The sequence below is a fragment of the Martes martes genome (genome assembly GCF_963455335.1).
Source record: "Martes martes genome assembly, chromosome: 2".
NCBI lineage: Eukaryota > Metazoa > Chordata > Mammalia > Carnivora > Mustelidae > Martes > Martes martes.
Genome location: NC_137889.1, coordinates 727,269 through 868,265, shown reverse-complemented (window position 1 = coordinate 868,265; position 140,997 = coordinate 727,269). Strand labels below are relative to the sequence as shown.

The window sequence follows — 140,997 nt, the reverse complement described above, 5'->3', positions numbered from 1 at the left end:
TATTGTTTCAGGTGTTCCGTACAGTGATTCACACTTGCTCACACCACCCGTGCTCCTCAGAACAGCCGTCCTCCTCCGTCCCCAGCACCGGCTCCCCCAGCCCTGCCCCGCTCCCTTCTCCCGACCACCGTTGCTCTCGGTAGTTACGGGTCTGTTTCTTGGTCTGCCTCTCTCTCTCTTTTCTTTCCTTTGCTTGTTTGTTTTGTTTCTTGAATTCCGCATGGAAGTGAAACCACATGGTCTTTGTCGTCTGGGACTCACTGATTTCACGTAACTTTACAGTCTCCGGCTTCACCCAGGTCATTGCAGACGGCAAGATTGTGTTCTCTTTTGTAGCTGAGTCATATTCCATCGTGCACATACACCACATTTTCTTATCCATTCGTCTGCCGATGACACCTGGGTGGTCTCCATAGTTTGGCTGTTTTGGACACTGCTGCTAGAAACATAGGGATGTATGTATCCTTTTCAATTAGAGTTTTTGTGTCTTGGGGGGTAAATACGCAGTGTGATTACTAGATCATAGGGTGGTTCCGTTTTAATTCTTAAAGGAGCCTCCGTGCTGTTCTCCATGGTGGCTGCACCAGCTCGCATCCCCACCAACAATCGCAAGAGGATCCCTTTCTCTCCGCATCCTCACCAACCCTGGCTGCTTTCTGTGTTAATTTTAGCTGTTCTGGCGGGTGTGAGGTGGTATCTCACTGTAGTCTGGGGTTGCATTTCCCTGATGGTGAGTGACGCTGAGCCTCTTTTCATGTGTCTGCTGGCCATTTGTATGTCTTATTTGGAAACAAGTCTCCTCATGTCTTCTGCCCGTTTTAAATTGGTTTACTTTGGGGGTGTTGAGTTTTATAACTTCTTTATATATTTTGGATGGTAACACTTTATCTGTAATGTTATTTGCAAGTATCTTTTCTCATTTCATAAGTTGCCTTGTACTTGAGCTCACTTTGCTGTGCAGAAGCTGTTTGTCCTGACGACGTCCCAGTAGTTCTTTGCTTTTATTTCCTTCACCTCCGGTGACACGTCTAGGAAGAAGCCATTGTGGCTGAGGTCGAAGAGGTTGCTGCCTGTGTTCTCCTCACGGATTTGAATGGATTCCTGCCTCACATTGAGGTCCTTCATCCATTTGGAGCCTATTTTTGTGTGTGGTGTAAGGAAATGGTCCAGTTTCATTCTTCTGCACGTGGCTGTCCAGTTTTCCCAGCACCATTTGTTGAAGAGACTGTCTTTTTTCCACTGGATATTCTTTCCTGCTTTGTCAAAGATTAGTTGACCATAGAGTTGAGGGTCCATTTCTGGGCTCTCTATTCTGTTCCTTGGATCTGTGTGTCTGGTTCTGTGCTGGTGCCATACTGTCTTGTGATGACAGCTTTGTACTAGAGCTGGAAGTCTGGAATTGTGATGTCTCTAGCTTTGCTTTTCCTCTTTTCAGGATTGCTTTGGCTATGTAGGGCCTTTTCTGGTTCCATTCAAATTTTAGGATTGTTTGTTCCAGCTCTGTAAAATACGCCGTTGGTATTTTATTAGGGATTTCATTGAAAGTGTAGATTGCTCTGGGTATTACAGAGATTTAACAATATTTGTTCTTCCAATCCATGACCACAGAACGTCTTTCCATTTCTTTGTGTCATTTTTAATCCTTCACCTGTGTTTTATCCTATTTAGATTAGAAATCTTCACATCTTTGGTTAGGTTTATTCCTGGGTATGTCACTATATTTGGTGAAATTATGAATGGGATTGTTTTCTTAATTCCCCTTTCTGCTGCTTTGTTATTAGTGTATAAGAATGCAACAGATTTCTGCGCATTGATTTCGTATCCTGCAACTTTACTGAATTCATTTATCAGGAAAAGATTCTTAACACAATTTTTGCAAATAGAAGACAGTGACATGTGGAGAGAATTACACACAAATGACCAAGTAAGTTTCATTCCAAGATAAATATTCAAAAATCAATCATATTTCTGTTTATACCAAAATTAAAACCAAGATACTATTTATAATTATTAAAAAATATATGTAACATTACCTATGAGGCTTGTATGCTAAAAACCATACAACAACAAAGAAATACCAAAAAAAATCAAACCAAGTAGAGAGACACTTATGAATGAAAGAGAACAATCCGGTAAAGATGTCACTTGTCCCCAGCTGATGTACTGGATGAACAAAATTCCTGTTAGAATCACAACAGGGTTTTTGGAGGTGTAGACAAGATTCTAAAACGTATGAGGAAAGGCAAAGGAAATAGGATAGCTAAAATAATTTTTAAAAGAATGAAGTGGGAGGAAACAGCCATCCAAGTTCTGACCACAGTCATCACGAGTGCCCAGTCCTTGGTGAGGGGTGGCCCGTGGGTCAGTGGATCAGAACAGAGGACCCAGAAGTAAACCCGCGAGAATGGGCCCAATCCATGTTTGATAAAGGCACAAAGCAGTTCAGTAGGGAGAGGATGGCCTTTCCCACGAATCGTGTGGAGCGACTAGTGGCACGTCCGCAAAAACTGGACCTCGACTGCCCAGCGTGAGACCGCGAATGAACCTCAGTGTCACCGCATGCAAGTTGAGTCCTGATGGATCCCGACTTCGATGCAAAACATAAAACTATAAAAATGTTGGGAAGAGTATAGGAGAAACTTTGGGATCTAGAGTTAAACAAAGTCTGTATTTGACACTGAAAGCACAAAGAAATGATTTCCAAAATGGACTTCATCGAAATTTTTCAACTTTTGCTCAGTGAAGGGTCTTGCTAGGAAGATGGGAAGACAGGCTTCGGAGGGGGAGAAAACGTTCCCAAGTCAGAGACCCAACAGAAGCCCGGTGTCCAGAATACAGACTCCGGAGGACGAAGGAGCCCCAGAGGGTCTGCGGATGGCGAACAAGCACATGAGACGTCCGTCCTGTCAGTCGCGACGGGAACAGGAATTGTGCTCACAGTGAGCCGTTCCCTCTCAGAAGAGCCCTACGGAGAGGACAGCCCAAGGCTGGGAGTCCCCGGCCCCTCCTTGTGTTGCCGCGGGCGGGCGTGCAACAAGGGAGGCCACCTGGGAGCAGGTGCGTTAGAGCCCAGCCCCGTCCTCTGCCTCCGGCACTTGCGCTCCCGGGTGCTCCTCCCAGGAAAGCGGAGACACGTCCTCGCACACAGGCCGCCTCACGCGTGCTCACAGCAGCCTCCGTCGCCCAGCCGGTGCCGGGCAGCGCACAGGCGTCCGGAAGGAGCCAACGGCTGAGCAAACGCGGGCTCTCCGTGGAGCTGCTCACGGTGAAGGGCTTGAGCGCGACCCTCGCAGCGACCCGGGCCCTCCGGAGAGTCGTGCTGGTGAGTCACCTTGGTCCCAGCCCTGCAGGCTGCGTGAAGCTATTTCTACAACATTCTTGGCGCAGGACGTTGCCGAGGGGAGGGCAGATGAGCTGTTCTCGGGGCCGAGAAGACGTGGGGACATGGGGACCGTGTCGAGGACCCCTCGTGGCCGACGGGCCGTGTCCGGGTGGGAGGCCGCTCAGTGGGCCGCGCGCCAGAGCCTCCGTGTTCCTTCTTACGACTACCTCAAAGCCACAGTTTCGTTAAGACGGTATCGCGCCAAACCCCCGTGCGGGTAGCCCTCTCTCGGCTCGCCCTGAGAGCGAGTGGACGTAGCGGGAGCACCGATGCGCGTCCTCCCCGGGGCTGTGTGTTTTTCTCTGCTCTGAAGACCCCTCTATGCTTCACGACTCACCCTGGAAACACGCACTCTGATGCCGTTTTTCAGATGTGAAGCACTAATAGTGATAAACGTTGGAGTTTCCTGCTGCCTCAGAACTCGCGTGGACACAGGAGCCCCTTGCCCACTCCCACAGAGACAGCGAAGGGGTAGGACAGCTCATGTCCTCTGTGGGCTCAGGTTTGTCATGGTGAGCTATGGGGGTCGGAGGTCCTCAACGCGCACACGGCAGCCTCGCCGGGAACGTGCCGGAAGGCGCCCCCATGGGAGAGGGGCTGCGCTGCCCCCGGGGCTCCAGCCGCCGTCCCGGGAAGAGCCGCCTCCTGACCGCACAGGTGCACGGGGCAGAGCGTGCGTGGGCAGGGACGGAGCGGCTTCTCCTCAAGCAGAGAAAGCTTTGTGACCACAGGAGTGGTGACACGAGGTCCACTCTCAGTGAGCGAGGGGGCTGATGGCGCTCTGCACCCCCCGACCCGCGCCTCTGCTCGCGGACACCCCTGCAGGACGTCTGGGGGCCGCTCCGGCAGCACATGGAGAGCCCCGCGCGCAAGGGCCCCGTGTGTGGTGGGTCTGCCTCAGGTGTGACACGGAGACGGGCGCACGGCAGGTGAGTGGCCAGGTCGAATGTCATTTCGGCTCCCCAGGTGTCCCCTGCAAAGCACGAGGGTGAACGGCCTCGGGATCACAGCTCTCTGTGCGCCCGTGAGGCTATTTCCTTCCCTCTTTCCCGGGAGAAGCCAACACTCCCGAGCGCAGGAGGGGAGCATCTGCGAGCGGGTCTGGGGGGTGGGGATTGTCCCTGCCGCTTAGGTTCCCGGTGTTTAACCAGAGGACCCCCCCCCCCCGGCAGAGACCCGTGGCACGTGGCCTTCCTCCTCCTCCTACGCGGTGGGCTCTGGGAGTGGTGAGCCCAGGAGTCCCCCCCCCCCCCCGCCCAGGCCACCCTGGAGGCCTCGTGGTTGGAGGAGGCGCCAGTGGGCCGCGGGCTCCCCCCCGCAGCGGACCAGAGCAGCGGTGGCCCCACAAACAAGGGCCCAGTGGGTGCTGGGTTTGCAGTCGTGGCTCCCTGGGCTCTGCCACGGCCGCGGTCTTAGCATGACTGGCCCTTTTCAGGGAGAAGTTTCCAGAAGGTTCCAGCCACTGTGAGATTCATGACCTGTGCAGGGCCTGGAGGTCATCCACTCCCACCCCCTGGGGCTGTCGTTAGAGCCCCAGGTCACACCTTGAAGGGAAGCCCGCCCAGCCCAGCACTTCATGCCTCCGTAGCGCCCAGCTGCTCAGACCCTCGTGGCCGGGAAGTCACTCCTGGGGTCTGGCCCGCATTCCTTAAATAATAAAGTAGAACAGATGACCTAAAAGTACAAGCTTGGCTTTGCTGTGGTTCCTCTGGGTCTGACGTAACATGGGTTTCGTGGCCTGCTTCGTGGTCACGGGAGCTGGAGGCAGCCGCCTTGGGGTCTGCAGCTTCCCAGAGAATGTCGAGAGTGTGTCTGCCACGTGCCTAGATCCAGCGTCGGGAGGCTGGCTGCCCACCCCCAGGCCCATCCCATCCGGAGCTGCCGAAGCCCTCGAGGTCGCAGGGCTCCCCACCAACCAACCCGCATCTGAAACTCCCCAATATTCACAATCCTGCTGGGTCCTGCTCTCCAGGGATGCTGGTCCCAGAGGGATGCTCGTCCTGGAGGTCAGGGTGACGGTCCTTCCCATCGGCAGGGTTCTGACGAACACTTCTCAGTAGAAACCACTGGTCTCGTGCCTCGTGATGCGGCCCGGGTTGGGGGCGTGTGCTTGTGGGTGCGGTGGGGAGACGGTCAGCAGAACTCCTTCGGGGCCTCCGCACAGTCACACTGACTGCACGCCACTGCTTGTCCCTACCCGGCCCCCCCTCCCCGCCTTCCTGCACCTTCTGCCGCCAGCCCTGTCTCTGTCTTTCTCTGCGTCTGTCTCTCTCTCTGCCTCTGTGTCTCTCTCTTTCTCTCCACCCTCCCCCACTTCCCTGCAGGCCACCCCAGGGGAGGCACGGCCGCCCGCCTCGGGGCTCTGTCTGAGTGTGGTCCTCCCTCGGTGAATGTTTGCCGCTCACACTTTGCAGGAACGGGACGAGCTGCGCACGGGTCGTGCCGGCACGGACGGGGGTCCCAGCGGGTCATGTGCGTCAGAGGCGCACCTTCTGCCCAGACAGTTTCTTCCAGGGACCTTGCTCTGGGGGGTGGGAGTGCGGGCGGGGTTCTCCGGGGGCCTCCCGAGGCGAAGGGGCACTGCCAGCTGACCTCAGTGCTTGGCTCCCAGTGTGCTCTGTGTCGCTGTTGGAAAGTGTAGCTAAAATGACAACCAAAATGCCACAGCTCCGGACTCCAGAGGCTGAGGGTGTGGGTGCGGCTCAGCTGCAATGGGCCGCCCCCCAGGCATGGGCAGATGGGCTTGGTGCCGCACCCCTGCACCTGCAGACCCGGGAGCTGCCCGGTGCGGGGCAACGCGTCCCTTTCCCTCCAAGGGAAGCGGCTGGGGAGGTCCCCCACGTTAGGACACCCCCCACCTGTCTGTGCCCCCTCCCCAACCCAGCTCCCTCTCCGTGCTCCCCCCACCTGTCTGTGCCCCCTCCCCAACCCAGCTCCCTCTCCGTGCTCCCCCCACCTGTCTGTGCCCCCTCCCCAACCCAGCTCCCTCTCCGTGCTCCCCCCACCTGTCTGTGCCCCCTCCCCAACCCAGCTCCCTCTCCATGCTCCACCTGTCTGTGCCCCCTCCCCAACCCAGCTCCCTCTCCGTGCTCCCCCCACCTGTCTGTGCCCCCTCCCCAACCCAGCTCCCTCTCCGTGCTCCCCCCACCTGTCTGTGCCCCCTCCCCAACCCAGCTCCCTCTCCGTGCTCCCCCCACCTGTCTGTGCCCCCTCCCCAACCCAGCTCCCTCTCCATGCTCCACCTGTCTGTGCCCCCTCCCCAACCCAGCTCCCTCTCCGTGCTCCCCCCACCTGTCTGTGCCCCCTCCCCAACCCAACTCCCTCTCCGTGCTCCCCCCACCTGTCTGTGCCCCCTCCCCAACCCAGCTCCCTCTCCATGCTCCACCTGTCTGTGCCCCCTCCCCAACCCAGCTCCCTCTCCGTGCTCCCCCCACCTGTCTGTGCCCCCTTCCCAACCCAACTCCCTCTCCGTGCTCCCCCCACCTGTCTGTGCCCCCTCCCCAACCCAGCTCCCTCTCCGTGCTCCCCCCACCTGTCTGTGCCCCCTCCCCAACCCAGCTCCCTCTCCGTGCTCCCCCCACCTGTCTGTGCCCCCTCCCCAACCCAGCTCCCTCTCCATGCTCCACCTGTCTGTGCCCCCTCCCCAACCCAGCTCCCTCTCCGTGCTCCCCCCACCTGTCTGTGCCCCCTCCCCAACCCAACTCCCTCTCCGTGCTCCCCCCACCTGTCTGTGCCCCCTCCCCAACCCAGCTCCCTCTCCATGCTCCACCTGTCTGTGCCCCCTCCCCAACCCAGCTCCCTCTCCGTGCTCCCCCCACCTGTCTGTGCCCCCTTCCCAACCCAACTCCCTCTCCGTGCTCCCCCCACCTGTCTGTGCCCCCTCCCCAACCCAGCTCCCTCTCCGTGCTCCCCCCACCTGTCTGTGCCCCCTCCCCAACCCAGCTCCCTCTCCGTGCTCCCCCCACCTGTCTGTGCCCCCTCCCCAACCCAGGCCATCCCAGCCTTCATCCTGTCCCTTCTACAGGATGCTCCCTCCTCCCACAAATCAGACTCGGCCCCCAAAATATCAAAGCAAAAGAGACTTGAGAGACAGTCTAGTCTAGTAGCTGTTAATGCGGCCACAACTGGAAACTCGCCAGAGTCCGCGTGTTGGCGCTTCGTGTGCCTGCGTCCGGACGGCAGAGGCAAGATGTGAGGAACAAAGAGGTGAGGGAGCCTGGAGACATCAGACAGGCTGTGGCCGAGTTCGAGAAAAGACGCAATCCGAAGGGGAGAGGGACACCTGCTGAGGACCGCGGGCATGCACGCACGTGTGTGCACGTGTGTGCTCGTGTCTGCATGTACGTGAGTGCACGGGTGTGTGAGCATGCGTGGGCGCCTGCATCTGTGCATGTGGGATGTGTGTACGCCTGTGTGTGCACATGTGTGCGTGTGCGAGTTCACACGTGTGCTGCATGTGTGCACACTGTTGCCAGCTGTGCGTGCCCGGTTGTGTGTGTGTGCACGCGTGAGTACACTCGTGTGTGCACGCTGTTGACATCTTGCATGCGTGTGGTGTGTGCACGTGGCTGTGCACATGCATGAGTGTGTGTGTGAGAGTGGGTGTGTGCATGTGAGTGTGTGCACATGAGTGTGCTCAGCCGCATGCGTGTCTGCACGGGCACCACGAGTGCTGGGGAGGCCGGCAAGAGAGGCAGACTACATGGGAAAGAGTTCATTTTTCTGGTGCCGTGTAAGTGCAGTTTCCTCTCGGAATTTTGAGAGCGGTGTCAGAAGAGACGTATGTGGCCGTTGGGTGAGCGGCCTTCGTCCTGATGAGCATCACGCCGCCCGTCTCTTCGCCTACGACACCTGCTGCTCGCGAATAAGCCGGGAGCTCCTGAGGCTCCGACCCGCTGGGTCCAGGGGTCTGGCCTGGCCGAAGCAGCTCCTGCTCCCCCGGCCGTCTCCGGACGGGCCGCCGGGCGCTGTGACCCCGCACGGTTCCCCGGAGGCCCATCGCGCCGACGCACCTGTGCCTCAGGCAGTCCCGGCCGACGGGCAGAGGCAGCACAGGGAAAACGCGCGGCTCCCGCATTCACAGCGCAGCACAGGCGGGGGCGCCTCGCTCTGATGAGACGTGGTGCGGGCGCGGGTGCACCTGACTCCCGTTCCCAGCGGGACCTGAGGACTGTAGGGACGTCTTGAGCGTGAATCCTCGCCCCTTTTGTGACTCTAATAAACCAAGCCTTTGGAGCGGGGCGTGCAGGCCTGGCTGGAGCTCGCGCCTCCGGAGACCACCTGCCGGCCGGTCGTGCTCTGCGTGGAGCCGGCCGAGGGCTCCGACCGCGGCGGGTTCTGGGCTCACAGCCCCCCCAGCCCTTGGACAGAGTGCGGTGCCGAGTGGGCGTGAGACTGGAGTCCCTGTCTCGTGCCCAGCTGTCTGCCAGGGGCCACTCTGCTCCTTGAGGCTACCTGTGTTCCTCTCCCGTGTCCCCACCCCCGAAGCCAGCAACGTGGGCCCAGTTGTCCTCATACCCTTGGCCTGTGGCCTCCCTGCTGTCCCCGCTGGGGGACCCTCTGCTCTCAGACCAGATGAAGCCCACCTGGGTCATCCCCCTGCCGCCAGAGAACACGGGGCGCCACCGGGGTGACGGTCCCGGGGGATGTCCTCTGTCCCGCATGTCAGCGAAGCCATCTCCATCCCTGAGCAGAGGAACAAGAGGGGACCCAGGACAAGCGGGCGAGGTCATTTCTGCGCCAGAAGCGCTCTCCGGGGAAGGGGAGGAGGGACGCCGACCTTCCCACCTGCCTTCCCGACTCCGGCAGTGCGGCCATCTGGGGCCAGCCTCCCCGGCGGTCGCGGGGAAGGCGAGGACAGGGCGGGGGCAGAGGAGCGGGCAGCGCCCGGTCACGGGACTGTGGCTGCCACTCGGTCCTTCAGGACTCGGCGTCCCTGTCGTCCTGCGCCGCGCCCTCCTCTCCAGATGGTCCTGGCTTCGACGCTCTTTCCCAGCTGCTCTGCTTTTCTGGCTCAGGAAGTGAAAATCGTCCTGACCTTGTTACTGCCATTTTCTTGTGGTAAAATATACGTGAACTTCATTGTTCGTGGCAGCCGGTGCGTTCACAACACTGTGCGGACGATGCCCCGTCCGGCTCTAGGACTGTCGTCCCCAGAGGAGGCCCTGCCCGTTGGTCAGTGTCTCCACATCGCGCCGCGGCCCCTGGAGCCCCCGGTCTGCGTCCTGTGCCCGTGGCTGTGTCCTCCCACGTCCCAGAGCAGCAGACGGTGTGGCGTCCGGTCCGCCTCCCGGCTGCGGGCAGGCTCCTCTGTGCAGGGCGTGGGTCCGGCCTCAGGCCTCTCTGCGTTGGAGCGGTGGCCACTGCGCGTCGCCTGTTTGTTCTTCGCCCGAGGGACGTCCGGGGCCGTGTCCGACCTCGGGCTGGCGGGAGGGGTGCCGCTGGGGCGCCAGTGGTCGGCTCACGGGCTGCACGCCCAGAGGTGGGATTGCCGGGGCCACGTGCGGTCCCGTGTCCCTCACTGAGGGGTGATGGAGCTGCCGTCCGCAGTGGGCACGGCCACGCGCACGTGAGCCGCCGAGCGCGAGCTTCCCGCCGTCCCATAGCCGCCGGCCTGCCCGAGCCGTGGGGGAGCCGACTGCGTCCTGCGCGCGGGGGTCGCCGTGTGCTGGGCTCGCGCGTGCCCGGGTCGGGGGAGCAGCGGTCCCTGGCCTTGCGGGCCGCCCGAGTGTCTCTTTGGAAAAATGTGTCCTCGGCGTGGGTTTTCCCAGGGTGGTGTGTGCTTCTGCCGTGCAGTTCAGGAGCCGCCCCGCGCGGCAGGCAGTGGCCGCCGTCTGTCCGGTGCGTGCAGACCCGACTCCGTGGCCGGCCCCGCGTGCGCCGTTCCGTCCTCCAACACGCGAGGCAGCTCCGGTCCGTCCGGGCTCGTCGTCTTGTCATCGTGCCGCTCGTGCGGTGGGGCCTCGTCTGAGCGCTTTGCCAGGTCCCGAGATCCTGAAGATTTATTCTGTTTTCTTCCAAGAGTTTTAGGGTTTTCCTCGTGTTTTGTTTCTGACTCGCTCTGGGCTGGGTTAGCGTCTGCGGTGAGAGAAGGGTCCAGTGTCCCGGCGCCACGCGTGGGGAGCCCGTTGGCCCTGCTCTCCGGACGAAGACTGCGGCCGTCCCCGCGCTCTCGGCCCCGGGCCAGCGGCACACGTGCGGGCTTCCGGCTCTTGGGCGGCGTCTCCTCCGCCCGGATCTCGCTTTCACCCCAGCGGCCGCGCGCTTGGGCCAACCTGGAGCAATTGGCGCTCCTGGGTTCGTGCTGCGCTCTCCTGGTCGGTGTGTGAATGTGGGTTATGTTAGATACGGTTTAACAGCAAAAACACGCATCTATCTCATTCTATGCAGTGTCTTTTAAAGAATGTGTTAAAGATATATTTATAGCAGCTATGATGACGGTCCCATAATTAGTTTTCAGAAGTATTAGTACAGTGAATTATATTGATAGATAACCTGTATTATATTATAGATAATCTATATTATGGATGTAATTATATTGATAGAACCGTCCTTGCATTCTTTTTTTTTTAAAGATCTTATTCATTTAACAGACAGAGATCACAAGTAGGCAGAGAGGAGGCAGAGAGAGAGGAGGAAGCAGGCTCCCCGCTGAGCAGAGAGCCCGATGCGGGGCTCGATCCCAGGACCCTGAGATCACGACCCGAGCCGAAGGCAGAGGCTTAACCCACGGAGCCACCCAGGCGCCCCCATCCTTGCATTCTTGATCACTGCATTATTTTAAATGTGTTTGTTTCTAATTTTATTTACATTTTTATTTTGATATTTGTAGGCGATAACCTGCAGTTTTCTTTTGGTCATGAATGTTGTATTCATTTTGTAGAAAATATCTGGAAGTTTACCTATTTTGCAATGTTTTAGAAATGTTTTACAATTACTGGAATTATCTGCTGTTTAAAATTAGTCACGATGCCCCAGTGGGAGCGTCTGGGCCTCTTTCTCTTGAGAATAAGTGTGTTGAGGGATGGTATCTTTCTCAATAATTTCTCTTGTTTCTTGCAAAGTGGTCAGTTTAGATTATGTATCTCTTGGGGTCCATTTCGTTAGTATTTTTTTAAAGGACTATCTATTTTATCTAGAATTTTGTTATGGACTCAATGTGTTCCTCCAAAATTCACATGTGAAATCCTGACGCCCAGCATGCTGGTATTGGGAGAGACCTTTGGGACACGAGGTCCCGAGTGTGCAGTGTCGTGGTTGGGATCTGTGTCCTGATGAGACGGACACCAGCCAGCCTGTCTCCTCTCTGCCCTGCAGCACAGTGGGACCTCTGCCCCCTGAGGAAGGTGTCACCATGTCCCACCCACGCTGGCGTCTGATCTCGGAGGCCCAGCCTCCAGAGCTGTGAGAATTCTGTTGTTCACAAGGCCCCCGATCCATGGTATTTGTTACGGCAGCCGAACAGGTGAGGACACTGGGTGTGGTTGACACATGAGCCAGATTCTTAGATGTGGTCGGTCGTACCCAGCATGAAGGGACCGAGAACACCTCCAGGAAGATCCCAGAGCTTCTCCTAGTTGAAATGCGAGAGAGGCAGCAGCTCAGAGCTCCTGCTCACCGGGTAGGCCTGGAGACCAGGAGACAGACAGCTCTGTTCCGTCACTGTGAATGAGAAAAGACAACTCATCTGTCCCAAAGTTAAATGTCCCTCTACATTTTGAAACATAATCTGTCGTTCTAATGATAAACCACAGATTAAACCAGAAAAGGAATCTATGGCTTTTTGATTCCCAAAAAAGTTTGAGAAAGAAAGAAAATTGTTCCTGCCCAGTGGGCGTCAGGTTAAGTGTCTAGGAGCCGAGACGCAGGGGAGTCGTGTCAGTGCCAGGAGACGGTGCAGCCGCCGCACACGTGATTTCAGGCCCACGGTTGCTGACAGTGGGATTCGCTTTCCATCTCCCACGTGAGCGCCTTTGTCATGCTTTTGTCTGTGCCTGGTTCTGTTCAGAGAGGGAGTTGTCACCCACGTCCCCCGGGTCACCTGGCCTGCATCCGCGCACCTGACACGCTTGGCCGTTCTCTCTGAAGGGAAGTGACCTGAGCTTCACGGCACCTGGCAGCTGTGTCTGGGACACACCACGAGCGAGCTAGTGTTCCTCACCCGGGTGGGTGTTTACGCACAGGCTCCCCAGGGTCGGTTGTGTCCACGCGTGCATCCGGGCTCCGTCGCCAGGCCGTGCCTGGAGCACATGGCTCCACCCCGGCTCTGGAGGAATTCCGGATTTTCTCTTATGTCTGAGGGGAAGAGTGCGGCTGTGCCTTGAAGTAAGTGTCAGTGCGGCCCGATGGGGCTGTGGGGTCCTCGCTCACACAGGCGGTCAGAAGCCGGCCGTACGCGTGCCAGCCGAGCCGGAGAATAAACATTTCGGGGCAGGAACTCTGTCCTCGACGCGTGGGCAGCTCTTCTCGCTTCAGGCCCTGCATGTCCTCGGTGTGTGTTTCCGTGATCTGGTCGTGTGCCCGCTCGCAGGAGCAGAGGCGTGTCCGCACCGTCAGCGCCACAGAAGGTCCCTGGAGGTCCGTCCCCCCTGCTGGCCTGTCCCCCGGGCCGCCCTCCAGGGTCCCTGGGCTCGCTGGGCCCCCCGGAGCTGCACACACGGGACGAGAACTTTGTGCGGGCAGCTGTTGGGTGGGTTTCGTTCCCTGTGGAGGCACCGGCGTCTGGAACGGGGGCCACGCTCCGTGATGTGCTCTGGGTGGCCACGCGGTGTTTGCTGTCTGCGTGCTGGCCGCACGGACGGCACCGAGCTCCTGACTCTTCTGTGGAAACGCCTGTCATGTGCCGCATGATCGTCTGGGCTGCTGCTCCCAACAGCGGCTCACGATGCTGGGGACGCCGGTCCCCTCCCACGGCGGACACCGAGGTTCCCTCCGGGGCCTCCCGCCACCCGCCCTGCAGCGTCTGCAGATGGGTCCTCTCATGCGCCTCCTCCAGGTGTCCCTTGAGCCCCTTCCCCCCTTCCGGAACCTCCCACCTTCCCCTGCTCCCGCTGTCAGACAGGATAGGTGCGGAGTGACTTGAGGACGAGGTTCTGCCACGTCCCTCCTCCTCTCGCTGCTTTGTTCCCCGAGGCTGCCGTGTCCTAGAGGCTCTTACTCTGCTGTAGCCCCAGGCAGGGCAGGAGGGGCCCCCCGGACGCTCTGCGGAGAACTCGTTTCCTTGTCTTCCCAGCATCTGGAGGCACGGGGACCCTGGGCTGGTGGCCTCGCGCCTCTGACTCTGTTCCTGTGCTCGGAGCTTGTGTTCTGGCCTCGCGCTCGCCCTGAATCCAGCAGCGGGTCCGGGACCGTGTCAGTGTCGGTGACAGACTCATCCGCGAAGTCCCCGCAGCGGCCCCAGGCGGCGTATTCACAGATTCCTGAGGTGACGACCCGGACGTCTCTGGGTCGGGGACGTCATCGCTCTGCCTACAGAGATGCCATCCAGAGTACTCACCAGTTTTTCTGTCCGGCCTCCTGCCTCTCTCTCGATGACCTGCAGAAGCTCCTCACATGTTTCAGCGCGACGGAGTCCTGCTCGTCTGGGCACCGTGCGGACCGTCTCTCCGCACGGCGGACGCGCCTGCCGTGGGGACGGTGGCTTGTCCCTGTGGACTTCGGACGCTGTTCGCTTTCTTTCCCAAGCTTAGGGATTGTGCTGTGGGAGTCTCATTTCCCCACCTACAAAGATCCTTACTAGGGTCATTGTCATTTTGTTTTTAACATTTAAGACTTGACTCATCTGACTTCACCGTCGCGTGAATGTTCTAACGTCATGGCTGGTTCTATTTTCTCCCGGGTGATGATTTTCCCAGCACCACGAACTACAGAAACGTATCCTCCCCTGCCCGGTGATGCCTCCCACTCCTCCGGGTCAGTTTCTGGACTCTCCTTGCTCCGTTTGTGAAGATGTTGCCGTGTCAGCATTATACTGAATTAAAAATGATTTTCACCACTGAAATTGTAGAACAAATGTACCCGAAGAGAGAGAGCACAAACACTGTCCACGGGTCCCTGCCCAGCCTCGCCGGGACCGGGTCTGTGCTCCCCACGCAACGCGGGGCCGGGGCCGTGCCTCCACCCCGTCGTGCAGTGGGTCTTCTCCCCCCGTTTTCTCCCGTTGGACGAGGTCATTGTATCTGTCAACAGGCGTTTCTGCTGTCATGTGAGTTTACACTAAACCTGCTCAGGTCATCAGAAACCCAGCTGGAAGAGGAAAGTTCGTAGCTTGACGCTCGTACTAATAACAAAGAATGAAAATAGATTAATGAAGCCTCCAAAGGAAAAAGCTGGAGGGAACACAGCAGAATAGCGTGAGGGTCAGTGCAGCGTTTCGTGAGGGAGGAAAGAGGGTTAAAAAATAAAAAAAATAAAGCCAGTTCTTGGAAAAATAAAGGAGGAGAAATCATTGTCTGGAAGAAACCCCGGTGAAGAGGCACGAACACACGAGACGTGAAATGAGGCGACGAGGGCAGCTGTGTCACAGGTGCACGGCCGGCCGGGAGGAGGTGACCTCTGCTCTGCCCTTCATGGCCGCGTGGGGTCGGCCTCGGGCAGCGGGGCCACGATGCCCCGTGGTCCTGGGGGTAACACGCAGCATAGCTGTCCTGCTCCCACGTGGGGACTGCCAGCCCGAGCCTCTGTCCCCGGCCCACCCATGGCTGCCTTCTGACTGTCCTGTGGCAGAGGGGAGGGCTCCGGGCCTCTGAGAAGGACACGCATGTGATCCCAGGGGCCCCACCTCCAAACACCATCCCCGTGGGAAGGCGGGGGACACACGTGGTTACCTGCGGGCCGTCATCTGCACGGCCACGGTGCTGAGGCCACCGAGCAGACACGTGGCCTGTTCTGTGACTGCTGTCCATGCAGCCACACTGCAGGGCTGGGAGGGTCCGTGCCCCTCTGGGGCTGCTGCCGCTGCTTCGGGGCTGTGGCAGGACACCCAGGGCCTCGCATGCTGTGGCCACACCAGGGATGTGGCCGCAGTCACCAGTGGAGCCTCAGCTTGTGGGAACACGGGGCCCCTGGTGCTGTGAGGTCTCCAGGAGCTGTGGCCCACCCATCTCTGCGAAACGGGACCCACCCGGATGGAGCGTGGAGCTCAGGGTGCCTACCGTCTGCTGGCCGAGGGACACACTGGGCGGGGGGTTTGCCCACCCAGGTCGGACAGCCGTGAACGGGATTGGGGCGCCCATCACTACACGGCCTGGGCACTGTCATCTCAGCTGCTCTCGGGGGACAGGCCTGGGAGAGCCCCAGAAAAGCCTCCTCACATGCATGAATGAAGACAGACTGCCCAGCAGGACCGGTCATGGGTGAAGGTCGCCTCCGTGGCAGCCCCAGGTCCCCACCTGTCCGTTGGCTCCTCTGCGGGGGGTTCCAGGAGGGGCTGTGGGCTGTGTCCCGCCAACGAGCTCGCCCCCCATTGGTCCCTCCAAGCAGGTTAAGAAAGCGCTCTGTCTTGTGTGTGGTTGTCCATCTGGGGGTTTGGACGGGTCCCCAGGCTCCGGGAGGAGGGCCAGCGCACAGAGAGGCTGCACATGACGACACTCAGCCCAGGTGCTCGTCTGCTGTCGCCCCTGCCCCCGCCCCCGCCCCCGTGAAGGCCTCTGGCTGTGTGCCTGGTGCTGGAGTCGTGCGTTCTGGCGGCTGGCGCACGCCTGCGGGGTCCTGGGAGGAGGAGAGGGGCCGGCGGAGCCTCGGGCGCCCGTAACAGCGGCTTTGAGGCAGGGAATGCTGGAAGTCAGCGAGGGCTTATGTCCCCCAGCCTGTGCGTGCCCAGAGGCCTTAGCATGTTGGCCCTTCGTCCCACCAGTCTCCCGGGCAACACTTTCTCTTTCCCTGGATGAGCTGGGACCCCTGGTGTCAGGCGTCAGGCCTCGTCCACGCGGTGTGGTGGGGCTGTGTGAAGACCCAGCCCACGGGGAGCCTCTCCAGGGTCCCCTCATTGGGCAGCGAATGCACCTGTGTGGGTGGTAGGGGTGGGCCTGGCTGTGTGGCGGGCAGGGCCAGCGGCTTTAGCTGCGGGCGCACTTGCGTGTGTCCACTCCGAGATCCTAAGCACCTCTGGAGAAGGTGTCAGAGGGAGTCCGGGGATCCTTGTCCCTAGTGCTCGGGGACGTCAGGGAACATGGCCAGGGCAGATGCTGGCGTCCACGCAGAGCCCCGACATGGCCTGTGCACACCCAGCTGGCGTCTGCATGGGAGTGCAGCATAAAAACACAGCCCTGCTTCTCCCGGCCACGGTGTGTGGAGCCACAGTCAGTGCGGTCAGGGCACAGATAGCAGATGCACGAGTACACACACACTGAAATATGCTCACACGGAGTACATACAGACGTGCACACACACAGACATGTGCACCCAGACTTGCATACATGTAGACACAGAGACATGTGTGCACACACAGGCACGGGTATGCAGACTTGCACACACCAGACGTATACACACAGACATGCACGCACACAGACCTGTGCACACAGACACGTGCACACAGACATGCACACATACACCGTGCACATAGACATGCGCATGCAGGCGTGTGTACATGTGGACATGTGCACCCAGATGTTTGCACACAGACATGCATACATGTAGACACACAGACATGTGTGCGCACAGGCACGGGTACACAGACATGCACACGTGCAGGCACATGCACACAGACATGCAGACACATTGACAGTGCAGACATACAGACACGCACACATGCACACATAGACAGGTGCACATAGACTTGTAGACACACAGGTGTGCACGCACACACATGCAGACACACGGCGCACGCAGGTGCGTGGATTGCAGATGCACGCACATGCTCACACGTGCACTGACACACATGAAAGTGTGCAGCCACGGCCAGCTGGGGTGCCGGGTCACGGTGGCCACGGCGCAGAGCTGCCTTTGCACTGACTCCCTGCGCACCCAGCACTTCGTGACCAGCGTCGTTCAGGCTGGTTGGTGTTTGCAGGACTCCCTAGCCCAGGGCCCAAGGGCGAGCCAGGGCAGATGGGAGTCGGGGCCTGGACGCCCGGGGCAGGGAGCTAGGACTGTGGGCACGAGGGGCAGACAAAATAGGAATGGGGAAAGTCCGTTTTTGTTCAAGATTCAAACAGGACCACGTGGGGCTGCGGGAATCCCCTCAGACTGCCGTCGTTCCTTCCTCTGAGTGACGTCATCCAGCTTCCACAAGGCCCTCCGTCTCCAACCCCCGAAGAGTCTCCATGCAGTGCAATCAGAGGGAGGAGGACATCTCCATGCAGTGCAATCAGAGGGAGGAGGACAGGGCGGAGGTCTGTGCTATCTCTCAGGGACAGGGGCACAAAGGCTTTGGTTTTAAGGAGGGAGGGGTACGTTTGTGGAGGGTGTCCCGTGTGGGTACAAGTCATGGTACTTGGCTGTAAGGAGGTACCACAGGGTCAGCCACGCAGCAGACCCCGGCCAGTGGGTCCCCTTCACCCCTTCCAGTGTGCGGGGAGCAGACTGGGAATGTGCAGCGGGGAGGGGTTGCGGCAGCTGTGTGGGGAGGGGCAGAGCCGACAGAGGAGGGGCGCGGGGACTCTAAGGTCCCCTCACCTCTCAGAGGCAGGAGCCCAGGTTGTGGAGCTGCTGGGAAGAGCGGAGGAAGGAGGTCTCGAGAGACGCAGCGGCTTCCCTGTCGTCCTCGGCTCACCTCGCGTGTGCCTGCATTCAGGGGAGACCCTGAGGCCTCACGGTCCCGGGTCTTACAGCCGGCGTCTCCTCCCTCCTAGTCCTCATCAACTTCAATTTATTACGGTTGCGACTTAATGATAAATTTCTTTTTAATGAAGTTATAAAATTGGAAAAAAAATAACCAGTTTTTAGATTTGGGTGGCGACTTTCCAGACAAAGGCCTTTTTCTCTCACCTTTGAGAATCCCCCCACGGTCCCCAGCCGTCGTCAGATCTGTTCGAGCCACCGGCCGTGCCCCGCCGTGGGCTTTCTGGGGACGTTCCCGCTCAGAGCCAGGGCTGGCCACCGTGGGGTCCTGACCGGGATCGCTGCCTGGGCCTACTGCCCTGAGCCCCGGGCACAGCTGCGAGCCTGCAGAGGGGTGCACCTGCTGCCGCCAGGTGAGAGACAGCTGCCCCCCACCTGGTGGGAGGGCTCCCATGTGACCCCGACCTCTGAGTGCTCCTGGGCCCATAACTGCTGTGGGACAAGCTAGGGCCGCCCAGGCAGGACCGGTGATGGTGACGGTGACGGTGTGTTCTCATCCGCATCTGCTGGGGCAGGGGGCAGAGACTCAAAGGCAGGCCGGGGAGTGGGAGCTCCGCGTGGGAGAGGGAAGGTCGGGGAGCGCCGGGAGCCCTGAGAGGCCATGGCACGGGGAAAGTGAACGGGGCTCACGAGGACAGTCGTTGTACCACTGGTCTGGGGTGCGTTTGGCTTCCCGGGGTGGATCGCGAGTTGGCAGTGGGGACGTAATGAGGGAAGCTGTCAGTTATGGATCAAGTTTGGGTGTGGGGCCAGCTGTCACAGGGTTATTGTCGGGAATCCTGGATGGATTGCTAGAGACAGGCCTGACTTCCTGCTTGCTGGGTCGCCGGGCTGCTGGCCGTGGAGGACGGGCTGTGCCCCCAAGCTGGGACCGTGGAGGACGGGCTGAGTCCCCGGGCTGGTGACTGGAGAGTACCAGGGATCCTTCCCAAAACAGTGTCACCCAACAACAGAACCAGGGAGGCTTTAGGCTAAGGGGCACACGTACCCATGAGGGGTGTTTCTCCTTGGGAGCTCAGCACGGATTTGGGCAAAAGTCCCCCTCAGGTGACTCACTCACCTGGTGAGTCACGGGGCGGCAGGAGTCGGCACCCACTCTCCGGCCCCAGTGCGTCTGATATCTGCCCGCTCAGAGAGGTTTCAGTGTAGATCCCACAGAGATGAGTGACGTGGTCATGCGCCCTGCGTCACTTCTGCACGTGACAGGTTTCTCGTGGCTTAACGGTAGCCGTTTGTCTCACAGAGTCCCAAGATGGCCTGGGGCCTAAAATGACTTTTCTCCTGCAAGGGGGGCTCTGTCCGTCCCTCTGCTTCTGCTTGTGGTGACGGGGAGGGGTGGCCACATTCTTCCAGGAACCTCCTAACTATCTTCACGTCAATGTCCTACTAGAGGGGAAACCAGCCTGAAGCTGACAGCCTCTGGTATCTCACAGGTATCCTGTGGGACGGTCCTCTTTAGCACATGAAGTTCTTTGGAAGCCTCCCGACTCCGAGTGTACAGTCACACTCTTCAAGCCCCCAGGGCAGCGCTCTTCCTACCCACCGGTCCTGTCTTCATGCTTTAATGAAACCACCGTTTTGCACTGAAGACGTCTCAAGAATTCTTTCTTGGTCATCAGCTCCAGACCTCACCCCACCGAACCTTCCCTATATTCCCAAACCCCATCACTGGAACTTGCTACCCCTCTTGACAGGACCGCCCCGTACCTCCCCAGTCAGAAACCACGCAGTTCCAAGGCCACGGCAGGGCCCTTCTTGCTGTTTGCCTTTTCCAGATAAAAAGAGACCCACACAGGGAGCATGGCTGCAAGTCCTGTGGCCACTTTGTGACAAGGATCCAGCAACCTCTGATAACATCCAGGAAAGACCTCACTCAGAGAATGGGCAGGTACCATTTGCAAGGTGATTCTGAACCATCCATGCATGAAAGAAAGCCTGCCTTATGATTTTCTGTATAAACGTAATGCGTTCAGAATTTGTACTGGTGAGCAGCCTGGTGAATTGTACATGGCTGACCTCATTTTGAATTAGGTGTCCCGTGCCTAGAACTGAGGCAAGGCACCTTACTTTCTGAGTAAAATGACTAAGCTGAGCGTGTTCAGCTGATCACTAATGTGTTTGCTCATGGACATGAAGGGAGCTGAGAGCAGCAGCTCTGGGGAAGGCGGGAACCGTGCAGACGCCCACAGCCTCCATCGTGGACCCAAGCTGAGGTCTGTCATTGGAAATGTCTGGCGAAACTAGAAGGTAACTAGAGCAACAGCTCCGAGAAATAGTTGATGCACATTTGCACTGTCTGACACCCCCGCAATCAGCAAGGGGCCAGTTGAGGGAGACCTCACGTCTGTCTCTCCCCCGCCCCCGTCTCTCCCTCTCTGTCTCTGTCTCTCCCCCGCCCCCCGTCTCTCCCTCTCTGTCTCTCCCCCATCCCTCAGTTCTGCGCTCACGTTCTCTAGGTGCATTCGGTCCCGAAGGTTAAGAGGTCGCCTAGGTCCGCGTGAGAGGGAAAGACGCGGAGCCACAGGGACGCTCCAGGGCCGACCCAGCCACCGCGCTGACGCCGATGGGCCAGGAGTTCCAGGCGAGGAGCCGGGCGAGCCGCATGGCTCGGGGAAGGGGCAGTCGGCGGGAGATCTGCGGCGGGACCCCGCGAGAGATCTCCCGCCGGCGGACTTCCAGCTGGTGGACCCCCACGCTGACCTTCTGCACCAGACAAGCCAGCTTCCCGGTGCCCCGTCGCCCCCGTCGTTCCCGTCGTTCCCAAGTGTTTTCCTTTCTCCGGAAACGAGAATGTTTCTGTTCTGTCTGGGAGGACGAGAGCCCACGTGTGCCGCTCAAGCCAATGCCGTTCTCCTCCAAGTCTCTGACGCCTGGATCCCCCAGACGGAGAAGCGCAGAGAACAGACAGACAGACAGAAGTCGTTTGTGTGCAGATGGAGCTCTGCGTGGGGACAGAGACGGGGGGCAGGGGTCCTCCCCGGCCGGCTGTCCCGAGCCCGAGGGGACGGGGTCCTGCCCACAGACGGCCCCTCATCCCGGCTCCTGAGGAGCACTACTTGGGCTTCAAGCCTGTTTCGAGTCTGAGAAAGAGCTTGACTCCAGAGACTCGTTCACAGACCAGAGCAGAGATTCAGGGAGAGGGATTGGCCCCGGGAGCCTTCCCTGAGAGGAAAGGTGCTTTTCCAGAACAGGAAGGCAGCAGAGATAGGCCGGTGGCCGCACAAACCATGGGTTTCTGTTCCAGCGGGACCCTCTGGGCCCCACCCAGACCTTTCTCCGTGTCAGCGGTGGATTCTGTCTGCAAACGGCCGGACGCTGCTTTCAGCTTCCTCTCCTCCTGGGCACACGTGTGTGTAAAGCTCGGACTCACCTGTGGCACAGGCCTTCCTCCAGCCACGTTCTGTAGACGGTCGGGACCGCAGGGACTTGTGCGCTTCCTTTTCCCGCGGGGTCCCGCCGCAGAGATCTCCCGCCGACTGCCCCTTCCCCGAGCCATGCGGCTCGCCCGGCTCCTCGCCTGGAACTCCTGGCCCATCGGCGTCAGCGCGGTGGCTGGGTCGGCCCTGGAGCGTCCCTGTGGCTCCGCGTCTTTCCCTCTCACGCGGACCTAGGCGACCTCTTAACCTTCGGGACCGAATGCACCTAGAGAACGTGAGCGCAGAACTGAGGGATGGGGGAGAGACAGAGAGGGAGAGACGGGGGCGGGGGAGAGACAGAGACAGAGAGGGAGAGATGGGGCAAGTCGGAGAGACAGAGGGACAGATGGGGAGACAGCGGGGGAGACAGGCAGAGCGGGCGGCGGGGCGGGGGGCGGATAGAGAAGGGGACAGATGGGGGAAAGGGAGAGAGGGAGAGGCAGGGGGAGAGACGTACATGGGGCCCAGAGGGCGCAGAATGCTGGGCGGACGTGGAGTTCCGGGAGATCCGGGAGCTCCAGACAGGGGCCAAGGAAGGGGACGCAGCTCCTCGGGCGGAGGCGGCTGGGAGTGGGAGCCCCCGCAGACTCAGGGCCACTGTGAGCTCAGGGCGCTGCAGGGAGGCCCCGGGGGGCTTGAGGGGGAAGGAGGGGAGCCGGCAGGGCCTTGGGGCGAGTCACAGTTTAAAGCTGCGGAACCTGGTGGAACCAGGGGTTGTTTGTCCTGTGTCTGAGGAGGCAAGTTGCTGCAAACGGGCACAGCTGGTTGCTCTGTGCTCTTCCTTGTCTACCAGGTTCCCTGCTCTAAATGGGCGTTGCTCTTGCAAGCAGAAGAAATAGCTATTTTTAAGAAGATTGTGAGTATTTAACACCAATACAGTACATCTGTCGATGAGTCAGATGAGAAGGAACAGGCGAGTCGCGGAAGCTCTAACGTACGACCGGATGCAGGGCAGGAGGGGACAGGGCCTCCGAGCAGCAGGCAGAGGTGGCGGCGACGGGCGAGTGAGCCGTGTTTTCAGACACCTCGCTCCCCCGACGGCCCTGCCAGCGCATCCCAAGTGCGCCGCGAGGCCGCCGTGCTCAAGGCTCTGCTCTTTTGGGTTAGGGATCGGCACAGGGCGGTCAGCGGCCCTCTGTCGACGGCTGAAAGGATTGTCCTGCTGTTTTTCTTCTTAATTTTTTTTTTTTTTTACATTTAATGTCTTTTTAAAAAGACTAATTCAGTGGGGAGACAGGGTGTCCTTATGGACCCGGGGAAGCTCTGTATTTCCTCCTGCCCGGCACACAGACCAGGACTGTGGTGACTGACGGCAAACTGCCGGGTCCTGGCAGTCCTCGGCCGGGTCAGGGACCCGCCCCACCCAGTGTGGTTCAGCCCCGAAGCCGGCGGGAAGCAGACCCGCAGCCTGCAGAGGCACAGACACGGTGCCGCAGCGAGGGGGCCTAATCGAGCAGATTTGCCCTTAAGCCAATTGGTGGGATGTGTGCAGCGGAGCCGCTGGAGGAGGAAACTGTCACTTACCTGCTGCGTGTTCCAAACGCAAGGATCCAGGCAACTCCTGCGTGACTGTGCTGTGCTGGAACCCTGTAAAACTGGGGGACCAATGAACGTCGTCTCAGCAGTACCGGCTGCCCCCCACCCCAATCCCATCCTTTCTGTCTCTTTCTCATTCCCAGCCCCGAGCTCAGGTTTCTCCCCTCACTCAGGGCTGGTTCCCCAGCACAGGATGGCCTGCTTCTCCCCACAGGACCTCACGAGCCCCGTGCAGAGGCGAGCTCCGTGCGCTGCCGCATGTGTGCAGTGCGTGTGCTGTGCGTGTGTTCTGTGTCTGTGCGTCTGCGTGTGTGTGTGATGTGCACGTGTGTTGTGTGTCGGGGTGCGTGCTGTGTGTGGCATGTGCCTGGGGAAGTCCAGATGGGCAGACGGCCCTGCACGTGCACTCCGCCAGCCGAGACTCCCCGAGTCTGGACACCCCCTGGAGTGCCGCCCCAGGTGAACCCTTGGAGGAAGTTAGCTGCCTCTGCCTCTGTTTCACCTTGTTGGAGGTTGGGACAGAGCACCCCAAAACGTGCTGCTGGGCCCACTGATTATTCTGAGCGGAAGGTACTGGAAAAACAGCAAGTGCATGGAGAGGCTTTCTCTGAACGCCCCTTGTCTGCCTGAAGACAGACCCTCCAACGGAACCGGTGGTCACCCATCCCCTCTCTGGAGTCTGACCGGCCCGGGGGATGGACGCTTGTCACAGGCCAGGAGACTGGATGTCGTCCCACCCAAGACTTTGTCACCAACAGCCGCACCTCCCCAGTGCTCTTCCCAGGGCCCTGTGTCCCCTACATCATGCCTCTCCCTGGAAGGCCCCCACCCCTCCCAGGTGAAGCCCACGACGAGCCCGCTCCCTTCCGGGTTCAGGAACGCACACCCTTTCCTCCTGTTCCTCTGTGCGTGTGGGCCCCAGCTCTGCAACGCAGGAGGCTTTCGGGGGGAGCCCTTCCTCCCCTCCAGCCACCCTACCGTTTTCTGCTCCGTTAAGGACTGGGCGCAGGTTCCTGAACAGGTGTCACTTCCCTGGTCCTGGCGGGCTGGGGGTGGGGGGCGGGTGGATTAGCAGGACCCCGTCCTCCAGCGGGTGGCCCTCGTCGCTCTCCCTGCAGCCTTTCTGCCGGAGCGGCCTGCCCGGAGCCGCCCCAGAGGAGGAGGGAGACTTGGTGCAGGAGCAGCTTGCCGTGGGGGTTGGGGGTCGTGCCTGCTCCCCGCCGGCCCCCGCCGCCTCCCCCGCCCAGCTCCACCTCCCGGCCGTGGTGTGGACGTTCAGGGCGACTGTCCGCAGGTCCTGGGGGCTCAGCACTGACGTGCGCCAGGCCCCAGCCGCCCCGGGAGGTAACCGCTCGCACTTCCCCAGCCCTTTGTACTGGGAGCTGTGCCAGAGACCCCGCGACACCGAGCCGGCCGCCCGCGCTCCCAGGTGGGCTGTCTTGTCCACCCCGGCGGCTGTTTAAAAATGTCTCTGAGTTTGAGTTTCCATATTTTAAAGATACATATATATACACACATAAATACAGAGTAACCGTTTTAATGATTGTAATTTAAAAGGGAATGACTCAGACGTGGGCTGCGATTTGAACGCGGGTTTGGACGTGAGGCTGGCGTGGAGGTCAAGGGCGCTCCGGCTCCTGCTGGCGGTCCGCGGTCTTACAGTCCCACACCTGCCGGCACGAGTGGCCGTGAGGACGGGGTCAGGTGACAGAGGAGGGGCAGTAACCGAGGTGGGGGTGACTGTTGGGGGCAGGGAGGGGCTCAGTGTCCTTGCGCCGTCCCGCTGACCTTCTGTTGACCTATTTTACACACTGCTTACTCCGATGTGCTCCATCCGCGTGACCACCGCGTGGGGCCCAGGCGTGCACGCCAGAGGGGAGTGGGGTGTGCACCCCCGGAGCAGGTGGGGGCACGCAGGGAAGTCACGGAGGGGAGGCCTCAGGGGCTGGGGTCCTCCCGGACCCACCTCGCAGACTTCTTGCTGAAGGCGGGCGGGGCGATGGGATTCATCTGGGGAGGGGGTGGGGAGGCGCCTGCCCAGACACGCGTTGGGGCGGGGGTCCCTCTGAGACTGGGCGAGGCAGGCCCCAGAGGGCCTCACCAAAGGTCAGGCGGTGAAGGCTGAGAGCCCGGAGGAGCCTCGCTGCCGCTGGTCGAGGATAGACTTCTGGCTCCTCACGTGGGCTTGGTTGGTTCACGAGCGAGTGGGACGCGGGTCGGTAAAAGCAGGTGCGTTAACCCTCTGCCTCCGAGACCCAGAAGCAGTGGTCCTGGGAGCTTTACTTCGAGAGGTAGAGGAGTCGCGCTCAGGTTACGGACCCAAGTCCAAGGCTCAGAGAGGGTAAGGACCTCCGAAAGCCTCCCAGTGAACGCAGGTCCGGTCTCTACGGTGCCCTCAAACCTCCCAGTCCCGTCCCATCTCCTCAGCTCGTAACCTGTGAGGCGTCCCTGTTCCTGCCCCACCAGAAGCAAGAGGTCAGAGGCTCAGGGGCCCTGGTCGCAGGCCGAGGAAGTCCACGGGCGAAGTGACTTATATTTGCCAAGGGAGTTTTTAATCTGAAAAATATAGAACAGTACCAGAACAGAAAACCAAGTTCACATACGTATGTGACTGTTTGTAATATTTATGGTGTATATTATGTTTAATTGCAGGAATGTGAGTTTTTATTTATTTGTCATCCTTACATATATATCTGGGTATAGTTGACGAGGCCATTTTAGGGCTTTTTACATGAAAAAGAAGAAATGAAATAAACTACAATAAATCAATCTTTCAAGTTTGATGTAAGTTGCCTATGTGCAAATTGTTTCTATTTTATAGGGTAGATTTCTTAAAAATTCAAAACAGCAAATATTTTTGAATATCTGGCATACATAATTCATAGTAGATACATAATATATCAGGTACACATATGTATTGTAATAACTTCCGTAACTACATACAGCTTGCTCTGTCCCCCAGCACACTCCCCAAATGTGACCAGCATGCAGGTTTGGTGCAAACTTTCAAGTTTTGTTTTTTTCTAAGTAGAGCCTAAGTTTGTAATCCAGGTCTATGTCCTTCAAATTCTGGGTTCCAATAATCCTAAAATTTATGTGGAACTAGAAAAGATCCGAATAGCCAGAGGAATGTTGAAGGAAAAAAAAAAAAGCAAAGCGGGGGCATCATGCTGCCTGACTTCAAGCTCTATTACAAAGCTGTCATCATCAAGACAGTATGGTACTAGCACAAAAACAGACACACAGACCAATGAAACAGAGTAGAGAAACCAGATATGGACCCTCAACTCTGTGCTCGAATAATTTTCAAGAAGCAGGAAAGAATGTCCAATGGAAAAAAGACAGTCTTTTCAACAAAAGGTGTTGGGAAAATTGGACAGCCACATGCAGAAGAATGAAACTGGACCATTTCCTTACACCAAACACAAAAATAGACTCAAAATGGATGAAAGATCTCAATGTGAGACAGGAATCCACCCAAATTCTTTTTTTTTCTATATTTTATTTATTTGACAGAGAGAAATCACAGCTAGGCAGAGAGGCAGGCAGAGAGAGAGGAGGAAGCAGGCTCCCTGCGGAGCAGAGAGCCCAATGCAGGGCTCAATCCCAGGACCCTGAGATCATGACCTGAGCCGAAGGCAGAGGCTTTAAACCACTGAGCCACCCAGGCGCCCCAGGAATCTACCCAAATTCTTGAGGAGAACACAGGCAACAACCTCTTCGACCTCAGCCGCAGCACCTTCTTCCTAGGAACATCGCCAAAGGCAAGGGAAGCAAGGGCAAAAACGAACTATTGGGACTTCATCAAGATCAAAAGCTTTTGCACAGCCCAGGAAACAGTCAACAAAACCCAAAGACAACTGACAGAATGGGAGAAGATATTTGCAAACGACATATCAGATAAAGGTCTAGTATCCAAAATCTACAAAGAGCTTAGCAAATGCAACACCCAACGAACAAATAATCCAATCAAGAAATGGGCAGAGGACATGAACAGACATTTCTGCAAAGAAGACATCCAGATGGCCAACAGACACATGAAAAAGTGCTCCACATCACTCGGCATCGGGGAAATACAAATCAAAACCACCATGAGATCCCACCTCACACCAGTCAGAATGGCTAAAATTAACAAGTCAGGAAATGACAGATGCCGGCGAGGATGCAGAGAGAGGGAAACCCTCCTACACTGTTGGTGGGGATGCAAGCTGCTGCAGCCACTCTGGAAAACAGCATGGAGGTTCCTCAAAAAGTTGAAAATAGAGTTGCCCTACGACCCAGCAATGGCACTACTGGGTATTTACCCTAAAGATGCAAATGTAGTGATCCAAAGGGGCGTGTGCACCCGAATGTTCATAGCAGCAATGTCCACAAGAGCCAAACTGTGGAAAGAGCCTAGATGTCCATCGACAGATGAATGGATAAAGAAGATGTGGTATAGATACACAATGGAATACTATGCAGCGATCAAAAGAAATGAAATCTTGCCATTTGTGACAACGTGGATGGAACTAGAGAGTATTACGCTGAGTGAAGTAAGTCAATCAGAGAAAGACAATTATATGATCTCTCGTATATGAGGAATCTAAGAAACAAGACAGAGGATCACAGGGGAAGAGAGGAGAAAATGAAACAAGATGAAAGCAGAGAGGGAGACAAACCATAAGAGACTCTTAATCTCAGGAAACAAACTGGGGGTTGCTGGAGTGAGGGGGGTGGGAAGATGGGGTGGTTGGGTGATGGACATTGGGGAGGGTACGTGCCATGGTGACGGTTCCCCGACCTGTATCCTGGAAGCAAATAATATATTACATGTTAATAAAAAATTTTAAGAGGAACACTCAATATAATAAAATAAATATATGGACCAAAAAAACATCAAATTCTGTGTTCCTTCTGTTACATGAGGTCATGTGTAGAAGATTCTAGTGAATTTCTGGAATGCTGGAAGCACTCAGAGAGCCGCAGTTCCCAACTTCGTGTCCGTCAGCACTGCGAAGCAGAGAGAATTACTTGACCAGCCGGAGGATATTGGGCACACATTTTGTTCTCAGCACCATGCGAGGAGCGGACGTGCAGGGGGGTGGGAGGGTATTTGAGAAGCTCCGGGCGAGGAGTGACGGGTACAGAACGTTACTTTACTTCGCAGCCATGGTGAAGGATCTGGGAGCTCGGCAGGCACGCACGCCTGCCTCTGGGACTCCCAGGCATTTGAGGACGGGGTCTGAGACAGGAAACATGGCCCACCTCACTGGAAAACATGATTTCCAAGTCTAGAAGACTGGCCATCCGCAGGGCAGCCGGCCGAGGAGCTCACTCCCTCCGAGGCCATTCTTTCAGTTTCCAAATAGTTTTGGTTCTAGAAAGTTCTATGTGAGGGGCACCTGGGTGGCTCAGTGGGTTAAGGGTCTGCCTTCAGCTCAGGTCATGATCCCAGGGTCCTGGGATCGAGCCCCACATCGGGCTCTCTGCTCAGCAGGGAGCCTGCTTCTCCCTCTCTCTCTCCCTCTCCCCTTGCTTGTGTTTCCTCTCTCGCTGTCTCTTTTCGTCAAATGAATAAATAAAATCTTAGAAAGAAAGAAGAAGAAAGAAGGGAAGAAAGAGAAAGAAAGAAAAGGGGTAAGTTCCGTGTGGTACCCCAGAGCACACTCTCATTTAAAATTAATTTTGCCAGAATCATGGGGCGCCTGGGTGGCTCAGTGGGTTGAAGCCTCTGCTTTCGGCTCGGGTCTTGATCCCAGGATCCTGGGATCGAGCCCCGCATCGGGCTCTCTGCTCCATGGAGAGCCTGCTTCCTCCTCTCTCTCCCTGCCTGGCTCTCTTGCCTACTTGTGATCTGTCTGTCAAATAAATAAATAAAATCTTTAAAAAAATAAATAAATAAATAAAATTAATTTTGCCAGAATCAAACCTCCCTAAATTGAGCCTTCAGACCAGGATGGCAGACTTGACCTTTAATAAATAAGAAGAGTTTCTCCGCTAGTGAATTTTCGGAGGCTCTATCGGCAAATCAGGGAAATTCGGGCTACAGCAGCTTCTTCCGAAGGAGGACTCAGGACACAGAAGGGTTTTCAATCACGTCTTTCTGGACACAGAAATGAACTCTTGTGTGTAACGTTGTCTTTTTGTGACCCCGGATTGTGTGAAGTGCACTACTCGTGAAGTTTAATAGCACCACCAAATTTTATGAAAATCATAAATGAGTGACTGAAGGACCCAGGGTCAGCTTGCTCGAGCATGTGGGGCACGCTTCCCAGGTGGAAGGCCCGAAACTCCACGCGGAGGACGACCGCCCGCTTGCTCTGGGTGCCTGGCTTCCATCTCCTACCGTCCTAGACCCCCTTCCCCGCCGTGCTCTCCCAGAAATAACATGAATGCTGCTTAAAACACTCTGAGATTCAGCCTTTTGATTTAGGAAGTCTGGCCCCCTTCCTGGATTTGCAGGGGGTCACAGCTGAACTTACAATGAAGATTTTGAAAGCACAGGAACGTGCACTGAGCAAACTGAAAGGAAGCCAGCGGTCTGAGCACACACCCCAGCCCCTCTCACATGAATGAGAGGATCTGTGTTATTTGTTGAAGTGTTCTTAGTTGGCTTTCCACGTTTTGTTTGTAGCGTCCTTGAAAGGGCTGGGTTTGGATCCTGGCTTTGTCTTGTAACCTCTGCTTTATGATGTTGGACTTTTATCAGTGTTTGTGCCTGGACTGTGTTTATTTCGACAGTCCCCCGTGGGACAGGGAGGACAGAGAGCCGTGCCCACCACCACATGGGCTGTGCACTGCTATTTCTTGACTCTCCAGCCTGAAGACTGAGCTTGTGACCTGGTTTGAAAAGGTGTGTGTAAAAACACATTTTTAACATTCTTGCACATCCCAGGATGAAGGAGTTCTTAACTTTAATTCCCACCGGTGGTTCTTTAGTAAGTGTTCTACGGTTTCACATGACTCTATAATGTTTGTGCTTGGTGAGTCCGGAGGTGTTTGGGAGGGGGTGGGTAGGTATGCGTGCGACTGTGTATCTGCTGATCCTTGTGACCTACTGAGGATGTGAGGTGACGATTTGTGGGTTTGTGGCCACATGGCATTGCTTCCCAGGAAGCTGGCTGCTGTTTCACATCCGGCTCTCTCCTGTTCCGCCGCTCGGCCCCTTCCAGACCTTCACCACTAACCTCGTAAGGGCCCGTAGGCCGTCTCCAGCGGGTCTGACCTTAGCACTCCTGCAGACCCTTCCTCAAGACAGAATCAGACCCGCTTTTCATTGTAAAAGCTGTGCCGCTAATCACTTCTGGAAAACCCCATAGGGACCCTTGGTGATGATTCTTATTTTTAGTGTAGTAAAGTTACAAAGCTTAAGAACGTGTTTACAGAAGCCAACAACTCTGGATTTCTTTTGTAAAATATATTTTTAAATTACTCAAGTAATACATGAATGTGTATTTGGTGTAAAAATGTAGGCAATATTGAAATATATAGAGTAAAAAGCTTATACAAATTTATTTGCTGGGTGGGAGGGTATGCACGCTAGACTTTGACAGCTATTAACAAGTAGATCAAATCTGCCTTCTAAAAGTTTGTACCATTGGGACGCCTGGGTGGCTCAGTTGGTTAAGCGGCTGCCTTCGGCTCAGGTCATGATCCCAGCGCCCTGGGATCGAGTCCCACATTGGGCTCCTTGCTCAGCAAGGAGCCCGCTTCTCCCTCTGCCTCTGCCTGCCACTCTGTCTGCCTTTGCTCACTCGCTCTCTCTCCCTCTCTCTGACAAATAAATAAATAAAATATTTAGAAGTTTGTACCATTTACACCGCTGCCAGGAGCCTATGAGGGTGTCCCTACCCCGTTCCCAACACTAGATTTGTCTTTATCAATGTTTGTCAGGCACACTTTGATAGGTGGGTGCCTTTTTTTAGTAAGTTTTTCACTTTCGTTGCAGTATAGTTAGCACAGTGCGGTACAGTGGCTCAGCGGTTCTGTGCACTGCTCGTGCTCACCAGGACGAGCGTCCCTTCACCCACTTCACCCATCCCCCCACCTCCCCTCCGGAGACCCTGGGTTTGTTCCTAGAGTTAAGTTTTCTGGGTTGTCTTTTTTCCTTTAGTTTCCCCGTGAACTCCGCGCGTAAGATGGTCCGGTGCTTGTCTGATCTCACGGACCCACTGCCGGGTGGGGGTCTTCGCTGGCGTCCCCGACCCCCGGCGCGGGGTCTTCCGCATCTCACTGGGCGTCTCTTTGACCCAGGAAACGCGCGTCAGGTCGTACTTGGAATGTGTTCGGGCGAGACGGGCGTGGGTCCTCTGACTGTCCAGCCTGGGGTCCGGCAGGGCCCTGCCCCACGCCGCCGACCTTGGCCCAGAGAAGGGGCCCGTGAAAGTCCCTTCTCGGAGAGCCTGTGACCTACACCCGCAAGTCCTGTCTGCCAGGGGCCGGGAACGGCTAAGGATCCCGGCCCCACGTGGCCCTGCACCGCGGCACTGCCCAGCGGGGCTTCTGGAGTGTGCGGGGCGGCGGCTGGTGCGAGGGGGCAGCGGCCGGAGCCGGGCTGCGGGACCCGTGCGCGGTCCGTGGGGCCCCGTGCCTCTCCCGGCCGGGCTCCGGCCACGCCGCCGCCTTCTCCGGGGCCCAGTACTCCATGGTCCTCAGGCCGCCCCCGCCCTGCCCCGGCCTGCGTCTGGACACAGCCGCCCACCTCTGTGGGCCGAGGCCACAGCCCCAGCGCCGCCGCCGCCGCGCCCCCGGCCCCGCACATCCCCGGCCCCGCACGCCCCCGGCCCCGCACATCCCCGGCCCCGCACGCCCGCGGCCGCGCACACCTGCTGCAGCCAGAGCGCGGGGCCGGGGGGGGCAGGGCAGGCCGGTCCCCGAGCCCCGGGTTCGTCGGCCGGAGAGCCGAAGGCTGGGCACCGCCGCGCCCCGGGACACCTACGACCCAGGCCCCTCCCAGACGGCCGCCGCCGGAGGCCGAGTCCTCCCCGGGGTCACGGCCCGGCGCGCGCAGCCTTTCCTTTTGGGGCGGAAGCCCGGCGGGCGGAGGGCAGTGGGCATGCGCACTGAGCCTGCCCCGCGTCCGGCGGCCGTCGCCATGGGGACCGCAGCGGGGCCGCCCGGGCCCCGCCCCCGCGCCACCGCCCGGCGGACCTGGCCGCGCCCCGAGGCCGGGGTGAGGGGTCGGCGGGGATCGGAAGGGTGGTGGTCCCGGGGTGAGGAGGGGGCGGGCTCAGGCTGAAGGGGCGGCCCGGAATGGGGGTCCCGGGGTAAGGGGGTCACCTCGGGGTGACGGGGTCGGACCGGGCTGGGGGAGGGGTCCTGGGTGAGGGCTGCCAGGTTGGGGGGCGGGATGAGGGGGCGGTGAGGGGGGAGTCTCGGGGTGAGGGGGGCCGCTTGTCTTAGGGGACGGTCAGCTCGGGAGCGGGGAGGCCAAGGGTGACGAGTGGTCTCGGGTGAAGGGGTCCCGGGGTGGGGGAGGGCGGGGGGTGCCGGCATGAAAGAAGGTGGTGAGCGGTGCGGGGCCCCGAGGTGAAGGTGTCAGCTCGGGGTGGGGGAGTCGGCCCAGGGGTGGGGGGGTGAGCGGTAGCCACCAGAAGGGGAGCCCCGGGCCAAGGCCGTCAGGGGCGGGGTCTCGCGGAGGGGGCGGTGAGGGGGGCGGGAACCTTGCCGGGAGGAGAGGCAGCGTGGTCCTGGGGGCCTGGGCCGGGCAGGGGCTCGCGGGGTCGGGGGAGCGACCTTGGGTCGGGGGGCCACAAGGAGGATCTGAGGCCGGGGTGCGGTGGGCGGGCGGCCTGGTCTGCGGGTGGGCCTGCTTGGTCTCGGGGTCTGGGACCCGCTTAGGGGAGGGGGCCTGTGCCGGGCGCGGGGGGCGGGTATGGTGGGCAGGCCCGGCGCGGGCGGGGGCGGGGGCTCGGGCCGCCCGGGGTGGGTCCGGTCCGGGCGGGGTGGGCTGGGCCCCGCAGCCGCCGCCGCCGCCGCCCCGCCCCGCCCTGCCCCACTCGCCGCGTCCCGGTCCCGCAGGAGCCGCAGCCCGAGCGTCGGCGCGCTGCGGGCCGGCCGAGCAGGGGCGCGGAGACGCACGGACCGCGGAGCCTCCCCGGAGCATGTGGAGGCTGAACCGGAGCCGGGTGCTCTTGGACGAGCCCCCCGAGGAGGAGGACGGCCTGCCAGGGGGGCCGCCGCCGCCCACCGCCGCCGCCGCCGCCGCCGCGCAGGTAGGGGGAGGTGCGGGCGGGGGGAGCGCGGAGGGGGGCGCGCGCGGGCCCGGGGCAGTGCGGAGTCGGGCGCGCGGCTGGGGGCGCGCAGGTGGGGCTGCGCAGGTGAGGCCCGGCCGCGGGGCCGCGCCGCTGTGGTCCGCGTGGGCCCCCCGGGATCGCGGGCGTTGGACCCCACGTCCTCGCCGGGCACCCCGCCGGCGGCCGGGGGGCGGCTCCCCGGGGCCTCGGCGAGTCCGCCCCGCGCGGGTCTCGGGCGGCTGGGGGCAGGGGCGCTGCGCGCGTTCGCGAGGACGCGCTCGGACACTGCCGTGGGGTAGGGTTTCCTTGAACCTTTGTCTGGGGGAAGGAGGCAGGTGTCCTTCGTGCGGAAAACGGACGGACGCGGGCCTTGCCAGCTGGGAGATATGCTTGGAATGCTCAGAATTTTTTAATTAAAAAGGATCCCAGGTGGGGCCTGGATGCGTTACATGTGTGCCCCTCCCCCCTTCCCAACGCAGCGGTCTTTTTCTCGCTCAATGAAATTGAGGTCAGAAATTTAGCTTTTCTTTTTAACAGGAGGTGGTCATGAGATTTCTTTTTCTCTTCTTATCTTTTCTTTTGTTTTTGTTTTTGCTTTTGTTAAATGTTTGGAAACTCCTGCTGCTGTTAAGGGTCTTACCGGAGTTAATGATGCGTTTCCTTCTGAGGAGCTGTGGGTAGTTGAGATCGTCTCCTCCCCCGTGGGAGGAACGCAACTTAGTTTCCAGACTGAAGCAGTTCGTCCCCACAGCTACTTCTTACAGGACGTACGTGCGTCTGATGAACCGTTTAAACACGGTTCCTGTCGGAGCTGCCCTTTCAGTGGGCTCTTGGGTGGTGGTAGCGCCCGTCCCACTTCTAGCTTCTTTAGTCCGAAAATTTTATGACTGCTCTGGACAGCAGCTCTCTGAAACATAATGTGGAGCATTTACATGTTGTTTATATGTGGCAACGGAATTATTTAGTGTTGTAAATAATTTCTTACCGGTTAAAGATTAGAAATACTGTTTCTGGTTGAGCTCTTAAAACTTGAATCGGACCTGTCTGCGCCTGTTAACACTCCTAACGGATCCTCTTTCTTACAGAACCGTCATCTTAGCTCACAGCGTATGTTTTTCACATTTTCATAGACTTTCCTCTTTAGGTGTCCAGCAAAATGGAGTGGAAAAGACAAAGCGTTCCCCATGCGCCTGCCTGGCCCTCGCCCGCTGTCGGCCTCCCGTTTGCTGTCACGGCGAACCTCGGTCATCGGGGGTCCACGCGGTGCACGCAGGCGCCCACCCTGGGGCTGGGGGGCGCGTCTGATACACCGAGAAGAACGGAGCGCGAGACGTCTGCGCTGTTGGAGAACCGAACAGTTTCCCCAACCCCGAGACCCTACAGCCTCCTGTTCTACTTCCTCACCCCTCCCTTGGGCCCCGGGGTCTGTCTGTCTGTTTCGGGAGGTCCCGGACGGAGTTGGATACGGGACGGGGCCTTCCAGCCTGGCGCGCCTCGCTTAGCCGCGGGGGTCTGGTTCCTCTGTCCCTTCCAGGCTTGAGAGCTCCGTTCCCTGGAGGCCCAAGTAGCATTTCCTTGTGGGGCTGCGCCGTGTGTCCATCAGCCTGCGGAAGGCGTCCTGGCGGCTTCCAGGTTTGGGCAGTTAGCGGAGCTGCTTGCTTTGCGCCGGTGTTCGGTGTTCGCGTGGACCTGACCTCGCCTTTAACCCAGCGAAACGCTCAAGAGCGCGGCTGCGCCTGGGCGGGGGGCGGCGGCCGGGTTCGGGGAGCCCGCGGCTCTGCGCCGTGGCCGTGGCCGCGCGTTCCCTCCGCCGGCCGGGAGTGGGGGTCCCCCGGCCCGTGCTCTGGCCTCTCCTGGGCGCCAGGTGGTGGCCGGCGGACGCCGCGGCCTTGCCGGGAGCCGGGGCGCCTCCTTCCTCCGCTCGCCGCTGCCGTGCCCGGAGCTTCGGGCCCTCGTCAGCCCGGTGCTTGTTCGCTCCTCACTGGTTTTGGAGAGTTCGCGCGTGTTTGGGGACAGTCCTTCATCGCACATGTCTTTCTCGACCTTGTTCTCCTAGTCCGGGGCCGGCCTTCCTGCCAGCAGCTTTCACAGAGCAGAAGTTTTAATTTTTTAATTCTGTTGTGTTTGTAGTTTTTGATTTTAATGCAGCCCAGGCTGTCAGTTACCTTTTCCCGGAATGTGTGTTTTGTGTTGGATCTCAGAAGCCACAGCCACACTCACCGCCGTTTGGGTTTTGCTCCGTGTGTCCCCGAGGGAGGTGTGGCTGTGTTTCGTGTGTTACTCGAGTACGTGTGGTTTACTGCGCGGAAGCCCTTAGCTGTGGCAACCCAAGGCGTGGACTCGGGGTGGGCTAGTCATACCCCACAAGCGGTTAGTCCCTGCGGGAGGACCCTTCTCTATCCCAAAGTCAGTTTTCCGTGGAATTACATTTTCAAATTCACAACACGTCTACTGTAAAACTTACGCCTACAAGATTTTATTTTAACACTAAAAGAAGTAGGGATTCACGGTGGGAGGGACTGGTGGGTCTGTCCAGGCCTCGGTTCGGGAGGAGGAGGCTGTGTGTTGTACTTTGTCTCCACTCTTGGACGCCCCACAGTCAGCCACTGCCAGGTCGCTGGTGCTGTGGGGTCGCTCGGGAGAGCAGAGAGCCCGCTGCCCCGCTCCAGGACTGTGTTCCGTCCGTGTTCCTGTCTGGTGTTCTGTGTCCTTGGAAATCAGCTCACACAGCTGTCATCTGTGTCTTCTTTAAAAAGAAGAAAATAGCTTAGTGTCCAGTTGTAGTACGTTTGAGACGTGAGGCGTTCAGAAGTGGAACGTGGGTGTCGGTAGCCCGAACCGGCAGTAGCCCCGAACCGTTACTACCGCGGCTGGAACTGTAGAAAACGGAGCTGGGCTGCTCCTCAGACTGCCGGGCTTAGTTGTCACGAATACGCACTGTTTCACAGGAAAATTTAATAGTAAGGTTTATAAAGCGAGTCATTGGTTGCAGTCATTTAACAAGGAGAGACAAGTTTTGATAAGTCTCATATTTATTTTATTTATTTTAGAGATTTTCTTTTCTTATTTACTTGAGAGTGAGAGTGAGCATGAGTGGGGAGGCGAGGGAGAAACAGACTCCCCAGGGAGCCCCACGGGGACTGGATCCCAGGACTGGGGATTGTGACCTGAGCTGAAGGCAGATGCTTCCCTGCCACAGCCCCCCCGGCGACCCTGAGTATCTGTTTTTATTTTTTATTTTTTTTTTCAGAGACGAACCATGTTCTCTAAATTTTATTCTTTTTAAAAATTTTTTTATTTTTAATTTTTAATTTTTTAATAAACATACAATGTGTTTTTATCCCCAGGGGTACAGGTGTGTGACTCGCCAGGTTTACACACTTCACAGCACTCATCATAGCACTTACCCTCCCCAATGTCCATATCCCCACCACCCTCTCCTGTCCCCACTCCCCCCAGCAACCCTCAGTCTGTTTTTTGAGATTGAGTGTTTTATGGTTTGTCTCCCTCCCGATCCCATCACCTTTCATTTTTTTTCCCTACCCCCAAACCCCCCATGTCGCATCTCCACTTCCTCATATCAGGGAGATCATATGATAGTTGTCTTTCTCCGATTGACTTATTTCGCTAAGCATGATACCCTCTAGTTCCATCCACGTCGTTGCAAATGGCAAGATTTCATGTCTTTTGATAGCTGCATAGTTTTCCATTGTGTGTATATACCACATCTTCTTTATCCATTCATCTGTGGATGGACATCTAGGCTCTTTCCACAGTTTGGCTATTGTGGACATTGCTGCTATAAACATTCGGGTGCACGTGCCCCTTCGGAGCACCACGTTTGTATCTTTAGGATATATACCCAGGAGTGCAATTGCTGGGTCGTAGGGTAGCTCTATTTTCAGTTTTTTGAGGAACCTCCACACTGTTTTCCAGAGTGGTTGCACCAGCTTGCATTCCCACCAGCAGTGTAGGAGGGTTCCCCTCTCTCCGCATCCTCGCCAGCATCTGTCATTTCCTGACTTGTTAATTTTAGCCATTCTGACTGGTGTGAGGTGGTATCTCACTGTGGTTTTGATTTGTATTTCCCTGATGCCGAGTGATGTGGAGCATTTTTTCATGTGTCTGTTGGCCATCTGGATGTCTTCTTTGCAGAAATGTCTGTTCATGTCCTCTGTCCATTTCTTTTTTTTTTTTTTTTTTTTTTAATTTTTTTTTTTTTTTATTCATTTATTTGACAGAGAGACAGATCACAAGTAGGCAGAGAGGCAGGCAGAGAGAGGAGGGGGAAGCAGGCTCCCCGCCGAGCAGAGAGCCCGATGCGGGACTCGATCCCAGGACCCTGGGATCATGACCTGAGCCGAAGGCAGAGGCTTTAACCCACTGAGCCACCCAGGCGCCCCATCCTCTGTCCATTTCTTGATTGGATTATTTGTTCTTTGGGTGTTGAGTTTGCTAAGCTCTTTATAGATTTTGGATACTAGCCCTTTATCTGATAGGTCGTTTGCAAATATCTTCTCCCATTCTGTCAGTTGTCTTTTGGTTTTGTTGACTGTTTCATTTGCTGTGCAAAAGCTTTTGATCTTGATGAAGTCCCAATAGTTCATTTTTGCCCTTGCTTCCCTTGCCTTTGGCGATGTTTCTAGGAAGAAGTTGCTGTGGTTGAGGTCAAAGAGGTTGCTGCCTGCGTTCTCCTCAAGGATTTTGATGGATTCCTTTCTCACATTGAGGTCCTTCATCCATTTTGAGTCTATTTTCATGTGTGGTGTAAGGAAATAGTCCAATTTCATGTTTCTGCATGAGTATCTGTTTTTAAATTGACGTATCATTAGAAATGCAGTTCCTCACCGTGCCAGCCCGTGTTTGGCTGGGATGACGAATGGACGGCACAGCTCCAGAATTCCCCCAGATCCAGACCAGCTCGTCCGCAGGATTTGCGGGTTCTTGTGCTTGCTTGGCCTGTGGGGCTTCCAGTCCTTTGCCAGGCCCGTGTAGAGTCGCACGGCCCCATCCCTGGGCACAGCGAATGACATGCGGACAGAAACGATCCAGGCTTGGTGTCTGTCTCTCCCAGGCCCTGGTGTACTGCTGTGTATAGTGTTCCCCCGTAAATGCTAGGTTACAGTCGTCACTCCTACGACTTTAAAGTCCTAGTTTTGAGTTTACTTTAACTGGGTTTTTACTTAAGGTGGCATGACTTAGAACATTCTCGAAAACTCAGCCGTCCACATCACGTGTGCATTGTGCAGCGTGGGTTCAGGGAGAGTCAGACTGGGAGTAACTCTGCTGCCTGAGGGTGCACGTCCTCTCGCCCGGGACCCCTCCAGGGGATGAGACGGGTAAACCCCTGGGGGAAACACAGCCTTCGTTGCCTGGTGTCAGGGATGGGGGTTAAGGTGTAAGACAGGCTAACCGACCCCAGCTTTAGCGTTAGAAGCCAGAGACGGACACTCAGGAGCACTTTTGCCAGTTGTTTAAGAATGAGGCAAGATCCGCACCGGGGACAGCCTCGAGAATTGGATGGATTTTGTTGTTTCCTTTTTTTTTCTTTTTTTGAAGATTTTATTTACTTGACAGATCACAAGTAGGCAGAGGCAGGCAGAGAGAGAGGAGGAAGCAGGCTCCCCGCTGAGCAGAGAGCCCGATGCAGGGCTCGATCCCAGGACCCTGGGATCGTGACCTGAGTGGGAGGCAGGGGCTTAAGCCACGGAGCCACCCAGGCGCCCCAGGATTTTGTCGTTTTCCTGTCTCTTCACGGCAGGCGTCTGCGAGCTCGTCACACGCTGAGCGAGCTCTTCTTGGGGAGACGTGGGGTCCGATAAACCAGAGCCTCTGCCCCGAAAGTCTAGTGGGAGCGGCTCTGAGGGAAGACGGACTCTGGTCGCTTCTGCTCATCACAGAGCCTGAGGAGAGGAGGGACCCGGCTCGCCGGGTGGACGCGGGGCTCGCACACGGGGAGCGTGTCCGGGGGCGCCGGGTGGGCTTTCCACCTCCCAGGGCGGCGGCAGGCGCTCCTGGCCGAGGTCGCGGAGGCCGAGCTTCCGAGCCTGGCAGATGGCGCCGCGCCTGTGGAAGCTCGTCCCGCGGAAGCGCCGAGGCTGGTGCCCACGGGCGCTGCTGTCTGACGGACCGCCCGACGCCTCTCGGGAGCGCGTCCGTCGACGGAGATTTCTTTTTTTTTTTTTTTTTTTTTTTTGGATTTTATTTATTGGTTTGTCAGAGGGAGAGCACAAGCAGGGGAGCGGCAGGGGCAGGGGGAGAGGAGAAGCAGACACCCGCGGAGCAGGGAGCCCCATGCGCGACTCGGTCCCAGGACCCCGGGATCACGCCCGGAGCCCGAGGCTGACACGCGAGCCCCCGACCCCCGGGCGCCCGGTGGACACGGGTTTCACAGTAAGTGGCCGTCTCAGTTCTGGGGGGTAGATGCCAGCTCGTGCCGCGGGCCGGACCCTGCGGGGAGCACCGCATGCGTGTCACTGCAGGGCCTCACGGCGACCGCTCCCTGGCGAGCTGCCGGTGCTGGGTTCGCAGAGTCGCCTCCTCACTCAGGTTTGTGAGGGGCCCGAGCGTGCCGTCTGGGCAGAGCCGCACGGGGTGTCGTCGTTTCCCTCCCCCGGCCGGGGCCGAGCGGGCGCCGCAGCGCCTTCCCCGGCCGCTGGCCCCTTGCGGTCCCACCAGTCCTCTGTGCTGGGGGACGTGCCGTCCTGCACGGTCCCCGCGTCCTGCTGAAGCGCTGTCCGGCTTCCTCGGGGCAGGAGGCTGCGAGGTGCCCTGTGGGAAGGCCGGCGGCGTTGGGGCACGTGGCGGTGCACGAGGCACGGGGTCTCCGCGCAGAGACAGCCCTCTGGCGAGGACAGAGACGCCACCCTGCCCTTCCCCGAGAGCCGTGACTCCGCCGCGTAATTGAGGCTCAGGGCCTTGCCGACGGTCACTCCGGTTTACGCTCGCGGACGTCAGGGAGGTCAGGGTCTCGTGTGAACTCGCACAGTCACCGAGAGGACTTCGAACGCAGGTGTCGCTGGGTCCTGTGCGTGTGCGTGTGCGTGTGCGCGTGAGCGGGCTCCGCGCCCGGCCTGGGGCTCGAACTCGCGCGGGCCTAGGCTGAGTCGCGCTCTACTGACCAGGCCGGCCAGGTGCCCTGCGTTTATATTTTTGGCTGCTCTGTTGCTCTCACGAGGTCATCATAAACTTCTTCATTTTCTAAATGCTGACGCTTTATGTAAAGAAAGATTTTAGGGTTTCGGTGATCGGTGCCTTAGGGAGCACCGCCGCAGCGTGTTCCGGCTCAGGGCCCTGTCCGGGCGGCCGCGCGTCCTGCCGTGGGTGATGCAAGTGCACAACACGGGTCTGACGCAGGTGCGGAGGGTCCCCCGGTGAGCAGCAGGCGAGAAGGCCCGGAGGCCTGGGGCCCGGGAGAGGAGAGCCGTCATACGGCTCCTGCCCTTGTCCCCGGACACTTCCCTCTTCTGCTTGTTGGACGAGGGTGCAGCCGCCGCTGGCGCTCGAGGCAGGGTGTGGAGCCAGGGCGAGCCGTGCGGCCGCGCCGGCGTGGGAACACTCGTTTCGAGGAGACTCGGAAAGCCCCACTCAGGAGCTCGGATCTCACCTTTTAGGTAAATAATAAAGATTTTGTGGGGGCCTCTGTGATGTCGTACAAGGATTGCTTGTCTGAGGAGCAGGGATTAGAGGTAAATGCAGCCAAGCAGGTAGGATTCTAGGGTGTCTGTTAGATGTGAATGAGGAGCCTGAGTTGGGAACGGAAGGTAGTCGAGAAGCTGGAAGACGAGCTCTGAGAGCCGCGCAGAGTCTGTGCCTTGGGAGGTGAGGGTGGAGGCCCGAGGGGCGGCTGGAAGGGATCGGGGCAGAGCCGGCCCCTCTGGGCGCAGCAGGGAAGCCGGAGGGCGGCCCTTCCGAGCGTAGGATCCGGGTGAGGATCCAGCCGGCGATCTGGTGCGGGAAGGGCCTCTCCGCTCAGATGCACTCCGGGAGATCCGCAGGGCCCGGCTTTCTGTGTCCGAGCTCACGATGCGATCGGTAAGTGCACTGGAACCGGGGGAAAGGTATGTTGACAGAGTCTCTGTCCAGGAGTCGGCAGGCGGCAGGCACTAACTTTGTGCCTGGAAGCCAGTAGTTATTCTGTGTCCTGCACGTTAGGTTACTGTAAAGGGCCAGATAGTAAGTGGATGACGCTCTTCTGGGGGCCGGATGGGCTCTGTCACTACTACCTAGCTCTACCGCAGAGCAGACAAACAGCCCTAGACAACAGGTAAATGCACGCGTGTGGGTGTGCCGATAAAACTTTATTTACAGAAGCAGCAGTGCTGGTCTTTGGGCCATTATTTGCTGACCTCTGCTTTATTTTTATTTTTATTTATTGAAGTGTTGTTGACCTAAAGTATTACATTAGTTTCAGGTGTACAGTGTATTGATTCAGCATTTCTGTGCTTTGTGGGTCACCATACAAAGCTGTTCCCGTGTTTTTGACTACACTCCCTGTGCCGTATGTCGTAGTCCCTTGTCTTTATTATTTTATGATTGGAAGCTGGTACCTTTCATTCCCTCCCCATCTGCGCCTGGTAGCTGACAGATTGTTCTTTGCATTTATGAGTCTGTTTCTTTTGTTCATTTCTTTTTCCTTTTCTTTTTTTTTTTTTTTTGTTTTTAGGTTCCATAAAGAAGTAAGATCGTACGGTATTTGTCTTTCTGTATCTGACTTATTTCGTTCAGCATAATATGCTATTTGTCCATCCCTGTTGTTGGAAATGGCAAGATTTCATTCCTTTTTTATAGCTGAGTGATATTCCGTTGTGTGTGTCTGTGTGCGTGCACACCTGCGCTGAGTACACACGTGTCACATCTTTACGCCTTCATCGGTCACGGACACTGGTTGCCTCTGTGTCTTGGCCACCGGAACCTGCGTCGAGCACATGGGCGCCACGTCTTAGGCGTGCGTTGTATTTCCAAGTGAACGTCTTTGTTCGCCGTTACTCACTATAAAGGATAACACTTAGGAACAGTGCAGGGAAGAGACGCAGGGCAGCGTATGGGGAGGGTTCAGAGCCCCCTTGCCCTCTCTGGACACGCGCCTCCTAACACCTGAATGCGGTCGCCAGCCTGGTGGCTCCCCGAACCTGTCACTTCAGAGGTTTGAGGGAGGCTCCATGACCAAGGCTGGCTCGATGACCCCCCTGGCCCATTTCCAGGGCTTCCCTTCCACGGGCAGGGGGAGGGGATGGTAGCAGGCTGAAAGTGCGGTCCGGGTTGGCTTTTCTGGTGACCAGGCCGGCCACAGCTCTCTAGCCCCGTCCCCAGCCACATGATTTGCATACAAAAGGCTGTAAATTCCAAGGGTTTTAGAAGCTTCTTGCCAGGAAACAAGGACAAAGACCAAATAATTTTTTACTCTACCACACCCAGTATTTGATTTGTTACAAATATGTATGAATTTCAAATTAGACATCTTATCAAGATAGGTAAATGATTTCTTTAAGAACTTCTAAAAAAAATGATAAAAATCTGTGTATTTCTCTTTGTTCCCTCTTGCTTTTATGCCTGGAAAGGCATTTCCTTCCCTGAGATCAGGATTCTTCTAGTTCCTTTATGGCGTCATTTGAAAGGAATAGCTCTTTCGTCTGTGTGGAGTTTATTTTGCTGTCTGCTGTGTAAATAAGGATTTAACTTTTTTTTCTCAAAATGCATTACCAGTTGTTTTAAATCCATTAAAACATAGTTCTTTTACCTTCTTTCATGCCACCTGCTGTGTACTTAGGTCACTGCGCGCTGGGGCCTGTCAGGTTTTCCACTCTGTTCTCTGCAGTTCTTCTGTGCATTCTTGTCCCATTCCTGCGGTTTGGCTGAAAGTTTTAAAATGCATTTAATAATGGGTGGGGGGCTCCGTGGGTGAAGCCTCTGCCTTTGGCTCGGGTCCCGATGCCAGGGTCCTGGGACCGAGCCCCGCGTCGGGCTCCCTGCTCAGTGCGGAGCCTGCTTCTCCCTCTCCCACTGCTGCTCCCCCTGCTGTCGGCTCTTGCCGTCTCTGTCAAATAAATAAATAAAATCTTAAAAAAAAAAAATAACGGGTACCCACAAGTTACCTTTAATTAGACTTAAAAATATGTCTTCCCTCTCCTGTTCACTTTTTTTTACTTGTGTGTTATTGAGCCAGTTTTTAATTTTCTTTTTGTTTTTAATAGTCTTTATTTTGTGTGGGGGGGGCAGTTTTAGGTTCACAGCAGAGTTGAGGGGATGATGCAGAGATGTCCCGTGGACTGCACACCCCCCCAGCATCAGCACCCCCACCGGATGGCGCATCTGCCACCAGTGGTCTGATGAACCCTGTGGACGTGTCACTCTTGGTGGTGCGCGCTCTGTGGGGTTGCACAAATGTGTGATGACACGTCCTCGTCATTGTAGTGTCATGTAATGTAGTCTCCCCTCTGCCTGCCCCCTCCCACCCCCAAACCTCTGCTGACCACTGGTCTTACCACCGCCAGAGTCGGCCTTGTCCGGGATGCCACGGAGTTGGAATCACGCAGGGCGCAGGGCGTGGATTTTTCAGACCGACTTCTTTCACTCTGTGATCTGCATTTCTATTTCCTCCCTTGTCTTTTCATGGCTGAAGGCTCCTTTCTTTTTGGTGCTGAGTAAGATTCTGTTGTGAATGGACCGCCCTGTTTAGCAGTGCAGTAACTGAAGGACGTCTTGGTTGCTTCCAAGTTTTGGAAATTATGAATGAAGCTGTGTGCAGGTTTTCGAGTGGCGCTAAGTTGTTGACTTGTTTGGGTGGATGTTAAGGAGTGCAGCTGGTGGGCCGTATGGTGAGCGCATGTTTCGTTTTGCGAGAAGCCGCCGTGCCGGCCTCAGGTGGCCGGCGTGTGCCCAGCAGCAGCGTGGGGACCGTCGCTGCCTGTCCTCGCCAGCGCCCGTGCGGGGAGCTGGTCTGCAGTGCGGCTGCTCTGACGGTTGTGTGACGGTGTCTCGTAACTCGCAGCTCCCCGGCGACATGTGATAGGGACCATCTCCTCACGCACTGGTCACCATCGGCATATCTTGAGTCAGTGCGGACATTCTCGTTGGAAGAAACGTGCCGGGCCCCTCTGCGCTAGGAGTGCGCCAGCCTGGCCGCGTGGACCCCCGTGCCGCCGGGTCGTGTCTGTGCGCCGGGAAGTGGGAACAGGGTCTTTGTGGTTCGAGGACAGGGATCTGCCTTCGTGGTTTTACTCTGTCTTTGGTGAGTGTTTGTTCAAGTCTTTTGCCCGTTTTTAAATTGGGTTTTCATTTTCTCTTGTTGACTTTTAAGACTTCATGGTATGTTTTGGACAACAGTCCTTCATCAGTATGTCTTTGGCGAATATTTTCTTTCAGTCTGTGGATTTTCCTCTCACTCTCTTGGATTCGATCTCTGGTCTTGACGCTCCTGAGGGCTGACGGCAGTGCCAGAGTTGACAGCAGCTCGCTGGGTCTCAGGAGCCCTGGGAGCAGTGGCCTGGATCTGGGTCTCCTGAGGCCTGGGCGACCCGGAGCCACCATCGGTTCTGCCCTCCACTCCACCCCCACCGAGAAGTCACCCTGCCAGCCCCGCACGGTTGTGTAGGAAGAAGTGACGTTTTCTAATGTCATGTGCTGTTTATAGTCGTCATTTATTCAGCTCTTCCTTTTAATATAATTGGTTTAAGGCAACATGTAAACTTTTTTTTCTTGGTATTTTTAATGGTTTTATTCTCGTGAGTGGCTTCTTTCCTGTCGTCTTTAACTGTAATAAAGCTATTTTTTCTATTTAGCCACTTCCTTAGGTCTAACAGTTCATTTGATGCTTTTCCATTTTTTCATTATTTAGTCTCAGTATTAATAATTGTAATTTCCTTTTGAGTAGTTTTAATTCATTTCTATATCGTGCCTTGTACTGATTAGAACTTACAGAATAATCCTGAGTAAACGATGTTAGAGGACTGTCATGTGTTCCGTCTGATGTCAGTGGGCCGTGCTGGCTAGAATGTCATTTGTTTAGAGAGGACTTTAAGCTCACTAGTACACACGCTACTTTAACACTGCTAGTTACAGTCAGAGTTATTTCACAGTATTACAGATACAGGGGGTTTTTTTTTTGTTTCTTTGTTTTGTTTTGATTTTAGCTGTCCCAGGGATTGCTAATTGAGCATTTAAAAATCATAGAAATTGTAGGTCAGAAAAGATCCTTGGAGGGAGGCGGGGTGAGGGGGCGGGAGCGGTGAGATTTCATCCGGCGGCTCTCCTGAGTCAGAGTGCGGTCTGATTCACGAAGTGCGCGCTGCAGAGCTGCTCAGTGGGGCCCAGAGGCCTGACCTGCAGTCCCAGGACGGATGCAGACTTAGTCAGACTTTATTCAGAGTTATTAGCTGGAACATAATAAATTCTCAGTTGTAAAACTCTTCCTTTTCTAGATTATTTTTTCTGGGTAAATTCCATCAGTGTTCAGCTCCTTCATGTTACAAAATTAGAAACTTAATATTAGGGTAGGTCTCCGCCCTTGGGGGCTCTCCTGCCGGCTGGCGCCTGCTTTGGACAGTGACGGTGGGACGAGGCGGTGAGCGTCACCTTGCATGGGCACAGGCACCAGGGGGGCCTCCTGTCCACCAGCTGGGAAGAGAAGACTGAGGATCCCCCTTGTCTTTACCAGACTTTGTGTACCTGTGCTCCTTGGGACGGGGTTGAATTTGGGCCAGAGTTTGTCGGGGAGGGAGGAGAGAGGGCTTGAGGACCATTCTGCTGCTGTAGCCCATCAGTCATGGGGTGGGTGCGGAACAAGTGGTTCTTCCCGTCTCCACACGGTTGGCTAACGCACTGCATCTCTGGAGTCCTCAGGCTTGTCAGTGACATCCTGGTCTCTGGACTGGGGCAGAGAAGGAAAGCGACCTCTGGTTCCTGCAGTGCGGTGGTTCTGCGTGAGCGACGGAGGCATTGAGGAGGGAGGCCTCAAGTTCCCCTGAGTCGTGGGCTGTGTGTGGCCCGGAGAGCACGGGGTCCGCCCGTGGTCGCTCTTGGGGCTGTGTGTGGCCCGGAGAGCACGGGGTCCGCCCGTGGTCGCTCTTGGGGCTGTGTGTGGCCCGGAGAGCACGGGGTCCGCCCGTGGTCGCTCTTGCGGGCTGTGTGTGGCCCGGAGAGCACGGGGTCCGCCCGTGGTCGCTCTTGGGGCTGTGTGTGGCCCGGAGAGCACGGGGTCCGCCCGTGGTCGCTCTTGGGGCTGTGTGTGGCCCGGAGAGCACGGGGTCCGCCCGTGGTCGCTCTTGGGGCTGTGTGTGGCCCGGAGAGCACGGGGTCCGCCCGTGGTCGCTCTTGGGGCTGTGTGTGGCCCGGAGAGCACGGGGTCCGCCCGTGGTCGCTCTTGGGGCTGTGTGTGGCCCGGAGAGCACGGGGTCCGCCCGTGGTCGCTCTTGCGGGCTGTGTGTGGCCCGGAGAGCACGGGGTCCGCCCGTGGTCGCTCTTGGGGCTGTGTGTGGCCCGGAGAGCACGGGGTCCGCCCGTGGTCGCTCTTGGGGCTGTGTGTGGCCCGGAGAGCACGGGGTCCGCCCGTGGTCGCTCTTGCGGGCTGTGTGTGGCCCGGAGAGCACGGGGTCCGCCCGTGGTCGCTCTTGGGGCTGTGTGTGGCCCGGAGAGCACGGGGTCCGCCCGTGGTCGCTCTTGGGGCTGTGTGTGGCCCGGAGAGCACGGGGTCCGCCCGTGGTCGCTCTTGGGGCTGTGTGTGGCCCGGAGAGCACGGGGTCCGCCCGTGGTCGCTCTTGCGGGCTGTGTGTGGCCCGGAGAGCACGGGGTCCGCCCGTGGTCGCTCTTGGGGCTGTGTGTGGCCCGGAGAGCACGGGGTCCGCCCGTGGTCGCTCTTGGGGCTGTGTGTGGCCCGGAGAGCACGGGGTCCGCCCGTGGTCGCTCTTGGGGCTGTGTGTGGCCCGGAGAGCACGGGGTCCGCCCGTGGTCGCTCTTGCGGGCTGTGTGTGGCCCGGAGAGCACGGGGTCCGCCCGTGGTCGCTCTTGGGGCTGTGTGTGGCCCGGAGAGCACGGGGTCCGCCCGTGGTCGCTCTTGGGGCTGTGTGTGGCCCGGAGAGCACGGGGTCCGCCCGTGGTCGCTCTTGGGGCTGTGTGTGGCCCGGAGAGCACGGGGTCCGCCCGTGGTCGCTCTTGGGGCTGTGTGTGGCCCGGAGAGCACGGGGTCCGCCCGTGGTCGCTCTTGGGGCTGTGTGTGGCCCGGAGAGCACGGGGTCCGCCCGTGGTCGCTCTTGCGGGCTGTGTGTGGCCCGGAGAGCACGGGGTCCGCCCGTGGTCGCTCTTGGGGCTGTGTGTGGCCCGGAGAGCACGGGGTCCGCCCGTGGTCGCTCTTGGGGCTGTGTGTGGCCCGGAGAGCACGGGGTCCGCCCGTGGTCGCTCTTGCGGGCTGTGTGTGGCCCGGAGAGCACGGGGTCCGCCCGTGGTCGCTCTTGGGGCTGTGTGTGGCCCGGAGAGCACGGGGTCCGCCCGTGGTCGCTCTTGGGGCTGTGTGTGGCCCGGAGAGCACGGGGTCCGCCCGTGGTCGCTCTTGGGGCTGTGTGTGGCCCGGAGAGCACGGGGTCCGCCCGTGGTCGCTCTTGGGGCTGTGTGTGGCCCGGAGAGCACGGGGTCCGCCCGTGGTCGCTCTTGGGGCTGTGTGTGGCCCGGAGAGCACGGGGTCCGCCCGTGGTCGCTCTTGGGGCTGTGTGTGGCCCGGAGAGCACGGGGTCCGCCCATGGTCGCTCTTGCGGGCTGTGTGTGGCCCGGAGAGCACGGGGTCCGCCCGTGGTCGCTCTTGGGGCTGTGTGTGGCCCGGAGAGCACGGGGTCCGCCCGTGGTCGCTCTTGGGGCTGTGTGTGGCCCGGAGAGCACGGGGTCCGCCCGTGGTCGCTCTTGCGGGCTGTGTGTGGCCCGGAGAGCACGGGGTCCGCCCGTGGTCGCTCTTGGGGCTGTGTGTGGCCCGGAGAGCACGGGGTCCGCCCGTGGTCGCTCTTGGGGCTGTGTGTGGCCCGGAGAGCACGGGGTCCGCCCGTGGTCGCTCTTGGGGCTGTGTGTGGCCCGGAGAGCACGGGGTCCGCCCGTGGTCGCTCTTGGGGCTGTGTGTGGCCCGGAGAGCACGGGGTCCGCCCGCTGACCTGACATTCTTGCAGCATTTGGAAGGTAGTTCTTTGTATTAAATCTCCTATTCAGAGCAAAGAGTGTTTCATGTTGATTGTGCCGAAGCTTTGTAGGCACCGCACGTCTGGTGGCCTTGACGGGAGCGTATGCGACAGTCATGGTCCTCGGCGTTCTCGCTCAGACAGCGGTACGTGGGTAAAATGGGAAATGCGCGGGATATGGTTATGGGTTGTTCCCTGTTTCAAGGCTGCTCTTAGACACCTGCCTGGGGGCTGTGGGCGGGGACTGAGGCCTTGGGCTCGCAGGGCGCGGCTGCTGGTGGTGGATGTGGCGAGAAGGAGGTCTCGGGACCTCCGAGCTGGAGCTCGTCCTCACGGCATTCTCTCCCTTTTCCTTTTAAACCGCTTTACTGAAATATTGCTCGTACAACATTCAGTTCGCCCACTTACTGTGTAGACTAATGGTTCAGTGTATGCACAGATAGGTGACCTGTAAACTCGGCGACAGAATTATCACAACCTCAAAAGGAAACCCAGTCCTGCAGCTGTGTGCGCTGCTGTTTTTCTCCCCAAGCAGCCCTGAGCAACGCTGATGTAATTTGTGTCATAGAGATCTTAGTATATTTCGTGGCCATTTTACTGGCCTCTTTCACTTAATGTAATTTTTAAAGATTCGTTCATGTTGTGCATTTTTCAGTACCTCATTAACTTCTGGTTGCCGAATAAGTTCTTACCGTACCAATCTACCCTGGACGTTTGGGCTCCTTCCGCTCTCGGCTGTTGTGAATACTGGGATGTTGTAAACGTGTGTAGAAGATTTTCTGTGGACTCGTTTTCTGTTGGGTGGTGTGTGTCTAGGGGTACAGTCGCTGGGTGTGCTAGAAGACTGTTCACGTCTGCCCCGCCCCAGATTCGGCTGTGGAACCCTAATCCCCGGTGTGACGGTCCTTTGGACATGGCAGGTTATGACACCGCTTCTGCGTGGCTTTAAGTGCCTTTGCGAAGAGGACCCTGCAGAGCTCGCCTGCTTCTTCTGCCATGTCAGGACTCAGGGGTCAGCTCGCCGTCGGTGAGCCGGGAAGAAGGCCCTCACCACAACTTAAGCCCATTGCTGCCTTGATCTAGCACTTCCAGACTCTAAAACTCGGAATAAATTTCTGTTTTTTCTAAGCCGCCCCGTCTGTAGGATTGTGTTAGAGCAGCCTGGAGACCGAGACACTGGGTCATACAGCAATTGTGTGTGTGATCGTTTCAGGAACCTGCTGGGCTGTGTTCCTGGGCACTTGCACCATTTGACATTCCCGGCAGTCATGTATGAAGATCTGAGCTCTTCCTTTTTAAATTTTTTTTTAATTAACTATTTATCTTTTTAAGAGATTTTGTTAGAGAGAGGGCACAAGCCGGGCCTGGAGAGGGGCAGGAGAAGCAGACGCCCCACTGAGCAGGGAGCCCGATGCGGGGCCCAGTCCCAGGACTCTGGGATCGTGACCTGAGGTGGTGGCAGCCGCTTCACCGCTGAGTTCCCCCGGCGCCCTGCGGGTCTGGTTTCTCCACACCCCTGTTATTATCTGACTTTTCGATTGTAGCCATCCTTGTGAGGTCGAAGTAGTAGCTCATTGTGGTTTTGATTTGTGTTTTCCTGATGTACTGAGTATCTGTCCATGTGCTTATTGCCTATTTATACAGCTTTTGGAGAGAGATTATTCTAATGCTTTGCTTATTTTTAAAACTTGGGTTTTCTTTTTACTATCGCATGTTTAAGTTCTTCATATATTCTTGATTCAAGTCCTTACCTGATGATAGGATTTGTAAATATTTTTTCCCATTCTGTGTGTTGACTTCACTTTCTTGATAGTGTCCTTAGAGGCACAGTTTTTAAAAATAACGATGAACTCCAGTTTATCTCTTTTTCTTTTGTTGCCTCTGGTTTCGTATCTTATCTAGGAATCCTTTTCCAAATCCAAGATCTTAAAGATTTGCTCCCTATGTTTTCTGTTAAGTGTTTCATCATTTTAGCTCCTATATATTTTTTTATTTTTATTTTTTAAAAAGATTCTGTTTATTTATTTGACAGAGATCACAAGTAAGCAGAGAGGCAGGTGGGGGGGGGGTAGGAAGCAAGCTCCCCGCTGAGCAGAGAGCCCGATGTGGGGCTCGATCCCAGGACCCTGAGATCATGACCTGAGCCAGAGGCAGAGGCTTTAACCCACGGAGCCACCCCGGCGTCCCTTAGCTCCTATATGTAGATCCTTGATCCATTTTGAGTCAGTATTTGTATGCGGTGTGAGGTAAGGGTGCAGCTTCGTTCTTCTGCATGTGGCTCTTCCAGAGTCCCAGCATCATTTGTTGAAGAGACCAGACCCCTTTCCCTAGTTGGTTGTCTCCGCTCCCTTCAAGAAAATCAGCCGATCTTGGATGGATGGGTTTGTCTCCGCATTCTCATTCTGTTCCATTCATGTGCCAGCCCCACACTCTCCTGATTGCCACTGCTTTGTTGTAGGTTCTTTTTTTTTTTTTTTTTAAGAAAATGTTTTGAGTATAGTTGACACGTTACATTTGTTTCAGGCGTACAACGATGTGATTCGGGTTCTTCACCCATTGTGCTGTGCTCGCAAGCGCATCTGCCTTCTGCCCCCGTACTGCACTATTGCAGCACCACGGACTGTGTTCCCTATGCTGTGCCTTTCGCCCCAGCGATTTACTCCTCCCGTGAAAGGAAGGCTGTACCTCCTATTCCCCTTCACCCATGTTGCCCAGCCTCCCACCCATTTTCCTCTGGTAGCCATCAGTTTGTTCTCTGTATTTATAAGTGCTTTGTAGTAAGGTTTTGTTTTTTGCGGGGTTTTTTGGGCGAGTCCTTCTATTTCTTTTTTTTTTTTTTTTAAAGGTTATTTTGACTATTTGGAATCTCTTGTGATTCTATATAAATTTTAGACTCGCTTTATCATTTTCTACAAAGAAGTCAGATAAGATTGTGGTAAGGGATTGCATTGAACCTATAGATCAGTTCAGTTTGGGGACATTGCGGTCTTGACAGTGCTATGTCCTCCAAACATGATATGAGTTTCCATTTATTTAAATCTTAAAACTTTATTTCAATAATATTTTATAGTTTTCAGGGAAGAAATTTTCAGCTTTGGTGAAATTTATTTTGAAGTATTCTGTTTGATGTGTTTGTAAATGAAGTCTTCTTTAATTTCTTTTTTGATTGATCATTGCTGATGTATAGAACACAACTGATTTTTGTATATTGATCATGTATTCTCTCAACTTGTTGAACTTATTTATTCTAAAAGGTTTTTGGTGGATTCCTTAAGATTTTCTGTGTAAAAGATGATGTTATGAAAGTAAAGATAGTTGTACCTCCTCCTTTCCAATCTGGCTGCTTTTTATTTTTTCTAATGGCCGTGCTGGCACCTTCATCACAGTGTTAAACAGGAGTGGTGAGATTGGCATCCTTGTGTCATTCTTGATCTCAGGGGAAAGCTTTCAGTAGTTTACCATTTAGAATGATACTAGTTATGGGTTTTTCTAAGATGCCTATTATCAAATTGAGGAGGTTTTTTTTTCTTTTAAATAATCGTTGATTTTTAAAAATAGCATAAAAAGCAAAGCAAACACTTATAACTTATTGCTCACACTTGGAGCCTACAGTGACAGTTTTATTGTAACTCTATATGCACATTATACTTGATACTCGAATGGACTACTTCCAATTTATATGTTTATATAAACATGAGATGGCAGGTCAGAATAACAGACTTTGCACTACTAATAATACGTAAAAGTGGGTCTTAAAAAGAATTTCTGGTTAGAAAGGTTACCTATGCTCAAGGTAGGGTGTTTATATAAAATGTACACACACATATTTAAGGGAAAAAGTGGAAATCATTTATAACCCTCGACACAGTGAAACATTCTCCTCTATTCCTAGTTTGTTGAACGTTTTTATCATGAAAAGGTATTCGATTTTATCAGATGCTTTTTTTGTAGCTATTGAGATAATTATATAATTTTTGTTTTTTATTTTCATGAAATGATTTTATTATATTAATTAATTTTCAGATGTCGAACCAACCTTGCATTTCTGGGATAATTCCCACTGAGCCATGATACATAATTCTTTTTACTTTTTGTTCAATTCAGTTTGCTAGTATTTTGTTCATGATTATTTTGTTTATATTTGAAGAGATACTGGTCTATTTCCTTTTCTTGTGATGTCTTTCGTTTTGGTATTACGGTGATACTGCCGTTAGAAAATGAATTATGAAGAGTTTCTTCCTTTCATATCTTTTGGAACAATTTGTGAATAAATGGTATTTATTCTTTTAAATGTTTGGTAGGACTCCGTCATGAATACATCTGGGCCTGTGCTTTTCTTCTGGGGTAGCTTTTGGATTACTAATTCAGTTTCTGTGCTTGTTATAGATCTTTGCAGATTATTTGTTTTCTCTCAGGTCAGTTTTGGTAGTGTCATGTATGTGTAGGGATTTCGTCTGTGTTGTGTAATTTGTTGATGTACAGTTGCTCAGAGTCCCTTAATTATCCTTGTTTTTGTAAAGTCAGTAATAATGTCCTCTTGTTTATTCCTGATTCTAGTAATTTGAATCTTCTCTCTTTTTTCCTTTGGTCAGTCTGAAGATTTGTCAGTTTTGCTGATCTTTGTAAAGAACCAGCTTTTGCTTTCATTGATCTCTCCATTGTTATTTGTTCTCTCTTTGACTGATTTCTGCTTTAATCTTTTTTATTTCCTTCCTTCTGCTTTGTGTTATTTTGGTTTTTTGGTTTTTTCCCCATTGTTAAGGTGGAAGTTTAGATTATTGATTTGAAGTCTTTGTTACATTGAAGGTTAAACATTTTCCTGTAAACACTGCTTTAGCTGCATCCCATAAGTTTTGGTATGTTGTATCTTCTCTGTAATTGATTTCAGACTATTTTTGGTTTCCATTTTCAGTCTTTGTTTGACTCACCAGTTATTTAGGAATGCGTTGTTTAATTTCCATATATTTGTGAGTTTTTCCTGCTATTCATTTCTAATTTCATACCATTGCCGGCAAAGAACCTATTCAGAATGATCTCAACCTATTATTTTTTAAAAGATTTTATTAATTTATTTGAGAGAGAGCTTTATATGAGAGTGAGTGTGCACAAGTGGTGGGAGGGGCCCAGGGAGATGGAGAAGCAGACTCCCCGCTGAGCAGGGATCCCACCATGGGACTCAGTCCCAGGATCCCAAGGTCATGACCTGAGCGGAGGGCAAACACTCAACCAGCTGAACCAGCCAGGTGTCCTGAACCTATTAAATGTATTGAGATTAGTTTTAGGCCTGGCATATGTTCTGTCTTGAACACTACTCCCTCTGCTCCTGAGGAGAGCATGTATTCTATTGTTAAATGGAATGTTTTATAGATACATTAGTTCTAGTTAGTTTATAGTGGTTGTCATGTCTTGTTTTGCTTATCTTCTGTGTAGTGTTATTCGTTATGGATAGTGGATATCTTTTATTGTTGGGTCGTCTAGTTCTCCCTTAATTTATTATTTCTCCCATTTTTGCTTCTTGTATTTTGTTCTGTTAGTATGAATCTTTATGTCTTCCTGATGGCAATCTATTTATCATTATAACATTTCTCTTTATCTTTAGTAACTTTTGAAATTTTAATGTCTCTCTTATCCACCCACATAACTGCTCCAGCTTCTTCTGTGGTTCCTGTTTGTATGACTTCTCTTTGCCCTTCCTTTTACTTTAATCTCTTTTTATCTTTGAATTTAGAGTATGTCTCCTACAGCCAGCCTTTAGTTGAATCAGTTTTTAAAATCCAGGGTGACCATCTCTGCCTCTGATTGCATTATTTAATGCGTTTACATGTAATAGAGTATTGTTGCCATAGCAGGTTTCCATCTGCCATTTTACATTTTGTTTTTAGGTCCTGCATCTGTTTTGCTTTTCTATTCCTCTTCTGACCCTTTCTTTGCATTGTGTATATTTTCTCAGGTAACATTTTAATTTTTTCTTATCATTTACTGTCTGTGGTCCTTTTTCTTAGCCCAACACAGTTTTTCCTCACCCACCTCTTTAATGCTGTTGTTGGCAAATGCATTACACATGCATCATACCTGTATATATTATAGGTCCAAGAGTACATTATATGCATATTATTGTTTATAGTCTTTTTAAAATTGATTGTTAGAAGAAAGAAAAACAGGCTTCTTTTTTTTTTTAAGATTTTATTTATTTATTTGATAGAGAGAGATCACAAGTAGGCAGAGAGGCAGTCAGAGAGAGAGGGAAGCAGGCCCCCTGCTGAGCAGAGAGCCTGATGCGGGGCTTGATCCCAGGACCCTGAGATCATGACCTGAGCTGAAGGCAGAGGTTTAACCCACTGAGCCACCCAGGCGCCCCAGAAAAACAGACTTCTTAAAAAGACTTTATTTGTTTATTTGATAGAGAGCAGGAGCAGGGGGAGGGGCAGAGGGAGAGGAAGAAGCAGACCCCCTGCTGAACAGGGACCCCCCGATGTGGGACTCGATCCCAGGACCCTGGGATCATAACCTGATCTAAAGGCAGCCACTTAACTGACTGAGCCACCCGGCACCCCAGAAAAATAGCTATTTTTACTGTGTTTTACGTATAATTAAATAATGACCCCTACCGGTGCTGTTTTTTCATGTGGATTTGCTTACTTTATGTGTTACTTGCTTTCAGCTTGAAGGACTTCCTTTAGTTTCTTGTAAGGCAACAAATTTTTTCAAACTTGTTTATCTGGTTTATTTATTTTTTTTTTGAAAGATAGCTTTGTTGGATATAGGATATTGTTTGACAGCATTTTTTTGTTGAGCTATTTGACTGTGTTATCCCACCGCCTTCTGGCCTCCATTGTGTTTTCTGAGAGTTCACCTTACTAGAGTTACCTTGGTAAGTGACTAAATCACTTTTTTCTTGTAGTTTTCAAGATGTTCTCTTGTCCTGTGTGGTGTAATTAAAAAAAAAAAAAAAAAAAAAACAACGTAGGTGGTCCTTGCCCCTGATTTCTAACACAGAGGTTCTAAAATCCTTGGGATTTCCTGAGTGTTAGGAGTTTCTGTTACGCCAGTGAAGGGACTGAAGATGGGGGATCCTTACCAGAAAGGGCAGGCCTGGGAGTCTCAGCCACCCGCACCTCCAGGGAAGGGAGAAGGCTGGAGATGGAGTTCTAGCCTCCGGCCAGTCATCTCTTCAGTGACACCCACATGATGAAACTCCAATCAAAACTCTGAACACAGGGCTTAGTAGAGCTTTGGGACCGGTGAACACATTGATGTGCTGGTGGGAGTGATAAGCGGGCCTGACGCCCTAAGGAGGCAGGGAGGCTCCGCGTGGCCTCCCAGGCCTCCCGCTGTGTGTCATGTGGTGTTGCTGGAGTCCTAAGCATAGTGGTCTCCTTCCTTCTGTAAGATTTTTCTTTCAGTTACTGAACCTGAAGGGATTATGGGAACCCCTGATTTATACTGTTCCATCAGAAGTGCCCCTGGCCGGGGATGCCTGAAATCAGGTCTCTTCACTGTGGAGTCCCAGACGAACTCCTGGTGGTTAGCGTCCGAACTGTCAGTATGGTATGGTACACCAGCCGGCGGGTGGAACAGAACACTCTGAGTTTCTTTTCCTGTGCACGTGTTTGTGGGTCTCTGTGTCCCCTACCTGTAGTTTGTCGAGCTTTCTGGACGTATTGATTTTTGATGTTTGGTGGATTTGGGAAATGTTCTTTTGTTTCTTTGGATATTTTCTTATTAATTTATTTCTTCTGATTCTTCTATTTTGTATGCGTTGGCATCACACATTTCTCTTAGACTCTTCATATCTCTTTGTTCTTGTTCTCTCTGGTTTTTGGGTTACAGGATCCATCAAGATCCATCTTCAAGCTCCATAATTCTTTATTCTCCAGATTCAGACCTGCCGCTGAGACCCTCCAGTACATTTGTATTTCATTTATTGTGCTTCCAACTTCAGCATTTCCATCTGATTCTTTTAGATCATGTCTGCCTCGTCACTGGTGTTTTCTGTGTGTGCGGTGCTGCTGTCACACCTTTATTTGCTTCTTTCGTGGCGTTTTCCTTCAGTCTTATTAAAACACTGATTGATAATGGCTCTTTTGTAGTGTTTTTGTTGTTAAACCCAACATCTGGGTGCTCTCACAGGCATTTTGTGTTTACTTTGTTTCTTGGCTGCGAAATTTTTTGTTGGGAAGTGAACATTTTAATTTTTAAAATGGAGAATTAATTAACATAATACACTGGTTTTAGGTATAGAGTGTAATGATTTGCCATCTGTATATATTGCAAAATGATCACTACAGTATCTACATAGTTACAAAATCCTTTTTTCTTGAGAGAACCAGAGTACACAACACATTGTTGTGTACAACACAGTATCATTAACTCCCGTCACTGAGCCGTATGTTATATCTCCATGACTTCTTTATTTTATAACTGAGAATTTTTCTGTCTTTTGAGCACCGTCACTCATTTTGCACCCCCTTCCCCAGCCCCTGGCAACCACCAATCTATTTTTTTTTATCTAGGAGCTTGCTGTGTGTGTGTGCGTGTGTGTGTGTGTGTGTGTGTGTGTGTGTGTTTTAAGATTACACAAACAACGGAGATCATAAGGTATTTGTCTTTCTTTGGCTTATTTCACTCAGTATAACGCCCTCAAGGTCCATCCATGTTTCCTTTTTTATAGCTGAGTAAAATTCCATTTTTTACCACACATACACTCTTTCTTTTTCGTTTATCTTTTGTTAGACACTTAGGTTGTTTCCATGTCCTGGGCATTGTGAATAATGCTGCAGTGAACATGGGAATATAGATGTCTTTTTGAGTCCGTGTTTTCATTTTCTTTGTATAACTAGCTGGAAGTGGAATTCCCGGACCACGTGGGAGCTCTGTTCTTAACCTTCTGAGGAACCTCCATATTGTTGTCCACAGTGGCCACACCAGCTCACATCCCACCAATGAGGCACAAGTGTTTCTTTTCCTCCACAGCCTCACCAACACTTGTTATCTCTTATCTTTTCAATACTGGGTGTGAGGTGGTATCTCAGCGTGGTCTGGGTTTGTAGTTCCCTGACGATAATGGGGAGCATCTCTTCGTGTGTCTGTCATCTGTCATCCATCTGTATGTCTTCTTGGGAGAAAAGTCTGCTCAGATCCTCTGCCCACGTTTTGATTGGATTGTTTTTAGGTTGTTGATTTGTATGAGTTCTTTTATATGTTTTAGATATTGGCCCTTTATCAGGTAAAAAAGAAAATCTGCAGATATTTTGTCCCATTTGATAAGCTGCCTTTTCATTTTGTTAATAGTTTTCTTTGCTGTGCAGAAGCTTTTTAACTGGATATAGTCCTGATTATCGATTTTTGCTTTTATTGCCTTTGTTTTGTGGCAAAACAGATCCAAAAAAGTCACCGTCGAGACCGGTGTCAGGGAGCTTACTGCCTGTGTTTTCTTCTCGGAGTGTTAGGATTTCTGGTCTTACGTTCATGACTTACTCCATTTATTTTTAAGTGTGCCGTAGGACAGCGGCCCGGTTTGCCCAGTGCCGCCTGTTGGAGAGACTGGCTTGGGCAGTCTAGTCTCCCTGTCCTTATGAATCAGTCTTGTCCACGTGTCTCGCTTCCGGGCGCTCTGCTCTGTGCTGTTGGTCTGTGTTGCGTGGAAGTGGGTGTCACACTGTTGATTATCGCAGCTTTGTGGTAGGAGGCTGACAATACGGAGTGTGAGGGCTCTGCTTTGTTCTTTTTTGGGATTGCTTTGCCAATTGGGGGTCTTTTGAGGTCCCATGCAAATTTTGGGGTGGTTTGTTCTATTTTTGTTTAGATGCTGGACATGTAAAATGCTGTGTTGTAGCAGCTCTGAGTGCCGTCCTTCTCTTCCGCCCCCGTCACTGTTGTTGTTGTTGTTTTTACTTCTTTGCTGAGTGACGAGCTGGATGATTTTAGTCCAAGCCGCGCTCCAGTCGTCCAGTGCCTGCTGTAGCTTCCGGGCGTCCCCGCCGTGGCGTGCCCACACCGCCTTCCCTCCCCTGCCGACACCCAGCTGGTCAACATCGCCGTTGCTCTTGTTCTTTGTAAACTGTGCTGGGTATGAGTTTCTTTGCAAACCGGTCTAAGCACACTGGCTCCTTGGAGGGCATCCTTTTTGAGGCTCCTGTTTGAGAACTGCTCTGAGTCTAAGGGGCCCCTTCTAGGTTCATTCGCGGTTCTTTTCTGCAAGCCAGCCAGCTCAGGTTAGCCTCTGTCGGCTCCGAGCCCTGCTGCAGAAGACGTCAAGCTCTGGGCTGTCCTGCTTCTGTCCCCGGGGAGCCCCCGAGCCAGGGCTCTGGGGATGGAGGTGGACACCATGACAGGCTTCTCTCTGATGGGTTCCTTTACTCTGGGAGCAGAGTGTCTGGGGTTCCCTCAGCTTGTTCCTAACTGTCACCCCATGAACTAGATGAGGGGATGAGGGCCGTAGAATTCCCCGCAGTCCCTATCCTCTCTGTCCCCCCGGGTGGGTGCCAGACAGAAGAAAGGGGCCCCATCTCTCCCGGGGATTAGCCTCAGGAGGGGAAACGCTTGCTGGGAGGACCAGCCTCCGCTGGGGAGCTGCTGGCTGCAGCCGTCCAGGGGCAGGGACACAGGGGTCACCGTCCACATACCGCAGAGGCGGTCCTTCCACAGAGGCTGTGAACTTCCAAACTGCCAGGTATTTGTAGGTTTTCTTAAGTAGACCTTTTTTTAAAGTAGACACTTCTTCAATTACAGTCTGTCCTTGGGAGCATTTCCAGAGGCTGCGAGAAGTTGTTCTTCCGGTTTGGTGTTGCGGTTTCCAGCGGCCGGGCTGGGGAGCACGTCTCCAGAGCTCCTCCTGCTCGTGGTGGAGGGCGGTTCGGCTCCTCCTGCTCGTGGTGGAGGGCGGTTCGGCTCCTCCTGCTCGTGCTGGAGGGCGGTTCGGCTCCTCCTGCTCGTGCTGGAGGGCGATTCTTCTTCCCTGTTAAAGCCGCGCAAAAGCAGCTTCCACATGTGGGCACTGTGGGTGTGCACGCGCACCAGGACGGTGTCGGGGCGACCGACCCCGCTGTCTTCTCCATTACTCAGTTTGCTCCTTTCTTGGTGTAAGTCACATAGCCCTCCTTCTTCTAATACAGCAAACTGTCTCGAGTTTTCGGTGGAGAAGGTACGTGGTGTGGGGGTGCTGTTGATTTTGCTTTTGCGGGTGCTCTCCTAGCCTGTGGGCAAGGGACTGTGGAGAAGTCAAGCCTGGGCTGGCGGGGGGTGGGGGGGCCCTGATCCAAGGCTGGGGGACCCCTCCTTCACCGTTAGTGCTGAATCTGTTTGTTCAAGTCGGTGGTTAGGATCGCTGCCGCTTGGTGTGTCTGTGTGTCTCTAGTAGTTTTCAAAAGGAACGATGGCTTGAGTGAAGGCACTTACTGATTCTCTATTTCTGCGCTGATGTAGACGCGTTTGCTGTTTAGGTTCGTTTTCCAGCAGGGAAGTAGGACACCGACGCGATTTACCAACAGCAGCGGGGGCTTTGGTCTGAGGTCGCCTGTTTCCTTTGGCATCTTGGCAATTGTCGTCGTGTGACGCGTGGCACAGCTCGGTTTAGGACGGGTGTTGGTGGGACTGCAGATGCGGAGGGCGCTGGTGGCACCGAGGGCTGCGCGCCGGTCTGGTTAGCGCCTCCTCCGGCTGTGGGCGGGAGCGTCGGGCGGGCCGGCGGCCTCTGACTGCTCTTACCCGTCCACGGTGGGTAAGAATCACGCCCAGGGAGCGGGCGGAGGAGAGTGTTGCGTTGGACCGTGTTGGTCTTCTGCGCCTCGTCCTCCGGGAGCTCCTCGCTGCCCGGGCTCACGGGTGCCCCTCTGGCTGCTCTGAGGGCCGGACGGCCCCCGGCGTGACCCGCTGGTCACTCTCTCTCCCTGCAGCCTGGGGGCCCTGCGGGGGGGGGGGGGCGGGCAGAGGCGGGAAGGGGGGGCGGAGCCCTCTGCAGGCGGCGACGGTCCGGTGTGTCCGTGACCGCCGCGTGCCCTGTCCACGCCCGGCGGTTTCCCAGATGCCACGGCACAAGGGGGAGCTGGGGCGCCGGTGCTCGACCTAGTCGCGTCCCTCTGCCCTACCCCACATGGCCGAGGCCGGGGGGGCAGAAGGCAGAGCTGACCCCTTCCCGCTGGGCCCCGCGTGGCGAACCCGCTGCGTCTGGGGCGACGCGTGGGCCGCAGCTCCGGGCCCGCCCGAGGGTGTTTACGCGCCGCGTCGGCCGAGTCTGGCCCTCGGGAGCCGTCGCGGCTCTTTTATTCTCACCCTACGCCTCCCCGCGGCCCTGAGGGTCCGGCCACCCGGGTTTCGTCCGCGGTCGCGGCGGTGACGCTCCGGGAGGCGGGCGGGGCCCGTGGCCTTTCCGCGGGCGACGGCGACGGCGACGAGCTCGGACGTCCCCTGCCGCACGTGCTCGTCGGGCAGACGCTGCTCCGGGCTTGGCGGAGTCCGGGTCGCGCTCCGTCGCGGTCGCGCGTCCTCCGCCTTCGCTGTTCCGCCCCCACGGACGCCGAGGACTCGGGGTTCCACCGCGGGGCTTGGTCCCCGCCGCCGGCTCGTTCTCGGCGCCGCGGAGGCCTCTGTCCCGGGCCGCAGACGTCCTGGGCCGCCCGGGGTCTCCGTCCGCGGCTCCGGCCTCCTGACCCCCCCCCAAGGCCCCACCTCAGCACCGTCACGGCCCGTCGGGGCTCTGGGTCCCGACCCGGGAACGCGGCGCTCCTGCCCCTCCTCCTCCTGCTGCCCCTCCCCCCTCCTCCTCCTCCTGCCCCTCCCCCCTCCTCCTCCTCCTGCCCCTCCTCCTCCTCCTGCTCCTGCCCCTCCTCCTCCGGGCGGCCCTCGGCCGGGAGCGCCGCGGCGGGCGGGCGGGCTTCGGGCGGCGGCGGCGACGCGCGTGCCGGACCCGTGGGCTCCGGTCCCCGCGGAGCCAGAGGACCCCCCCCCCGCGTCCCCTCGCGGGCGCCGCTGCTGCACACACGGGGCGTGCGTCGTCCCTCGGGGCTCGGGCGCACAGGTACGTGTGGGACCGAACACCCCGCTTCCCGCCGCCCCGGGCGGAGCCCTCCCCCCCGCCGTTCGCCGCGACCGCCCGCCTCCCACCGGGGCTGAGCGGGACGCGAGGGACGCAAGGGGGCCGGGCCGCGGTTCGCCGCGCCGCCTCCGAGCTCTGAGGGGCGGCCCGGGGCCGAGGGAGGCTCCGCGCACGCGCCTTGCTGGGTTGCCGGGCGGGGGCGCCGCGCTCCCGCGTTGTCGTCCCGCGTTGTCGTCCCGCGTTGTCGTCCCGCGTTGTCGTCCCGCGTTGTCGTCCCGCGGCTCCGCAGCGGCCCTTGTCCCCGCGCCCGGCTCTCAGACCCGCGGGCCCCGCGGCGGCGGACAGAGTCGCAGGCCCGAGTCCCGCCTCGGACCGGACGCCCCGCGCTGCCCCGTATTTGAGAGGCCACAGGCGGGGGCAGTGGGCAAGGGAGCCCCATGCAGGACGCGATCCCAGGACCTCAGGATCCTGACCTGAGCCAAAAGCAGACGCTTCACCCGCGGAGCCACCCAGGCGCCCCCATGGATCCCTTTGAATTTGTGATTTTGTGACCTTTGGACAAATACCTGAAGTGGGTTGCCGGTCGCAGGGCGGCTCGACCTCCGACTTTGTGAGGAGCCTCCATGCGGCTTTCCAAGGCGGCCGCACCAGCCCGCGGTCCCACCAGCCGTGGGGGGACACGCTGGGCTCCGGGCCGCCCGCATCCCTGTGCCTTCCGCACCCTCGCAGGATCTGAGCGGACCGGTCCGTGGTCGGGTCCAGGGCAGGAGCGCTGCAGACTCCGGGGCGGGTGACCCGGCGGGCCGGTCCCTGTGGGGCCTCGGCGGCTGACGGTGGACGTGTGCGTCGCGGGTCAGGGGTCCCTCAGCCTGCGCACTGCCGGCCGAGTAAGCGGCCGAGGGCCGCGGGTCCCCTGGAGGCACAGGTTCCCGCGGGGGGCACAGCCGTACAGACAGCATGACCGCTGTCGCCGCTCTGCCTTGAGGGCTCTCCATGGCGTTTCTTGCTTGTGCCGACCAGACGGGACAGCGGTCAGCGAGGACGGGGCCCACGGTCCCCAGCGCTGCCTCCGCCCTGGGCTTTGGGTGGAAATGGCGGAGGCCCGTGCTGTGGATGGAGGGCAGAGCCCGGGGCCAGGGCTGACCAGCCGCCCGGGTCATGCTTACAGGCACCCGGGGGGCGTGGGGCTGCTCGTCACCTCATGGCCTCAGGGTCACCTGCACAGCCTTCGGGGGGAGAGCGAGCACAGGTAGGGCTCAGGCCCGGCCACCCCAGTGGGGCTTCTGTGACCAGTGGCAATGGGCCGTGTCCCTCTCCGGCCTTCCCGAGGCACGTGCTGTGTGGGGGCTGGCGGTGCTGTCCGGACTGTCCCTGCGGCCCGACGACCCCGTCCTCCAGGAGGGCCCTGCACTGGCTGCGAAGTCCATTTTCTCCAGGATTACCAATTCCTCGGTAATTTCAGTGCGTCTAAAGGAAGACTGTGGTGATTTCTCAGGTTTTGAAAAAAAAAAAATTGGGTTTTTCAAATTCCATCTGAATGGCAGCGATGGCCCGGCTCCGGCTGTCCCCACGGCTGTGTGAAGGCCGGCTGTGCCGGTTCCGCATGGACAGCCCGGAGCGGGATAACCGGGGCCCCCACGGCCTGCAGCAGGCCAGGGACAGTGACAGGCTCGGCGGAGCTTCCCGTCGCCCTTTCCCATGGCAGAGCCAAGGCCCCGGACTTGCGCTCCGCCGTGACAGGACGAGGCCCTGGGCTTCCCGGGCGCCCTCCTCCATCTACGTGGGGCGATGCAGGCCATGTGCGGGCGACGGCAGGGCTGAGAGGACCCCCACAGCGGCTCACAGCCCGGATCGCACCCCTCAGTCCTCATTAGATCAACCCAAACGCTGACCTTGAATTCTGTCACCGCATTGCTAATGACAACAGGGTCTCTTCCTCAAAAAAACAGTGGGATGCCTGGCCTAGCAGAGATCTTTACCTTTCTCTCCTGGCCTCTGTGTGTTACGTTGCTTCGACAGAGCGCTGACGTGACACGGTGTCCGGGCTGCACCGCGCCGGCAGCTCTGCGCCTTCGTGGGAACCCCCGGGAGGCTGTGCGTCCCGCTCCGGCTTCTGGTGTGCAGAGGCGTTTGGCTTTTCTGTTCCCTTCGCCCTCATCACGGAAATGCCGTGGCTCATCATCGCCGCTCAGCTTTGATGTGATTTTCCTTGCTGTGGTAAAATTTAAGTCTTTACGTATTCATTTGAAAGAGAGGGAACCCGAGCAGGGGGAGGGGCAGAGGGAGAAGCAGGCCCCCCACTGAGCAGGGAGCCCGAGGCTCGATCCCAGGACCCCGCGACCATGACCCGGAGCTGAAGGCGGACACTCGGCCGCCGAACCCCCCGCGCCCCTCTCTGCTGATCTTCACCGTCTCCTTCATTCCGCCGACCTCGGGCTCGGTCCGTTCCTTCCCGACGCCCCGCGGCTCCGCAGCGCCGCGTCCACGGAGCGCGCCCTGATGTGGGCATGAGCGTCCTCTCAGAACAGCTTTCGCTACATCCACGAGTTGTTGTATGCTGTTTTCCATTTTTGTCTCAAGATTTTTTATTTCCCCTTTAAAATATCTTCTCTGATCCGTTGTTTGTTCAGAAGAATGTTTTTTAATTCCCAGGCGTTCTCCGTTTCCCGTTTCCGTCCTTGTGTTCATTTCTGGTTTTACGCGCTGGCGGTCAGAGGAGAGCTCCACGCGTGCGTGCCAGAACGCTGTGCGTGTCTGCGGGTCCGTTAGGGCTCAGATCCTGTTTTCTCACTGACTCCGAGCAGAGGAGCCCTGGCTGCCAGTGGGGCACGGAACTCCCTGCTGGGGCTGCGCACTGTCCGTTTTTGCTTCGGACGACAGGTGCTCTGACGCTGGCTGCGGGGGTGTTCACAACTGCCACGTCTGTGCGGTGGACTGGCCCCTTCGTTATTATATAGTGACCCCTCTGTCTCTTTTTGCCATTTTTAAGGTCGATTTTATCTGACCTAAAGACATCTGCTCCTCCTTTTTGCCTGAAATGTCTTTTTCTACACCTTCAATCTCCATCCATGTGTGTCTTTATGACCAAAGTGAGCCTCTTGGAGGCAGCATATCTTTGGATCTTGTGTTTTTATTTATTCAGTTATTATATGTCTTTTGATTGGAGAATCTGATTTTTTTTTACATGGACTTGTTGGTAGTTAGGGACTTACTGTTGTCATTTTCTTGATTGTTCTCTGGCTGTTTTGTAGACACGTTGTCCCTTGCTTTTTATCCTGCCCTCCTCTTTTTTTGTATTCTGACGTCCTTCGGTGTCCGTATGCTTTAACTTTTTATGATGTTCTTTTGTGTAATTACTACAGGTTTTCCCTTGTGGTTTTCATGAGGATTTTGTAAAACGGTTTCCTGATAGCTTCAGTAGCATTCCTCTGGTTGTCAAGGCTGCAGCGTATGGATTTTTTACATTGTGTGTCCAATAACAGAATCTTATAATTCCGGTTATGTTTACCATATTTTAACCTTTAAAGTTGCGAGTGAATTATGTACCACCATGATTGTATTACAGAAATGACCAACTATAAATTTACCTTCACCAGTGAGCTTTACGTTCCCTTGTCATGCTTTTATGATGTTAATTGGCATTTTGTTATTTCTGCCTAGAAGAGTCCTTTCAGCATGTCACGGAGGGCAGGCCAAGTGGCAGTGAGCTCTGTCCACTTCTGTTAAGGAAAGTGCTGATCTCCCCTCATTTCTGAAGGACAGCTGTGTCCGTCTAGAACTCCTGGTTGACGGGGTTTCCTTTGTAAATACTTGGAGTTCGTCGTCGCATTCTCTCCTGGCCCTAGAGTTTGCGGTGAGAAATCACCCCGGCTGAGGCTGGTCCTTAGATGCATCTCGTCTGTTTCCTCGCGCTGCTGTCCAGGCTCCGTCCCGGACGCGCAATCTCGGCACCGCAGCGCGCCGCAGGTTCAGCTGCGTGAGGTCCCCTGGGCCCCGTGGATCCGGACGCGCACGTCTGTCCCGGGTCGGAAGCGTTCGTTGTTTCAAATATACTTTCTGTCTCTTTCTCTTCTCCTGAAATTCCCACAACGCGGCAATAATCCCCACAGGCTTTCTTCATGCGTGTTTCTTTCTGCCCGTAGTTGGCTGATTTCAAAGGTCACTCGCTCTTTTTCGGCGTTGTCAGGTCAGCTGCTGAAGCCCTTGAATTTTTCTCCTTAGGAGTAATTCTACAATTTCTGGGTTACTTCGTGCTTTCCTTTCTTGTTTTTTCATTTTGCTCGCGTGTCGTTGAGCGTGTTACTCCGCATCCCCATGTGCTCGCTCACAGATGCGCGTTCACGGTTGTCCTCGCAGCTTGACTCTTGGGGGGCCAGTGGCGCCCTTCGAGGGCCTCCTGGATCTCATGCTGCCCCCGAAGGCCGTTCGGCCTGAGCCGGCTTGCCGCTGAGGCGCTCCCGCAGGAAGCACCGTGCCCGGTTTTGGCGGCTTCACAGCTTTCTCCCCACGGGGCAGGAAGCCGGGTGCCGCTGGGCTCTGGGCGGGGCGGACGCCGTGCTCTGCGTCAGACTCATTTCCTCATTTCTGCAGCCGCAGGTCTTGGGTGCCACTCAGTTACAGAGCGCGGTCTTGTCTTCGTTTTTCTGGCTGTCGCTTCTCCCTGAACCCGACCTCGGTAGTAAAGAGCTCTACAGCCTGGTCCTGGGGCTCCAGGAGGCGCCCGGCCTGTCTCGCCTGCTACAGCGTGCCCTGCCCCCAGACGAAGACGCCCCGCGGTCCCTGCCTGACACGGCCGCGCTCGGGAGCGGACCCGGTCGCCGGCGCACCTTCAAACGGCCTTTGGGATGGGGGCTCCCCGGAGGTCAGGCTGGGCTGGCTGGGACCTGCAGGGTGACTGAGTCACGTCGAGCACACGTGGGACGTTCCCTCGGGCCCCTCCTGGCCTAGGGCACAGAAGGTGCGTGCAAGCCTGCGGCCGACTCCGCGGACCACACGGCCAGGACCAGAGTCATGCGCCGAGCTGCTCCCCTCCGGGCCAAGCCCAGGCCTGTCTGCCTGCGGTGTCCTGGGCCCTCCCCGCCCAGCGCCTCTGCTGCCCTTTGTGGTCTCGCTGCCATCGTCGTGTGTGACGCCACCTCTTCCAGTGACGCATCTGCCCTGAGATAGTGTCGCTCACTCGCTCTGGTGACTCGTGGTGCCTCTGCGGCCCTGTCACAGCCGTGACCATGTGTGTGCTGGGGTGGAGTGGCGGGACCTGCGGCTGCCCGTCGGGGGTGCGAGGGCTGCGCGTATGTGCACCCCCCCCCGCCCCCGTGCACGGTGCAGGGAGGGGCGCGTGTTCTGGGTGCTGCGGTCCCCACTCCTCGGACCGCTAGCTGCGGGGCCTCCGGCGGGGCTGTGCTTTGCTGGCCCCTCCCACGGCCCGCTCGCTGACCAACGGGGACCCCGGGGCCCTGGGAGCTGATGCGTGGGCTTGGTGGTGGGATTTTCGTCTGCTGTGAGATGATCCCACACCCCGTCGGGCCAACATCCACCCTCTCGAAAACGTCTCTGCCTGTGGGGAGAGTTCCTGTGGCCGCTCTTGCCCGCGTCCCGTCTGCCGGCGCCCGCACCCCCGGGCCCGACTGCGGCCTGGACGCCTGCCTTCCACACCCCCCTCCCCAGCAAGCGCGGCTCAAGTTCTTGGGAGGAGTTTGGGGTTTGGGGTTTTGGCTGCACGCGGGCATGAGATCAGAGGGTACCGAGCTTCCTCTTGGCACATCTGCCCCTGCCAGCAGGACCCCAGCGTCATTCACGGCCGAGTGAGGGCCCACGCGTGAGCACAGGACCCTTGGGGTGCTCTGGGCCGCCTGCAGCTCTGCTGGGCGGGCCCCGCGCCCCCCGCCGGAGCACGATGCCCGCTTTCCACCCCCGCCGCCCTCTGCCGTCAGGAGCGCCCGAGGACGTCTGTGGCTGGTGGTCTCCTGGGTGGTGGCCCCAGAAGTGCTGTGAACGGTGTCTACCCCCACGTGGGGTGTGTCCTCGGAGCAGCCACGGCGTGGGGGTGGGGTGGCCAATGGACCCGGCCCCGGGGCACCATGTGATGGGCAGGAACCCAGCCCCTCGGGAGACCTGCTGTCCTTGCCGCGGCACCCAGCGAACCGTGTCCGACATGTCCGTGCACGTCTGGAGCGGGGCCCTGAGCTCCCGGCCTCAGGGGAGGCCCCCGAGGGGGGTGAGAGACTAAGTTAGCGCTGAGGGTTCTCTGAACCCCCCGGCAACTTCCTGACACAGGGCCTGGGACGGAGCGGCCGTGCTGCTGAGGGGCGGCCCCTGGCACGTGTGGGTCCATCGGGCACTTCCCCCCCCAACCCCCCCGGAGCTGTGGGACCAGGGAAAGACGTGGCCTTGCCCCGAGCGGCTCAGCAGGAAGTGGGCAGGGCAGGGTGGTCCTGCTGCACCTGGAGGTCCTGCGGGGGCGGGGGGGGGGTCGATGCCCGCGGCCTGGCGCCCACCCACGGGCTCCCGAGTGCTCAGCGGCCACCTGTCCTCCTCTTCCCCCGGGGCTGTTTCAGTCTCAGCGGCGGGAGTGTGGCCGTCCCTCCCCTGGTCTCAAAGGGCCCCGGGCTCCCGTTTTGCCGAGAACCCCCTCTGCCGAGGAGCCCCGCGTCGAGTCTGCCTCCGTTCCCGGTTCGTGTGGCAAAGTCTCCTCCCCGCTGCGCAGCCCTGACCAGTCACACCCGCGGTCGCCCCACGGGCTGGGCCGGCTCCTGTCGGGACGGTGGGCGCCGGGCTGCCTGCCACGGCTGACCCCAGGTCACGGGCCTCCCCGCGGCCCCGTGAGCGGCTTCTGGGGCGTCAGACTCAGGCATGGCCGCCGAGGGTGTCGCACCGCCTCCTGGTCCGGTTTCCGGGGTTGCTTTAGGTCACCTTACGTGTTTCGTGTCTCCGAGCATGAGAGTCGCCCCCCTCCAGGCCCTGCTGGGCGACCCCGGGCGCCCCGTGAGTTCACGGGTCAGGCACCGGGCCCAGGGACCTCCCCGCCCCGGTTCCTTCCTTCGTGTTACTGCGGCCCCCGGGACCCGCACCGAGCCGGACACGGAGGCCGAGAAGCCGCCCGATGGCTGTGGCGTCCCGTCTGGCTCAGGCTGTGGGGCGAGCCGAGCGCCCCCCACCGCCCGCCCGCTCCGGAGCGAGGGTCCCCGCCGCGAGGGGACCGCGTGGGCGCGCGCAGCAGTGGCGGCCCGCTCGAGGCCCCGCGGCCGCCGGGCCCGGAAGCCGCCTCCTTCCTCCCTCAGAGCCGCGCTCTCTCTCTCAGGTTCCGGGAGCAAGCTTCCGGGGCTGGAAAGAGGTGACTTCTCTGTTCAATAAAGACGACGAACAGCACCTGCTGGAGAGATGCAAGTCCCCCAAGTCCAAAGGGTGAGTCCCGTGGGGCCCCGCCGGAGGGCAGAGCCGGGGGCGGGGGGGGGGGGGGGAGGAGCAGATCACGGGGGCCGCCCGAAGCCCCTCGAGAGCTTACGGGATGACCGAAAGCTTTCCCGGACCAGCTCTCGAACTCAGAGTTGGCAATGGCCCTTGGTCCTCAAACAGCCTTGAGCCACGTGTGAGACGTTTACTAACTGCAGAAAATCAAGGCGGGGGAAAGATTTTCGAAAATTGTGTGTATTTAAACTGGTCCAGTGCTGTTTATTATAAGCAGAATTTTTTAAAGTATATTTAAACGTGAAGAGATAAAGTCATTGAGGGCTGAGCGGGATTGCTACCGGCGTGTGTGAAGGCAGGTGAGCCGGTTGGGCCTGGCCGCGGACGAGGCGCTGCTCTTCGGGCCAGGGGCGCCCGGGCAGCCCTGCTCCGGCCCCACGGCCGGGCCGCTTCCTTACTCTGCCCCCCGCCCCCCCACGGAGGACAGTGGGCCCGGGTCCCCGGGGTCGGCACCTGCGGGGTGCCTCTGCCCAGGGCTGCGGCCTGGGTTGTGCGTGCACCGTGGCACCCCGGGGACGGCCCTGCTCTCGGGCTGGGGGATGCCGGCCTGGCTCCCGCCCCCTGCTGTCTGGTCCTCCCCACGCCCAGGGTCTGAGGCTCAGTCGTGTTCAGCCAGTTACCCACGCGCAGCCGTGCACGCGTGAACGGCCGTGACAACGGCTCGATAAACGGAGTGTTGGTCCCCGTCTCTTCATTCGGACCCCGCAGCTCCCTGCTACCTACTTTGCTCGAACACTCGAGCATTTCCTTGTGTGAAAATTCGCTCTTTGCTGTGTAGAGCCAAGTGTTCCTTCAGATACGGCTCCCCTGGCTTCATTAATAGGCAGGGACTTACTTTAGTAATTTTAGTTCAGTTATAATTACAGATTCGCATTTACTTTATAAATGATTTACACTTGTGAAAAAGTGTTCCGTGTGCACAGCAGACCCTAACCGAGGTCCCGAGTCACAGGGTCACCCACACGCGGCTGTCTTGTCTCCCACAGAACTAACTTACGGTTAAGAGAAGAGCTGAAGACAGAGAAGAAGTCTGGATTTTGGGACAATCTGGTTTTAAAACAGAACATTCAGCCGAAGAAACCAGACGAGATCGAAGGGTGGGAGCCTCCAGCACTCGCTCTCGAAGAGGTGACGGCCGACGCAGGGGACACGGCGAGCGGCCGCCCCCCTCGGCCGGGCCGGGAGGAGGACGGCAAGGGCTGCAGGAAGTACAGCAGCCTGGCGAGCTCGGGGAACAGCTCCCGCTGGAGCCTGCGGTCGGCCGGGAAGCTGGTCGGCATCCGACGGCAGAGCAGAGGCCACCTGACCGACAACTGGGAGGAGCTGGAGTGACCGTCCGGCCCCCGCAGACGGGACAGGTGCACAGAGCGCGCGTCCCCCACCCGCAACCGCTAACGTGGCCCCGTGTCCTCTCTCTCCGTGCAGGCCCGAGAGTGCCGTCTCACGCCGTGTCTGCTCGCACGCCCGCCGCTGCCCTGGTGTTTCTGTGAGAACCAGAGCAGAGCGCCTTCCCCGCCTGCCCGCAGGCTGACGGAGGGGAGCCCCGGCCACCTCCTGGGGAGCGTCGCCTCTAACAGCGCTGCTGGGCACGGTCCCGTGAGCCGCACCCTGCTGTCCTCCCCTGCGTGCCCCCCGCCCGTGTCCTGCATGTGGTGTCCGTGTGTGTCCGTGTGTGTCCGTGACACTCGACTGTAGCGGCGGGCCGGGCCCTCTTCTGCTCCCAGAAGCCCGCGATCCAGCTGTGAAGCCGATCTTCCAAAGGTTCTGTTAAACTGTGTTCAACCCGGCGAATTAAACTTTTTTTCATCATAAATACCAGGAAAGCAAAGGTTACATCCGGTGCAGCATGAAATGCCAGTCTCCGCTTTACCTTCATCTCTCGCGCTGGGAGGAGGAGTCTCCCGTGTGCACGGAGGATGGGGACGGTGGTTCCTCCTTTAGGGCTCCTCTTACTCGTCCCAAACGTCCACGCTGTGATCTCCGTGCTCTTCTGAAAGCGTGTTGTTCTGGGGCTGCAGGTTCGAGAGTACCGTGACGTGTGGGTCGGGGTTAGCAACTTGATCCTCTCAGTTACTCTTGGGAAACACGGATTTGCTGATGGAGTTCAAACTATATAAAATACTGCAAGTGCCTCTTTTCTATAACGTGCAGGTGTCTGGTTTCCTAGTGAGCCAGCTGCCGTGGCCGCCGAGGAAGGACAGGCCGCACGCTGGGCTCAGGGCTCCTTGGCAGGACCGCCATGTCCGCAGGCGGCGCCCACGGCTGCCTGAGGCAGTGGTGGTTTGGAGGAAAAGGTTTAGAGGTTTTTTTGGTTAAAAACAAAACCTCCAGTGACACTGTGCATACCTCTTGTGCGAAAACACGCCCCCCCCCCCGGGAAAACACTTGTGGGACCCCGCGCAGGCCCAGTGCCAGGACTCCTGATGGTAACAGCGTCAGTCTGTCCTCCACCTGCCCATCTGTCCATCTTTCTTTAGTACACGAAGGAACTTGACTGAGTTCTGAATGGGGGCATGTCTTAAGTTCGTTAGGGCCTTGAAATGCTGGGGGGTGTCTGGTGATACAGAGGGAAGCTAGAACAAGTCCTCAGGGAAAGGGGTCAGTAGGTGGCAGTGGCCTTGCGTCCCCGGCAGCCCTGCCCGGGCTGGCTGGACTCGGGCGCGCGCGTCAGAGCCGGAGCTGGAGGCGCTGTGTCTGGAACCCGAGACCCGCGGCAGGTGGCCGCACACCCGTGTGGCAATGCTAAGTGCCTGTAACTCACCTCTGTGCAAGTCTGTGACACGAGGCTGGCGACACTCCTTCATGATACTGTTTCCGAACATCTGAAGACAAAGCCAGATCGGAATTGGAATACGCACTGTAAATCACATTTTTCTTATTACAAAGATTAATGTAAAAACAAGCTTTTTCTTCTGTTGTCTCAGACTAAATGAAAATAAGTATGTTTGTGGTTTTTTAATATATTTATTGCCGTGCTTTGGGAGAAAAGTATTTTTCTTGATCAAGTTTACCGAGCAGCTGTGTGACATTCACGGGTTAGTGAGAGAATGTGGTTTTGGGGGTTTTGTCTGCCTTCTGTGAACACATGACATCACTGTGTAAAGGGCCAGTGGTCTGTGCTCCTTCTACTGTTGCTTATTTTGTAAAGGAAAGTGACCGGCGTTGAAGAAAGTAGAATTCATTCTCAGCTGAGGTTTTAAAAAAAATAAAAGTATCATTCATTTCCTCTTTCGTTACTAGTTTGCGTGGTCATTGGCATCGACTTTGAGGTGAACGCTTGAGGTAACTTTAGTCACCGAAAGCTGGTGGCACTTTTCTCGATACCTTAACCCTCATTTTAAAATGCAAACAGCACAAGGAGACAAAGTGTCCGGGACGTACCTTCTGCATAGCTGAGCAGAGGAGCCACCGGCGTCCACGGTGGCCGGGCCGCGGGGAGCTAGCGGCGCGCCCGTGCTGAGCGGACTGTGGGGTCGGGCGCTGAGAGCCGCACCCAGTGGAGAAGCCGCGAGCATCCCAGCAAGAGCAGTTCTACTTCACCATCCCTTAGCGGAAAGTCCGCGAGGAACAGTGGCCTGTTCCAGAGCAGACGGGTACACACCTCAGGAACCAGGGACACACGCAGCCAGTGGAGCTCTGCTATCTGGGGATCCGGGGGGCAGGTACATGGGGGGGGCGCGGCCCTGCGCCCCAGTCCTGTCCTCGGGGTCCTGCTATGTACAAGGGGTTCACAGGTGTGTCCCCCACCCTGCCCGCCATGACCCCCGTGCCTCCACCTTCCCAGAAACCAGGGCTGAGGTCAGTCCGTGCTGGTCAGGTTCCCCGGGGCCGTGAGATCCGTGGCGTGTGGGTGGACCGACCCGCCCCCCAGGCCGACACGGCTGGTGCCTGCAGCCACCGAGCACAGGGAATCCGGCCGGTGGTGTGACCGTCAGCTGCGGTGGTGGGGGGGGCAGTCACGGGGACGCCGTCCCAGATAGCCCACCTCCCGTGCCGGCAGGAGAACAGAACGCCCATGACCTACGGAGGGTGGGCAGTGGTGTGGTCACGCTTCTGGGGCCGTGGCAGGAGGGGCCCCAGCGACCACAGGGCTGGCTTTGGCGTGACGGTCCGGGCCGTCAGAGACCCCCCGGCAGGTTCGGCAGCACCCACACTGCCGTCCTCCCCTCGTCACCTTTGGCGACGTGCCGTCCGACAGTGGCTCCCTCGGTAGCTGGTTGGGCTGTTTCAAAATTAGATTTCTTTAAGCGTTTAAGCTACGAACATCATGACATTTCAACCCTCAATTTACGCTGCCAGCACGCGCTCCTCACCGGCACCGTCCACAGCCACCCACCCAGACGCAGACCTCCCCGGCCCGCCGGAAAATGTCCGTCTAGCTCCTCGGAACCTCGTCCTCAAAACCAGGATATGGCGCACAAGCTACGTCTGACCCCGCGACACGGCGTCTGCGTCAGATACGGCACGTCACGGGGCTGTCCTCCCGGCACCGCGGGCAGGGCTGAAGGCTGCTGGGCCCTGCTGGGGCCTTGGGGACCCCGCTTCCTGCCGACACAGCCTCCCGGGGCCGGGCGCCGGCGTCAGCACGCGCGCCGTGTTTCTCAGCTGCCGCGGCTTCTGACGGATCGCACGCCCCCAGTCGGTGCCCCCCTGCACGGTTTGTGGGAGAACCTCCTGGGGTTCTGATCACACCGCGAGGCCCTTACAACCTCTGCCTCTCGGGCCACAATCTCTCCCGTGTGTCCGGCAGCAGCTACGCTTAGGACACACCAAGCCTGGCACCTTGCGTGGAAAAAGTTGTGTAATTAACGAGGTTTTCAGAACCGCAGGTGAGATACTGTCATCTGGGGAGAGAGGCTGGATAGAATTTCCGCTCTCCCCAAGAGTCACTAGGACCGGTCTCTTTGGGATGACTTCCGCTGAGTGTCATTTCCTTAGTAAGTCAAAATTAGTGTTGGGGTTTTAGGAAAATATTGACAAGATTTTTAAAAGTACAAAGTTTAGATAATTTAACTTTTCCAGAGAGCTGAGCGAGTCTGAACCGGAGGGGACGATGGGAAATACCACTCACGCAGGGCGTTTGGAGAGGTGAAGTTTGTTTTCCTTTGGAAACTAGAATTTCCGAAGTCTCCTCCCCGGAGGCGTCGGGGCTGGTGCAGGAGGTGAGCCGGAGATGCCAAGCGCTTCCGTTCTGTAAGGATCTTCAAAGCTCGGCACGGAGAAGCTGCCCGCGAGAAGCCCCGCTTTCCTAAGGAACCAATGAGGAGAACACCCCGTCAGGAGCGCGCGACTCCGGGTGTCTACGAGGGCGCGGCTTCCTCCTGTGTCTTTCCCTTTATGTCTGGGAGCTTAGGCGGCTTCAGAAGTCACATGAAATATTGGGGAAATCGATCTAAATGTGAATAATTACCTCAGACAGAATCACGGGTAGCATTTAAAATTCTCTGTGTATTGACTTTTTTAGAAAGCTTTTTACAGGGGCATCCGGGTGGCTCAGTGCTTAAGTGTCTGCCTTTGGCCCAGGTCGTGATCCCAGGGATCGAGCCCCGCATCGGGCTCCCTGCTGAGCAAGGAGGCTGCTTCTCCCCCCGCCACGTCCCATGCTTGTGCTCCCTTTCTTGCTGTGTCTCTCTCCGTCAAAGGAATAAATAAAATCTTAAAGAAAATGAAAAAAAAAATTAAAAAAGCTTTTTACAATGAACATCTATTACTTTTTAGTAAAGAGAAAGGTAACAGTTATTTTAAAAAGTAAAATGTTAAGTGTCAAACATATGTAAAAGAAAAGAAAAACATAAGTAATGGGTTGGCAAAACTATGGCCTGCTAGCCAAATTTGGGCCACCACCTGTTTTTTCATGGCCCATAAGAATTATTTTTACATTTTTAAATGGTGAAAAAACTTAGAAGAATCCTGTATCATGACACATGGAAAGTGTACGAAATGCATGTTTCTGTCGGTCAAGTCTGACTGAACACAGCGCACTCACTCGTGGACAGGCTGCTCGCCGGCCGGTGTGAACGCCGAGCGAGTGGAGGAGGCGCACGTGGCCCACAAGGCCCCGTACGTTCACAGAGCAGGTCTGCGGAGTCCTGCTACGAACTCCCGGGTGAACCACCCTCCTAGCCTCAGCGATGATCTAATTTTGTCTTGTATAGGTACTCCCGACTGAACTAGGACGTTACAGTGAATCCCAGACACCTATAATTTCATCTTCATGTTTAAATAAAAAACAGTTGGGAATTCATCAAGGAAATACGGTAATTACAAACATACCTGCAGCGAACAGTGACAGAATGGAAAGAGAAAACAGGCAGCTCCAGGGTACAGTAGAGACACCAATCCTCCGCTTTCAATAAAGGATAAAATCCACCAAGTGGTAATTCCCTACATGCATTAATAGAATGAAGACAAAAACATTATTTTCACTGATGCAGAAAAAAGCATTTGATAAAAAACTAACTCAGAAAATCTGCTCTGACTTACTAAAGGATATAGCAAAAGGCCACAGCTAACCTTCTACCTGGTGAGAAAAGACTGAGCGTTTCCTCTAAGGTCAGGAATGAGATGGGAATGTCCACTCTCACCACTTCTGTCACATACACATCGTACTAGAAGTCCTCGTCATAGCAATTAGGCAAGAAAACTAAAAGGCCTCCCAACTCTAAAAAGTGTAACTATTTATGAATGATACGATTTTATTTGCAGAGAACCCTGAAGATTCTACCTAAAAAAAAACAACAACAAAAAAAACAACAAAAAAACAAAAGCCACCACCAAAAAGCAGAATAGGCACGCTTAGGAAAGGTGCAGGATACAAAATCAATATAAAAACAACAGTTGTGTTTTTATACATGAACAATGAGAAACTGCAAAGGGAAATTAAGAAAATCTCATTTACGACAGCAACAATGAGTAAATAGTTAGGAATAAACTCAGCCATAGAGGCTGAATTATTGTACGCTGAGAACTAGAACGTGGCTTAACGCCATCAGAGCAGACACAGACAGACGGAAAAACCCACCATGCCTGTGGCCGTATGACTTGTGACGACACCACCACCCAAGGTGATCTACAGATTCAATGCACTCATCAAAATTTAGCAGTTTTTGCAGAAATAGAAAAAATCCTAAAATTTGCATGGACTTTCAAGGGACCCCAAATAGCCAAAACAATCCTAAAAAAGAATAAAGTCAGAAGACTCACATATCCTGATTTCAGAACTCACTATGAAGCTACAGTAATGAAAATAGTTTTGTCCTAGCATAAGAACACAGAGACACACAGACCAATGGGATGAGACAGAGCTCGGAAACACACAGTCACATACACAAACATGATTTTCAACAAAGGTGCCAACACCATTCAGTGGGGGAAAGGGCGGTGTTTTCAGCAAACGGTGGTGAGAAAACTGGACGTCCACATGTAAAGAATGAAGTTGGGCCTCACCTTACACCATACACAAGTATGACCTCAGTGGTCCAAAGGCCTAAACGTAAAAGCTAAATAAAACTGTAAAAGTTCTGGGCAAAAGCGGCAAGTTTCACGACCTTGGGTTTGTCAATCATCTCTCAGGAGATGAAAAGGTCAGCCAACGCTGGGAAAAAGGGAAATGGGCTCCATCGAATTGATACCTGCATGCATCAAGGACACCACAGTGAAAAGGCGACCTGCACAATAGGGAGCGTATACTCCACTCACATGCCTGTAAGGGTGAGTATCTAGAATACACAGGGAACTCCTGCAACTCAACAACAAAAACACACAACAACAAAACGGGCACAGGACTTGAACAGGTATCTTTCCAAATACGGCAGCTGGCCAACGGACACACGAGAAGCGGCTCCAGACCACTAATCACCAAGGGGACAGAAACCCAGACCCGCAAAAGACACCACCTCGCGCCTGTTAGAACGGTCACTGTATGGTGACCGCCCCAGAAACAGTGCTGGCGACAACGTGGAGAGAGAGAGGCACCGCGCTGCTGCTGGGATGCAGACCGCGGCATCTGTGGAGCGTCGTTCAGGATTTCCTCGAAACAAGAGCAGCACGGAATTAGCATCTGACGCACCGATTCTGCTTCTGGGTGTTTATCCAACGGAAGGGAAAGCAGAGCCTCGGAGAGATACAGGCACACCCTCGTTCACAGCAGAGTCTCCACAGACGAACCGCATCCGCCCGTGCAGCAGAACACAGCTCAGCCCCGAGGAGTCGGGAAACCCTGCGACAGGCCACGGCGTGCGTGGACCCTGAGGACATTACTTTCAGTGAAACAAGCTGGTCGCAAAAGGCCAAGTACCAGATGATTCTGGGGATATCCTGCATCCAGGGTAGTCAGATTCCCCACCGCAACAGGTGGTGGTGGGAGCCGGGAAGTTAGTGTCTAATGGGGACAGGTGAGCGCCCAGGACAGGCAGATCCTAACGGCCCTCCCCGTGCAAGCCGTCGGGCCGCTCGCTAGGCAGCGTCTGACACACGAGGCAGGACCAAGGGCGGATGGTGGGGTCAAGCGTGCACCCGCACACGGTTCACGGAGGAATTCAAGTTGTGTTTCATAACCATGGGATCTTCTGCCTCTTACGGCTGGTTTTCAGAGGACAGCACGCCTTCCCGCTGGTCTTCGCGGGGCAAGCGGCAGAGTCCGTGTGACGGCGGGCTCCCGTGGGGGGCCTCTGCCTCCGAAAGAGAAAGGATTTTCCAAGAAGGAAGCTGCTCATCAAGAAGCACAGACCCTGGAACTCGAGCGAGCGTCCGGAGCAGCATCAACGCCGGACCCTCCACACTCTGCCCTCAAACAGCCGAGCAAGCACTGCAAGGCGAGTCCGTCCTAAGTCTGCCAGGACGTCTTCACCCTGACGCCGCAACAGGACGAAGACAGCCCAAGAAATGCAGACTGAGGTCACCCATGAAAAAGCCCGTGTGCTATCAGCAAACCCGAACCAGCAAGTCGGTACGAAAAGGACAATTTAGCACCACCACCTAGTGGGATTTCAGCCCAGAATGCAAGGATGGTTCCGTGGGCAAAAAGCAACCAATGTGGGGCCCGTGGCGGGCTCCGTCAGTGCAGCGCACAAACCTCGACATCAGGGTTGTGAGTCTACGTCCCACGCTGGGTGTGGAGGCCACTTAAAAATAACATCTTAAAGGAACAAAAATCAATCGATGCTTCGTACCACACAAGCTGGATGAAGGATGAAACCACATGATCTCAACAGATGCAGAAAAGCATGACAAAATCCAATACTCTTGTATGATTAAAAAAGTCCTCAAGAAAGTGCGACCGGAAGGTTAAGCCCCAACCCGATAAAGGCGTCTACAGGAAGCACACGACACCCTCACAGAGGAAAGACGAAGCCTTCCGCCGGCGGGAAGCACGACCGACGTCTGCGGCTGGCGTGGCACCACAGGCCCCAGGCCAGGCCGTCAGGGTGCCCAGACTCCGGCTGCGCGTGGACACTTGTAGGAGTCTGCACAGCGACTACCGGTCTGAGCTCAGCAGGTCACGGGGCACAAATACCAGCATTTTACGGGGGTCTGGGGGTCTAAGCACAGCATTTACAGCACACGCTGACGGCACTCAGACGGCAAGTGTCCTACAGCAGACCTAGTTCCTCGTACAGAGACCTGAACCATCGACAGGGGCGCACGGTGAGGGGTTAGAGGCCATCTCCGTCCTCTGTGGCCACACACTGGGTGAGAAACAGCTTTTTGTGCCACGGAAGGGGCAAGGCTGCGTCTGGACGGCCTCCCTGGCTGGCAGTGCCTGCCGAGGCCCACCAGGTGCGTGTCCCACCTCCGGCATAACCGGATGCCTCGGCCTGGCCCTCTCGGGCTGAAGGCACAGGAGACATGCTGTGGGGTCTCCAGCTCACAGTGTCCTCTAACAGACCCGCATTCAAAGCACCATTCCAGCGTGTGAGTTCAGGACAATTCTGCGTCTCCCCCCTCCTGCTCGTGACTGATGGCTGCCTGGATGCCGTCCGCCTTCTGCTCGGCCTGTGGCCTCTACTCACTCCGTCTCTTCCCCAAGGCCACTGAGAAAGCTGCCACTGTCCGCAGCTCGGCCGGGCCTCCCATGGACCTCCCGGACGTGCCAGCAGAGCGCAGCAGCTGTGCTCCCCTCTGTGCTACCAACACGTGTTTGGGGTAAAAGAGCTCAAACTTCAACGTGCTTTTAAGAAGAAATCAACACCAAAAAAGACCAACACTGAAAACAAAAGACACACGTTAGGCAACTTACCCAAAACAAAAACCCACGGTCGATCATACAAAGAAATGTGGACACACCTTGTCCCTCACTTCGGCCAAGAGCGCCGGGGGAGGGAGCCCGCAGCAGCCTGCTTCGGGGAGCTCAGGCCCTCCATGAGTCGCTGCCCGGGAAAATCCTCACGGCTTCCGTTCGCAGGGGCAGTCTGGACACATCCTCCAACACGTGTGATGCCATCCCTGGGCTCTGCTCCTCCTTTGTCTCAAGGGGCCGGAGAGCTGCGCACGAGCTGCCGACAGCCTGCCCATCCCAGTTCCTCCGTGCGCAGCGGGAGTCAGGGGCGTCCTGCTTCCCGTGACAGGGCGCAGCCGGCAGACCCCGGGAAGGGCCAACAGGAAAAGGCCCTCCTGCGACCCACAGACATCCCGGGCTCCACGCCACGTCCGGGGGGAGGCACGTCATTGGCCCTCAGCACCAGGTCAGCACAGACAGTGATACTGAAAATCCAGAATCTTTATTTACAAAGACACGAAACCGCAAACCATTTCTATATGCTTAGAAGAAGAAAAACTTAGGGCAGGAAGGACAGGTGGCCTGCGGGGGCTCCCGCTGCTCTCCCGCAGCGCCGGGCTGGGAGCTCATCTATGTGGCAGGAGCGTGGTCTCGGGGAGCAGGGTCCCGGGTGACTTGTATATTCTTTCCTAACATGTTCCCCAAAATATCCAAAATAGACATGCATTATTTTAAAAATAAAACAATCTTTTAAAGGTTTAAATCAATGATATCAAAACCACAGACACTTTTTCAGGAAGGTGTAAAACCGAGGAAGTCAGATGAGTAAATAAAAACGATTTATTACTTTGTCTAGGAAAGCACTTCCAGGACAGTGAAGGGGTGGCTGCCCCGGGCGGTCCCACCACCCACACCGTGGCTGGCCACAGACTGATCACGAACACAACGGTACCACACGCTGCCCTCGGCTCACTTCCATCAGTGAGGACGCACTTGGACACAACCAGTGCAGTTAAAATACATATTAAGAAAAATAAATATTCTGCACCCCGTATTTACAACAGCCCATTGTTCTGTCCCCTGCCCCTAATTACTACAAAATCAGGAAACTATGATCTGACAGTTAAGCACAGTGGTAGCCAGAAGCGTCAGTGTGGCACAGAACGTGGTGCTACTAACCCAGGACCTTACTGAACCATATTAATAAATACACAAAGTTGCAAACCTTTACAGGCTTAAACGAAGAGGATTTTAGAGAAAGTGAAATGATTTTGCTTGGGTTCCCTGACCCCCTTTCAGAACAAACCAACGCCCTGTGGCCTGTCCATGCGGGGAGGGGGAGGCGCGTTCTCCAGGCTCATGTCGCTCCCTGGTGACAGCATAGCACGGCGAACCCCTTCTGCCTTCAGAACTTGAACAGGTCGATGAAGTGCTGTGGGGACACGGGCATGAAGCAGCTGTCGGGGTCGGCGGCAGTGCAGGGGTGCCCCGAGTCCTGCGGGAGGAGGCAGAGGGGTCACCACGGAGCACCCGGGCCCCAGCGCCGTGTGGAGGACGCGGACCCGCGTTACAAGGGCAGACAGGCACGGGGGTTTGTGAGCAGAGGCAGGTGACCCAAGCTAGAGGGCCGGGACTGGGGGTTCTCTGCCTCCCTGGCCTGGCCCCGGAATGCACGCTCCAACGGCCGGGTGCCCCCGGGAGCTCGCACTCAGCAGGAGACTGGGATCCTGTTTCACAGGAGAAATGACTAAAGAAACAGGCGCCCCGCAGACCGACAAACTTGAAAAGAGGAGGAGGCTAGAGAGCAGAGACCCGGGGCAGCTGGAGGCCACGCCGGGTCGAGGCACCTGCCATGCAGCCCCCTGCCTGAATGAAAGCTCACGGACATGTGTCCACGTCCCCCTCGGGCTGAGCCTGCCCCTGACGCACTGGCCCCACGGACATCCCGCAAGCGGCTCGGGGGGCGGTTCTGGCCGGCCGGGGAGCATGCGTGGACGCGACACGAGGCCTGGTCTAGCGCGGAGGTACCTTGAACAACAAAGCAAGGCGGCAGTCCTTTGAGGTCGCGGAGAAAGCCCCAGGAGGAGTGCGGGGGAGGGAGGGAGAGAAAGGGAAAGCGACGTCAGCGAGAGAGCGGCCGGCGCCAGCGTCCGTGTAGACGGTGATCTGCAAACACAGCTGGAGCCGCGGGCACTGAGGCGGGCGGTGGGAACATTCTTGGAGCAGCGCATCGACCACTAGGACCCATCCGTCCTGAGGCCGGGACTGACACTCCCCGTGCTCGGAGTCTCGGCCGCAGCCCCAGCCGCAGAACTGCCCACGGCACACGCAGTGCGAGGCTGCGATCTCCCAGCTTGTACTGAAGACGCCCGGGCCGTGTCTGGGGAAGCCTTTTAGTCTCTCCCGAGTAGGCCAGCACCTGCTTTGCCAAATGCCTGCCGTCCACCTTAGACTGTGTCGCTCCCGCTCGCTTGTGCTCCGTCCGCACGCTACTGAGCAGCCTGCCGGCCTCCCCACGCGCTACCCAGCCACCCGCCCGCTGCCCCTCGCGTGCCCGCCATCGTGCGTCCTGCGGGCACCATGTGCGAGCCACCTGGGGGACCTGCTCCTGCACGTGGGCGCAGACCTGCCCGTGACCCCGCCTGGTACCGCCCGGAGCCCCAGACCCGCAGCATCAACTCTGGTTCCTGCACGCTCTCTGGTGGCGACACAGCCCTGACCCCTGGTCCTGGCCTCTGACGGGACTCATTCTGTCTGGCTGCCCAGCAACCCCCTACATCACCTTCACCAGAGTTCTGGGAAGCTGAGCAATACAGAAATTCGGCTGCAGAACGGATGGGAGGAGGAACAGAGCTGCCTGTGTGACCACTGAGGGAGGGTGCCTTCCCTCCTGAGGCCGAGACCAGGTCCCACTCAGGGACCTACCCCAATGGCCCCATGAGGTCACCACTGTGGGTCTGTGTCGGTGCCCCTGACCCTCAGAGCAGGGATGCAGGGAGCCATGCTCTTCTGTCTGCGTCCACGAGCACCTGCTGTGTGTGGGGTGCACACAAGCCTCCCTCGTGCCCTGGGGCTGGTGACACAGACTCCCCCACAGACGGACTTGGGCCTTCCTCATCCATCAGGCCGAGGCAAGAACACGCCTGCTCACAGACTCTGTGCCCCTGAGGAACCGTGTCCTACAGAACAGCTGTGACCACAGAACAGCTATGACCGCAGAACACGGAACCTGTACCGTGTTTTCACAGCGAGGTGGGAGTCCTACTAAGAGACATCAGTGACTTGGGAACAAACTCCCACGGGACTCGTGCAAAGGGCATCAGTGAACCTCTGTTAAAGTAACAGAGAAAACACTCTCCTCACGACTGCACTCACAACTCGCCACAGGTAATGGGAAACCACAAGTGACACTATCACAGACGTCCTCGGAGAGGAGAGAAACCTCCAGGGGTCGTCTCCTTTGCAACAATGCAGCGTCTGCCCCATGCTCCATCCGACAAGCTACAGGTAAAACGTACGGCAAAGCAAAGAGCAGGGATGGTGCTGACCGGGCAGAAGCTGACGGCTGTCCCCCCAAAAGCGCGAGGGGCCACCCCACGTGGGGTGCACACACGGATCTCACTCGCCGTCGACGGAGCAGGGAGAGCTCAGGACGCACGTGTATTCGTGGTCAAGGAGATCATGGACACGCATCCCAGGGTGAAGGCAAACGACCCGGGACACGAGCTCCCCTCCCGCTGCGGACGGACCGAGCCCGTCTGTGTGGCAGGAGCCACGGGGCGGAGGGCTTCTAGCGCGCCTGGGTCCTCTGATTCCAAGTGTGAGTCAGTGGGCGCCGGTTCACTTTCAATCAAATCAGAAAACCACGTGTCCCTCTGAAAGGCTGGGACCTCCCTGCTGCAGGGGCTCGGCGTGGAGGGGAGCCGTGAGGAGGCGCAGGGCTGGAGGCCCAGCGTGGGGCACCCGCTCCGGACGCTTCGTTCCCTTTCTCCCGGGCTGAGGGCTGGCAGGGACGCGGCACCGCCCAGGACGGGCCGCCCCCGGGGACCCACGTCCCCGAGCAGAGACAGACACGTGGCTGCCCGACACTCGCGACTCCAACCACAGGCTGTACGGCTCACGTCCGTGACTGTGCCCCCGCCCCGACATCGGGGGAAATCAAGCCCGCTTTCTCAGCCTTTCTCAGCACGGCCCCCTCGCGCCCGCCCCGCCCCCGCCCCACCCCCGGCGCTACCTTCCAGAAGAGGATGCTGCAGTGGCGGCAGAAGTGCAGCGTGTCCCCGTACTGCTCCCGCGGCGGGTAGTGCTTCTGCAGCGCGAAGTACATCAGCTTCCACTCCACGTGGCCCTTCTCCGACACAATCAGGTGCCTGCAGAACTGACACAGCACGTACCGCTGAGTGCCACGCCGGGGGCCACGGGACCCGGACTCGGACCCCCGCGGGCTGAGGCAGAGGGGGCGAACCCCATGCCCCACGGCACGAGCACACAGGACAGCACAGGGCAGGTGGGAACAGCCCGGTCCGCAGTGACGCCCACGACCCGTATTACGGGAAAATCACGTCCCATGTGCGGTGTCTCGACACCTGCATCTCTGTACGGAAATGACCACCTGACTGAAAACAGGGCCAAGGACCCAGCACAGAGGTGGCCTAGGTGCCACACTCTGTCACCAAGGACCCCACGGTGCCACTGCACACCCACTAGCTCGGACATGATTAAAAAAAAAACAAAACCCGTAACAAAGGCACCTGGGGGGCTCAGTCATTAAGCGTCTGCCTTGAGCTCAGATCATGATCTCAGGGTCTAAGGCCCCGCGTCGGGCTCCCTGCTCCGCGGGAATCCCGCTTCTCCCTCTGCGCCTGCCTCTCACGCTTGCTCTCGCTCAGATAAACAGAATCTTTTAAAAACGAAACAAATCTGACCCAGGAACCAGGAGCACCGTGCGGGTGTGGGGACACCGGAACCCGTGTGCTCAGTGGCCAGCAACGTATGACGCGCGGCCTGGGGGACAACGGCGTGGCGGTTCCTGCCAACTTCAACACAGGTGCCACGTGACCCAGGATTCCCACAGAGGTGCACACCCACGTCCACACGAAAACGTGGGCGCCAGCATTCACTGCCGTAGAAGTCATCAAAGCCGCAAGGAGGAAACGACCCGGATGTCCGCCAGCTGCGGAACCACCAGCAGAAACGGGGTCCATCCACGGAACGGCCTGCTGACCGGCCACGGCGCGCCCCGGCAGGCGGCCCACAGGGCGGTTCCGCAGGGAGGGAAGGTCTGGTAGACCAGGGACGGGCGGTGCGGGCCGCGCCGGGCTGGCGTCTATCCCTCAGGAATCGCCGCAGGGCGTGAGGGAGGACTGCGGGGCCCGGGGGGACGGGAGTGGCCGCCCCGGCACCAGCCGTCTGGCCCCAGGCCGCCGCTCTGCCCGCTGCCCCCGGGGGCCTCTCACAGGGCAGCACCGGGGACGCCTGCACCAGCCACCAGCCAGCCCCACGCCCTGGCTTCCCCTGGCTTCTCCTTCAGCCGCACCCGCACTCCCAGCCGACACCCTCCTCCGGCCCGGACAGACGCAGCTCCTCCCGGCTCCAGCGAGCTCCTCAAACAACACCGCGTCTCCGTCTCTGGGAAACAGCACTCGCCCCCAGGGCATCTGCCCCGAAAACCCCAGACGTGGTGGGGCCGCCGCACCCTGGTGCACAACAGTGAGGGCCCAGGTGCCATGTTCTCAAGGACACCCGACACCCAGCCTCTCAGAGGGACAGTCTCCCCTGGGCCGTGTGTCCACGACTCTGCGACTCCGTCCTCCCACTCGCCCACTCAGCCACAGCCAAACCCGCCTCTGCTGGGAAGTGACGCATCAGGGAGCCCCTGCCCTGCGCCCTGCCCGCCCCACGCCGCCCTGCATGAAGCAGATGCCCCCGCGTGTGTGGGGCTCTCACAGAGCCCCGCGTGATGGGCACGTGCACCGAACACCCAAGAGGTCACACGCAGACGTGCCCTGAGCACGCAGGCCCCCGTGACTGGGTCTGCGGGCGCAGCGAGCGGGAAGGGAAGGCTCAGAGAGCCACACGCAGATGCTGGGAATGGTGACAGGTGCAGGCCAGTCTCCCTCCAGGGGACACGTCCCGAACCATGGGGCCCTGAGGCCACCACACTCACCTGCTTCTCGGCGAAGTGGTACTGACAGAGTTTCTTCCACAGACGCCTGTCCTCACTGAGCATGGACAGCGTTGGCGTCACCTGGCCCAGCGTGACGATGTCCCAGCCATCGGAGAATCTGTACAAGATGTTGTTGAGCATATGCAAAGGGAGATCACTGAGCGTGAGGCCGTTGTTCACCTGCCGGGGTGGAAATGGACAGGGCTTCACTACACGTGACACCCGGGAGCACCAGGCTACAAGGACACCTCGCAGTCCCCTGACATCAGCTGCTTCAAAACACAACACAACCAAAGAGACACAGCTGAAGTGTCACCATCCCTCACACTTGGCCGCGGAGCCCTGAGCCCCCACGTCGAGAGAGGGCTGGCCTCACGAGGACCCTGGAGGAGAGGCGGGAAAGGAACAGAGGCCGGTCTGTGCCCTTGGCTCCTCCAGACCCTGTCCGTGTGCAGGACTCACTCGTCAGACATGACACGGACATGGGGTGGAGAGATGGCGGGGTCTGAGGGCAAGTAAAGTCACTGATCCGCCATGGAGGCCCGTGCAGCTGTCAGCATCTGCTGTCACACGCAGGAACCACACCCTCCCTCCCACAAGCCTGTGCATATGTCCCAAGAAAGGACGTGACGTGGCGTGCAGAACCCATGTGTCATGGTATCGGGAGGGAGAGGAGCACACATGTGGGCAGCCGAGTGTTGCAGCCTTGAGCTAGGCACGCACCCACCCCACCTCTCACGGAGACGGAGCAACGTCTCTGACCACTCACGGCAAAGATCCTGCGGGCTCAGGGATGCCTGCACACCTGGCCAGAGCCACACGCTTCTGATGTGGCTGGGGGACTGTCCTTGTCCCCAGTGGTGAGCCCCAAGGACGGGTGGCTTCCTTCCAGCTTCTGTTTTCTCCAGCGGCCCCAGCAGCCCCGCACAGAGCACACACCCACAGAGAAATACTGGAGCAGGGCTGCGGTGAGGTGCTGAGAGGCCAGCCGTGCTGCTCTCCGTGTCCTTGCCGTCGCAGCGTGGCTGTCTTTTTCCAGAAATGCTCTCCCAGCCCTTTGTGTGCGGGGACCCGGGAGGGGGCGTCCTGTGCCCCGCAGCGGGGTGACAAGTCAGGGCTCATCTCTGAGGACATCTCAGGGGCAGCCCCTGGGTGTGGGGGCCTTGGCACTGGCTGCCTCTTTGGGGAACAGCCTGGCGCCTGGGACATCACCATGCAGCATGGTCACATGTTGTCACTTCAGATCCTACCAGCCCACGGGCATGTGCGTGTGCGCCCCCGACGGGCTGCACAGCATGAGCGGGTGCCAAGGGGCTCGTGGAGCAGCTGTGACCGCAGGGTCTCATGGGCTGGCGCACAGCGGGGTCCACCCGAGACAGCACACGTGTGCCTCATTCCTGACCAGGTCTTCACGCCGTGACAGGAACTACTGAGACGCGCTATAAACGCCCGCTTCGTGCTTCCTCCTCTGGAGACGAGCTTCCGCGTCAGACAGGAGCTCACAAACACCCTGAGGCTCGTCCAGGTGTATGAGGTGGGAGGAAAAACCCCGGGTGCATGAGGCACCAGAACCCGGGCCCGTAAACCGGTCTCCAGCCCGTGGTGACTGCTGACAAGACACAGCCGCCACGCCAGCAGTTTCCGCGGTGATGGCTGGGACCACTCCAACAGGAAGGGGCACGAGCAGCCGGCCGGACAGTCCGTTGAGGCGCAGGGCCTTCAGCTCAGCCCCCCACTGCCCGGCTGAGCCATTTTGCGCCACAAACCCCGTAACCGCGTCACCGTGCGCAAAGGAGCACAGCTCGGGGAGGTCTTGCCAGTGCACCAGCCCTGGTGACCCCCACTCCTGTGGAAGCACATCTGTCCTCACTCCACGGCCTCGCGGGGCAGGAGTTGAAGACAGAGCACCTGGCCTGAGAGGGGCTGCAGAGGGCCAACCCGCCGCCTGCCCGTCGCGGCCTTGAGGAGTTCCTGCCACCTGCCGGTGGACAGCAGCTGCAAGGGGTCTGTCCCCACGGACTGGACCCCAGACTCAGGTCCCAGGACTCACACACCAAGTCCCCTCATGGGCACGAGCTGGCCTGACCCCAAGACACGCACAGTCCTGGCTGTCCTGCCCCGGGGGCTGCTAGGCTCCCTGCACACAGTGACCCCCTGAATCCAGGCTCCCTCCCATCTGGCCACACAGTTCTCTTCCCCAAAAGGCCCTCTGCCCCTGGTTTTGCAGCAGCTGTGCGGCTGCCCGCCCGGGCTCATGGGACCACATCTGGGCTGTGAAGAGTCAGCACGACCGCAGGCAACACCATCCCCCCTGATGGGCCACAGGGGATGAGGCCACAGGGAAGCCAGCTCTGAGTGTGCGGTTGCGCCCCAGTCAGGAGGGCATCCCCACCGCTGCCCCCCGTCTGTGCTGCCCCCGAGCTGGTGTCAGCAACAGGAAGACCCCAAAGGAAGCCCGTGGCTTCTCGGCCCCGCGAGCCGGCCAAGGCGAGGAGGAGAGACCTGGCCTCTGTTCTCTCCCCACCGGAGTGTGCGCCGGCCCACCTCTGGCGCTTCTCTCCCTCCTCAACGCACACTTCTCTCTAAGTGACGCCCTTCCCAGCCTCGAGCTCCCTTGCTGACTACAGACTGCCCCTGGCCACCTGCACCACCTCCTCCCCCCGTTCACTCTGCCCGAGAACAGCGGGGACGGGGGCAAGCACGGACCCTGCATCGGGGGGAGTCGCTGGCAGAATGAGGCAGCCGTGACTCCTGGGCAGCTATTTTAGTCTCCAACATCTCACTTTCCCTGGAAGGCTCATCACCACAACACCTCGTCACCCGTCCCCGACTCCACGATGACCAGCCCCGCTGTCTTCCCACGAGCAGTCTAAGCTGCCCCACGGCCTCTGGCCCCAACGCACCTGGAAACAAAGATTCCAGCGAGTGGCCAGTGTCTCCCCAGTGCCCCCGCGGCGGTGAGGCCTTGCACTTGGGACCCAGCACGTCCCGTACCTTCGTGACCTGCAGGTCCTGCAGCTGCTGCTGCCAGCGGAGGACAGTCTCCAGACGGCAGACCCAGATGTTGATGTTTCCCACCAGCACGGACTTCCCGACGCCCCGGAGGAGGATGCAGAGGGTGGAGCTCAGGTCCTGGAGGAGGTCCTTGATGAGCCGGGGGTTCTGGTGGTCGTCAAGGACTGGAACACAGCAACGCACACTGTGGGAAGGTGACAGAGACCCGGCACCGCCCCTGTCCCCGTGGCACCAATGAACACAGCACGGACGCACTGCAGGAGGGGAAACGTGTGAACCCAGGGGCCTGGCGCTGAGGGACGGACCCCGTGTGACTCTGGTCAGAGCGGAGGGGTTGGGGTTCCAAGGGGACGGGGTCCGTGCGGGACCACGGCATGTTCTGGCGGCAGGTGGAGAACATGCTTCATGCAACCCAACTGTGTGCCTGAAAACGATTAAAATGGTAAACTCGAAGTATTTGTATTTTACCACAATAAAAATAATGATCTAACGTCAGCGCAACCCCCAAACTGGCGTCATTTTTGAGACCCTGCCAGTAGCATGGATTTAAAAGAACATCAAATATCGCCGGACAGCGTGCTTCTGGGGGTGCGTGCAATTTCAGCTTTAGAACTAGCCGCATCCCTTCTCCTTTACCCTCATCCCAAGGAGCTCACACCCGTGAGTGTCAATGCACTCACACGCGTAAACTCACGGTGTGGCGTCTCAGGTCCCTCTTACTGTCGGCCGAGAACTGATCAAGACAGACTGAAGCACAAAGCCACAGGCTCTCCTGAGGCCTTGGCGACTACGATGCGGCCGCGCTGCTTATGGAGACGCACGGCTGAGGTGACAGACCGGCCACCGGACAGGAGAGACTTCTCTGAAACCCAGGGACTCTCCCTCATCCCGTGGGAGCAGCCTGTCCCGACACGACGGCGTCACCCGTCCTGGGAAACAGAGAGCAGCCCCACCTCCTCCTGTTCTCAGACACGCCAGGCACCTCTTACCCTTCTGGACAATTTTGTCCAAAATGTTGAAGTAGTTCTTCTGCGCCACGCCGCTCAGTGACGTCAACTGGGATTTCGCAATCAGCTGCAGGAGCTGGAGGAGGAAAGGCCGTGCGTTACTTAGTTTGGAAGCAGAAGCCCCCACGCCACCTTGTCCTCTCCAGAGACCCCACACCTGTCACGTCTGTGGTATTCCATCACCTCTGAGGCTGCGACACGGTCTCCAAGGGCAGATTCCAGGAGGTTTTCATCTCAGGCAGTTTCTCCTCGGACCCACCTTCCCCTTAGTGCCCCCTGCACGTTCTCACCACGGGGCCGTCTCCCGTGGCCTCGGCAGCTGGGAGGACCTTCTGTCTCCCCTTCACACTCACCCTCTCTGCGTCCTCCTTCCTCATCCGCCTACCCCTGCCCACCCCCCGTCCCTTGCCCTGCGTCCCAGTGTGTGCTCCTCTCGGGCCCCTCACCCACCCCATAGCACCCTCCCTGTGCCCACGTGGACCCACGTCTTATCCCCTGCAGCCCCTGCTGGGGTCTACCTTCCCGTCCGCACTCCTGACGTGATGTCGGGATGTCAGGAGGCAGGGTCACGGGCTCCCTCACACACCTCTGCTCCAACTCCCTCCTGCACCTGCTCTGCGGGGCCTCCTAGGCACCTCACCCCGATGCCGCTGCCCAGAAAGCCACTGTCCACACAGCAGGACTCGTAGGGAACCCAGAGCCAGGCCTCCCTGGCCCAGGGGGGCACACCCGTTCATCCCCCCGGACTGTTGCTGCCCAGTCCAGGCTGCTCTGGGTAACCACACCTGCCTCCTGCTTCCCTGAGCGCGGGACTCTCCACCTTCCCTCCCGCTCACCTTGCCGGTTTCCAAAGGGAGAAAGGACACAGGAGACAGCAGATGTTACAAGTAGGACGACCATGTAATGACCTTGAGGGGACAAAGCACCTACTAATGCTTCCATAAGCAGTCCTCCCCCTCTGCTGCAGGGACCGCAGACGCACACACTGTGGGGCACAGGCGACCACAGCTCTGGTCACGTCAAACTGGACATGCTGGAGACGGGCCCAGTCATGCTCCCGGCCCCTCATCTTATCACCCACGTACTGCCCCCACCTGCCAGCTTCAACCTTCAGTCATGTAAAATTCCGTAAGTGTGATTTTTAAAAGTCTTCTCAATCTCACACATTTAACAAAATAGGAATGTAACTGAAACTCTGTAATACAGAGCATTCTAACCAGCCGTCCTGAGCCCGTGACCCTGACCATGGACCCTGCCATCTGGGCTGGTTTCCCAGGAGACTTCGGGGCCCAGGGCCCTGTCCCTCGGCTCAGAGGCCAACGGGCATCACAATGACACAGAATGCACTTGAAATAAGCCTCCCATTTGGGGATCACCTTGAGCAGATGATTTGTGAGTCGGGACTCCCACTTCTTGCTTTGTCCCTTTTTTCCCCTTTCCCAAGGACTCTCGTCTTATTCACAGACTTCTAGAAGGGGCAGAAGAAAGGACTGCTATTTCCTTTAAATTACACTGTAACACAATTTACAATTTTACACTGGTTATAGGACCCCTCGGTGGGCCTACTCATCACGCGGGTGGTCTTACTGACAGCACCGGCGTGCGGCCTGGTAAAGGTGGGCCAGGTCCCTGCAGACCCACGAGAGGGACGTTTCAGGCTTCTGGACACGGGCTTCTGCTGACCCGCCCTCTAAAGGACAAAGCCCACACTTCCAGTACGCCCCACGCTGGGACATACCCATCTACCACGACCATCAATTTACGCTGTATCACTTAAAAACGTCAGAGCTACAGTGTCTACTTTAATCTTACTGAGGTCAAAGTATCAAGTTAGTTGAAGAGTGTCTCTTTCGACTGGAAATTGGCGTCTCTGAGAATACTGAATGGGAAACATGAGTTTCTCAGAATTACATATGATACGATTTTACTACTATACAATTTTAAACAAAAGACACAAATCATAAAACTATCTTCCAAAGGTGACAGAACTATAAACAGGAAAATCGGGTAAGCGTCAACTCCCAAGGAAGGAAATCAGGCCACAAAGATGTCCACAGACGGCACGTCCGCCGACCTGTTGTTAGGAGCACTCTACCTGTCCAGTCACACGCTCGACGCACACACGCTCCCGATACTATCACACGAGAGTGAGTACATCCTCTACTAAAGTAAACAAGCATCTGTGTGAGGCCCCACACGTATTTCTCGGTCCTTCCTCTTTAACGCATCTTGTTCTTAGGGCACCAACAGATCTTGCTAGTATGCTGTAACCCAACAAGTTTCTGGGGAGAAGACTGAGCAAACACCAGGAGTAGCAGCCTACCACCAATTCTTGAACTGACAACAAGGAAGATTTAAGAAAAATGTATCTTTTTTGTGGTAAGGAATGGAGAAGACATCTTTTTGTGAAGGATCTACATTTTATAATGCAGAATGAACTTTCTCCATTTTTTTAAACTTTTTTTATTTTTTATCAACGTATAATGTATTATAACTTTCTCCATTTCTAAACACTTAGTTTTCTTGAAAAGAGAAGGAACCGTGGACTCGGTAAAACAACCAGTAATAAACTAATTATTTCAGAGTGCCCTACCAGTCGGTTTGTACCTTCAGCAGAATTTGTGGTGAGTATTTCCCAGCGGTAGGAAATCACTGGCCTGAGCCACCCAACAGTTCACGTCCACGGTGGCTCACTGGACCCCCTGCTTGCTCACTCTGGGAAGGACACGCGCCTGGTGAGCTGCAGTGCCGGCTGCGGTGCTTGGGGGCAGCGGGCTTCCTACACGGCCATCACGCACCTGTGACCTGTAAAGGGGTGACTCCACACTCCTGGGAACCTCACAGGCCTTTTCACTGAGCTCGAAAGGCCACCACTTCAAGATGTCACAGGACACATTTAGGAAGGTCACCTGTTCCCCTTGAGAAGCAAAGTTCCTTAAACTAAGAGCAGCAAGGTCTCCATCACTGAACATGGCCGTGAACCTGCCATCACCGTGGACGTGGACTGCACCTTCCACTCAGGAGGGCATCCCAAGGCGTCTGCAGCTGAAACCATCCTCCCTCAAAACATCTGTGGACAACTGTGCTCTGGCCCTCAGGGAAGACGGAGTATGCACAAAACGCAGGTGCTGTGCCCGAGAGTGAAACAGCCCTGGGTCCCACCAGCCTCCTGCCAGAGCATCGCACGGCTGCTAGGGCAATGCGCCAGGCACAGGGTGCCGGGGACACGGGACACGCATTCGCTCCACTCCAGAAGCTGGGACCCAAGCCCTGCGGCCACCTGGGATCTACAGAGCCTACCGCGGCCTGCCTCACCCAGGCTCCTGGGAGGCCCTTCCCCCCACCACCCCAGCTTCTCATTTTAACGCTTCATGTGGACATAAGACTTTTACGGACTGCTATTCGACCCCACAGATTCATTACTTAGAAATATTTTGTAGGAACATATAAAATTGATGATTCGAATGCAGCAGTTACATGGAATGGTTGGAACAAAGTACCCAGTAGTAAAGGACTAAGTGAAACCCCCAACTCTGAACTTCTCATGTGTGAACTATCGGCAAGATATGGGCCTTTCGGGGCATCCCGGGAGTCCGGCCCCCCTGGCCGTTCACACTGCATCTTTCCTGGGGGGGAAGGTGGGGCCAGAGCGGCTCAATCCTGACCTACTCTATCCTCCTGGTCAGTTACTCAACCAGCTCTTATGGAAATCTGGTTTCCACCATTTAATGTTCTTCCGAGTCAGGAAGCTGCTAAAATACTCTTTCAGAAGACCGCACTTTTGGAAAACCCCATCGCCCAGTGGAACACTGGTGCCTAGGAACACGCAGTCCCGTGGGACACCACCTTGCCTGAACAGGAGTCTCCCACGACCCACCTCTCGGTGACCATCTGTCAGCCACGTGCAAACACGGCCACTCAGTGAGGACTGGCTCACCCCCAGGACGGCGGAGGGATTAACGAACTCCTCTCACAGGAGCCCAGGAAGAGTCGGGGCCTAGAGAGTCGCAGACTGTCCCATCCCCCGCCACACCTGTTCCCCAAGCAGGTCACGAACCCTGGGGAACGCCCAACGTTTGTTACACTGCGGCGTGTGTCTGCGGCTGAATCGTGGAGGGCTCACTCCCGTTTTACAGAACTGGAGAGAATCCAGTACAGGACCCTGCACTCGACACCGTGAAAGTGTCCACAGCATTCTGACAGGTGGGCGAGGGAGCGGCTTCCCACGCTGGGGGACACGGCCTCCTTACGCTGGCCACCACGGGCTAACGCGAACCGGAAGAACAAGCTGAATAGGAAAGTTACCATCACAGAGGAAAGCAGGTGTTCCTATGAGGGTTTTAATAAGGCTTAAGTAATCCGAACTGTCTGTACGTCAGACTCCGAACTGTCCGTACATCAGACACGCTCCGGTTACAGGTTCCCAGGGAATTAGAGTGAAGAACCAGCCCTGCCACCACCAGAAGATAATAGTGGGCATCTGGGGAAACGCAGGACATAACAACGAACGCACTTGTCTGGAGGAGTCCCAGCCGTGTTCTCGGTATCACAGAACACGTGGCAGGGTCCTACCTGGGACTTAAAATTCTGTGCGTCCCCACAAAAGTACAAATAGGCACGCACACTTGTTTACAAAAGAGAGCATTTCCTGGAGAACACCTGAGAAATCAACAGCGGCCAGCCACGGGGGAGGAGGGGGTGCAGGGGGAGAGGGGGCCGGGTAGGAGCAGCCTGGGGAGGGATGGGGGTGCTCAGCACACTCTGTGGTGGCGTGCAGCTCCCTCCCTGAGCATGTACTATCCTCTAAAACCTACCGAACCAGCGAGCCAGCACAGGAAGCAGAAGAGGGAGCAGCGTGCCAGCGACGGCGGTGAGGCCTCAGGCCCGTCCGCAGGCACAGGACCATGGACCTCAGGCACACGTCCCACACAACCCAAACGAAGGCGTGAGCACTTTATACTTCTGAGGGGATTCTCCCCAGGGAGTCCCTACTTCAGGAAACACAGCACATCTAACACGTTTGCAAACTTCAACAGCTGCTGCTTTCACAACCCCCCTGGAAAACGCACACAGCCCTTCAATCCACGGCTGCTCCCGCCCCCAGCGCACTGCCCTGCTGTCCCCAACGTCAGGCAGGAGGAGTGTGGTCTGTTCTCCCAGTGCTACAGGGAGGGCCTGGGACCCCACAGGAAAGAGGAGGTGGATGAAGGTTACACCCACAGGAGACCCAACCTGAGCTTGCAGCAAGGACGGACGAGCTCCGGGTCAGCTGGCCCGAGTCTGTCCTAGGCCGCCAGCTGTCTGACCACGGGCCCTCACTCCACCATGACGGACGTGGCCTCGCACCCAGGGAACTCTGTGGTGAGCAAAGCAGGCCGGGTCCCACGCTCAGGATGACCAGGCTGGCACGCAGGCCGCCCACGCAGGAGGGAGCCGGAGCCGGAGCCAGGGTTCAGTCGGCCCTGCGATGCCGTGCCCATCCCCCTCAATGTGGCTTCACTCCCAGAGAGGACAGGTGCTTACGGCAGAGCGCAGCCGGAATCTGGTGTCGAAGATTCTCTGAAAGGGTTGTCTTGCTATGTTTCCAAGCGTATGCTTAATTTTCTTGAGTAAAATCTTCAAACTTCTACCAAATCTGTCCTTATTTAATGAAAGTAAGCTCATAAAACTCACCAAAAATGCTGTTAACATGACTTATAAATGGGATAAATGAAATGTGAGCTGAATTATGGACGCGATATTAAGAACTGTTCACTCAGGGGTGCCTGCGCGCTCAGCTGGTTGGGCGGCTGTCTTCAGCTCGGGTTGTGATCCCAGGGTCCTGGGATGGAGCCCCGTGTCAGGCAACCTGTTCTGTGTGGAGTCTGCTTCTCCCTCTCCTGCTCCCCATCCTTGTGCTCCCTCTCTCTCTTCTAATGAATGGGTAAAATCTTTAAAAAAACACCAAAAAAAACTGTTCACACACTAAGGGTCAAATCGTTTTTTTTTAGATTTTATTTATTTGAGAGAAAATAAGTGAGCGAGCACATGAGCAGAAGGAGAGGCAGAGGGAGAAGCAGACTTTCCCACTGGGCAGGGAGCCGGATATGGGGCTTGAGCCCAGAACCCTGAGATCATGACCTCAGCTGAAGGCAGGTGCTTAACGACTGAAGCCACCCAGGCGCCCCACCAAGGGTCAAATCTAAGCTGTAACTTGACTTGTCTTTTTCTTTATCAAGAAGGAAATTTCTCATAGCATATTATGAAATAATAATTGCAAACAGTTGATAAGAAGAAAAATTACTACTAAGTGAAAATATTTGTTAGCATTGATTCTGTGAAGGTAAATTTAATAGCTCAATAAATTATGCTTAGGCTTAAAGTATCTGGCCAGGACAATTTTCACAATCTGTTAAAACACAGAGGACACTGGGAGGAGAGGAAAAGGGAGTTGGGGGAAACTGGAAGGGAGAGACAAACCATGAGAGACCGTGGACTCTGAGAATCAAACTGAGGGTTTTGGAGGGTAGGGGGGTGGGAGGTTGGGGGAGCCTGGTGGTGGCTATTACGGAGGGCACGGATTGCATGGAGCACTGGGTATGGTGCAGAAACAATGAATCTTGGAACACTGAAAAAATAACGTTGAAATATTAAAACAAAACAGGAAGAAGCTGGTTTTGAATCAGAGACAGGTGTTACAAGCACCTAATGACCACTAGCCTGAAGCTAACACACAGCAGCACGTTTATGAAAAGCAACGTGGGCACTGGTGAGGAAGGACAATGACGTGGTCAGCCAGTGCAGGTGGCGTGAGCACTGCTGGAGGCATCTGTGTTGGCCCAGAGCAGGCACTGGTGTCTGGACTCCGCTCCCAGCTGCCTGACGTGACCACATGCACCTCCCCACCTGCTCGAAGTCAGGAACCCGCCCTAGCACAGGAGGAACAGGACCAGCCGCTGCTGCCCACCCGGGGTTCTCCCTGCACAGTCACTCCCCGCTCTCCGGCTTCCCCGGGGTTCCCACCGGCACCAGGCACACAAGTGACCCAATGGCTCAGCCCCAATTCTAGGTCAGTTACATGAGCTTGAGGAACACGGCACCTAAAATTTTGTTTTCTCCTCTACAAAGTGGACTGAGTACAGCTTGGAGAAACAACATTTATTCCTCAAACTCAGACAAAAATTATTAAAATTACTAAAGTAATCTAGTATGAAAATGTCGCAAACACTAACAGGTAATCCCAAGAATGGCTTCTCATGTTGCATGCAGGACTGTGGGGGAGACAACTTAGTTTGGATTTGTTTTCAGAAGACATCAAATTTCCACTCCTAACACGGTGAGAACGAGGACCACACCTCCACTCCAAAATGCTGACCTTTACTCTGGCAACTGAGACAATTTGTAATTGGACGCTAAAATAATACTAGTTTTTATTCAGAAAATATGTTATAATCATTGATTAGTGTCCATTTAAACTGCTAACGTCGGGGGAACAAGAGCATCTCATATCATATTTTCATATTGAAAAGTACATATTATTAATTCCTTCCCATCACCGAACGCCTTGAGAAACATAAGGAAATGACTGAGGATTCCAGACACATGCCGCCTCCCATCTCGTTTCTCTGTGTCCCAACATGAACGGGCGCAGACGAGCTGCCGTAGACCCGTTAAGCAGCACGACAAGCCGCAGCGGCTCCCGCAGACGACAGCGTCCGCCCCCAGCGGGCTCCGGAGCACGCGCCCCACAGCGCAACAAGGAACGCACAGCACCAAGCACGCGCAGGGCCCGCCTCTCCATGGAGGAGGTGGCAGTGAGCAGAGTGGGGTCCCGGGGGTCCCAAGCAAATCCGGAGGTGAGAACACAGAACGCAACTGGGGGAGAGCCGGAGAGCCAGCGTGGGCGGAGAAGGTGCCAGAGCACGGGCCGGGGGCTGGGACCGCACGGCTGTGCCTGCGGCAGCGCGAGGACTCGGACCACCGCCGACGGCTGGCTTCTGTCCTCGCTTTTTGCAGAAGGCAGACACGGCAAGTGGGCCTCTGGAAGGCAACCCTGCCGCCTCCGAAGGGGGTGCGAAGGGGCAGGGCTGGGGGGCAAGAGGCGAGGACTCCCGCCAGGCAGTGACTGAGCGGGTCAAGTCACGCATGTGGCCTCGGCACCTCCGCAGTCCCTGGGCTCCTCGCACAGCGTCTCCGGGGGACGGCACCGAGACCGCGGTGCTCCAGGAGGGCTCAGGGCCCTTTCAGGGGGCCATGCACATGGCACACTCTTAACTCTACACTTGCATGTTTTTTATGTATCAGAAAACCACCGGCAGAGGAAACGTCGTTTCACAGCCGTTACTGCTGGCAAGAGGCTAACGCAGGTATTTTCATTTTCAAAGAGAGAAAAGGCTCGGGAGGAAAGGCTCTTCCGCGGGAAGAGTGAGGCACGCAGAGGGAACAACAAACCGTGAGCAGGTGCGGGCGGCTGGAAGGACGGGCTCTGGCCGGGGACCCACCTCTTGGGAGCTCTGCGCCCCCGCCCTTGTGGAGCTCCCGGCTCCGCCCCAGCGAGGACGGCCTCCCCCCGGACGGGGAGGTACTCAGGAGCGGCCAGGGACAGCTCAGGACGGCCTGTGCTTGCAGACGGTGCGCGGAGAAACCCTCACCGAACAGAGACCTCCGCGCTCCCGCACAGCTTCCGGCCACCGGGCTCGCCGCAGTCTGGACCAGCTGAGCACGGCCGTGGGGCCTCACCCGAGAAGAGGCGAGGCGCCCGCTGGCCAGGGCGTGTGTCCGGATACAGCCCACTGGCCCCGGAGCGTGGGACTCCGGACAGCACGTGGCAGCAGAGGGGCCCACGCACGCCGGTCACCCACGACGCCCTGGCAAACTCCGACGGGGGCGGCACCAAACAGGTACTATTACCTCAGGTGTAAAGTGATTGAACCCCAATACTTCTGTCCTGTCACCAACACTTTTAATTTCCGAGAAACCATTACAAGGAAACGATTTCTAATGTCTCACAGTCCTATTAAACCCGAAAATAACAGCATCACGGACCATCGTTTACACTTTGCCTATAACACACATTGCACAGGATATCTACTCTTTCTGAGCCGAGACAAACTTTCTGTACGAGCAGATGGCAACGCATCCGGGCTTCCGCACAGATGTACTCGACTCTCCTACCCGCTCGCCGCCGGTCCCTGAAGCAGCGCGCACGTCTCGGGAAGAGCCCGCGCTCGCCCCTGGGTCTCCCCCGGCAATGCACCTGAGGGTGCGGCTGGGGGAAACGGGCAACGTGAGGCAGCCCCGGCAGAAAGCGCGTGGCCTGAGGCGCGCCGGTGTGGGAGAAACGCCCAGCATTTCTGTTTCCTCCTGAGCTCACTCCTCGTGCTCTGCTCTGCTATCAAACAAGCACAACTTTGCACCAACACTCGAAGCGTCTTAAATATGTACACATGTGACCTTCAAATCCCAGCCCATCAAGTGTCCTCAGAACGGCTTTGAAATGAAGACTTACTTTGACCACGTAAGTGAATCTCCGAATGTCCTGAATTGCACTTGAGAAGTCTAAGCGGTTGAAAGCCTCTCCCAGGGTACAATAGCCGTGCCTCTGCAAAAACAGACACAGGGCAGTTGAGATCCGTCATTAGTCACTTAGTCAAAATGGAGTGACAGTTAATGTGATCAGTCTGTGCAAATTTTTTTTGATTTTGGGAAAGGGCATTTATTTTTATGATTTATTCCATACTTAGCGCAGAGTAAAAATAGCAATGCTAAATATGTCACGTGTGATCAAGATGCTCCGCTCTGCCATTCTTACACCACTACGGACACAATGACAAAGACAAACACTTGGTAAGGATCCTGTTGCTTTCTCTTGTCGGACAAGCTGGGGAACTTAAGTCACAACGGGGTGTGTTCTAGGCTAAGCTCCCACAGACGCACAGGCCGTCTGCCCGGCTGCTGTGCAGACGCACGCGCATCAACGCCCACGCCCTCTGCAGGGAGCCCCCTGCCCCACGGGTCTAGAGGGCTCCCCGTGGGTCTGAAAGGCGCCCCGCACACCGGGCCAAGGCCTGAGGCCCAGCACTGGGGGGTGACTACGTGCAGTGTCCGGGTGGGGAGCAGAAGACACCCGGCAGTGCTACCCGGGAGCTGGTCATCAGACCCGCAGTACCGGGAAGCCAAGGGAACAGATGGACACAGAGAACGTGTTTTCGGTACTGAAAACCCTGCCGTCTATTTCCGCTGTGTGTCCTTCACGACGGGCCCTCCAGTCTACACTGGTTTGCACAGAGCTGTACACTGGGTGTCAGGAGTCATTCCAAACTCGAGCTTCTGCATTTGAAATCCTGAGAGTATATAGAGATTTTCAAGTCACGGTTGTGGGGTTAGACGAACTCGTGACAGTCCTAGGAACATGAAGTGGCAGATGACCCCTTGCCTAACAGATGGTGGGACAGGCGCTAGCGAGGCAGCTGGAGTGCACACCTGAGTCTCAGACCAAAGACGCCCCATGAAAGTTGATTTGGTTTTGTGCCCAAATCCCAAGAATGGTCCTAATGTGCGCACAAACCAACAAAACACGTGTTTTTAAAACAATGCACGTTATTCATGAGTATCTACTATACACAGACTATTCTCCTGGGAGCTGTGCAGGAAGCAAAGGTTAATTATAGATTATAATCTGAAGCCCATCACTGCTGACATTTCTCCTCCTCACTGAACGGAACTGTAAATACCGGTATAGACACAGACTCCTTTTCAGGTGGCCACCCATGCCACAGCAGCCCCTTTTTGGGGGGAATTAAATCTAACTGACAGACTGCGAACCCCTTGTTTGGGCCACACGAGCCCACCTGCGTGTGGGGGGCCCGGTACCACACGTGGAAGCTCAGAGGCTGTGGGCCACGCAGACAAGCAGCAACAGCACCTGGTCCGTATCAGGTGCTCAGCCCAGAGATGCAGCCAAGGGTAAGAAGCCTGGCTGTGTCCCTGCCCCGGGGCCCACACAACACCTCTGCAGATTCACAAGAAATTTCCCTTGGCTGCTCACGCTGTCCTGACCGGGTCTCTGCTCTGTAGTCAGTGTGGTAACACAGAGCAGACCAAGTACTACACAGGCATGAGCGGCAGCCAGTCAATTTCTGCCCAGCGCTCCTGTGACGGTCTCACTGAGCCTGTAAGCCGAGAGCGAGCTCAAACCCACAGCAGTCCTCACCACCAACCAGCCAGATCAGTCTCCCGGCTCAGAAGCTGGCCCCTAAGCTTCTGGGAAGTGGGGCCACATCAGAACAACCATCACTAACACTTCTGGACATCTTACCCCTACGCTAAACAACTACTTCCTAAACTATGCTCCGCCACTGCGGCCAAGTAAGGCAAAGGAAGAGCTTCTCGGGCTGCAAAAGGGAGGAGGCGTCCGTGGGTACTGAGGAGAGAAGGAGGCGGAGTCCAAGCGAAAGGCCCGCGGCCCACAGAAAAGCTGCAGCCGGCGTGGCAAAAGACAGGAGCAGGACGGGCTCCCACTGCGCTGGACAGCTTCGGACGTCACCACAATGTCACACCGGTTCTAGATGGGGGCCACCCCTGTTCTCTCTGCCCGTAACACACGAGAGCAAGGACACACATGCCAGCAGCACCTGAGGCTCACACCAGCAGCTTCTGGGGAGAGGTAGTGAGAAAATGTCACACCGTCTAAGGGTCCATCCTTGCTCTGAAACAGCCCTCCGGTTGACGCAGATCTGTGGTGGGAGCACTAACCACACACCGCACGTGCACAGAGGTACACACACGTGCGTGCACACACATGCACACACGAATCACCGCTTCAAAGATCCTAGGTTTTCATCTGCTAGAATGTGAGCCAGAATCTCATACTGCAAAAGAGAGAATTTATTTAATATGACATTACGTATTCAACAGAAAACACAAATACACTCTTATTTATAATGGAATACTTACTTCTCTCGTGCTTTCTTTATGGACATAGATCCATTTCTCACGATAAAAACCTAGAATAAAAATTAACTTTGTTTTTAAAATCTGGCAAATCATTTAAAATGAAGATTTTTATGGAACTTCAACAGTTGTACATGGTAACAAAATTAATCTGACTTATACAGAAAAGAGATGCTATCACTTGGTTGAATGTCAACAGAACTGCTCTGTTTCCCGATACCAGTTTAAGAGCTGCTGAAACATCTTGACATGAAAAATGACTTTAGATAGTGCCATATCTTAGCAACTTAGAAGAAAACTAGCTCTATGAGAAACTGCAGTTAATAGCAAAACATAGAGGACTATAAAAATGTGATTTGTATAAAAAAAAGTGATTAGTCATTAATTCTGTGTACTCTAACAATTTTTCTTCTTCTACTTTTGTCTTTTTCACATAACTCAGTCCCAGAGTCTCAAGCACTGTGACAACTCTGTTCTCCGCAGGACCCCGTCTTTTCCAGCAGCCTGAATACCCTAAGACAGAGGCCAGCGACTCCTGCTGCTCGGGCCACAGTTGAGAGTGGGGCCTGTCACGCAGGTGAGCCACGGCCAGGAGGCTCCCTGCCCGGCCGGGCCTGCATGCTTCCCTCGGCTCCCAGTTCAGCTCTGCCCAGGGTCCAGAGTCAAGACCCCTGCCACCTGGGCTTTTTGCTTGGGAGCAAACTGGTAACTGAGCTCACGACCATTTTTCAGTCATTACACATGCATGAGCTGCTTTGTGGGTTTTGCTATCTTTTTTGTTTTAGCAAATCTTGCGAACTAAATGGTGAAGCTGCAAAGAGTCTGACAACCAAGTCAGTGGGCAATACTGCATACAGAGCCGTTATTCACGTGTCGTCCCTTACTTCTTCAGACAGCACCGTCAAAACAATTTAGTATGTCAATATATTAAACAAGTAAAATACCATGAAATTGTTAATAAAAATGATCTTACATTGAGCATTTGTATCATTTCTAAAATGATCCTTTTTCCTCTTTTTGGACGTGTACTCCTGCTCTCCATTACTGAATATTTCTTCATCGTCACTATTTAAGATACTGAAATAAAGACACATTTTATTAAAGACTTTCACACGGAGATCTTCATTTGGCTTTTCTTTTATAAAATAAGATATCGGTTTGCAACTCAGGAGCAACCAGTAACTTTCAAAGCAGCACATTCCAAGTCTGAGGTTACAAGGCTAATGTGTCATCTATCATTTGCGGCGAGAAATCGGAGGTTTACCAGGTGGTTCTGAGGCTGTCAGAGCAGGAAGGGCAGAACGCGGTCAGACCATGCCTAGGTGTTGGGTACACACCACCAAGGGAGGCTCACACTTGACAGCCTTCACTGTGACATGGACGTCACAGACAATACTACAAACACTCGGGAGGTAGGTCAGTGGGAGAACAGGGCGCCCAGTACGGACTCACGGCGTGCTGACTCCTGAGCCAACATTTCCTTCATCCCCCCAGGCTCCCACACTTACCCCTAACCACCACTGCACGGGACGCTGGCTTAGGAAGCACCGACAAACAATACAAACTGTTAAGGCGCTTAACTGAAGGCAGGTGACAGAAAAGGTTGATTTCCCTATTTAAATACATCTAATTAAAAGCTTTCCCAATTTCTCTTTTTCTTTCTCCCCCTCCCCTTTTTTTGGCTAAAATAAGTTAACAATAAGGCAGTAACTCAACAACTTAAATGCGTTTTCTTTAAAAGGTCCTGTACCCAGCACTCCACCCCGTCAAGGGTAAAGGTGCACACAATTTCTATTTTCAACACACCGGCAGTGGGCCAGTTAGAGGCTCGCAGAGAGGTGACGAGCTGGCTGGTGGAGGTCCGGGCCCAACACTCGGGCTGAGGGCTAACGCTGCTGTTCTCCAGCACCCTTGACAAGAAGGTGGTGACAGCTCCACCAGCCAGCGTTTACGTCTCACGAACACAGCTGCCTGCGCCAAGGGAACCCGTTTATCACGGTCAGAGGACACTCACACTGCGCTGGCAACAGCTGTAAATCGCCAGGACAAGTGCAAGTGCACTGACAAAAACATGCAAAGTTTCCCATTCGGTGGCAGGTCCACCAAGGGAACTCCTGGACCCTGGCTGGTCCCATGGTGTCACACTCAACCTTAGGTGAGTTGGGTGTCCTTGATCCAGACCCTGAACACAAGTCAGCTTTTCCAAACTAGAGCCATGAGCACACCAAGGAAGGGCAAACATCTGCTGTTCTCTACTGACCACGCCACGCAGGCGACACAGCCTGAGAACGGCCCCTGCCCCGACGGGAGATCCCATTCCGTCCAGCAGACGCGCGGCAGGACCGGCTGTAGGAGCTGTGTCTTCCTGGCAGGTGTATCACGGTGTGGCGATGGCCCCGGGGGCTCCCCACGCACACATAGAGCGTGGCCATGTGGGGAGTGAAGGTGCTCACTGGACTCAGTCTGGTCCTGGGGACACACCAGGCATGGCGCCCCACTTGGGTCCATACGGATAATCAAGAGAAAACACCCACCCTAAGGAGACTAAGTTACCATTTTCACAAAGTATATCTTCAGTGGTTTTTACACTACCAGGTAAAAAACATACACATATATAAGCAGATAAGAAAAAGAAATGCTTCCAAGATTGAAATTCAACATTTAAAACCATCTTCCATGCTAAGCGAAGTCAGTCAGAGAAAGACATTTATCATATAATCTCTCTGATATGAGGAATTTGAGAGGCAGGGCAGAGGGTTATGGGCGGGGGATGAAACAAGATGGGACTGGGAGGGAGACAAACCATAAGAGACTCTTGATCTCACAAAACAAACTGAGGGTTGTGGCGGGGGGGGCAGGGGGAGGCTGGGTTAGGGACACTGGGGAGGGTACGTGCAATGGTGAGCACTGTGAAGTGTGTAAGCCTGACGATTCACAGACCTGTACGCCTGGGGCTAATAATACATTATATGTTTAAAAAAAAAAAAGGGAAGGAAAGATGGGAGGGAGGGAGGGAGGAAGAAAAAAAACTCTCGTTCCATTTCACGCGCACACAAGCCACTGAGCCACCGCGGTTCAGAGGGAACGCCCTCACTTATCACCTCTGCTTTTACGAGCGAGATCAACAGCGCCAACTCGGATTTAAAAGTCAGGAAACTTCAACAACAAAACCAAACAGCCGGAATAAAAATGAGTAGAACGAACAGACATTTCTCCAAAGATGACACACTGGAGGTCGACAGGCGTAGGAAACGATGCTCACCGTCACCAGTCACGAGGGACACAGTGAGCGGCCAGCTCCCACCTCATAGGACAGCCACCACACCGAGCCTGGAAAATAACAAGCGTTGGCGAGGACACAGGAGCCCCTGTGCCGGTGGGAATGAAGAAGGGCAGCCTCTTCCGAAAACACGTCTGCAGCACCCCCTACAAAAACCAAGCACAGAACCCCCGGCTGACCCAAGCCTCCTCCTGGATAGGTGCCGAGACGTGAAAGCAGACTGTCCACGGGCATCTGCACACCAGCGCTCCCAGCAGCTGGCAGGTGAGAGCCACTCGTGTCTGTGCACACGGGTGGACGAGCACAACGGAAAGTGGTCCCTGCACACAACAGGGCATCGTCCAGCTCGAAACAGAAGGGAATCCCGGCACGCACTAGAACGTGGGGGACTCAGAGGACATCACCCGAGTGAAACAAGCCGTCACGGAAGGACAAAGCCCGCGTGCTTCTGAGGGTCTGCAGGACGTCATGGAGTCAGAGAGCAGGGGGGGCGGAGCTGGAACTGGGCGGAGACATGGGGTCCGAGCACGGGGACGGAGCGTCAGTGGGGAGGGCGTGGGGAGAGCCGCACAGCCGCATGCACACACGCAGTGCCCCCGACACCAGAAGACGGTGAAGACGGGGCGAGGCGTGCTTTACTCACCACAGCGCTCACGCCCTCCCTCTGTGCCCAGCTGTGGTCCCCTTACCACCCCCGACTGTTCTGAGGGAAGCCCCCGACGGGCTCTCTCTCCGGATGACCCCAGTCCTGCCGGGGCGGGTGTGGCGAGTGTCTCCTCACAGACAAGCTCCCGCCGGGCAGGGGCACAGGGTGTCCCCGACGCCTGGGGTGTGTGCCCTGCCGCGGCCCTCACCACGAGGCAGGGCCACACGCTCTGGCCAGGAAGCCCGTCCACCCGCAGCCGCGCCTCGTCTCACCGACGCCCCCCTCCCGGGCCGCCCGCCGTCTTCTGAACACACTATGGCCCCCGCGGTGCCACGCGTCTCCTCTCCTCCCCGGGTTCTGCCCGGGGCGGGAAGCTGCAGCCCCCAGCCCGCCCGCCTGCTCCCAGGCCGGACCTCGCGCTGCACGGGAGCAGGCGTCTGTTCCTCGGATGGGGCTGAGCGGCCCTTCAGAGCACGTCTAAGCGCTCGCCCCGGCTGCACAGCACCACCTCATCAGCCCTCAAAGAGGTCTCGTGCCCCTTTCTCGACGTCTTCCCCTTCCTCTAACGGGACTGTTTGTTCGCCGGACGTGTCCAAGACCTCCCCCGCCTACTCCCCATTTCAGAAGCCATTTTCTCTTCCTGCTGCTCAGGTGGGTGCTTTCCACTCGCCCATCTCCCCGATCCCCGCCCCGTCCTTCTGCACCCCCCCGTCTGCGTGGACCCCTCTGGCGTTACTGTATTCTTCGGCCCCGACTGGCTCTGTCTGTGTCTCCTGCGTCCGCTGAGGGTCTGAGTCCACCCAGCCTTCCCTCCGGCCTTCCCTCCAGCCGAGCGAGCATCTGCATGACCGTTCGGCTCTTCCGCGGGCCCTGCCTGCCTCTGCGTCGGGCAGTTCTGCTGCCGCTGTGTCTGGTTCTCCTGGAGCGCAGGCCTCTGTCAACCCATTCTGCTTGGCATTCTGTGTGTGTTTCCGTGAGTCCCAAACCCGAGGAAGGGTATTGCGCCTGCCGGTGACGGGGCGAGCCGGACAGAGCTGTGGCTAGTGGAGGCCGGGGTCAGAGGGCTCTCCGTGCAAGGCCGCCCTGTGGGATAGCCAGAGCCACAGTGGGAGTGGGTGGGGACAGCCCCAAGGCTCCCCACGCAAATGGTACTCTGGCAGGACAGTGGCGCTAATGCAGCTGCACAGGGAGGGTTCCCAGGGCCTCCCCAGTGCGGGAGTGTCTGGGCAGTGTCCCTGACAGGACAGTACGCGAGGAGAAGCAAACACACGTCGATGCAGTCTCTGGGCTCTCATGGGGGGGGCACCCCGGAGGAACAACTCAGGCGGGGGGCCACCAAGGTGCTCCAGGCTGTGCACAGAGTGCCCTGATGGGACTGCTATCGCCGAAGTGGGCACGGGCCACGGGGGTCTCTGGGCTGTCCATGGAGGGGGCATCCTGACAAGACAGCAGATGGCAGAGTGGGGGCGAGCCAGGATGTCCCGGTGCTCAGTGCAGGGGCGCCCTGGGGGGCGGCTGGCAGGCCCTGCAGCAGCCAAGCAAGGCATCGGAAGCTGAGGCGGGGAGGGTCTGCGGTGTTCCACTGCTCTGCGCCTGCATCGCCTTGGTGAGACAGCGGGGGCTGCAGTGAGCGCTGAGCAAGGTTGCCCCAGTGTGCGCAGTGCTGGGGATACCTCCCTGGGGTGGCTGGGGCTGCTGTGGGCTCAGGGACCTGGGCTCAGGGATGCGGCAGGCCGGTCAGGACGCCTGAACCCTGCTCCCATCCACACTGTCAATGGGAGGGGAAATGTAAGCCGTGAGGCTCACCAGCCCCAGACCCAGAGAGTTCCAGCAGCACTCCACGGTTTGGTACAATTTTAAGGATGTCTCTTTTATAAGCTAGTTATCTTTCCAACGGTGGCTTTTTTCTGTGCCCCAGGGCCGAGGCGTGTGCCCGCAGTCCCTTGGCACGTTCTCCCTGTTGTTCACAGCACCGGGGGTGGGGGCCCTCCCCCACGGTGTCCTCCTCTGTTCACTCTCTGCTTGGTCTCTAGGTCTATTGCGCAGAAGCTCCTCGGTCAGCCCTCAGTTCTTCTTCAGGAGGAACTGCTCAGTCAATAGTGCTGGATTTGGGGTGTCCCTGGAGCTGGTGAATTCAGGGGCTTCCTACGCTGTCATCTTGATCTTGAACACAACCTGATTTGGAAAGAGGACCTCTGGCAATGGGATTAAGTGAAGGGGCTTAAGACAAAATCATCCTGGATAAACCATGGCAGCCCCAACTCCAAGAGCAGAGAAGCCACGGGAAGACTGGCAGGGGGAAGGCCGTGTGACGGCAGAGGCACAGACTGGAATGAGGCAGCCACCGGCCAAGGGACAGAAGGACTGCCACTAACACCATAAGCTGGGGATGGCCCCCGGAGCCCGTCCACACCTGCATTTCGGACTTCCGGCTCCGACGCCACTGACGTTATGGTTACAGCAAAGCGTACCTTTAAATTACTTGAGCTCAGTACTGATCTCGAAAGCGCACGTGAGCTATCAACTCTGCTCTCAAACACAGCAGACGCTGGGAGGGAAAACTCAGCAGACTTGATGCCTCATCAGAAACAGGAAGCACAGCCAACCTCAGATACAAAATGTGGCCACTTTCCCCCGAAACGGAACAAAACCCGGTGACGCCCTCAAACGAACGCGTCCAGGCTGACGCCCTGAGCCGTGCGTCCGTGGCGACGTGGAGCCGGACAGCGCGCGGCTCCTCTCCCCAGCGCCGCTACAGTGCGAGCCCCGGCAGTCCCCGCGACAGGCCACACTTACACGCCGGTCCTCGGCGCAGGCCTGTGTGTGTGTGCACACGCTTTCCAAGAGAAAGACCGAGGGTCATAGCTCATCTTCTCCCGCTGGCCAGATGTGCACATTACTCCTGTTCCTGTTTCGGGTCACTCTTGCATCAGCAATTAGTCTTTCTTACAAAAAGATATTAAAAGGGAAAGTCCAATTTATTTTTCAGAAAGGATTAAAAGCCTGTTTTTAGGACTAACACTTTATTCCTGAATATCTCCCACAACACACCTAGGGACTCTGACGCAGACGTATTACGGGAAGGGGGTGTGGGGCGGGTGGTGGCCACGCAGCCGCACGGTCTGCCCAAAAAGGAGACGCACTGGCCCCCACACGCCACGTGGTTTAGCGAAGGCAGACGCGGTCTCGTGCAGGCTGGGATGGCGTCGTCCCGCAGACAGGCGCGCGGGCAGCCCGGCAGCCGTGCCACCTGTGAAGGAGAAGCCAACCCGAAGTGTGGGGTGTGGGGCGGGCCGGCGCCACCTGGCCCTCACGGACTCCCTGTCACACCGGGCTGACCGCCGCCTCCGGCTGCTGCCCTTCCCGCAGACTCAGCACCAGCGGTGACACCCCCACGGCCACCAACCCCATCACGTCCTCCGCACCTCATGCCACAGCACATAACCTGGAACAACGAAGACAGCCCCAGAACGGAGTTGTAGCAGGGGTCACGGGCCAGAAGCAGCCTCAGGAGACAAGCTCAAGAGACCCCAGAGAGCCGCAGGGACGCCGTGCGTTCAGGGTGCAGGCGGCCACGGGCTTCGGGGATGTGCACCAACAGAGGAAGCGCGAGACCGGGGCCTCCGTGAGGAATCCGTTACGGGATCCACTCCGGAGCAGAGTGCTGGACACCAACAGGACGAGACAGGCAGAGGCAAACGGCTGCCGAGCCAATAACACGTATTTATGTGCAGGACTATGGAGCGCAACACAGCGTGTCATGTCACGTGGCACTGTTCACAGAGAACCAGCACGAGGCCAGCAGCAAACTGCACGGTTTACTGTAGGGAGCTGACAGTCTGTCACTGAACAGAAGGAATGAGGGGACGACACAGAGATGTTCCTCAAACACAAGATGACAGGCTCTCTCCGTGTATGAAAGACCATCCATGGGCAAAAGAGTACAGACACGACGGCGTCTGAAACACGGGTCACTGCAGCCCCACGGAGCAGAAATACGGAGGGCGCGGCTCAGCTCCGCGAGGGAAAGAGCTTGGGATGGGCTCACAGGGCAAAATCAGACACAAACCACGCGTGTGAGAAACACACCTCTGAGAAGACGGGAAACACGTATCGGAATTCATGGGACTCCAGGAAAACAACTGTCACAGGAGATCACAGCATCAAGTATATGTAGTTTAAATATAGATAGATAGATAAAAACCTAAGAAAAGTGAGTAACTTAGACATACATTTTAGAAAGCTAGAGAAAGAATTACTAAAGATAAAAGCAAATCCCAGTAACTAAAAAAAAGGTAGCACTAAAAAATCCAAAGCTAGTTCTCTGCAGAAAATAATCAGCAAGATACAGCACAAGATAGCTTATCAGAGAAATTAAAGTACAAACACTTACATTCCACAATGACAAGAAGAAAATTATCAGTGCAAACAGAAAATTTAAAGACTGTAAAGGACTATATTACAAAATGTTTTTGTAAACTAGAAGAAATAAAACTGATGAACTTGGTAAGACACCACTAAAAAATCAGATTTTTCCTTAGAGGCAGGGATGTTGATTATAAAGTGCACCTAAGAAGCAGAAGACAAGTGTGAGCGAGAGCAGCAGCGAGGGGAAGCGACTCGTCCCCACTGACTCTGAAACACAGTCTAAAACCTCGTGACAACTACCTCTGCTCTGGCTCAAGGCGGCGACACAGGAGGACCCTGAGCCCAACACCCCCCTTGAACACACCAAGGCTCTGTGGGCAAGGAACAACTCTCTCCCTGAGCAGCTCCTCCACACTGAGTGAACAAGAAACACCACCACGGGAGCAGGTGGGAGAGGCTGAGACACAATCTCGCCATGCACCCTACTGAGGCCCCAGCAACACACGATCGGGAGCCAATCACAACCACAAGCCTGTCCCTGAAGAGCAAAGGGCTTGGACCTGCGTGGGGGACTCCAACACTTACAACCTGCATCTGAGAGACAAGCCCTCAAAACATCCAGCTGGGAAGGCCACGGACACAAGGCCAAGGCAAGCGAGAAACGGCTCTCAAAGAGCTCCGTGTGCAGACTCCCCCACCCTGCGGCCCAGCACAGACTTTCTGGGAACGAGGCCTCCTGGCTCTTTATAAGGCGCTGGCCTGGGGTGGGGGGGCTGTTGAAGGGGCAGGCCTACAATCTGACACACGCCTTGGAGCCGACTGACACGACTGACACGGGCTGGAGGGAACCTCTCCGCGCTCTCCTGCCGCATCTGGAAAGGAGCCAACCAGGGACACGGCCAGATCTCCCGGCTCTGGTGGCGAGCAGGGCCACACTGGCGTCCTCTCACACTGCTGCCCACAGGTCTGGCCGCCCGTCAGCCGGAATCGGGGGCTGCCTGAGACCCACCCCCTGAGCACGGCCTGGTCTGGGCGCACTCTCAAGGACTAGGAGCCCGTAAGCAACAAGAGACGGCCTGGACGGTCACGAAGACCTGCGAGGTGATCAAGACCGAGGGCAGGGCTGACTGAGAAGCTGCGTCGCCCAGACGCAGCCAACCCTTCAAGCCTGGGAGAGCTGATGGTTTCCTCTAATGCAGAAAAACCCACACGGAGAGGCAAGTAAAATGAAGAAACAGAGTCGTACGCATGAAACCAAAAGATCAAACCTGAGAAAACAAACCTTAGTGAGACAAAGGTAAGTAACTTACCTGATAAAACGTTCAATACCCGACAGAGTTCAAAGTAACGGTCCTCCGGGTGCTCCCTGAGCTCACGGGAAGAGCGGCCGGGCAGAGACACAGAAAACGCGCGGAAGTACCAGGAGGAGGCCCGCACCACACGCTGCGGCAGGAGGGGCCCACAGCAGACTCACGGAGAGAGCAGGAGGGGGGTCAGCGGGCAGTGGGACTCACCCAGTCAGAGAAGCAAAAAGGAAGAAGAATGAGAAAGAATTAAGTGATCTTAAGGGAATTATGAACACCAAGTGGAGCTGCATTCTCATTACAGGCTCCCCAGAAGGAGAACAGAGAGAAAAAGTGGGGGGCGGGGAACTCATTTGTAGAAACAATGGCTGAGAACCTCTTACCCTGGGGACAGAAACAGATATCCAGACCCAGGAAGCTCAGAGCTCCAGTAAGACGAACCCAAAGGGATCCACACCAAGACACTATAATTGAACCATCAAAAGTTAAGCAGCATGAGAAAAACCATCTGCTGTATACAAGAGAACCCTCTAAGACCACCTGCAGGTTTTTCAGTAGGAACTGTGCCCGCCAGAGGGAATGGCCTAATACATTCACAGTGCTAAAAGGAAAAATAGCTGAGATTACACGACCCAGCAAAGCCGTCCTGCAGAACTAAGGAGAGAGAAAGACTTTTACAAATGAGCAAAATTTAAAGGATTTAATTGCCACCAGACTAGCCTTACAAGAAGTGTTCAAAGGACTTCTTCAAGCTGACACGAGAGGGTACTGATTAGTAACAAGAAAAATATGAAAACATGAATTTCACTGGTAAAGGTAAATATATACTAAAATCCAGAATACTCTAATATTGTAAAAGTTGTGCGTTAATTACTAATAAAGCTAATATAAAGATTTAAAAAATAGTAAAAATACAATGATTTCTTAACAGATACACAAGATTAAAAGATGTAAATTGTGGTATCAAAAACATAACAGGGGTGGTAAGATATAAAGCTTTAGAATGTCTTCCAACTTGAGTTATCAAATTAAAACAGACGGTTATAAATAGAGCTGTTTTATGTGAGCCTTGTGGTGGCCACAAAACAAAAACCTATTGTGGAAACTCAAAAGATTACGAGGGAATAAGGGAAGCATACCAACATAGAAAATCATCAAATCACAAAGGAAAAGACCCAGAGGAGAAAGAAACAGGGAGAAAGAAACATAACTACCAGAAATTAACAAAATGGCAGTTAAGTACAGACCTACCAGTAATGACTTTAAATGAGGAAGGACTAACTTCTGCTGTCACAAGACACAGAGGGGCCAAACGGATAAAAGAACAAGACCCACCTGCATGTGGCCTGACAGACTCACTTGAGATGGATGGACACACAGACTGAATGAGGGGACAAAAGAGGACAGTTCAAGCAAATGGAAACCAGAAGGAAAAGCTGGGGTAGTGATATACACCTCGTAAAACAGACTTCAAGACAAAGGCTATAGTAACAGACACAGAAGGTCACTGCATAAAGATAAAGGGGTCACTCCAACAAGAAGATACAACATCTTTAAGTATTTCTGGATCCAACATAGAAGTACCGAAACAAAAATATTAACATCTAATAATCACAGAGGATATAATACCCTCATTTCATCAATGCATAGATAACCCTCACAGAAAATCAATAAGGCCACAAGAGCCTTACAGGACACATGAAACCAGACAGGACTTAACAGATACACACAGAACATTCCCTCCAAAATTCCTACTTCAATGCACATGGCGCATTCTCCAGCACAGATCACAGGTTGGGCCACAAAACAAATCTTCCTAAATTTAAGAAGATGGAAATGATATCAAATTTGTTTTCTGACCACAATGATATGAAACTAGAAAGCAGTAAGAAGAAAACTGGAAAATTAACAGATGTATAGAGCTACAACAACCCGTTACTGCACAACCAATGGGTCTAACAAGAAAACCAAAGAGAAGTAAGAAAACTTACCCTGAGACAAATGAAAATGGAAAACAACACAGCAACACATACAGAAGTTCTGCAGGGGAATTTCAGAGTCGTAAACGACTATGTGGAAAAAACAGAAAAGTCTCAAACTAACTTCACATCTCAAGGAACTAAAGAAGAAGAAGAAATGAAAGTTAGCAGAGGAAAAGTAGGTACCAAATTTCAGAGTAGTTATAAGTGAAATGCAAAATAAAAAGACATAGGAAAGATCAATGAGACTAAGAGATTTTTCAGAACATAAAATTGACAAACCTTTGGCTAGACTCACCAAGAAAAAGAGAAAATTCAAATAAAAGTTAGAAATAAAAGAGGATATATTACAACTGATACAGAAAATACACAGAATCATAAAAGACTATTAGAAACAACTATGCACCAACAAACGGACAAAAGAACCACATAAATTCCTCAAAACTTACAACCTCAAAGACAATCATGAATAAACACAACATCTAAACAGACCTTTTACTACCAAGAAGATTGATTCAGGAAACAAAAACCTTCCAGTAAACCAAAGTCACGACCAGATGGCTTCACTGATGAATTCTGCCAAACATTTAAAGAAGAACTAAAACTGATCCTTTTCAAAGTTATCAGCAAGAAAAGGAGATGAAGGAATGCTTCCAAACTCATTTTTTTAAGGAAGTCAGCAGTGCCTTGATACCCAACTGGACAAGAACACCAGGAGTGAAGAAGCTTACAGGCCTGTATCCCTGATGAATACAGATGCAAAACCCTCAGTCAAATATCAGCAAACGAGGGGCGCCCGGGTGGCTCAGTGGGTTAAGCCTCTGCCTTCAGCTCAGGTCATGATCTCAGGGTCCTGGGATCGAGCCCCGCATCAGGATCTCTGCTCGGCAGGGAGCCTGCTTCCCCCTCTCTCTGCCTGCCCCTCTGCCTACTTGTGATCTCTGTCAAATAAATAGATAAAATCTTTTAAAAATACCAGTAAACAAAATTAACAATTAAACAAAATTAACATCATGTTAGAAGAACTATGCACCACGATCAAATGGAATTTATTCCAAGGATGCAAAGATGGTTCAACATCTGCAAATCCATCAATGCTTAACAAAAGGAAGAACAAAAATCATATGATCAACACAACAGATACAGAAAAATCACCTGACAAATTTAATAGCCATTATGGCAAAAATTCTCAAGGAAGTAGGTATAGGTATCAAGACCACAGCCTCACACCAGTCATAACGGCTAAAACCAACAAGTCAGGAAACGACAGGTGTTGGCGAGGACGCGGGGAAAGGGGAGCCTCCTGCACTGCTGGTGGGAATGCACGCTGGTGCGGCCGCTCTGGACAACAGCATGGAGTTTCCTCAGAAAGTTGAAAACAGAGCTACCATGCTCTGTTTTGATATCAAAATTTGATAATTTCGATAGGGATGGCCCGAGTCTGTAGATTGCTTTAGGTGGCATGGACATACTCATACCACTTCTGGGTATTCACCTGGATAAGATGAAAATACTGCTGTGAAATTACATCTGCACCCCCGGATCACTGCAGCATTGTGCACGGTAACAAAGACATGGGGACAACCTAAGTGTCCATCGATGGATACAAGGACAAAGAAGACGGGCCTGTGGACATACACCACCATATTATTCAGCCGCGAAAGAGCATGCCATCTTGGCATTCCCAACAACACAGGTGCACCTTCAGAGGGCCGTACTGAGTGAAATCAGTCAGATGCAGAAGGACAGACACCAGACGATCTCACTTCTATGTGGATCGACACATGACAAGTGACGCTCACAGATACAGAGACCAGAGAGATTGCTGACCGCTGGTCACCAGAGCCAGTAGGCGGGAAATGTGCCAAATGAGTACCGGGGGTCAAAGTTCACCGACTTCCCCGTAAAAGGTGAGCCTGGAGGACAGGGGTCTGGCGTGGTGACTGGAGTCGAGGACGCTGTAGCACACATTCGCGAGCTGCTGACAGAGAAAACCCTACACGTCCTCCTCACCAGAAACAATGTGTAAGGACCGGAGGGGACCCTGTTCCCAGGACTGTGCTGGTCATACCACACCACGTACAAACACTGAATCGTCGTGCTGCACGCCCGAGACTTGGCTAATGGTAACATCAGTGCACCTTGACGGAAACAACGGGAAACAAATGGGATCAGCGAGACCTGGGTAAAGAACTCACTGATCTACACAATACGAAATGTGGTAAGTCCACATGCACTGATGTCAAATTACTTCCACAATGAACAGCGGCAAGAAAGGCTGACGCACACAGTCCCATGAACGCACCTTGATGTCAGGAGCATGCACGGAGACCACCGTATCAGAACACACAACATGCGCCCGCCCTGCCCCCCTCCCCCGGGGCACCCAGGCCTTGGCAGCCCTCCGCAGAGTCTTGTGCACATGGGAACAAGAGGAGAACTCTGTCCCCCCAGTGCTCCCTGCTCGCCTCTCCTCTACCAGCACATGCATTTCCTCAACCTCTCAGCCAGCCCTGGGAGCTCTCGCTGCAACACACACCCCCACCTGCACCTTGTCACCTCCCCCAACACCTCCATCGTCCCCATGCCATGACCACCTCTCTCACCTCCCCCAGAACCTACACCTGTCACCTCCATTATCCCCATGCCATGGGGATTACTGTGAGTCTTTGCTCTGCCTTAGTCTCCCACAGCCCATTCCTAACACAGCGGGCAAAAGGAGCCTGTGAAAACCTGACCCGAACTGACTTTTCCTCCATGGAGCACCTGGGACTGCTCCCTCCCTTGGGGAGAAGCCTACGTCCCCACAGCATAGGAAGAGTGTCGTGACTGGCCCTGGTTCACCGCAGCATCTGGTATCCTGCTGCCCTTGCTGAACGTACTCCTGCCCCGCACCCCCTGCCTCCTCTCAGCAGACCCCTTCCTCAGGGAGCCCCCATCCACATTTCGATGTACCCCCCCACGCCAGCTGGTCCCCTTCGCAGCACTCGTCACGTGGAACAAGCCACAGGCCGCACTCATTTCATCCCCTTCTGTCCGTCGCACCAGAAGGACAGTTCCATCAGGGCCTGGGTTTTGGGTTTCCACGTTCTGTTGGCCCAGCATGGCCAACACCTTGTGTACCGAGCACGGACAATGGTACGGTAAGAACCAGGCAGCTCTCAGGTCTGGCTCATGGCGGGATCTGTCCATGCGCCCAAGGGACAAAGGAAGATGCGGGACCCTGTTTGCAAGCGGCTCTTTTCTGGAGGGGACGCGACAATGGTGTCCTTCCTGCCTGCGAGTCACCCCCCCCGCCTCAGTGAGGTGTCCGGTCACAGGCCCTCCTCCCACAGGTGTCAGCGCGGCGGCTCGGAGGGCTAACAGGCGCTCTGTGGGCCACGAGGGAGTCAGTTAAAACCTGCAAAGCGTCCGATTCCAACACCTTAAGTGTGCTGGATAACAGGAACAGAGCTTCAGGCTTCTGAGAACAAGCCCGCTGTCTTCAGACGGCCGGGGCAGCGCGCACTCCGGTTGCCCCACGAGACTCGGAAGTCAGAGGAGAAGGAAGGAGCTCTGCCGGAGCCCCCACAAGGCCAAAACTGCTGCGCAGCACTGGGGGCCGTCGGGCCCGGAGCGGGCGGTCCGTAAGCACGAGTCTCCCGGATCCGTGGAAGAATGAGGAAATGGGGGCACAGCGGAACCACCAGGGAGCGAGCACTGCACTGCACGAGCTGATGAGAGGAAAGGAGGGAGGGAGGAGTGAATGCACAGTGGCCCCGCGGGGTCCCCAGGGGAACATCCCCCTCTTCCATTGCCTAGCAGCTCACGTCAGGGTTAAGAATCTGCTAAGTGGGTCTATTTAAAAAAAAAAAAAGAACGAAGCAGAACGGAAGCTTTGGGTATTGGCGAGAGCACCGCTGAGACAACAGGTCACGGAATGTGAGCCGGACGCAGCCGCGAGGAGAGGGCACAGGCAGGCCAGTCGAAATCACGGTTTCAAGACCCGGACGCCGACACTCAAGGTTTCAGACCACAGGGACAGGCCGCCGGGGGGGAGGCGAGAAGATGGCCCAGGAGCGGAGGTCCAGCCGGAAGCGGCCAGGCCGTGTGAGCGCCCCGGACAGACTCCGAACTCACGCTCGGTGACAAACGGTCTCGGCTCAGAACGCGTCCGCGCGGCCCTCGGACATCGGACGAGACAAGCGGGACGCAGCTGGTTGACTCCGCGGAAGAGGACGCGACCTGAGACAGAGCTCTGGCTTTCCGTGCTACGTGCTACAGGACGGTACTCCTCTTGCTTTATGACCGGCGAAAATGCAGTATGAAAACACAGTCAGAGCCCGGCACTGACGATCCACAGGACATCATTCCTCACCAAGGCAGCAACAACACACGCCGCCCGAGACACTCAACGCGGCGCCGGACGCTGCTGAACCGCACGTTCTACGGCGCACAGACTTCCAGGCTTCCTTCCAGCCGCTGAAGAAACGATCTAAGGAGGGCTGAGCCAACGAAGATCCTCAGGGAAAAACACAGATGACAGGGGTGCTTCTCCGACTAAATAAAGGTGCGGGGGAATGTCTCCTCACCGAGGCCCTGTGGCCAACAGGACCAGCTCCCACTTCAAGGCCCAGATGACCTCACGAGCCCTCCCCATCACCATGATCTGAGAACCGTTCTGCGTTCTCATGAGGGAACCAAAAACACAGCCTCTTTCCTTTTCCCTTGAGGGAACCCACAACTTAAAGATGTTCTTTAAAGAATTCAACTAACTTTGCATACCCTGGGAACTGTTAGAGTTGATGGTACTTTCTGTGGTGCCCCACATTTACAATGCCTTCCGATGCTCCACCCATTGAGAACCAAATGAGCAAAATCAGCCTTAAAATACTCAAACTTGGGGGGCATCTAAGGGGTGCACTCGGAACAGCGTCCGATTCTTGATTTCAGCTCAGGTTGTGATCTCAGGGTTGTGAGTTCAAGCCCCACATAGGACTCGGCGCTCAGCACGGAGTCTGTTTTCTCCCTCTCCCTCTGCTCATGCGCTCTTGCTCAAATAAGTAAATAAATTTAAAAAAAAAGAAAAAAGAAAAAAAACCCTCAAACTTGGATTGGAAACAATGGTTAAGGAGAGGCCAATAAAAATAATGCAATGAAAAGGTTTACTAACCACAAAGGGAGAAAACCTTAGAAATGTCACCATTAAAACAGAGCTGAGCACACCCCCCCATCACACTGCAGCCTCCCAAGACGAGGAGGGCCTCCCGTCTCTGGAGCCCCCCGAGACTACAGTTACTGACAACAGTGCAATCCGATGGGAAAGGCTCTGACATCTCAAAGACATGCAGTGTCCAGACACTCCTCTTCTGCCTTCCCTTTGCAAAAATCATACAAGACTGTCACCAGAGAGAAAACTGCATGCCAACCAGGCCCTGATGGAGAGATTGAGCCGGATTATTCCTTAGTACGGTTCTCCCCACGGCTAAGCCTCAGGGTCTGTTTGGATGCTCCCCTTCTCCTGGTCCAGTCCGTTAGCTACTCTCTCGTTGATTCTGCGCCTCCCCACCGTCCGGCTGCATGGGCGCTGCGATGGGCACACACTCAGCCTCCCTCACCAGCCTGGGTCTGCTAGAACCCCGGACTGGTTGTCCCCTCGTCCTCGTGCAGCCCAGAGGATCGACCTGGTATCGGGCATCCACAGCTTAGCGAGCAAACCTCCTCAGAACGGGAGCCGGACGGACCCCCCGGAGAGCACACTGTGCTCTGCAGTACGAGACGTGGTAAGCCCACACGTCCCTCACATGAAGAACAAACCATCAGAACAGGGGTGAACATTTGCTCTGTCATCACTAACCTCCGTAACATCATGAATGCTGCTTTGAAAAGCAGCTTAATCAGGATTCAAAGTGTGAACCGACTGGCTACCCCCGAACCACCATGCTGAACTGGGTGATTTCTTACCTATTTCCTCCGCACTTTTAATACTAAAATGAGGCGAAAAGAGAATAGAGGGATATATTTTTTTTCTCTCTCTTTTTTTTTTAAATTTTTTATTTATTTTCAGCGTAACAGTATTCATTGTTTTTTCACCACACCCAGTGCTCCATGCAATCTGTGCCCTCCCTAATACCCACCACCTGGTTCCCCCACCCTCCCACCCTGCCCCTTCAAAACCCTCAGGTTGTTTTTCAGAGACCATAGTCTCTCATGGTTCACCTCCCCTTCCAATTTCCCTCAATTCCCTTCTCCTCTCCATCTACCCTTGTCCTAATAGAGGGATATTTAAAGGTCTTCTATTTTCATGCCCATTACAAAAAAAAAAAAAAAAAAGATTAAAAAAGTTGGTTAGATGGTGATTCACAGACCTGTACCCCTGGGACTAATAATACATTATATGTTTATAAAAAAATTTTTAAATTTTTAAAAAGTTGGTTAGAATCTTGATTGCCTAAATGATTTTTACAACAATTTTCCTAGTTTTAGAAAGCCTACCCGAAACCAAAGAATTGGGAGTGCTGTTTGAGTCAAAGACATTCAGAGGAAGACAAGATCATTTTATACAGCAATTTGAAACGGTGGTTACCTATGGTTTTATTTTCTTTATCAAATTTTAAGTTCAAAATTAAATTGCTTTTTCTTCCAGAGAAAGAAAAATATCAGACATTTGTTGGAGTTCTGGGTCATCGGTGGCTTTTCCCTACAGGTTTGGATACACATTTTATGGGAAGAGGAAAAGGGGGACAAAGACAAAGAAAAAAGGTGGAGTGGGGAAGAAGCAGCTACTAGATTGGACGTCGTAAAGACGGAGTGCTGGGGCGCCTGGGTGGCTCAGCAGGTTAAAGCCTCTGCCTTCGGCTCAGGTCATGATCCCAGGGTCCTGGGATTGAGCCCCACATCAGGCTCTCTGCTCCGTGGAGAGCCTGCTTTCTCCTCTCTCTCTGCCTGCCTCTCTGCCTACTTGTGACCTCTGTCTGTCAAATAAATAAATAAAATCTTTAAAAAAAAAAAAAAAAAGACGGAGTGCTGGCTCTCCCTTCGCCTCGCCATCGGCGGGCGGTCCACAGCTGATGCACGACAGCCGTGTCAGTAAGGGCACCAGGTAGTTTCCACCACACGCAGAGAAGGGCCCGTGAGCAAAGCTTCTGACTTCAAGGGGCTCTGGAAGCAGTGTGAGTGGGGGCGGGGGAGTGAGACAGGCGGACACAGAGTCTATCATGCAAAGAAAATGGGTCTGACTGTATTCTCTGACTGTGTGTATACAGAAGGCATTTAATTCTTAGATGTTTAAAACGTGTGGGATGAGGGAGGAAAATGCACGAGGAAAAAACCCACAAACATGCAAATTCCTCAGTGTCGGAGGAGCAGTAGTGCCGTTTGATACGCACAGCCTGCTGACCCCCCAGAACGCTGACTGCAGAGTCCTGCACAATTCGGTCATCATCAGGAGTCCATCAGACACCAGACATTTCCGGATGTATTTGACCAAGCTCAAATTTAAATAATTTGCCATGAAAACTGTAAGATAAAAAGTAACTTCGAAAATCCACAGCCATGTAACATCATCTAATACTAGTAGCATATATAATTACCAATCTTATATAAAATTTACAGCCATGAATATTGAATAAAATTCGGAATGGCAGAGAAATGTCACAATATAAGCTCAGTAAATATAACATGTTATCTTTACTATAATCTGAAATATAAATTAATTTCTGCTTTAAATGCTGCAAAAACCTATCTCTAGGCTAAAGCTTCTAAACTTCTGTCAAAAAAAATCAGACGGCCTGAAGCAAAAATACTCTTGGGACTATATCAAAATAAAAAGCTTCTGCACAGAGAAGGAAACAATCAGCAAAACCAAAAGGCAGCCTCGGATGGAGAAAGAGATTTGCAAACGACATATCAGATAAAGGGCTAGTATCCAAAATCTATAAAGAGCTTATCAAACTCAACACCCAAAAAATAAATTATCCAACTAAAAAGTGAGTGGAACGGGGCACCTGGGTGGTGCAGTTATGCGTCTGACTCCTGGTTTTAGCTCAGGTCATGATCTCGGGGTTTGTGGGATTGAGCCCTTTGATGGGATTCAAGCTCAGCGGGGAGTCTGGGTGAGATTCTCTCCCTCTGCCCCCTCAACACATGCATTCAAGTGCTCACTCTTGAAAATAAATAAGTCTTTTTTTTTTTTCATAATGGGCAGAATGAACAGACATTTCTGCAAGGAAGACATCCAAATGGCCAACAGACACATGAAAAAGTGCCCCACATCACTCAGCATCAGGGAAACACAAATCAAAACCACAATGAGATCCCACCTCACACCAGTCAGAATGGCTAAAATTAACAAGTCAGGAAATGACAGATGCTGGCGAGGATGCAGAGAGAGGGGAACCCTCCTACACTGCTGGTGGGAATGCAAACTGGTGCAACCACTCTGGACAACAGCACGGAGGTTCCTCAAAAAGTTGAAACTAGAGCTACCCTATGACCCAGCAATCTCACTACTGGGTATTTACCCTAAAGATACAAATGTAGTGATCCGAAGGGGCACGTGCACCCAAATGTTTATAGCAGCAATGTCCACAATAGCCAAACTATGGAAAGAACCTAGATGCCCATCAACAGACAAATGGATAAAGAAGATGTGGTGTATATACACAACGGAATATGACTCCACCACCAGAAAGGATGAACACCCACCATTTGCATCGACATGGATGGAACTGGAGATTATGCTGAATGAAATTAGATAAAGACAAGTACTGTAAGATCTCACTTATATGCGGAATTTAAGAAACAAAACAAACGAGCAAAGGGGGGGGGGCAGGGGGGAAGGGAGAGAGACAAACCCAGCAACAGCCTCCTAACAACAGAGATGCACATTTGGTCAGCAGAGGCGGTGAGGGACGGGGAAAACAGGTGAGGGGGATTGAAAAGCACACTTATCATGATGAAAAATAATAAAATGATTTAAAAAATCAGATTGCCCATCAGTTAAAAATACAGTTGGTAATTATGCAAATGCCAAGTAAAAACATAGAATAAAATCAACTGCTTGACCCACAACACCTTGAAGGAGAGGATCTGAGACCTTCCCAGTTCTCCAGCCGTCCCAGCAGCACCAGCGATGCAGACGGCCACCTCTCACACCGTGCTTCTGAGCTTGTGTGGCCTGTGTCATCGGGATGCACAGCTCCCCGCACAGAGAAAACCCCACCTTCCTCTGAGTCTAGTGCTCTAGCTGATGAGGTGTGAGCAAGCACGACCACGTCTCCTCCTCTCCTACCCTACTGACCGGGATGCAGACGCTGAGAGCGATACTCCACCTCGGGCTGAGCAGAGGATACTCCGCTCTTGGGACAGCACAGCTGCCGCACAGAATGTCCTTCTTTCCCGGAGCAAACTCACTACACCCGCTCAGGCTCCCAAGAGAGAAAAATGCATTTTTTTGCACAAGGTCTCGGACGCATGCCACCAAAACCATATCCTGATATACTGAGATTCCTTAGCTATAACATGGGGTTAACATAATCCCTTTCTCTCAGATTATTGGAAGGATTAAATGTCTTCAACAGAAGAAAGCAGCACCTATGGGAAGGTTCTAGACCATCTACTAGGCTCAGTCTTCCCCTAAATAATGTGTGGCTTCTCATCAGCCCTGAGTATGGGCGAACTCAGCCAATGACAAGGTGCTCACCGTACGTGGGCAGTAGGCAAAGGACAGGGTCTGTGCAGCTGTAACTTACACGCTGTGAGTGAGAGCACGCGGGTTATTCTCTCTCTCCAGGTCCTGACTCCAGGATTCGCATCGCTTCCAGCCATCTTCTGTCTTAATCCAGCTCCATCCAGGAGATCTCCAGTCCTGACCCAAAAATGGCATAGTTCTCCTGTAAAAGAAGTAATTTACATTAAAAACGTATGTGCAGTTAACAAGTTTCCTTTCATTTAGAACATTTGTTAATTAATTGTAAAGAATAAAGTTCTTAATATTTAAATGCCTACACATTCCCTAAAAGCTCAGGAGACCTTGATGGTTACACAGCACCTTGATGTGTACTAACACATCAAGACAGGATACAGACTGGGGGACTGACTAGCTGGCCACTGCACAGGTCAGGACAGGCTCAGCAGAGCTACCATCTCAGCTCTTCCCCGCAGTCAGCGGGGGTCAGGGGAGGAGGAAGAACGGGGAGTTATCACACCAGAGAAGATGCTCTTCACTAGAAACCAGAAGCAACGGAACACAAGACATTCTGCTCTGCACTGTGCGCTCTCCAGTTCAGCTGAAGCTTACAGCGTGAGATGTTGAGAAGTGAGAACAGGGAGTGATCAGATCGAAGAACTGGACTTTCCCCTGGGGGCAGCAAGGGGCCCAAGGAAGGGACTTTAGAACGTAAAGGATCCGATGAGAGTCAAGCCTTTCGGGAGCCTCGGGGACCCCCTGTGAGGAGGGAAGCTGGAGCTGGCCAGGGTGGGGGTGGCACCGGAGGGAGGAGGAGCGAGATCTGGTGGTCCCAGAACACTGGCCACCAGGTCGGAGTGTGGCCGCACTGGAGGAGAGAGAGTCTAAAAGCATTCAGGAGGCAGAGTCCAGGAGCAGCCAAGGACTTCCGTCTTGCACGCTGCGTGTCTGGCCCTTGCGTGGAGCCCAAGGGAGCCAGCTGCCACGTGCTCAGCTAACCCAGGTAGGCCCACCGGGCAGGGCCACGTGTCCCACTGGCTGGATGTGTGAGGGAAGACCAAAGACAGCCAGGGTTAGCTTCTGGCACCTAAGAGATGCTGATTTCAGTTCTGGACAGGCCTGTTAGCTTTGCTGAACCCATGGCAACAGGCACTGTCCTGGAATCCACATGTGCGAATCCAGGTGTAAAAATTCTGACCTTAAAAATGAGGACACAGATATTATTACTTTCATAAAGCTCACAAGTTGGTGGGAGCGAGACCTTGAATACTAGCTCTTCCACTGCCTGGAGTGACCTTCCTCTCGCTCACTGGTTCTCCACCCTGGCTGTGCATTAACATTACAGCCTTGGAAGCTGCTAGAACATACACTGTTAGCTTCACCCCAGACAGTTAAACAGGAGAATCTACGGGTGACAGGAGCACACAAGGGAGCTCAGTAAACACTGGGCAAACGAATGCATATAAAGAGCCGTGGCTCAGAAGAGAGAGGAAGGCTGGAGACCAGGACAGGAAACTCACCAGCATTCAGGTAGTAAGCAAAGCCACAGGAATGATACCACAGGAGAGAACACACAGAGCCAAGGGAAAAACTCTAAGGGACGAGGACATTTGAGGGCCAAGAGGTAGAGGAGCCAGAAAGGGAACCGAAGAGGAAGAGCCAAAGAGCTGGAGGAAGGGAGCAGGAAGCCAAGAGAGGAACGTATTTTAAGAAAGGAATGATTGATGCAGAAGAATGATACTGGACCATTTCCTACACCACACACAAAAACAGACTCAAAATGGATGAAGGACCTCAACATGAGAAAGGAATCCATCAAAATCCTTGAGGAGAACACAGGCAGCAACCTCTTCGACCTCAGCCACAGCAACTTCTTCCTAGGAACATTGCCAAAGGCAAGGGAAGCAAGGGCAAAAATGAACTATTGGGACTTCATCAAGATCAAAAGCTTTTGAAGAGCAAAGGAAACAGTCAACAAAACCAAAAGACAACTGACAGAATGGGAGAAGATATTTGCAACGACATATCAGATAAAGGGCTAGTATGCAAAATCTATAAAGAACTTCTCAAACTCAACACCCAAAGAACAAAGAATCCAATCAAGAAATGGGCAGAAGACACGAACAGACATTTCTGCAAAGAAGACATCCAGATGGCCAACAGACACATGAAAAAGTGCTCCCCATCACTCGGCATCAGGGAAATACAAATCAAAACCACCATGAGATCCCACCTCACACCAGTCCAAATGGCTAAAATTAACAAGTCAGGAAATGACAGATGCTGGCGAGGATGCGGAGAAACGGGAACCCTCCTACACTGTTGGTGGGAATGCAAGCTGGTGCAGCCACTCTGGAAAACAGCATGGAGGTTCCTCAAAAAGTTGAAAATAGAGCTACCCTATGACCCAGCAATGGCACTACTGGGTATTTACCCTAAAGATGCAAATGTAGTGATCCAAAGGGGCGTGTGCACCCCAATGTTTATAGCAGCAATGTCCACAAGAGCCAAACTATGGAAAGAACCTAGATGTCCATCGACAGATAAATGGATAAAGAAGAGGTGGTATATATATATATACAATGGAATACTCTGCAGCCATCAAAAGAAATGAAATCTTGCCATTTGCAATGACGTGGATGGAACTAGAGGGTATTATGCTGAGTGAAATAAGTCAATCAGAGAAAGACAATTATCATAGGATCTCACTGATATGAGGAATTTGAGAGGCAATGTGGGGGGTTTGGGGGGTAGGGAGGAAAAAGTTAAAAAAGATGGGATTGGGAGAATGACAAACCATAAGAGACTCTTAATCTCACAAAACAGAGGGTTGCCAGGGGGAGGGGGAGAGGGAGAGGGTGGTTGGGTTATGGAAATTGGGGAAGGTGTGTGATATGGTGAGTGCTGTGAAGTGTGTAAGCCTGACGATTCACAGACTTGTACCCCTGGGGCTAATAATACATTATATGTTAATAAAAAATTAAAAATTTAAAAATTTAAAAAAAAGGAATGATTGAGAGAGAGGACAACACTTAACAAGCTAGCAGAGTAAGAACTGAAAAGTATATATTGGATTTAGCCACAAAAAGGTAGCAGACAACCTAACCAAAAGTAGTTTCCATAATGTCATATTAATCTCAGGGGCTCCTGGGTGGCTCAGTGGGTTAAAGCCTCTGCCTTCGGCTCAGATCATGATCTCAGGGTCCTGGGATCGAGCCCCGCACGGGGCTCTCTGTTCAGCGGGGAGCCTGCTTCCTCCTCTCTCTCTGCCTGCCTCTCTGCCTACTTGTGATCTCTGTCTGTCAAATAAATAAATAAAATCTTAAAAAAATAATAATGTCATATTAATCTCACATCCAAGTAGACTTGGGGCATTTCGCTAATGTGGAATATTTCTAACAGAGTACCTGAGAGACAGAAATGTTCAAATATCATCTCCCAACTATATTATTACAACTAACAAAAAACAGGCTATTAAGTAGACATTTATTTTTTTTTTTTTTTAAGATTTTATTTATTTATTTGACAGACAGAGATCACAAGCAGGCAGAGGCAGGCAGAGAGAGAGGAGGAAGCAGGCTCCCCACGGAGCAGAGAGCCCGACGCGGGGCTCGATCCCAGGACCCCGAGACCATGACCCGAGCTGAAGGCAGAGGCTTCAACCCACTGAGCCACCCAGGTGCCCCTTAAGTAGACATTTATACAGGCTTAGAAGAAACAAAAAAAAATTAGAAGAAAATTCTAAGCCTTCAACAGTATTCCTGGGTCAACTCTTAAGTGCTCACTTCCTTTTTTTTTTAAGTTTTTTTTTTTTTAAAGATTTTATTTATTTATTTGACAGAGATCACAAACAGGCAAAGAGGCAGGCAGAGAGAGAGGAGGAAGCAGACTCCCCGCTGAGCAGAGAGCCCGACATGGGGCTCGATCCCAGAACCCTGGGATCACGACCCGAGCTGAAGGCAGAGGCTTAAACCCACTGAGCCACCCAGGTGCCCCTCAAACTCTTATTTTAGAAGATACCTCAGAATCATTATTTAAATCTCAGTACTATTTTTGTAAGTTCTTTTTTAAAAAATTTATTTACTTGAGACAGAGAGAACACAAGTGGAGGGGAGTGTCAGAAGGAGAGGGAGCAGACGCCCCACTGAGCAGGGAGCCTGATGCGGCACTCGATCCCAGGACCCTGAGATCATGACCCCGAGCTGAAGGCAGATGCTTCACCTCCTGAGCCACCCAAGTGCCCCTGTAAGTATCATCTTGCAGACTTGCTTCAAGCCACCAATCACCCAAAATGCAGAAGTCAGTTGTTATCTGAAATTGTCTCCAACAGTATGTGCTCCTCCCAAAGAAGGCAGGTGCAAACCATGATGGAGAAGATGCTGCTTAAGAAGTAATCTAGTCTCATAAAAACCAGACGAGAGAAAAATGTCTGGGACCAACTGCGACAGTTGCCAACGTATCTCCTGATGTCATATATGGCAGATTCAGAAAAACCGGTATTTTTTAAAAAGTGGCCAGCAAGCAGAACACTGCTACACAGACCAAATATAGATTACTCCAGTAACAGGCAAACACAGACCAGCGCGTTATTATGCTATATGTCCCTTTCCTGAAGGTGTACTACCTAGTCCAAGAACTAAACAGACAAGAGCCACATCTTTATCCATTCATCAGTGGAAGGACATTTGGGCTGTTTCTATTGTTTGGCTATTGTGGGTAATGCTGCTAGAAACATCAGGGTACATGTACCTCTTCAAATCTGTATTTTTGTATCCTTTTGGTAAATACGTAGTAATACAATTGCTGGGTCGAGGTGGGGGATGCGCTAGGTGGGAGACGGACATTAAGGAGGGCACTTGTGATGAGCACTGGGTGTTTGATGTAAGTGACGAGTCACTGAATTCTACTCCTGAAACCAAAAATTACACTATATGTTAATTATAATTTTTAAAAATTTTGAAAAAATAGGTAAGAGCAAATGAGAAAACTCACACAAATAATACATGTAAATATACTTAAAAGAGATTTTACAATGTATATGTATGTACTGAATGAGCAATAAAGGGAGAATAACTAAAAGAAATTCGGAATAAAAAGCAGATCATTTGGGACCTCTGAAGAAAAACCAGGGCACCATGCTGGCCTTAAAGCACAGTTAAATCTTAAGTAAATGGGAGACAACAGGGAAAAAAAAAGCAATCACAGAAATGGTGGGCACACACACACATGACACCTTTGAGAATAATAAACAGAACAGGTTGGCTGAAATAGAGAAATCTTTGGGAAGGTTGGTAGGCAGGTTGGAAAAGTGACGACTGGAAGCCAGATCATGGAAAACTGGAATGTCAAAGCTGTTTGGACTTTACTCTCCAAATAATTAAGAGTTTTTAGGCAACGTGGTGGTAGGAGCAGTGTTATTCTGAAGATAACCTGCCAGGTCATGTGTGGTAAAGGGTGTGAGAGAACGGAGACAGAAAGCACAGCTCGGGGAACAGAAACCTCCTGCCAACACCTCAGCTAACAACCTGTCTTAAAACGTGAGGACGCACCAACCCTGCCCTTGTCCATGTAGGCGCGACGCCCACTCACCACTTCAGACACTTCTATTCAGGACTCCAAAGCAACGCCCGGAACATTTACGCGAAGCTTTCACGTGAAGTTAAGAGTCAGCCTGGTGTCTCGAGTAAGATAATCATCTCTTTTGCAGCAACCCCTGTGAGAAATCACAGGGTTAGCCCGAGCGCTCAGGGCTGCTTCTATTTACACAGGTTGGAAGCAATGAAGCCCAGCTCCACAGACCACGGAAATAAAAACAGAACATTCCTAAGGTTTTTAATCTCCAACACAGACGAAAAGATCTGTTCTGCTGTAGCTGTGCACACTTCATAGGTCTGACATAGGTTCTCTGGATCTCAATGAAGCTTTATCTGAAATTATAATTCCATACAGTCCACGAACTAAGGCAGACTCCGGTAGAAGAGTTATTAGAAACAACAACAAAAAGCCATCCGGGAAAAGCAAGAAAAAAAAGAAAAAAGACAAGGAGCAATTTGAAATGCCTGGGATCAAATTTTCAAAAACACTCCCAACCTGGGGCATCTAAAATCGCAGACAGAAAAAACATTACTACACTTCTGGAATGAGGAACAGCCCACCACTTTTACAGGAATTTATTGATCTGTCTTGCTAAAAGACCTGAATTGCTATAACTTCCTAAGTTTTAATTAAAATCACATTTGGTTTGAAAAATTTCAAATACAAAAATAAAGGCAAAACTTACTCCTCAAAATGAAGCACTTAAGAACAGCTACTCAAAGGGCGGCTACGAAACAGCTACAAGGATTTGCAACTTATGCACATTTCAGGTTAACTGATGTCAGCCAGCAAAGGGGCTAAAGTCTTACACGTCCTCCCTTAATCTCTGTCGTATGTAGCAGGACGCGGGAGGACAGGACCTCCCCAGGTTGCCCAGCCCAGAAGAAATCCCAGGAGAGACGCAGAACCAACCAAGACACGTCCTCCTCCAGCGAGCATCCCATCTCAGCTGGTTCGATCCTAGCACACGCCCTCCGGCTCTCAGGCGGAGGCAGGCATTCCTTCGAATAACTTACCTGCACTATCTCAGCCCCCAACCGCCCCAAAAGACAGAAAATGCTACCATCCCCCCTTTTACAGCCTTATTTCTCCTTTTATAGACCCAAGCGCAGCCCAGCGACGGCGGAGCTGGGAGTCACATCTGGGGAGCGTCCGGGCCCGGGCTCTATCACCATGTTTTTATACCATTTCCCGGGCACCCTGTGAAAAGGAAAGGCCATGCACTTGTGGGGTTTTAGGTGTCACCTTGTATTACCTAAGTCACTCAACATGGTCTAATGACTGGTCTAAATATGAAAACACGAAGGAAAACGTGCCAGGCAACACACCCTCGTACACTCTGCAGGGCCACACGTCCGGACACAGGAGTGAGCAGACTCGGAGCCATCGTCAGGTTCGTGTCCGGACGCAACTCGCGGCAAGGACAGAGCAGGCCGCGCCCCGCGCAGCAGGCCCAGGCACGGCGGCGGCCACCGCGATCGCAGAAACACCGGCGCACGCGTTTCCAACTCTCCCCTGTTGCTTCTGGGCCAACAGAAACGGACAAAACCCGCTTCGTCCTGTGCTGCGAAGCACGGGTCCCCGACCCCACAGCGTTCCGTCCCCTCTGCGGCTCGCTCACCCTCCCACGACGCCCAGGTCGCTCGGGTCGCACGCGGCCGCGCCTGCTAAGAGCGGAGGAGCCCGACCCCGAAGAGCAGCAGAGGCAGCTGAGCGCTGGCCGGGGACACGGGCTGTCCCGCAGGGACCCGAAGGACGGCCCCAGAGGCCTCACAGCGACGGACGCCCGGACCGCGACGGGGAAGGGCCACCGCGGAGGGCGCGCTCCCGGAGGAACAAGAAACCGTGGTGCCCGGCTGCGGCCGCCGCATGCGGACTTAGAAGACTTCACGAGGAACGTACATGTTCCCCGCACTCCCGAGCTTTCACACCGCCCGACTGGGGTAACGGAGGCCCACGGAGGGCAGCGGCTCCCAGGGAAGAGGAAGGCGCACGGCCCAGGCTCGGCGAGGGCGCCGGGGCCCCGGGCGAGGCCTGGGGAGGACGCTGGAGCCACAGAGGGTGGGGGCCAAGGGTCAGGCACAGGGAGGACAGGGGAGCCACCGACCAGTGCTGGGGACGCAGCTAGAGCCAAAGAGGAGGACGGAGGGCCAGGCACGGGCTGGACGCTGGAGCCGCGGACGGGGACCGAGGCCCGAGGGACAGGCTGGCGGAGAAGCTGGCGCGTGGACAAGGACCAGGGGACCGAGGCCAGGCACGGGGAGGCCGCTGGAGCCGCGGCGAGCGGGGCCCGAGGCCAGGCACGGGCTGGACGCTGGAGCCGCGGCGAGCGGGGCCCGAGGCCAGGCACGGGCTGGACGCTGGAGCCGCGGACGGGGACCGAGGCCCGAGGGACAGGCTTGCGGAGAAGCTGGCGCGTGGACAAGGACCAGGGGCCCGAGGCCAGGCACGGGGAGGACGCTGGAGCCGCGGACGGGGACCGAGGCCCGAGGGACAGGCTTGCGGAGAAGCTGGCGCGTGGACAAGGACCAGGGGCCCGAGGCCAGGCACGGGGAGGACGCTGGAGCCGCGGACGGGGACCGGAGGACCGAGAAGCTGGAGCCGCGGACGGGGACCGGGCAGCAGGTGGGACGCGGCCGAGGACCGGGGTCGGGGGTCGGGAGTCGGGCGGCAGGGGGAGGGGCGCGGACGCGGACCGCGAGGCGGAGGCGGCGGGCGTCCCCGGGAGAAAGGAGCTCGGGGCGCGCGGGGGCGGACACGCTGGTGGGAGGGGCCCCGGGAACCGTCGCAGGACCCGACGGCAGCGCCCGCGGAGAGCGAGGCCAGGGCGGCGGCGGGGTCGCGGGCGCGCGGGGGTGGGCGGCGGCCGAGGGGAGGCCGCGCCGCGCGGCTCAGGGCCGCTCGGTCCCCACCGGCGCGCCCCGGGCCCCCGACCCTACCTGGCGCGGGGAGGGCTGGGGGTTCGCCGTCCCCACCTGGAGCGCGCGCCGCCTCCGTCCCCGCGGGAGCGCAGACGCCCTCGGGCCCCACCGGACGGCGGCGCCCAGCCTTATTGCCGGAAGTCGCCCGCCGCCTACCGGGGAGCGCCGACCTCAAGCCCCGCCCCGGGCCGCGCCGATTGGCTGCTGCGGCTTCGCGTGGCCGTGTTGCTACCCGGCTCCCGAGGCCGAGGCGCGCGCGTGCGCAATGGGCCCCGCGTCGCCGCCTCCTGCGCGTGCTCAGTGGGTGCGGTGGGCGCGCGAACCCGCGGTCGCGGTGCGGGCGGTGTCCGCGCGTGGGAGGCCGCGCTGCGCTGGCCTGCGGGCGTGCGGGAGGCGCGGCGCAGGGCCGGGAGCCCAGCGGTCGGCCCGGCCGCGGCCCCGCTCGGCTCCGCGGGCCCCGCCCGCCGCAGTGCCCCCGCCCACGCCCGCTCCCCGAAGCAACCCGAGCCTCAGTTTCCCCCCGGAGCCCCCGCGCGCCGCGGTCGTCGGTCCCCCGCCGCGCGGCTCGGGCGGTCCAGATCCCAGCGCGGGGCGGTCGTCCGCGGGGACCCGCTGGCACGCGGCGGTCCGGCCCGTCGGGGAGCCGGGATGTGGGTGTCCGCGGGCGGGGCTGGGCTGCAGGGTGGGCGTCGCGTTATGTTGTTTTTAAAGATTTTATGTATTTACCTGCCAGAGATCACAAGCAGGCAGAGGCAGGCGCGGGGGGGGGAAGCAGGCCCCCCGCTGAGCAGAGACCCCCCCCCCGGCCAATGATCCCAGGACCCTGAGATCATGACCTGAGCCGAAGGCAGAGGCTTTAACCCACGGAGCCCCCCAGGCGCCCCTTGACTATACTTCTTGAGACTCAGTGGGTGATTACAAATCACTTAATTACCCTTAGAAACCGGACATCATTGCTTACAGTTTTCCAAATGTGGCCCCTGACGATATTCCAGGTGTCAGAAGACGTGCTGGGTACATGCTGTGCTTCCTTTCAAGCAAAATTAACCCTCAGAATACAGCATCCTACAAAGTAACTGCTATCCTTGGAAAGCAGTTTTTTCTCTGAATGAGGAGCTTCAATTGTACATTTTTCCAATATACATTTTTTCAGTTCTGAGATGCTCCATGAAGCACGTAAACCAGTAACGTAAAGTCAACTCCCACTGACTGATGTACAGTAAATTACAATCACTGTAACCAAGACATTGAAAACCGCTTAGTTCGATCTGTGTTTTGTAAAACATAACTGTTCTAAAAATCTAATTTCGCCAAATTTATGTGAAAAAAAGTAGCAAGGGGAACTTAGGGTGTTCTTCACGCTGTAGTGCCTGGCGTGGCTGACGGCCGTTCATACATGGATCCAGTACGGCCTGGGTCGCAAACGTTTTCCTCTGCCGGGCACTCACTTTGTGTTCACAAATCAACCTTGCTGTCACAGCAGGAAAGCCGCCATATAATTCATGGACAAATGCATGCGGCTGCTTTCTATTAAAACTTTATTTACAAAAACAGATATTGGCTGAATTTGGCTGGGGCATAATTTGTTGATTCCTGGTCTAAAGATTTGAAATATCGGGGCGCCTGTGTGGCTCAGTGGGTTAAAGCCTCTGCCTTCGGCTCAGGTCATGATCCCAGGGTCCTGGGACCCAGCACGTGTCAGCCTCCCTGCTCAGAGAGAGCCTGCTTCTCCCCCTCCCCCTGCCCCCCGTGCTTGTGCACTCTTACACACTTTCTCTCCCTCTGCCCCTCCCATGCTTGTGCACTCTTACACACTTTCTCTCCCTCTGCCCCTCCCATGCTCCTGTGCTCTTACACACTTTCTCTCCCTCAAAGAAAGAAAATCTTAAAAAAAAATTGACAAACCTTTAGCTGAGTCACCAAGAGAGAAGACTCAAATCAGGAAAGGAAGGAAAAGGAAATGTTATAACCCATACCACAGAAATACAAAGGCCCTCAAGAGACTGAAATAAACATTTATATACCAAGAAACTGGACAACCTAGAAGAAACTGACAAATTCTTAGAAACACACAACCTACTGAGACTGAATCAGGAGGAAATTTAAAAAATCTGAAGAGACTGATAACTAGTAGGGAGAGCGAATCAGTAATCAAAACCGCCCAACAAACAAGAGTCCAGGACCAGATGGCGTCACTGGCAAGTTCGCCAAACACTCAAAGACACATTAGCACCAATCCTTCTGAAATGTCCCCAAAAGGCAGAAGAGAAGGAGTCTTTCCAAAGAGTCCGCGTTTCCTGATACCAAAACGGGACAAGAATACAACAAGAAGTATCCCTGATGAACATAGATACAAAAGTCCTGAGCAAGCTATGAACAAACTGAACTAAGCACCACGTTAAAAAGTTCGTGTGTCGCAGTCCTGTGGGGTTTACTGCGGGGCGGCGACTAGGGTTCCGCATCTTGGAGTCCGTGGGACAAACACATCAACAAAATGAAGGGTAAATATCACACGATCAACCCAACAGATGTAGAAACAAACCGACAAAATTCCACGACCCACCGTGTGTGATAAAAACCGCAACAAAGTGAACATCGGGAATATCCGGTATCCCTTTGTAACAACCCCACAGCTACCATTGCACACGGCGGTGAGGAGCTGAGTGCCTTTCCTGTAAGATCAGGAGCAAGAAAGGGACGCTCGCCCCCTCCATTTAACATGGCAGGGCTGCGCTGGCGAGAGCGAATAGGGAAGAAAGAGAAATAAAGGATACAAATTGGAAAGAAGAAATAAAAATTGCTGTTATTTGTAGGTGGCATGATATTATATGGAAAACCCCAAGATTCCATAAAAAACTATTAGAACTAATAAGTCACTTCGGTAAAACTGTGGAACACGAATCAATATATAAAAATATATTGCTTTTTTATATGCTGACAATAAACTATGAGAATGAGAAATTAAGAAAACAATCCTATTTAAAATTGCATCAGAAGAATTAAATACCTGGAAATAAATTTAACCAAGACCATGAAAGACCTATACTCTGAAAACTATAGGACATTCATGAAAGAAATTGAATACGCAAATAAATGGAAAGATAGACGATCCTCATGGGTTGAAAGAATTAATATTGTTAAAATGTTGATTCTACTCAAAGCAGTCTGTAGAATCAATGCAATTCTTATCGAAATTCTGATAGCACTTTTCATAGAAATAAACTCCCTAAAATTTGTACAAAGCCACAAAAGACCCCGAATAGCCAAAGCGATCTTGGGAACAAACTGGAGGCATCACGAGCCGTAATTTTAAACGATGTTACAAAACTGTAGTTATCAAAACAGTATGGCATTGGCAAAAACGAAACAGTACAGTAGAATAGAGATCCCAGAAATAAACCCGGACTTACATAGGATCAATTTGTGACAAAGGAAACTGAAATGTATAATGAGAAAGACGGTCTCTTCAACAAATGGTGCCGGGGAAACTGACAGCCACGTGCAGAAGGAAACTGGACCGTTTTCTTACACCACAGACAAAAATTAACTCAAAGCGGTTTTGAACACCTGAACCCATAAAATTGCTAGAAGAAACAAAGGTAGTAAGCTCATTGACATTGGTCTTGGTGATGATTTTTTAATCTGGCACCAAAAACAAAGGCAACAAAAGCATAAATATGCAAGTAGGTCTAGATCAAACCGAAAAGCTTCTGCACTGCAGGGGAAATCGTCAGCAAAATGAGAGCACTACCTACTGAACGGGAGGAAATATTTGTAGATCATATACCTGACATAGAGTTACTGTCCCAAAAACGTAACAAACTCCTACAACCCAATAGCAGAAACTAAACAATCTGATTTAAAAAATCGACAGAGGGTCTGAATAGATATTTTTCCAAAGAGGACACACAGATGGCCAGTAGGTACACGAATGATGCTCTAGGTCACTCACCACCAGGGAAATCCAAATCAAAACTGGCATGAGAGGTCACCTCGCACCTGTCAGAACGGCTAACGTAGAAGACAAGCGTTGGCGAGGATGTGGGGAGAAAGGATCCCTTCTGTTCTGTTGGTGGGAATGCAGACGGGTGCAGCCGCCGTGGACAACGGCACGGAGGTTCCTCAAACAGTAAAAACAGAGCTACCCGGTGGCCCAGCAATCCCACTACTGAGTGCTGATGCGGAGAACAGAGAACACGAACTCCAGAAGATTCAGCAGCCCCATGTTCACTGCCCTGTAACTTACAACCTAAGTGTCCATTAACAAATGGATTTAAAAATGCAATCTCACACACGCACGCACACGCACACACACGCACACACACGCACGCACACGCACGTGCATGCACACACTCACACACACAGTGGGATCTTACTCAACCCTAACAAGACTGAAGTCTCGGGGCGCCTGGGTGGCTCAGTGGGTTAAGCCTCTGCCTTCGGCTCGGGTCATGATTTCAGGGTCCTGGGATCAAGCCCCACATCGGGCTCTCTGCTCAGCGGGGAGCCTGCTTCCTCCTCTCTCTCTGTCTGCCTCTCTGCCTACTTCTGATCTCTGTCTGTCAAATAAATAAATAAAAATCTTTAAAAAAAAAAAAAAAGACTGAAGTCTCACCATCTGCAAGCCCAGATGTGCTGGTCCATAATGAGATGGCCCCCGAGCCCGTTGTGCTGAGTGATGTCAGCCAGTCATTATATGAAGTATTTTGAGTCTCCTTCCAGAAGAATGACCTATTTTTCTTCATGATACAAGACAGAAGCTAAAGGTTCTGTTAGCAAGTTAACACATTCTTAATGCCAGATCTGAAGCATTCCTGCTTTTGAGCAAATTATTTTCCATGGAAAATACACATTTACCGCTTGTTGCCGTTATAAGCTTGGAAGTGTGGTTTTCTGTGACGTCCGAGGCGTCTGTGAGCAGACATTGACGACGTTCTCTGTGTTAAACGTGACTGGCCAGTGTTCCGAGGTACTTGCTCTCAGCTGCGGGACAGCTGGCCGTCCCATAGGTTTCCCTGGCCTCCCGCTCTCCCGCACGTGCCTTCCCCGTCACACACGTACAGGGAGCTCCTGGCAGACGCGCAGAACAGTGAACTCTTCCCATGTCTTCAGGAGAGCTTGAAGCGGAAATGCAGAAACCTGTGCTTCGTTTGCCTGCTTGAAACAGTCCCAGTGGGTTCTTGGAATCTGTCTGTGGACCTTTCCCTCGAGGCGCAAACTTCTGTACAGCGGTATTTTAAGAGTGACCGACCCGTCGTGGTCCCTGCTGACATCCAGATACGACAAGCACTTGGTGCTCTGGGTGCTTCCCAGCTGTTAGCCATCCCAGAAGAACAAGATATTCTGAGGTTAATTCACTAGTGCGGCAGGAATCTCAGTGCCCCCGGAACCTGCTTGAATGCACGGCCAACCGCGGTTCGTGTGGTCCGCAGCCCAAGTGCTTGCGGGTAGCCGGCCCGGGGCTGGAGGACATGAGAGCTCTGAGTTCAAATACTCATGGGACGCAGAAGGCAGGACAGAATCCATGCCGCCCCTGCCCCAGAAGTGCGTATTTTCAACCAGCAGCTGAGCGGTCCTTTACTAAGTGGCCTCTGTGTCCAGTCAGCATCCCAGCGGGGGCGGGGGTGGGGGGACGAACAGGACGAGGACTTAGATCTGCTCGGTGGGTCAGAGCCAGTGGCGGGCGGGCCACACGAGGAGACCCAGCCTCTGCAGAGGCAGGGAGGACCCGACAGAGGGATGTGCAGGGTGGTGGGCTGTCCAAGGAAGATGCCCAGCTCCCCTGGTAGGGGCTCCCTTGCAACAGTCATCGGTCAACGTGAACATGTGCCAAGCTTTCTTACGTTGGCGGAATTTCCCACCTTGGGAACCTTGTCTGTCCAAGGTAGAGCTCTACTTTCCAAGCTTTTCTTGGCACTTGGGTCCAGAAATGACCCGGCTGCTTTCAGTGTGCACCTGTTTGAGGACTCGGTGCTGAGAGAGTGACGAGAAGAAGGCAGGGCCCTGGGACACAGCGGCCGGCGCGGCAGAGAGCCGTGGTTCCCGGGCCCGGGGATGTGATGGCGACTGCTCACGGCGTAGCCTTCGAACTTGAACCTATGCCCAGAGATCTGTATAGTGTATATAGTGTGTATATATATATATATATATGTGTGTGTGTGTGTGTGTGTGTATATATATATAGTGTATATAGTGTGTGTGTATATATATGTGTGTGTGTGTATATATATATATATATAGTGTATATAGTGTGTATAGTGACTGGCACCTGCTTGATTTCACACGTTGACTTTGTGTGCTGGGAGGCACTCGGTTTTCTGGACTGGATTTTGGAAGTTGATCCCTGGAATCTGGTTCGAGAAGGTGTGACTTTCCCTTTGGATTTGGTTGGTAAATTTCAGCACGCGTCTTTACTCTGAAACTGCGGTCTCTGACTAGTGGTTATGAGTTTGTCACCTGCTTGTACCCTAACCGTTCCTTCTTCCCTGGGAGTCTTCGGGGCACCTTGGCGTCCGCAAGGGCTTGCTCTGCAGTCTGTCATTCTCCTCGGGCCCCTAGGGAACACTTCCTGCTTGAAGGTTCCCGTAGCCCCTAAGTGTGCTCCACTCAACAAGAGAAACTCTAAGAATGACGTGGGTGACACTGATGTGGACAGTCTGCACCTGGGGCTCCCCGTGACTCCACCCCCCACATTCCTCCCTCGGGGTCCAGCCAGGCAGGAGGGGCAGTTACAGAGGTGGGGAAGAAACGTGCCAAGTCTTGAAGGCGCAGCCACTGAATTTGTTTTCATTCTCATCCTAAGATGGGGCCGGGGCGCGATGAGCGTCTGAGTAAGAAAACGAACAAAAAGGAGCCAGTGTTCTACCAGACACATGAAAAAATGTTCATCATCACTAGCCATCTGGGAGATTCAAATTAAAACCACATTGAGGGGGCGCCTGGGTGGCTCAGTGGGTTAAAGCCTCTGCCTTCGGCTCAGGTCATGATCTCAGGGTCCTGGGATCGAGCCCCACATCGGGCTCTCTGCTCCGCGGGGAGCCTGCTTCCTCCTCTCTCTCTGCCTGCCTCTCTGCCTACTTGTGATCTCTGTCTGTCAAATAAACAAATAAAATATTAAAAAAAAAAAAAATAAAAAAAAAATAAAACCACATTGAGATACCACCTTACACCAGTTAGAATGGCCAAAATTAGCAAGACAGGAAACAACGTGTATTGGAGAGGATGTGGAGAAAGGGCAACCCTCTTACACTGTTGGTGGGAATGCAAGTTGGTGTAGCCACTTTGGAGAACAGTGTGGAGATTCCTCAAGAAATTAAAAATAGGGCTATCCTATGACCCTGCAATTGCACTACTGTGTATTTACCCCAAAGATACAGATGTAGTGAAAAGAAGGGCCATCTGTACCCCAATGTTCATAGCAGCAATGGCCACGGTCGCCAAACTGTGGAAAGAACCAAGATGCTCTTCAACGGACGAATGGATAAGGAAGATGTGGTCCATATACACTATGGAGTATGATGCCTCCATCAGAAAGGACGAATCCCCAACTTTTGTAGCAACATGGACAGGACTGGAAGAGATGATGCTGAGTGAAATAAGTCAAGCAGAGAGAGTCAAGTATCATATGGTTTCACTTATTGGTGGAGCATAACAAATAATATAGAGGACAAGGGTAGATGGAGAGGAGAAGGGAGTTGAGGGAAATTGGAAGGGGAGGTGAACCATGAGAGACTATGGACTCTGAAAAACAACCTGAGGGTTTTGAAGGGGCGGGGGGGGGAGGGTGGGGGAACCAGGTGGTGGGTATTAGGGAGGGCACAGATTGCATGGAGCACTGGGTGTGGTGAAAAAACAATGAATACTGTTACGCTGAAAATAAAAAAATTAAAAAAAAAAAAGGAGCCAGTGTTAATCAGTCTATGGTGGCCCAAATGGGGTAGTGCAGACACATGCTTGGAATGCAACAAAACTGCCCCCTGGAAGGTGACGAGGTGGGTGAGAGCCACCAGCAGCAGGTACGGGTGACACAGGTGACACGGGACAGCCAGAGCACAGTGCTCAGTGGACAATGGTTAGCGGTGGTACAGCCCCAATTCAGGGAGAAAATAAGTCCGTCAGTGCTTGCGTGTGAACAGTGCTCGCGAGGGACAACAGGGGTCAGGCGTCCTCCACAAACCAGATTTGGCAAACTGACAAGGTCACAGAAGGTGTCTTAGGTGTGCAGGTCAGGACAAGGGAGTGCACTGTGTGCATGTGTGTGTGCATGTGTGTGTGCAAGTGTGTGTGTGCACTGCTTGTGTGTGCGTGCAGGTCAGGACGAGGGAGTGCATTGAATGTGCGTGTGCATGTGTATATGTGCTTGCATGTGCATCTGTGTGCATGTGTGTGCACATGCCCGTGTGCCTGTGTATGTGTGTGCGTGCATTATGTATGCGTGTGTGTGTGTGCACTGCTTGTGTGTGCAGGTCAGGACAAGGGAGTGCATTGCACGTGTGCCCGCGTGCATGTGTGCATGTGTATATACGTGCGTGTGTGTCTGTGCCTGCATTGTGTGTGTGCGTGCATGTGTGTACACGTGTGCGTGCGTGGGGCGGGAGGGCGCCAGGCAGCTGCGGAGGTCCACTCGCCCCGTCTGCACGGGGCCTCCCCAGACTGTGGAAGATCTTTAAAGGCTGTTCACATTAAGTGGATTTGATTTAATATAAGCAGAAGAATCCCATAATCTCTCAAAATCTTCTGAGCAGCAGGCTGGTGGCTGACTGAGGCAGCAAAATGTGTCATCTCTGGATCACGGCACAAAAATAGGGCAACTGGGGCGCCTGGTGGCTCAGTCATTAAGCGTCTGCCTTCAGCTCAGGTCATGAGCCCAGGGTCCGGGGATCGAGCCCCGCACTGGACTTCCTGCTCAGCAGGAAGCCTGCTTCTCCCTCTCCCACTCCCCCTGCTTGTGCTCCCTCTTCCTCTCTGTCAAACAAATACATACAATCTTTTTTAAAAAATTAGGGCAACTGGAGAGCAAAACGCAACCCATTTTTAATAAAACTAAGTCGTGAGGGTCCTCTGCAAATCCTAAGGTATAAGCAGGTGATGGCAAATCCCCAACAGCCACAAGACCGCACGACATCAGTCCGCAGAGGGAGGAGGTAGAAACAGGAAAACACAAGTGCCCCTGAAAAGGCAGCCGACATCCGCCAAGAGCAGCGAGCTGGAGGGCTGCAGGGAGAGGTGTGGGGCTCCTCCCGCAACAGTGAGCAGCCTGGACATTTGGTTTGTACTTTTTCTCACTATCTTCTAAGATTTTATTTATTTACTATTTAGAGAGAGAGAGCGTGCGCACACAAGCCGGGCGTGGGGAGGGGCAGAGGGAGAGAGAGCATCAAGCGGACTCCCGCTGAGCGCAGAGCCTGGCTGTGGGGCTCCGTCTCACCACCCTGAGATCACGACCTGAGCCGAAACCAAGAGTTGGCTGCTTCGCTGACTGCCCCCAGGCGCCCCTGGTATCCGTGAAAGTTAGAAAGTATTGAATTCCAGAGACAAAGCATGCTCTGATGGAGTCAGTGATGGACAGATGAACGGGGCGCTGGAGCGGATGTCAGGTCTGTGAGGTCGTGCTCGGGCCAGTCTGTTCCTCCGTCCTTCATCTGTTAGGACTTGAAATGTGTTTTCCTTCAGGTTTTCTTTCGCTTGTAAATGCTTCCGTGTCATCCTCATGATCCAGAGCTTGGCCGAAGCACGGATTCTGTGGGATTCACAGGAGGGGCAGGGAAGTCCTGGGGGGCGGAGGGCCATGGGGGGTGGGCCGTGGGGGCCATTGCAAGGCCGCGTCCTAAGGGCCAAAGCCAGGCCGACAGGAAACACTGTGAGGGCCTTTACGGGGGCAAGAGGGTGCGGGCAGGAGGCCTCCGATCCTCTGCCTACGCCGTT

General features: G+C 55.0%; 2 protein-coding genes and 1 long non-coding RNA gene across 10 annotated transcripts; 1 reads left to right on the top strand and 2 right to left on the bottom strand.

Annotated features, from left to right (window-relative positions):
* The first annotated feature begins 32,241 nt into the window (after positions 1–32,241).
* Positions 32,242–72,209, top strand: TDRP (testis development related protein). 2 transcript variants are annotated; one of them, XM_080797760.1, is made up of 4 exons: positions 32,242–32,266; positions 33,115–33,308; positions 68,812–68,915; positions 69,965–72,209. In XM_080797760.1, the coding sequence occupies exons 2-4, from the start codon at positions 33,198–33,200 to the stop codon at positions 70,308–70,310; spliced, it is 561 nt and encodes a 186-aa protein (XP_080653886.1). In that variant the 5' UTR covers positions 32,242–32,266; positions 33,115–33,197; the 3' UTR covers positions 70,311–72,209. The 2 variants fall into 2 exon arrangements, with proteins under 2 accessions (XP_080653886.1, XP_080653885.1); XM_080797759.1 differs by lacking the exons at positions 32,242–32,266; positions 33,115–33,308 and having other exon boundaries at positions 68,518–68,915.
* On the bottom strand, positions 70,875–72,479 carry LOC308339275. The gene is made up of 3 exons (XR_013966487.1): positions 72,360–72,479; positions 71,740–71,800; positions 70,875–70,990 (listed from the first exon to the last, which is right to left on the bottom strand). It is a non-coding gene; the product is annotated as an uncharacterized lncRNA (long non-coding RNA).
* Positions 72,480–74,049: 1,570 nt separating this feature from the next.
* Positions 74,050–131,251, bottom strand: FBXO25 (F-box protein 25). 7 transcript variants are annotated; one of them, XR_013966484.1, is made up of 12 exons: positions 131,128–131,251; positions 122,622–122,762; positions 102,287–102,390; positions 101,317–101,366; positions 98,870–98,962; positions 89,365–89,458; positions 88,355–88,539; positions 85,361–85,540; positions 83,429–83,572; positions 75,252–75,362; positions 74,389–74,633; positions 74,050–74,226 (listed from the first exon to the last, which is right to left on the bottom strand). XR_013966484.1 is itself a non-coding variant. In XM_080797755.1 (11 exons), exons 2-11 carry the CDS (start codon positions 122,753–122,755, stop codon positions 80,600–80,602), a joined length of 1,101 nt encoding a protein of 366 aa, XP_080653881.1. In that variant the 5' UTR covers positions 122,756–122,762; positions 131,092–131,220; the 3' UTR covers positions 79,678–80,599. The 7 variants fall into 7 exon arrangements, 4 of the variants coding, with proteins under 4 accessions (XP_080653881.1, XP_080653883.1, XP_080653882.1 ...); XR_013966485.1 differs by having other exon boundaries at positions 131,092–131,220; XR_013966486.1 differs by lacking the exon at positions 131,128–131,251 and adding an exon at positions 128,147–128,182.
* Positions 131,252–140,997: the final 9,746 nt, after the last annotated feature.

What these genes read in the sequence shown, in the direction of transcription:
- FBXO25 (XM_080797755.1), bottom strand. Translation starts at nt 122,755, where the DNA reads ATGCCATTTTTGGGTCAGGACTGGAGATCTCCTGGATGGAGCTGGATT. An exon ending in GGACAAAATTGTCCAGAAGG is followed by an intron (nt 88,540 to 89,364) that starts GTAAGAGGTGCC and finishes GCTGTGTTCCAG; the next exon opens with TCCTTGACGACCACCAGAAC. An exon ending in GCAGCATCCTCTTCTGGAAG is followed by an intron (nt 81,250 to 83,428) that starts GTAGCGCCGGGG and finishes GCGACCTCAAAG; the next exon opens with GACTGCCGCCTTGCTTTGTT.
- TDRP (XM_080797759.1), top strand. Translation starts at nt 68,614, where the DNA reads ATGGCTGTGGCGTCCCGTCTGGCTCAGGCTGTGGGGCGAGCCGAGCGC. An exon ending in AAGTCCCCCAAGTCCAAAGG is followed by an intron (nt 68,916 to 69,964) that starts GTGAGTCCCGTG and finishes TGTCTCCCACAG; the next exon opens with AACTAACTTACGGTTAAGAG.